The sequence below is a fragment of the Eschrichtius robustus genome, chromosome 6, assembly GCF_028021215.1.
Source record: "Eschrichtius robustus isolate mEscRob2 chromosome 6, mEscRob2.pri, whole genome shotgun sequence".
NCBI classification, from domain to species: domain Eukaryota; kingdom Metazoa; phylum Chordata; class Mammalia; order Artiodactyla; family Eschrichtiidae; genus Eschrichtius; species Eschrichtius robustus.
The window spans coordinates 70,901,468-71,045,646 of NC_090829.1; the positions used below are offsets into that span (position 1 = coordinate 70,901,468).

General features: G+C 42.8%; 1 protein-coding gene across 1 annotated transcript; it reads right to left on the bottom strand.

Annotated features, from left to right (window-relative positions):
- Positions 1–14,442: 14,442 nt before the first annotated feature.
- Positions 14,443–119,196, bottom strand: MB21D2 (Mab-21 domain containing 2). The gene is made up of 2 exons (XM_068546452.1): positions 118,963–119,196; positions 14,443–17,502 (listed from the first exon to the last, which is right to left on the bottom strand). Exons 1-2 carry the CDS (start codon positions 119,171–119,173, stop codon positions 16,238–16,240), a joined length of 1,476 nt encoding a protein of 491 aa, XP_068402553.1. The 5' UTR covers positions 119,174–119,196; the 3' UTR covers positions 14,443–16,237.
- Between the last annotated feature and the right edge of the window lie 24,983 nt (positions 119,197–144,179).

Here is a 144,179-nt window from a genome sequence, read left to right on the forward strand (position 1 = left end):
TGAAACAGAAACAGAATGACAGATGATTGGGTTAAATAGCACATTGAGCTCCAGAAAGTCTACATCAGAATTTAATACATTTTGTGGCATTACATAACAGTGGGGAAAGGACAGATATAAACAAATGCTAGGAGGTAAACAGACTAACCATTCATAAAAATAAGTAATTTAGGGCTTCCCTGGTGGCACAGTGGTTAAGAATCCACCTGCCAATGCAGTGGACACGGGTTCGAGCCCTGGTCTAGGAAGATCCCACATGCAGAGGAGCAACTAAGCCCGTGCTCCACAACTACTGAAGCCTGCGCACCTAGAGCCCGTGCCTCACAACAAAAGAAGCCACTGCAAGGAAGAGCCCACGCGCTGCAACGAAGAGTAGCCCCTGCTCGCTGCAACTAGAGAAATCCCGCGCGCAGCAACAAAGACTCAACTCAGCCAAAAATAAATAAATAAATAAATTTATTTTAAAAAATAAGTAGATTAAATGTTTACAATAACCTTATACAAAAATAAACTCCAGTAGGATTAGGGAATTAAATCTCTAAAAATATACAAAGTAAAACACGAAAAGAAAATATACATGAGCATTCTTATAATTAAAGGTCTTTCTAAAAATAACTTTAGTAATCATAAATGAAAAGATTGGTAGGTTTTAGGTAAAGAAAAACTCAATACTTTTGTGTATGAAAAGACAATAAAAGCTAAAGAGCTGTAAAATGGTGTAGTAAAGATATCTTTGCTTTTTTTTTTTTTATAAATTTAATTTTGTGGTGCTATTTATTTATTTATTTATTTATTTTTGGCTGTGTTGGGTCTTCGTTTCTGTGTGAGGGCTTCCTCTAGTTGCGGCAAGCGGGGGCCACTCTTCATCACGGTGCGCCGGCCTCTCACTATCGTGGCCTCTCTTGTTGCGGAGCACAGGCTCCAGACACGCAGGCTCAGCAGTTGTGGCTCACGGGCCTAGTTGCTCCGCGGCATGTGGGATCTTCCCAGACCAGGGCTCGAACCTGTGTCCCCTGCATTAGCAGGCAGATTCTCAACCACTGCACCACCAGGGAAGCCCCTTGCTAACTTTTTTAAGCAATCAATTGAAAGCAACAATTGAAGTGGGAAAAAAAAAAAATCCTTTCTGAGATAAAACTAGGAAACACCCATGCCCCTAGTCACATATATTTGAAGAATTCCTGCCAGGAATGGTGAAAATTGGACCAGGGAAGGGAGAATGTGGAGGGAGCATGCTCACTACAGAGCTCAATTGGAAGCAGCTGATTCTAAAATATGAGGGACATGAAAGAGGGCAAAATCAACGAACTTTTTTTTTTTTTTAATGCTATTCTTGTCTGCTTACATTCTCTTTATGTATGTATGTATGTATGTATGTATGTATGTATGGCTGTGTTGGGTCTTCGTTTCTCTGCGAGGGCTTTCTCTAGTTGTGGCAAGCGGGGGCCACTCTTCATCGCGGTGCGGGGGCCACTCTTCATCGCGGTGCGGGGGCCACTCTTCATCGCGGTGCGCGGGCCTCTCACTATCGCGGCCTCTGGTTGCCGAGCACAGGCTCCAGACGCGCAGGCTCAGTAATTGTGGCTCACGGGCCGAGTTGCTCTGCGGCATGTGGGATCTTCCCAGACCAGGGCTCGAACCCGCGTCCCCTGCATTGGCAGGCAGATTCTCAACCACTGCGCCACCAGGGAAGCCCAAATCAATGAACTTTTGTTTGCAGATGAGGAAGCAGCATTTGAGAGCCTCGTTGAATCCCCTTTAATATCACAGAGAGGCAAAGGAAGTAACGACAAATGAGGAAAGAGACAGAAGAAAAGAAGCTTCCAACATGCCACATCTGCTACCATGTGCCAGGGTTGGAAAGAATTTTGATGAGCAAGAAGCTCTGCAGTTGCTAATCTTTCTCAGCCAAAATGAACAGGACTTAACCCCTTATAACCACAGCCCCTGTTTCACATGAGCTTCATTCTGAGTTAGAGAGAATTCCTGGGTTTTCCACACTATCCTCCTGTTGCAGATAAGTAGCCAAGGAAGAATTTACCTCATTCAAAATCCAAGGCGCTTGCTGTGGGTTGGCACCGCATGTGTAGTTTTTAATTTTACCAAAATTTCCTGAAAAGAAAATACATCCACCAGTATAGGAGAGGAAAAGACATGGACAACATTTTCAGCAAGATCCGCCCAAAAGCATCTGTGGCCAAACCATCAACAGCAGTAGGATCTGCATGAAATAACTGTTGTGTGGTGGAAGTTCACTACTGTATCCTACAAGATATCAAAACTAAAAAATTACCAATAAGTGCTCATCCACAAGAAGGGAAACACCATCCTGATGGAAAACCAGTATGGACTTGATAAACAGCAAAAGAGAAAGACTTTCATGAGGTCCAAGTTTTGGTAACTACAACAACAGCAGCAGCAGCAGCAAAAGTCATATGGATGAAAAAGTGCTAAGGCTGTCTGGGCCTTTGAGAATCTCAGAAATAACCACCAAGAATTATTTTCCAGAAGGATAAAGCTCTATCTTGAGAGAAAATATTGTAAACATACCAAATTGAGCAGAGCAAGGACAACAAAGACTAAAAGAAAAAAGGCTCTGAGGAAGCAGAGCCCAGAAAGTAGTGCAACAGCAAAACACAGTCTAAAGCGGAGAGCACCAACCTGGCAGCAAGGCCTGTAGGGTGGAAGCTGGAGCACACAGGGCTAGAGGCAGAAAATGTTATTGAATCCAACTTGGCTCTTGAATCCGATGTTACTGAATCCAACAAGGCTACAAAGAGAGGCCATATTTTAAGTTTTCTGTGGTAATAACAGAGCAGCTAGGAAATATATCCTACTCCATCCTTCCCATTCAGCAGGAAACTCCTAATAGCCCAGAAAAACACCTTATTTAAACATGGGTAACACAAAGGATACAATTTAACTCCATAAATTACAAATTATAAGAAAAAATATTAAAATGAACCTCATAATATTCTGACTATGAGAACACAGAAAAATGGCTGACAAAGCAGATGAAAACTGAGATTACAGAATGAACTAAAACACATTAAGAAAATTATTGCACCTTTGAGAGAAAAGCACAAATCAGAAATAGAAAATCTCAGAAATTAGCTCTTCAAGCTAATATGCACCACACACACAAACACACATACGTCATGTGAATCTCTACCATGTTTGGCTTCATCTAATAGTTTTGGACCAAATTGTTTAAAAAGAGGGGTTTTTTTTCTTTCTTCATTATTCCCAGAGATCTCTTGGTTCTTGCTTCATGTCCCCACTGGGAGGGCCTGGGAGAAGTGACATACCAGTAGCAATTAGCACACTCAGAACCCAGATCTTGGTTTTTAAATACCATTTTCTACTAAAAGAAACCAGAGTTCCTTGGAAAAATGAATAATTCCAGGCCTAGGGCAGGGAAAGTACAAAATAAGTCTGGAATATCTTGTTGTGCATGAAAATAAAGAAGTAATAGGGTCAATTCAAGAGGACACAGAAGCCATCTTTAAGGGATTCCCACTAGCCAAATCTGGGACAATTTGAACATTACAATAAACAATGATAATAATGGATTATAAGACCTTAAAAATCCACAAGTCCATCCTAATTTAAATAAATGAACTAAGTAATAACATGTTGAGGAATAGAATATTTACATAGTTTGAAAGTAACTCTTTACAAAATACTTTTGAGAAAAAATTAGTAGAGGAACCTGGAAGACAACATTGTAATCAAGTAGCCAAGTTAACATTACCAGTAATAGGAAAATCTGAATAATATACCATGTAATGGGATGCATTGCGAACTCAGTGTAACAGCAAAAGAAACCATAAACAAAACAAAAAGACAACATATGGAATGGGAGAAAATATTTGCAAATGATGCGACTGACAAGGGCTTAATTTCCAAAATATACAAATAGCTCGTACAACTCAATTGAAAAAAAAAATCAAAAAATTGGCAGAAGACCTAAATACGTCTTTTCTCCAAAGAAGACATACAGATGGCCAACAGGCACATGAAAACATGTTCAACATCGCTAATTATTAGAGAAATGCAAACCAAAACCAAAATGAGGTATCATCTCACACCAGTCAGAATGGCTATCATCAAAAAATCTACAAATAATAAATGCTGGAGAGGGTGTGGAGAAAAGGGAACCCTCCTACACTGTGGGAATGTAAACGTGTGCAGCTACTATGAAAAACAGTAGGTAGGTTGCTTAAAAAACTAAAAAAAAGATACAGCAATCCCACTCCTGGGCATATATCTGGAAAAGACAAAAACTCTAATTTGAAAAGATACATGTACCCCAATGTTCATAGTAACACTGTTTATAATAGCCAAGACATGGAAGCAACCTATGTGTCCATCAACAGATGAATGGATAAAGAAGACGTGATATATAGATAGATAGATAGATAGATAGATAGATAGATAGATAGATAGATAGATAGATAGATAGATATAGATATATATACACAACAGCACAGAGTTTGTTTTTACAGTCAATGATGCAAAAATGAATTATAAACATGTAGGAAAAACTGACAAGCCTAAACTGACTTGTCTAAATTAACTACCTTGTAATCTTCAAAAGCATCAAGGCCCTAAAAACTAAGAAAAGACTGAGAAATGGTTGTAGATAGCTAAGAAGACTAAAGAAATGTGACAATTAAATGCAATGTAAGAATCTGAGCTGGATCCTCTTTGCTGTAAAGGACATTGCTAGAGATATTGGTCCAACTTGAATTGAGGCTGAATATTAAATAGTAACAATATATCAATGTCAGTTCTCTAAATTTGACAGTTGTAGTTATGTGGAAAAATTTCCTTGTTAGTAGGAAATGCACATAAGCATTTGGTGGTGATGGGGCATCATATCTACATTTTACTCTCAAAAGTTTCAAGGGAAAATGTCTTTGTGTTGTACTTTCAAATTTTCTGTAAATTTGACATTGTTTCAAAAAAAAGAAAAGAGTAAATTAGAAGGAAGATAAGAATAGATAGACACAGAAAGCAGAGCAAAGAAAATGAAAAATGGTTAAGAAATTAAAATAAATTTTAAAAATTAGAAACAAAAAGATTTTAAGACAATGACAGATATGGAAGACCAACAGGGAAATGGAATATGGACACTAATGAATCTCAGAAGAAGAAAAATCAAAACAAAAATAAATATTTAAAACTGTATCTTAAGAAAGTTTTCTAAAATTAAAAAAAAATATTGACTATATAAGCTGAAGTAAAACTCCAGGGAACTGGTAAATATTTCTCAGAGTGGTCAAACCAAAACCTATTCTAATGTGGAATTTCAATGTTAGAGAAAATTAAAAAAAAAACATGGGAGGGATAATCATAACAGAAGAGAAAATGACATTGGGAGCAAAGCCAACAGTCAAAAATAAGAAAAGGATTTTGAGTGGTTTTCCTTGGCTCTTGACGTGTTCATAGGTTTATCAATACTGCTGAGTTGTTGTTTGTTTGAGGAATCAATGCAGAGTTTGATGTGACTGAAGAATTACAGGTGAGAACATTTTCAAAGTTAAGAAAAACACTAATTCTGTACAACCTGAAGTGTGGAATCTGCCAACATGTATCACAACTGATGGTGGCATAAATACATGTGGAGCAGAACAAAAGCTTAGATTGACAAATTTGCAAAACTTGTGAAAAATGTAATGCTTAAACCCTTTATTGTTCATTGTACGATTCATCAACAGGGACTTTGAGGATGATATTTGAATCGATCGTGTGTTATGAACACAGTGGCATCAACAGTGAACTTTATGTGCTCTTATAGACTTAATCACTGGCAATTCTGATAATTTTTGTTCAGAAATAGTTGAATAGCTTTAATTACCCAACCATATAGAACGTTAACAACCTGACACTAGTAAACTTTTTTGGTGACATTTTTGGGCACAGGACTGAGATTGAAATTTTTTTGAATAAGAACTGCCCTCATTGGCTATTGTTAAACTTTTAATGGCTTTGGAAATAAGCTGTTACTACAAAATTGATAATGATTCTTAATGAATTCAACCAAGAATAACAGGGCAAAACAGTGCTAATGTGTGAAACTTATTCAATACTAAAGTCATTTCATTGACAACTAATATTTGAATCTCAAGTACATTCAAACTGCTTTATACACTTCCCATGTTGGCCAAAGATGAAACAAGAAATGAAATGCCATTTCCACACAAATTTGCAGCAGATATATCTCCCAAGTTCAAACTACAGTTCCAGGAGTATTTTCCAGACCTCAGTGTATGAAAGAATGGAACTATCTGTGTTTCTTATCTTTTACTCCCATATGTGGCCCCGCCATACCTCCCGCTTTAACTGACAAGGGCTTAATTTCCAAAATACACAAACAGCTCGTACAACTCAAGTAATTCTCCCTCTACAACACTTTCCCAACCATCCTCATAATTTTATAAATCCTCTTAACCTTCAAAGGCTTCCCTAAACATCCCAGCCCAAGATTTCTCCCTAAGCTCAACTCCTGTAATAACTATTATCTGGTCTTTCATTTGACCCTTTGTGTATTGATGTTTTCTTGCTTAGTATATATCCACCTACACAATCAATATCTCCCCATATACGCTGTAAATTTCTTGAGGGAAAAAGTTACATCTTAGAGTACAATCCACAGCCCCTGCTGGCAATACTTGAAACACTGGAAAATGTTGGTTGAATAACTGCTTGAGCAGGTATTTTTAGTTGCAAACACAAGAGTAATAAATGAAGGACTATGGAAAGACTCATCCACACTTTGCTCTTACAAATTTAATTGAATTAACATTTCCTAGGTATTTATTTACTTTTGGCTAGTCATAGAAATAAACCTGAAATTGTCTCTACTCCCAGAAAATAAAAGGTAAGGTAGAATTATTTCCTGCAGTGGCTCTCAGCTAGAGGAAGTTTTGCTCCCCAGGGGGCACTTAGCACTATCTGAAGACATTTTTGTTTGTGGCAACTAGGAGGTGCAGGACGCTATCGGCATAGAGTGAATAGAACCCAAGGATGTTGTTAGGCACCCTGCAATGCACAGGGCAGCCGTCCACAACAAAGAATTATCTGGCTCAAAATGTCAATAGTACCAAGGTTGAGAAACTGTAATTTTCTGTGCCAATGTGGGCTGAGATATATAAAAATAGTTCTCAGTATTTGTTTTCATCTTCTAAATTATGACATTTTCATCTGACTTATTTTTTATATCTGCGAATCTAGGGCTGATGTTCTCCCCTCCCATTCACCCCCACTTCACTAGACTAATACGTTCATGAGGCTGGAAACTGGCCCCCCTCTTTGAGGTGCTCAGTAAGTGTTAAATGGATAATGAAGTATTGAAATATTATCCGTTCTTCCCAACACATTTGTTTAACACTTGCTTTCTAGAACGACTGACCCTTCAACAATCTAGAAGGACCTTCAGAGATAAGTGCATCATGTGCTTTTTAATATTCGAGACAGTGGCAACTTTTCTTCAAATAACTTCCTATGGGAAATTCTAACATGGAAGGCAGATAAAAATAGAGATGCCCCACTGAGTCAACGTGAGGGATCCAGAGCCCAACGGCCAGTCCATCCCTAAGGTGGACATTGAGAACCAACCCACTCAAATTACACTCAAATAACAATCAGGAAAACTGAAGTCGAAAGTGAAAGTAACTAGAATAAAGTCAGAAGGCTAGATAGTGGTAGGTCACTAACTGAAGCTGTGTTCATTCATTAAGCACCCTGAAAGACGGGTGCAGAACAAAGGTTCCTATTATGTTGAACTAACCTAATATTATACTATGCTAATATATGTGTGTGTGTTTATATGTGAGCAACTAGGGCTGATTACCCCCACTACCACATTCACCTCCTAAAAACTCCATGAGGCCCCTCGCCACCATGGAAATTCAAGACGAACAAAATCTGTGGATCAACTAGCTATAGGGACATTTCATTATGAATCCTTCTTTCTAGTGAGACAGGTACTTCTGTGAGATCAATTTAGACAGGAAAAAAAATTTTAAAGTTCTTTAACACCCACTTGCCCTTCTATGTAAATAAATGATTCTTAATGGGGGGGAGTGTTGTTGCATAATGGGATTTTGGAATTAGGAGAATGTGTAGTCTGAAAAAGCATAGCCTGTAAATTTATTTTTAACCCCCCCTAATACCTATAATTTTTGTAATACATACCTCAGAAAGCTTGTCAAAATATTTCTGGCTGGCAGGTGGGAATACTTAGAAGGTAGTGATTCTCTAACAAATAATAGGAAAGTAGAAAAGGGATGTCTAAGAGAATCTCACAAGGAGAGGTTGCAGCATGAGGTTTTGTGTTTATCAGAAGACTGCAGGATATTTAAAAGTGGGAGGTAGAACACAGGGAATTTCATGTAATGACCTGGGACCTTTCAACGTTCTGCGTAGCTGGTGTTAAAAGCAATCGAAAGAGGATTGAGTCTGGGCATCGAACGTTTGGAAAATGAAGCAGCCAATGCCAAAGGCCAGAGATGTAGGCCAGGACCTTTACTGTGAAGATAAGGAAACCATTCCTGGTCTCTCTGCTATACTTTTGTTATGATTCTTTCCCACACTATCAGCATAGAAAAACACAAAATGACTGGAAGGTCAGTATGAGGCTGGAGTCATGCTGTGATCTTGTCAGAGTCGCAGGATTATGATGGAAGACATTGCCCCAAAGGTTTCTACCACGAGGTGAACACATAGTAGTCAGAGATCAAATTTAAGTGGATTATACACCCAATCTACCTTCATGTCACACAAACCCCCAAATGGCTTTTTCCTCTTAGAATTCTTGTATAAAGAAGCCGAACTAAACTGATGTGTGAGTTAGCCAGGGTCAATGCTAAATTTAGCAACTGGAGAGCAAAAACAGTTTCAACTTTCCAGTAAAATCCTTTTGTAAGCAATAGCTTTATAAAATGTCACAAACACAGCTGTGTGGAGGGCACAGAGAGATTTTTACCTATGAGCACGAGACTGGCCTTGGGGAACTTTCAGAACAATGATGCCACCCTGGAGTGAAATTTTTAAAACAAGGGGGAGGGGAGGGGGAAGGGGAGGAGGGGAAGGATGGGATAAGCAAAAGCGATGTCTTCTCATTAACCTAGCCTATCGGAGCACTGCCCCAAATGTCCATCCACCTCAGTTCATCTGGAGCGCCCGCCGGGGTGTGCAAATTCCATCTACCAGTCATAAAGTGTCATCAATTAATCTTCCCTCGGGTCCAGCTCCTATCTTTGTGTTTATTCTCCCTCTACAGCCAACAACTCTTCATGGAGGGGTCCTTAGAGGTCACAAATCTCACTCCTCAATTTATAAATGGCAAGAGCAAACAAGACCTAGAAAAGGGAAGAGGACAGTCATTCGGTGAATTTCAATAAGCATTATAGACAGTACCTGCCAATCACCGTAGACGATCTGGTGTGTTTTCTGGAGGAGATAATCAAGAGGATAAAACCTCCAGCTGACCCAAGAGCTGGACCCTGGCAGTCGTAGGCTCTTCACCCCTCCTCTCGTCCAGGTAATGTATGCTCCGCCCACCATTCCCACACTAGGAGCAAGGATGCAGCCTTGAGAGAGTAAAGTGTTGCTGAGACCATCTGGACTGGATACTGACTGAACCCTGTGAAGGCCTCAATGGAAACTTAAAGATTCTGGGGGGCAGGTACAGAGATCTACTCCTCCTGCAGCCACCCAAGACAAGCCTACCCTCAAATATAAGTTCTCTTGCTTATTAAGTCTGCCACCTACCAACCTGGAGTCGTCTGGCCCTTTCTTCAGCCTCTTGCCCTCTGTGTACAGGGGCGAATTTCAGATTTCACTCGGGAAGTTGCCCTGGTTGTGAACCAAGTGTTTTATTTTATTTTTAATAATTCTTATTATCACATGAAATGGAAAGCTTCTTTGCATTTATTCATTCCCATAAATAAGGAAGAGCTTGGCTCATGATGACAGATACTTGCTTCAGTCTTCCAAGCACAGCCTGTGTTGAGGCTGGAAGAAGCAAGGATCACAAACGAACCTGTTTATTTCAAGATAGCTTTGACAGTCATAACCAAGAAATGCCATCTTGCCCCTTGGGGCCAGCCCTTAAGTCATCACTAAAATCATGTCTTTAATTTACTGATAGCTAGCTTTACAAAACCTGGTTTAAGAGTGTGATTTCTATGAAAAGATTTATGAATGTAACTAATAAATGTATAGGTTTATAAAATGTAAATGGTAAGATTTTATAGAGGTTTGTTTAGTCAAAGTTTTAACCAATGACCAGAAAATTTTTAAAATACCATCACATTACAAAAAAACCTAAATTAAAAAAATACAGTTCTAAAAATACAACCTGTTCTATTTACATGTATTTCACTTTTACATCAATGCCTCTGAAAGACCTACTACAGTTGTTGGTTACCTATCATTAGTAGTTAATTTTTAAATGTAACTAAGTTCCCAACAGCACATTTTTTTTCTTTCAAAGACAATACCTCTCTCCCTACATCTTGAAAAATGAGTAGTGTTTTGCTAATAGTAGTAGTTCTCCTACTGCCCATTCCTTTGAGCTCAGGGATTAAAATAAATTTCTTTAGCATTTTGCCGTATTTGCTTTAATTTTTTGTTGAAATATTTTAACATAAGTTACAGACATATTTCACTCCCTAATACTTCAGCATGCGTCTTTAAATAAGGATATTTTCTTATATAATCACAATACCATTATCATACCTGACAAAACTTATTAGTAATTCTTTAATACCATACTCAAAAATCCCAACTTGGGGCTTCCCTGGTGGCGCAGTGGTTGAGAGTCTGCCTGCCAATGCAGGGCACACAGGTTCGAGTCCTGGTCCAGGAAGATCCCACATGCCGCGGAGCAGCTGGGCCCGTGAGCCACAATCACTGAGCTTGAGCGTCTGGAGCCCGAGCTCCGCAACAAGAGAGGCCGCGATAGTGAAAGGCCCGCGCATCGCGATGAAGAGTGGCCCCCACTCACCGCACCTGGAGAAAGCCCTCGCACAGAAACTAAGACCCAACACAGCCAAAAATTAAAAAAATTAAATTAAAAAAAAAAAAAAAGCTCATTAGGAATGGTTTAAAAAAAAAAAATCCCAAATTACTCCAAAAAAATTTTTTATAGCTGGTTTGTTCAAATAAGTATCCTCTGAAGGATCATGGATAGCATTTGCTCATTATGTAACTCTAAAACACCTCCTCCCCACTCTTTTTGTACCATGGTATTAATTGTTGAAAAGTCCAGACCAGTTGTCTACAAGATGGCCTGCCTCCTAGATTTATTTCCTTGTGGTGCTAGTTGTTTGTCTAGTTTCTGAATTCTGTATGAAGTAGAAGGTGTAACAAAAATTTGAATAAACTCACTACTGGCAAGAATACTTCATAGGTGACACTGCTACTTCATATTTGGTCCATTTCCTATCCCAGCCGGAAACTTTCCCACAATGGTCATCTCTCTTCTCCCAGGATCTGTCAGTGACAGAAAATTAACTTTCTCTAAATGATCCATCTACTCTGCTGATGAAAAGCTCTGAAGAAAAGTTTATGCCAGGTTCTGTTATTTATGGTTTACCTTTTAACTAAATGAAGATCCTGTATAAAGCACAGAATTGAATCTAAATAATAAGAATAGATACTAATATCAGAGGCAGAGTGGCATAGCAAAAAGTTCTTAATTTTGGAAACTGACAAATGGTTTCAAATGTTGGCCCTGCCCTACCACTTAATTGTCTTTGGAACTTTGAACAAGTTATCTAATGTCTGAATTGTGGTTTCCTTAAATGTTTAGAGTTATTGTGAGGCATAAACAGGTTCATGAGTAAAAGCGTCTAGCAAGAAGATCTGCACCAGCAAGTATTCAATAAATGTTTGCTGGGCTCCCCACATATGCCAGTGCAATAAATAAGCTTTTTTTAAATGACATTCTGCAGAAATGTGTGTGTAAATAGATGGATTTATAAATCTAAAACTGAGATTATTTTGGAAACAGAGGTAATTAATCTTAGATTGTGAAAGCCAGAAAGGCAGGGAACAGCCTCAATTCTGCATTTTACAGATAAGAATGTAAAGTCAAAGAAACAAGGTTTTGCTTCTACCCACACTTAGCCCCCCCTTAAGCATCTGTGAAAAATTGGTGGAACAGAAGATGGCAGGTGAAAAATGTGCCTTCCCTTCCCAAGCCACATTAAGAATCCATTCGTCCTGAAAAGAGAGGGAATGTGGTCTAGAAATGCAAATATTTTCATCTCAGCTGCCATGCCAAATGAAGGCTAAATGTGTCTTTAAAGATCTTTGAAAATCAATGCTTTTATATGGGAGATTAATATGTGAGTTTTCTGAAATTTCTTCATTACCCTAAACCACACAGACCCAGGCATATGGACTCCCTGAAGTTTGATGAATGTCAGGACCCAAGTGCGGATTGAAAACTGCCAGCCCACACTTAGAAAGCCAGGGTCACACTACATTAGTATGAGTTCAGTGCCATATGGCAAATGCCCCAGTTTATTAAACATGCTGCTTTTGAACTTACTGCTAATAGGGCAGCATTATAAAATGGGCATAGAGAAAGAAACAGAATTAGTTAAAATTTTTATAGCTTGATTTCTACCATGTATAATGTGTATTTTCTTAAAAAAATGAAAAAAAGATTTTTCCAGTTAATTAACAGAAGGTAGAACTTTAGAGAACTTTAGACATATTGCAAATAATTCTCCATTGGCGAATATTTATTCTAAACAAGGTTTAGATCATACATTTTTTGTTTACCTAATGAAAATTACAGCATAAGAGGTACATTTTCAAAACCGGCTATTTTTCTCAGAGAGGAACATTAACTACATCGATTCAATCAGTTTAAAACTATATACATATTTACCTGATATTAATAAAATAACAGGAACAGGAAATAATGTCCATCCCCTTCCTTTAGTATAGGTAGTAGTTAGTGCTCCATTTCATGGTAAAAAGGTTTACCTGCAGATAAGAATATGGGGAGTCTTTCCTTGACCCCCAGTAATGACCAGATGGGAAGTGGAATAGCCTCACAAGCAGTCCCTTGGGTGACTCAAAGGAAGAGGTTCTGGAGAGAGCTTATAAGGATGGAATTCAGTACCTTCCCCGAAGACCACCGCTGAGGTATGGCGCAGTAGGAAGCTCCCTGACCCAGCAGCTGCTGCTAAGCACAGCCTTCCTTTTCCTTCCCGGCCATACTGTCCAAGGCTGAACTCCAAGTCAGGAAATTGTTCTCAGCAAGGTAATGATCTGATCCAAAATAATCACTTAGCTGTGACCAGCCAATGGGCTTAATCCTTCCAGGAAGTGTTAACAAAACACCCTAACGAAACCTCCAATTCATGATGTGAAAGCAAGTGTGTGTGTGTGTGTGTGTGTGTGTGTGTGTGTGTGTGTGTATGTTTATAAGGGGTTGGTGAAGAAGTCACTAGGGGCTCTTCAACGAGCCCCCAAAGCCTCCTCCCTGTTTGCTCACATCTCCACCTGGAAGTGAAATTAGCCACATATACCTGCCTCTCATTTTCTCTGAAATAACTTTGCACGGTAATTTCAGGGACATTCTTATTTTGAAAATGTCTGGTCCCATTTGGCTCCATCCGCTCTGAAACCAACCTTTACTTGCATCTCTGGATCTTCCATTTCAGATGAGAAAGCCATACAGCCCAGAATAATCTACTCTTGAAATATGTAAAAACATGTCCCATCAGAGCACCAGAATCCTGTTGAGTTATAGCTTATGAATTCCCACAACCCAAAGACGTATATGTAAGTAACATTAAAATGATGACCGCTGCCTTGAGGCATTTTATATTGTACTTGAAACATTATTTTAACCAATCTTCTGGGCTTCAGAAGGACAGAGGGTTAGCAGGTCAATGATTTGCTTATGTTTCAGACAAGAAAAGGTATCAGACTACATCTCATGTCCACTCACCTTCAACAATGTCTGACTTACCAGCCCTAGGTCTACGGTACTGATAGCAAACCCAAGTACTTCCTCTTCCATATCCAGGGTGCATGCTGCTGCCCCAGCGTCCCAAGCTAGAATCCTGAGCATGTCCCTGAATGGAGCAGCTGACATTGTATGCCCAATGCCGAACTAATGATTGTGGCCAGGAAAATGGTTATTTTGATTGGCCTACACCAATCAGGGTGCATGTCTGAAGCTGGGGATGAAGTCATTTCCCAAGAAGGACACAGGTTATATGGAGGATAGGTAGATACTAGTAGGAAAACTGGAGAAAGGGAAGAATGAATACTGGTTGTTTGCTACATAGACATCTGGCCTGAAAGACAACAGCAAGCCCAGGGCTATATCTACTGAAAATTACTGTTGGGATTACTAATAAGAAAATAAGTTTCCAGATTACAAACTAACAAACAACAACAAGATTCCAAGGCCAGTATGTTTCTTTTATTATTATTATTTTTGTTTTGACTTGAGATGGTTGAATGATTTCATTTTCATTTATAAGCATTACAATAATTCCCATGCAAAAACCAAGACCGTATATGCCTAATTTCAATCGGCCAAAATCTAACCCGTGAGACTGGACATTCAAGATCAAAATCAAAATGTTGCTTGACCTTTCCAGTAGTAGACATCACGGTCATCCTTTGAGAGATCAGCAGGCCCCTGACCTCCCGAACACTACAGTTTGCCGTGAGTTCATACCAAAACAGGGAGCCGATCGATGCCTTGCAGCACGTAAACCTGGCAAGTAATTTCATTCATGAAGACAGGACACCTCTACACCAAGGCTGCCACCCACAGTTATCTCCTGGTTCCCGCTCTATAGAAAAACCTGCTTTTGAACAGGCATGGTATCTTCTATTTGGGGACTGATATTAATTTTTCCTTCCAGTTTTCCTCAAAACTCTCAGTAGAAGCAAAGAGACTTTACAAAAAAGCCTACCTCTATAATGTCAAAAGAAATACAGTTGACCCATGAATAATGCGGGGGTCAGAGGCACCGACCCCTGTGAGGTTGAGTATACATATATAACTTTACAGTTGACCGTCTAGTCACGGGTCCAAATCCATATATTCAACTAACACATTTAGTGGAAAAAACCCGTGTATCAGTGAACCCATGCAGTTTAAACCCGTGTTGTTCAAGGATCAACTGTACATACAAAGACAACTACTTTATCAAGTATGTACTTTCCCCAGCTTCAGATAAAGTCACTTAGCAGATAGAAAGCTTTAAAAATTTCTCAGTAAGATAGGAACCAGGAATATCAAGGAGGGCAAAACAGGACCCCACAATGAAAGAACTAAACAAAGAATCATTCTATTGATTAAGACAAATGGGCTAAATGAAGAAATGATAGCACTTCAACAGTGGGTGTCAATTTATATTGAAATACACGCATTGGAACTCCGACAATGGCAAAAATCTCATTAGTGCAAATAACAATTATAATGGTATATTCTTTAATAGGATTTAAATAAGGCTTCAAATAATTACACACACTAAAACTACCATTTGGAAACCTTAATTCTACCTGGAAAGCTGTCAAAGACACCCTTCCAAACCACCCAAAGTTCTGATTTAAGGACAATTACATTCAATGAAGTTGCTCCAAACACAATTTGTAGCATTATCACTTTCAAAGTCTACGTTGTTTGGCAGAGAGGGAGAAAATACCCTGGCCACTGGCCGAAAGAAATAAATCCAACTAACGTACCAGGGAGTTCCCAGGTTCAGATGATTTTCAAATACCTGTGGTGACGAACGCTCATTAAAAAAAATAAAGACAAAAAAAGGAAAACAAAAAAAAATAAGAGAATCCTGAAGCATGAGCAAGAGATTTGTTTCCCCACTCCCACGAACAAAAGTATGAAAGCACAAAGTATGAAACAGAAAAAGGTGAGAGAATTCATGGGTATTTTCATCTATGGCTCAAGTTCTCCTTAAAAAAAAACAAAACAAAAACAAAACCAAACACCAAAACAATGTGTAATACCTACAAAAAGTAAACAACAAAATCAGAGGCAGAATATGAAATAGTAATATACTGTTTCAGAGCCTGCACCATCCTGCAGAACCAGGAAACTTAAAGTGTGTTCTTAACAGATCCAATCTAGGCTGGATATGTAAAAAACGGAAAGACGGCATCACAAACCACACTACGTATTATGAGAGTTTTAGAACCCGAGGGGAAAAAAAGGCAGCAAAAACGCTCAGAAAAATTTATCGTCAATTCTGAAATGGGGCCTTGTCACATCATCAGGGTTAATGAAGACGGAGATCGACTTCCCCGGGTTCTCAGTCACTAGTTGCTGCAGTTTTTTGGCCAGACGGTCATCGGGCTGGTTGGGGTCCCCTCCGTCGGACTGCGGGGAGGGGATGCTAGTGGTGCTCCCTCGTCTCTGGAGCTCCAGTGTCAGCCGGTTGGCTGCCTTGACGTGCTCGATGGCGGTGCGCAAGTGCTCCGCCGGGTCTGAGCGGACGGAGGAGAGCTTCCGCGCGTGGAGCATGACCGTCTCCTCGGACAGGTGCTCCAGCATGTTGCACTGCGGGATGAAGTAATTGGGACACATCTTGTTGACCAGACAGTGTTGCAGGTCATCGATGAGGCCCAGCAAAAAGTGGGCTGCATAGTCTTCTTGGGCCAAATAGTTGGCAGGAAGTCTGTCGCAGGCCCAGAGCATCATGCTCCGCAGGTGATAGGGGCTGATAGCCTTGGGCCGGGACAGGAGTTTAATGATGATGGCTTTGCAGGCCTGGTAGGCCTGCATGAGGCTGCTGGAGATGCACTTCTTCAACTGCACCTCACTCCTGGCAAAGGACAGCCGCCACTCGTTGTCCTTCTTTCCCTTGTAGGAGCAAGCAGGCACCAGGTAAAACCCACTGATGACTTCTTCCTCAGTGATCTTCCCATCCCAAAAGTGGTTCTCCATGAGCCAGCTCTGGGCCACCGCCGGCCAACCCTTGAAAGAGACCACCGGGACAATATCGTACAACATGCGACTGCTCCCCACACCCAGAATGATGGAGATGATGGTCCCATTCTTTTCTACCTTTTCCACCTTTGGCATCCCTCGCTGGGGTTTCTTCTGTATCTCTGATAGGACAATGCTGATGGAGTCATAGAACCAGTCAGCCACTTTGGTTGGGGAGAAGAAGTAGTTGGTGGCACCACTGATGTGATCTACGATGGTGCAACAGTCTTTCCACTTACTGATCGTCCCCTCGTCAAAGAGCCGAAGGCTCAGCCAAGAGTGGCACAAGGCTGAATGGCGCATATCCAGTGTCACCGGCTGATTACGGTCATGAAGCTTCAGGGCTGGCACCAGAAGAGTGAAGTCCATATCATAGTCGGTCCCTCGGGCGTAGACATTAAGCTCATCTAAGTCCAGGTCTACCACGCCTTCCCGGACTCCTCCAGAAAGCAATAGATACTCATTGGCCACTGGAAGTTTTTGGTCCAGCTTCTGCACCATTCCTAGAAACAGAAGGAGAAAACACTATTACAGGAAGCACGGATACCAGAGTCTTATGCATCAATCGAGAATGTGCTGAGCTTCCAAGAGCCACTATTCGTTATCAATACAAAACCAGATCTTAGGCTGCTGCACGGAGCCAGCCAACAGTACATTGTTCATTTTCATCGGTGCTAGAATCCATCCTTTTCCAAATGGGAGAATTATGCAGATTCTTCTCTCATGGTGAAAGCAGTATCGTCTTCAATCATAAACCAGGGCTCCTCTTCCCCCAGTCATCACCTCGGTTAATGGCACTGCCATCCACTCAGTCACCCAGGCTGAAAAACCTTAGTAAGTTTCAAGTCTTACTTGCCTTTCTACTGCCAAATCTTATCTATATAACCTCTGCAACATTTCTTGTTCCTTCCCTGTTCTCCATCTCTGCTGCCATCATATAACGCCTGGCTCTTCCATCTCTTGCCAAAGCTGTCTCCCTCCCCCACACCCTCCCCCTGCTTAAACTTTCCTCTGTTCCGATGATTCTCAATGTGGGCTGTGGACACTGAAAGTAAGACACTTTCAGAGGACAGTGAGGTCATGACTCCTTTCATAATACTAATACATTATTTGCCTTTTTCACTGTGTTGACACTCGAGCTGACATTTAATGGTACAAAAGTAAAGGAGGGCAAAATTGCTGGTGCCTGAGCATTAGTCAAGACAGTGGCACCAACCGTACTAACAGTCATTTGATTCTTTTTTATTGGCATGCACTAGCATTTAAAAATTTGTAATAATCCAGTTTCACTTAAAATCCTTAATGGAAAAGAAAACTGAATTAATTTTGTTGAATCCCAACTTTCAAAGCTTTTTATGTGACAAAATAGGAAGTAACCATAAAGCAATTCTGCTGCATACTGAAATACAAACTCTGTCTTCAAGAAAAGCACTCATGTTTGAGTTGGAGGCTAAATGAGCTGCTTTCTTCATGGAACACCATTTTTAATTTAAAGAATTACATATAAACTATGGGTGTTTAGACTTCAGTATGTAATAGACATTTTCTTAAAAACTGAACAGATTAAGACTGTCTTCACAAAAACAACTGAAATATTTATTGCCAATGAAAATATCAGACCTTTCAGGAAAAAAACATTATTCTAGAAAACTTATCTCCTGCACCATAAACTTAACATCTTCCCAAATCGTATACTTTTCTAATGAGACTGGTGGTGATAGAACAAATGTGACTTTTAGGGATGATATTATGAGCTCTTTGAGAGTGAGAACCATGTCTCAAAGATGTATGAAGCAGCCACAGGGGTCTGCTCCCAGCAGGCACACAATTGAAGCTATGATTGAATGACAAAGGAACAAATAGATGAAATTAATAGGCTTAAATATGAAATACATAGAGGCGAGACGGAAATGACTGTTCCAGGATCAACATACAAATTTACCTTCCCTGCTTCCTGTCTTTTTATTATGGCTCTACCTGTGCTTCATTATCTGACAAACTACCAGCATCACTCTGTGACTTATTTAACAACTTTTCCTGAAAGATCGAAAAGAATGACCACAAACTATGATTCCATTAGTCATTGTGGTTACTTTTAATCAGCATAGTTTTTTATTCATAAGGCAATACCAATGCAAATAAATAAACCAGGTATATGTCTATGCTACCACTATATTTCAGAATCTGACACTCTTTTAGAAAAATGTGCTTTTTCATTCTTTAAAAATCCTATTTTCCAAACAACAAATAGCGAACGATCACTTTCTTTTTAAAGCAATCAATAAGTTATCCAGCATTAAAGAGTCAACAATTCATCAGAAAGAGAATTCCGTGTACCTGATGATTTTTGGGGGGGTGGTGGTGCTGTTTCTCACACTCCCTGCGCTGTGATGTGGCACCCAGATCCCTCTTCAATAAAGACTTCTTGTCTCAGCTGCTGAGGCTGTCGGTGCTGTCCCTTAAGGATGGTCTGACCGCAAAGAGCCACCTCAACCAAGACCGTGGGCTGTGGTTAGGGTTAGGGTAGGAGGTAAACATCCCGTAACCAATCGGTGTGGAAGTGCCCCAGTTCAGGGTACTCTGACGAGTCCCCGGCATCCAGAGTTCCCACTGGGGCCCGCTGAGAAGGACACCACACTTCTCCCCCCACCTGATCCTGCTTCCGCCCCCTCCCCTGCACAGGTGCAGATCCCAAGGGTGCTCCTTTGTAAATATCCTCACTCCATCTCAGGGGCTGCTTCCTGAGGAACCCAATCTAAAACACTACAGACTAACCCAAGCAGCCTTCACTACAAATCAGCAGTGAACAATTTATTTTCCTTTTAAAAGTGGTTTTTAAAAGCCAGACAGCAACCAGTGTGGAAATTGTAACACCGAGAAAAAGATTCATTGCTCAGTTGTCATCATGTTTCAGCATTAACCTCATCTTTACAAAGTAATAGCTACTACCACCACAAGTTTTGGCTGTAGCTCTAAAAGGATAAGGTGGAACTTTCAGAATCCCGAGTAGGTGGTGAAAATCACTTTTACTATTTTACAGGCTCACATGGAGGTACAGATACTTTCAAAAGGAAACATTTGATCTTGAAATAATTTACTCATTATTTCATATATTGTTTCATTCCACCATCTGGAGCGCCCCAAACATACATGGGGAAAACCGTGACATGCTGGGTTGTAAGTAGTAAATAAGATCTGAATTGATTAGTAGTATTGTTATATGGACACTACATTATTGTCCCCTCTTAGGCATAAATAACTCAAAATTATATACATCTTTTTGTCCTAGACAGGATCCAACTGGCTCTGAGCACGCTAGCCAGAACCTGTCTACACAACCAGAATAACATGTGTAGTAATGGGCTGGGGATAACTTGTTTACAAACGTGTCACTGAACTTTGCCTTGGATTGCCACAGTTTTGTTCGGATAATTACGGGTGAGAAAAAAGCTAAAATTCCTTTCTGCCCTCTACTGGATTAAAGAAGTTTTAACATATTTTCACTTGTTAGAATATTCCTCTTTCCTCCCAATTGCTGCTTATGCACCTAAAATGTTGGCCCTTCTTTCAAAAGAGCCGTATAAAGTATTTGGCTAAATTCTAATATTCAGGGGTTAGGATAATGTTGGACATTTCTTATTCCTTTAAAAAGGGCAGACAGAACTTGAGTAGTAGTGAGAATATAGCTGAAGCTCATTTGCTAAGCTCCTAGGAGTTAGAAACAAAATCCCTAAGGCCACACTGTTCCGGAAGCTGATCTCCTGAGACCTCCACATTTACATTTAGCCTGCCTGAGCCCATTAGTCTGCAGTTTTACAGATTATTTGGTAGCACAAATTGGAGCCTTCCCCAGAACTACACAAACTCAAAGGCCCTCCTTGAAAACTCTCCTGGGCTAAGTTTAAGTAAAAATCAGCTGACATTAGCTATCATCCCAGATGGGTTGCCAGGCAACTAAAACACAGGCAGGGTCTGAGAGGGGAAAAAAATTCTACTGTACACTTTGGATGTAGGCATTAGTTCCAACAAGTGCCATCACTGAACTGATCCAAGGTTTTTTGTGTAATTACAGGAGATTTTTGTGATATCAGGTGCCTCTGGCTGTTTAGCTATTAGTAAATTACCGGAACAAAAGAAAGGTTGAACACACACCACTGAGCTTGTTAGCAGCAGAGAAAAGGAGAGACTGGAGAAGTAGCTTATTCCCCTGGGTGGGTCTCTTCTTTTCAGGGAAGCACTGGCATATGTTTGCTCTTAAAAACACAAAGCAAAAGTGCCTCGCAGACTCCCTTCCTGTAATTGATTCCTTGATTTCAGTTTATTTCGTAGTATCTGCTTATGAAGACCTTAAAACTACTGTTTTAGGTTCTGGGGCCCCAAGTTTAAGGAATGAGTTCCCTATCATCCACTTAGTTCTTTGCTGACTGCCTTTAGAATATCAAGTGAAAAACTGAAGTCTGTCCTGGACTCCCTTGTATTCTAGTGAACAAAACTTTATCCCATTCTGTTGAATTCAGATTACGAACTCCCATCACTCAAACATATAATGCCAGCTGGTTGACACCAGGGCACAAGAACTAAGTATCATTTGTCTTCCCCCATCTTCACAGCTTCCCTCAAGTACAGCTATGGAACTCAATTAGTAAATAGATAAGTGAAATTAGTACTTATATAGATTCCTTTAAAAAAAATAATTCTTAACTATGTTGAAAAGATAAAGATCAAAGAGATAAAACTTTTACATCTTGTCATTAAAGCTACAGAATACATTTTCTCTCTATATATATCTTTGACTATGTATATAAAAAAGATATCTATGTAGATAAAAAAGACCTGAATATCTCAATAATATTCATTGTTTCATAAAAATGTATTACCCTTTTCACCTCAATTCATGTGAAACACCAGTAACAGTGCCTTTACGGCACTGATCCTTAATAGTAGGAAGGGTACAGAATGGGATGATTTTGCAAAGTCCTTCTGTGATTTTGATACATTCCCTTAGGGTAGCAGTCTCCTTAGCTGTCAATAAACAATATAAAACTTCCTGTAAAAATATTATAATCTATATTTCAAATATTTTTGTCAAACTTATTTGATATTCTGAACAACATTCTAAAAAGTAGGCATGGCCATCTTCTTCTAAAAAAGTCACCAATCTATGAGATTTTTAATGACTTCAAATTGGGGAAAGTTTTTTCATTTTCTTTATTCACAGCCAGAAATCATCTATATGAAGTCCCTCACTTTATAGGTGAAAAACTGAGTTCAGAGAGGAGAAATAACTCATTCAAGGTCACACAGCCCTGGGGACAGATTAACAACATTGCCTTTAATTCCCACATTTGTTGTGAAGGTCAGAGTGGCAGATGCATACGGTTCTCCCTATGACAATGACCCGACTTGACATGAATGTAGAATGTCTGGGAAGGAAAGTAGCAGAGGTCTCAAGGCAAAGTGCCAACTTTGCACTTTTGTTGGTCAAAGCTTTCGTGTGACCTTGGACCGTCAGCAGAACATGCCCCATCATCCACATTTATCAGAAGGAAGAATGCACCTGATCTGTCTTACAACAAGCTACCCATATTCCCAAATAAATACATTATAAGACACAGGAAATACAGAAGTAAGACACCAGGGGAGCTTCCTAGCTTTTCAATTATGTGCTGAGTGATCATTAATATTAACAATTTTATAGTATGTTTTATAAGTCAAAGAGTCTGTTTTATTTGGCATAACTTCTGAGACAACTGCAGGTAATTTTATTTAAACTTTTTAGAGACCTGATTAATTCACGTATGGTAATAACCTATTGACCAAATATATATAGTAATAGGACTGATTCAAAAAGATGTCTCCTCGAGGGGATTCCTTCCCTGTCTGCCCACAGAAGGCAGAGCACTGCCTAAATGAGCTCCAGAGACGGGCGTGAGCCATGGTTATCAGCTTGGACCCCAGAGGTGGGTATGAAACGCTAAGGCTGCTGCTGCAGCCACCATAAAAAAAAAAAAAAAAAAAAAAAAAAAGATGCCTCCTCAAAGAAGTCTTCCTTGATCTTTTCCCATCTTGACACTAATAACGTCTGCAAGAACACTAGAGTCAGAGCAAGACAGGCTTAGGTTTGAACCCTGGTTTTGTCATTTACTACTTAAGTAAGCCTGACAAGTTATTTAACCTCTCTGAGCTTCCAATTCCTCATCTCTTCAAAATGAACAAATACAACCATAAAACTGCACTTCTAGGGTTGATATGAAATGTCTAAGCACACCGCAGATATATTTAGTTCATTTTCCCCATATAGTCTTCCCTCTCTCCACCACCTATAACACTGGCTTGGCCAAACAACTCCTATTCCACAGAGCTGATAATCTATCTAAAGCCTCTAAGCAGGTGTAAGGCCTGCAGAACACGTTAGACGAAGGGAAATGAAAGGAGCGCCCTCTCCTCCAGCCGCACCCAGACTGAAGCCAGCCCAGGGATGCCTCCTCTGGCGGCTGCCACTGGGTAGCATGGTGCACAGCCTGGCCAGTAGAAGGCGGGCTGGGCTGGATTCCAGCCCTTTCGTGTTCCCTCAGAACAAGTGCCCTGCAAAATGAACAACCTATACACCCCTGTGAAGGACCTTGATCTGAATTCTTATACCCTAGCACCTTCTACACCTATAATCATAGTGGGTTGTATTCGTGGCTTCCTCCTTAATGAGATAACAACATATAAAGCATTTGGCACAGTAATTGGCAAAGAGTGTCAGTAAATGAAAGATGCTCTCACAGTCAATAGTCTATGAGCTCCTGCAGTCAAGGTTTTACTACTGCAGGGGCTAACACAGACTTTGGGATTAGACAGCAACTGTGGGTCGGGTGCATCATTTGGCTCAGTCAACTTGACTACATCATCAATCACGAATTGGGAATCATGAGATTTGCCATATAATAGAAAATACTATCAGCATATCTCTATAAAATCATCCAAAAGTCAGGTTGGAAAAAAAAAAAAAAAAAAGCCTCTCGAATCGTTCATTATTTTCTTTCTTAAAAATTAAAACTCAAGTTCTAAAAATTGGTGGGCTTTGGCAAAGTTTACTAAGCTATTTTGAACAGAATGAACATGAGTTAGACCTGGACTCAAGTCCGATTCATCCAGGACCAACTTAATTAAACATTGTGGGCCTAGGTTTCCTTAAATGACATTGGGGAATAACAATTAAAAGTTTGCTGGGTGGCCATGGGGATAAAACAAGAAAATGCACACCAAATTACTTAGTGTGTGGTCTGGTACTCACTTGGCAGTCAATAAACAGAGGGTTCTGGGCATGTGCTCACATTAGCAAAATATTTTTCCCATACAATAAGTCTTGCCCTTTTCCTCCTTTTAGTTCTGAGGATAGTTTAAAAACTCATGGTTTCTGCCAATCAAGACTTATTGGCAAGACTCAAAGGAGTGTCTCATTAGCCCCACCTAGCAGCCGCCTACAGCTACAACAGGGCATGAAAGATAGGTTGTTAGTTTACAAACGAGTGATCATTTTAGAAGGCTCATTCTTGAAAGATAAAAACAGTAGCAAGTAAAAAGTAAGAGTGATGCCAATAGGGTATCATAAGGCTACCTAAGGATACAGAAATATACCAGTGATGACCAGATTACCTCTCTCCTGATCTTCAGAAGCAGCAAGAAGCTTCTAATGGAGATGTTCAGCATTAAGTCAAATGTACCCTCCTTCAGCCTGTGACCCAGCTGAGTCTGGTTTGTATTCCTTTCTCATTTGGGGACGTATATGCCAACGACTTAATTACTCTGAAACTGGAAGGCTGGGTTTGATGGGTGGGGGGGAGGCTCTAGATTTTAGAAGAGGAATAATGAAGGAGGCCAAGTCTGGGAAATTGCAAGGATGGTGGTGGGATTCAAAACTTGGGTTTGATTTATTCATGCATGTGACCCATAAGTATCAGTGCCTCCTCTGAGCCAGTACTATGCCAGATACTGAAGACACAACAGTGAAAAGAAACACACTGTCCCCACTGCATGGTCCTTATGTGGAGCGAGAAAGCCAGTTACATTTGAATCAATCAGGAGAGATGTGATTATGCTGAGTAACAAACCTAAAACCTCAGTGACTTCAAACAACAAAGTCTTATTTTTCATTCAGGCAACGTGACCATCGGAGGTTGCTGGCTAGGGCTCTTCTTTCCTTCTTCCAGGACCCAGGTGGCTACAGTACCCCTCATCTAGAAACTCACAGGCCCTCTACTGGAGGAAAAGGAGGCCCTGGGGGATCTCTTTTCGGCAGCTAAATGCCTTGGCCTGTGAAGGACATATGTCATTTTCATTCACACATCACTGGCCAAAACTAGTCCCACCCAACCCCAGGGAAGAAACTGGAGTTCTACCTCATGCTGGGAAAGCAGAGAGCCAGAAATATTTGATAAGCAGCATGAACAACTCCCACACTAATCAAATAAGCACACACTAATGAACATATAATTATAAGCTGAGATAATAACTCTGAAGGAAGTGAATAAAGGTCCTAGCCGAAACATAGAAGAGGATGAGGAGGACTGCAAATTGTTTCGCCTGGAGAATGAAAAATTCAAGAAGACCATGAGATCCATCTTCAAATATGTGATGAGTTATCCTGGTAAAGGAGAAACGGACTTTAGGATTCCAATAAGTAGAAGGTGTATACAGAGAAAAAAAAAAAAAAAAAATCAGTCTAATCTGTAAATGAAAGGCTCGTCTATCTAGTAGAATCTTCTAGCAAGGCTGCCTGTGGAGGGAGTACATTTCCTGTCCCAAGAAATGACCAATCAGCATTTTCAGCAGGGGTGACGACTAAAAATACTAACATGCGATGGAGTCTGAGTATAGGTGTCCTTCAAGGTGGCTGCCCGTCACCAAAGCCTCCTCCTGCTGAAGGTACCACGTAGACTGCTGTAGCCACCGACGGCCGTGCAATGTGGGCCCCATAACAGGTGCAGGAAGAAACCCAGGGGAGCATTTATTATGTTCCAGTGGAGGAGGCTGCTCTTCCCTCTCATCTGTTTTACTCTGTCATTTCTAATCTGCAACCCAGCTGCTATCACAATCCTCCGACCAACTCCACCGATTTTACAAGAAGAGATCACAGGAGTAGCAATAACACACATCAGAACAAAAGAAGGACTGACTTTACAAAGCACACTTTCAAAGTATGTACATCTCATGTCAAGGGCTCTCTGAGAAGGGCACAAACATTGATTGGCTCTACTATGCATTAAGGCATAGGCGGAATGTCTCACCTATGTCATTTCCTTCTATCCTCTTGGCACTTCGAAGTAGGTCATCCTGTCCCCATTTTACGGATGAGGAAATCAAGATAACAGTCGAGTAAATTGTTCATGGCCATAAAAACGGAAATGGGATGAAAATTCAGGTTCATTCCATACTCTCTTCACTATCCCAGTGATGCTTTCCAGCATTAAATGGGCTCTCCTGAGAGGATAAATAATTTAATATCTGTGGACCTTTAAAACTGCCACATGAAACACTGTAAGAAACAGTTAGTGGAAGCTTATTTCTCTGTCCAAAAATAAAACTAATTCTATTTTGGAGTAAAATTATTTTTAAAGCAGATTAAAAGCTCATTTTAGCCATCCCTGGGAAATGAAATATTATAAGCAAAATGGGTCAAGGATTATAGGAAAGACAAGATTACAAATGACTTAAAAAAAAAAAAAAAGTGAGTATCTAGTGCTGTGACACACAGCCATGTGTGCATGCACGTATGTGTGCTGCATACTTAACTCAGACAATTCTGAAAGAGCATTCCACAAGTATTTTAATTCCAAGGGCATCCTTGGAACTCTTTCAGGCCCCCGAGACAAACTCGGAAAATGTTCCTATATATTCAGATGCGTAGTTTAATTTGCTTACTTTAATCCAACAGCAAAGCCTAAATTTTAAAGTCCTATCCCCTAAGTTTTTACTACTAGACTGGGGGGCACAGAGAGTGGCCGAGAACATCATTACCAAGGGAACTACTAACCACAAAGCCAGAAGCTGTTACTGAGTTCTAAATCTTTTTCATTTGTGGACACAGCAGTATCTACCACCGTCACTTTTTTCCTCTGTGCAAAACTCAGCTCAGGCACACTGAGCCACGGGGAGAGAAACATGACGAATTCTGTGCCTTCTCTAAAAAAAAAAAAAAAAAAAAAAAAAAAGCAACCCAAACCCAAATCAAACCTAAACAACCTGTTATCCTGAGTCTCAGTAAGAGATATGCCCCTTGTGACTCAGCAGCCTGAGAAACTATGTCACTGTTGATTAAAAAGGGACTCCACGGTGTAGAGTAGTGTAGCTGTGGTCTACACGACACACTCAGAGTTGCTACATTAGCTCAAAATGGTTGCAATTTATATAAAGACCCAGTTAAAGGATTTTAAAACTTCACTGGCTAGCAAAAGTCCTGCCTTAAAATTAGTTTACTTTGGAAATGTTCATACAGAAATGTAGAGATAATAGTATAATGAATCACCATGTACCCACTACTCAGCTTCAACAATTATGCTTGCCATTCTTGTTTCATTTATTCACAAATTTTTGGCTGTAGTTCTTTAAAGCAAAGCCCAGATATTATACCATTTCACCCATAAAACACTTCAAAATATTTGTCTGACAAAACCTTTTAAAACTGTAACCACGGGCTTCCCTGGTGGCGCAGTGGTTGAGAGTCTGCCTGCCGATGCAGGGGACGTGGGTTCGAGCCCTGGTCCGGGAAGATCCCACATGCCGCGGAGCAACTGGGCCCGTGAACCACAACTACTGAGCCTGCGCGTCTGGAGCCTGTGCTCCGCAACAAGAGAGGCCGCGACAGTGAGAGGCCCGCGCACAGCGATGAAGATTGGCCCCTGCTCGCCGCAGCTGGAGAAAGCCCTCGCACAGAAATTAAGACCCAACACAGCCAAAAATTAATTAATTAATTAATTAATTTTTAAAAAACTGTAACCACCATTTTCATATCTAAAGAAGATTTAAAATGATTACTTATTATTACTATTATTGACTTCACTGATTTTACCTTTTTCCTAATATGCGTGAATATATGAGTGTGTACGTGTAGGACAGGCTGTTGATGCCCTGCACCTGCAGCCATGGTAGGCGGTTTCCTGTGAGATGGCAACTTCCCTCCTTAAGGCCAATGATTCTGCTCCTTGGCCTGAGGGTTATCTCTGCTCTGGCACCACTGGGAAGTGCAGGGGAGTTCATGCAGGAGAACTTACTTTAATCCAGCAGCAGGAGAGGGCAGGAATCAGCAGACAAGTGCCCCGCTTCCCCAGACTCTGGTGGGACAATTCTGAGTTCTACACAACTTCCCAGAGGGTCCCAAAAGATGAATCTGCTCATGAACAGTCCCTTAATCGGTTTTTCTCCCTTCTCCGTCTCAACTGCTCTACTCCCTCCCTCGTGCTTCTCACAATCACCTCCCACGTGAGCTATCACATCAAGAGCTTACTGGAATCTTCAAGGGTGAAAATTTTCAGTGATATACTTGGACTGACACTGTCAGTCTGACACCGTTATTTCCTGACATGATGAGAGACCCCAGAGCCACTATATCTGCAACCAAGGGACTCCTATTACTTACTCAGAAGAGATGGTAGGGAGAAACTAGGAGTCTGTTAATAAGCTGACTATAAACTACATGGTAACTACCTAAAGGCATCTCCTATTGTCCTCTGAGAATAATTTAACTCTAGGACATTTTCCAAAGCACCAATTTGCAGCCAACAACCTTAGTCAGAGATTTTTAAAAAGCTACTATATAATTACAGTGTGAGCTAAGATCATAGTCTAATACCTGATTTTTAAAAAAGATTATAACAGCGCATTTTTCCTTTGATGCCCAAGAACAGACCAGGTAAATAAACGGATTCCGTCTTATAAAGCAATTCCCAATAACAGCCAGGAGGTGGCGCCCACACTCCATTCATTTACTAAGAGTTTTTGGAACCGAAGTCATAAAATCCTCCAAAGAAAGCTCTAGGGAAACAGACTTAGCAAAGGGCTAAGACTTGATAAGACTATATTAAAGCACCACTTCGGGGCCTATTTGCCCTCAGCGACACAAAACCTTGTCTTTTGGTCTCCCAGAGGAAATCTGGTTATTCGGGAGCTGACGTGCTCCATCTAGGTGGAGCCCAGGCTGAAAGATGCTTTGTCTGGGCAGGCAACACGGTTGGCAAACGATTCTTCAGAGTATATTGGGGCTTCCCTGGTGGCGCAGTGGTTAAGAATCTGCCTGCTAATGCAGGGGACACGGGTTCGAGCCCTGTTCCGGGAAGATCCCACATGCCGCGGAGCAACTAAGCCCGTGAGCCACAACTACTGAGCCTGCGCGTCTGGAGCCTGTGCTCCGCAACGGGAGAGGCTGTGACAGTGAGAGGCCCGCGCACCGCGATGAAGAGTGGCCCCCGCTCTCCGCAACTGGAGAAAGCCCTCGCACAGAAATGAAGACCCAACACAGTCAAATAAATAAATAAATAAATAAATATATTTAAAAAAAAAAAAAAGAGTATATTGAAGACCTTGTTGCAAAGTACAGTTTCAGCTCTCATCGGTTGCAGCTGAGATGAAAACAAAACAAAAAAACCACGAATAAAGCTTCAGGTGCCAGGAATAAGGGAGACAGAAGGCAGAGTAAACAGTTTTTGATGGTATGAGGTTTAAGGCACCGCTCTTTCTGCAAGGCTGTTTCATTCTGACTACAAATAACACACTCAGAGATTTCAGGAGCCAAGATGGAATCGATTTTTTTAAACCTGGCTTCAATCAATAAATAATCCAGATAAACACTGCCTTACTTTGTGTGATGCTTTGCAGTTCCCAGATCCTTTCCTCATTTGTTCCCAGCAATAATGCTGTGAAGAACACTAGAGTTCTCATTGTACAGGCATGGAAGCTGGCTCTTGACAGCTAAGTGACTAGCCAAGATAAGTGTACAAAATATCCACAGAGTTCTTTAGCCTGAACAAGATTAAAAACTAGTATGATCACATACAATTATTTTGAAAGAAGGAAGGGTGTGTTATTTGGGTTCTTTACCAGGTTATCAATTTGTTTCTTACAGAGTGAGCAGAAAGAGAAAGAAAGGGCTGAAAATGTAAAGCTTGCTCTGCCAGAGGCAATCTATGGATGATAAACCTAGAGGTCTGGGTTACGCCTAGACTGACTGGGTTACTGACAAAATGCCCCTCTTTCCTTAACTGCACCTGCTAAACAAACACACATCATTCCTAGAAAATAATTCGTCTTTAAGTTTCAAATAATGAGATACCTAAAATGAGTAATTAATTTTCCACATATTGTTTTAACACCTATTATTAGCCATGACCCCCTTGTCTATATTGTCTTTATCTTCATTTAATTTAAAAACAAAATGTTATTTCATTGTACTAATACCCTCAATCAAGTTTCCAAACAACAAAGTAGTAACAGCCTAAAAATCTGCTACTTCAAAAAATAACATCTCAGGGGCTTCCCTGGTGGCGCAGTGGTTGAGAATCTGCCTGCCAATGCAGGGGACACGGGTTCGAGCCCTGGTCTGGGAGGATCCCACATGCCGCGGAGAAACTGGGCCCGTGAGACACAACTACTGAGCCTGCGCGTCTGGAGCCTGTGCTCCGCAACAAGAGAGGCCGCGACAGTGAGAGGCCCGCGCACCGCGATGAAGAGTGGCCCCCACTCGCCGCAACTGGAGAAAGCCCTCACACAGAAACGAAGACCCAACACAGCCAAAAATAAATAAATAAATAAATGTATTAAAAAAAAAAAAATAACATCTCAGTTAACAAGTCTTAAAAGTTTTTCCACTGTATAAAGCTGGAACATTCCATACAAAAGTTCAGATTAGTACAATTACACCCGTACCTAAAATTTAAGGAAGGACGAGGGGATCAAATAAATATTTCCAAGGAAAACAGACCTGGAAAAAAGTACTGACAGCCTGACCCACTAATAAAGAGCAGAATCTACCTCTGAGCCACAATTGTCTACCTGATAATTACTTTCAATGACTGGATAAAACCATACTTTATTGTTTGAGCTTGAAAATGTTCACATCAAAAGAAGTCAGACTTAAAAAACAACTAACTAGTCAAAAAGCCCTGTGCAGGAGGTTGCCATTTGCAGTTTAAAAGCATGAGTAGATCATTTGAAAGAGGGTCAAATTGTTGCAGTTTTTAAATCCAGGCTGGCACAATAAAAAAAAAAAAAGTCGAAGAGAAAGTCAAAAAGGGAGTCTCTTCATGCTGACAACTGCAAGTGATACTTGGAAAATGGCTTCTTTCGCCTACTTTTCCTCCAACCATCCAAAACTAGAACAAGAGTCAGTGGTATGAGGATGAAAAGGGAAATTCAATATTCTAGCCAGAGATTGTGAACTAAAATGGTGGCTAAGAAAGATATAAAAGGGTTTGGATTTTTTTTTTTTTTTTTTTTTAGCTTTATACTGTTGAAGGATGTTGTTTGAATCAGTTGCCAATTTGGTAACTCTTGGACTCCAGGGGATAAAACTGAACTTGTGTGTACCCTGCACAAAGAATGGGAATGAATCATAGATTATTGGGGACAGAAATGAATTCCAAAGTTCTGTACTCCAACTGTCATGGGACAGAACATGTTGCTAAGGCCCAAAGGGCAAGGGTGACACAGCACAGCACCTGGCACAGGTACTGAGAAGCAAAAGCAAAGTCCTGACCCTCAGGCAAGGGCTCTCTCCACTCCATGCCGGGGTCACTAACCAAACAGTGGGAAAATATGGGTCCCCCCATCCCACCCCAGGAGGACTGAAGCATAATCTCTAAGGAGACATATGTGTTTTAAACTAGCAAATTTTTAAAAGCTTTTAAAAATGGAGACTGCCTGCTCCCTCCCTCAATTTCAAAGCAGGAAGTTTTGTTACATGGACTCAAGAAAAGGCAGAGCTGTCTGGTTAGAGGAAGGGGTTCACTGGACCAGTGATTCTCTAAAATCTTCAAGAGCTGAGATTAACCACCCTTCAAATCAGGAGAGATACAACTTTGGTGGGACTTTGGGAAACATGCCAGTAATTGAGATTCAGGAAAGACGAGACATCTCTCATGCCTCACACCTGGGGAACTCATTTACGTCTCCAACCTCCAAGTTATTCAGTTTGCTTTGAATGAAAAAGATATTTTTGTTAGATTCCTGCCAATTATTTTTTCAACCCCTCTAACTCCCTCTACCCATCAGACAGTGGCTGATTTTTGTCTTCTGTTCAATCTTAAGCTTGGACAAAGCAACTGTGGAATCAACCGAAATCCTTAAGGGTACTTTGCCCAAGAACCACCCTCGCTCGGGAGCAGTATGTGGGTCGGGGGGTATCCACTGTGGGGCTGACTTGGCAGCCCAGCCATACACCTGTGGCCATGGGCACAATCACAGCTCAGTCCTTGACATCAAAGATCACACCGTTTAGACAGAAGTGTACAATCTCCAAAGCTATCAACTGCCCGGGAGGTGAATTTAGACACGGTGGATTTAATACAGACACCCATACGCATACTGTGTCCCTTCCAAAAATCCAGTGAGATTAGGTTTTATAGTGAAGCGGGAAAAAGACTAAATGACAAGCATTCTTTTAAAAAGTAGTGCCAGCTTGAGAGAGGTCATTAAAGGACTCAAACCCAAGTGTGATGTGACTGTGAGATGTAGAAATCTCATTTTAAGGTCGTTACAAAAATGACATTTGTGCACTGACCCAAGTCTTGTCATGAGAGTACCTTTCAGATGAAAAATTCCATAAATTCATTTTAAAAGGGGGGAAGGGTGGTTTGGGGAGAAACCCTTGAGTAAAACCATAGGACACTTTCCATGTTTCCACTAGAGGTCGTGCCTTCCTTCTTCTTTAAGGTTTCAGACAGGCTCCAAGCCAAAGGACTGGAGAAAGGCCTGAAGGCTGGATATAAAATTTTTAAAATTCATACCTGATTTTACTGATATGCTTTCTAAGTGAGTCCGAAATGGATTTGGGTTTCAGATACAGTGTTTCTTACCGGTGAACCCCCAGTGTCCACGTGCTGCTGGCAGCAAGTCTTCTGAAATAGTGGGATGGATGTCATACATTCACTGATAAATTTCCACAGCTTTAAGGTAAAGAAGGCATATGGAAAAGGAAGATACCCTAAGAGATAATGTGGATGATGTGATGGAGAGATCATACTTTTAGGATATAGAAAAGCTTGAATGTGAACCCTAGCTTCATGATTTATTACCTTTGTGACATTTGGGTAAGTGTACTGAACTTTTTGAAACTTTAGTTTCCCCATTTAAAAAAAAAAAAATGAGGATAATACTACCTCTTTCACAAGGCTATTATGAGACTTGCCTGAAACAGTTACATAAAGCTCCCAATACAATTTCCGGAACTTTGCAGATGCTGAGAAATTGTACTTTTCTTTTTAAAATAGCATTCTGTTCACACTTCTCTGGGTCAATTAATATTACTGGCTTTTACCTTGCTGTTTGGGCATGTGAATTTTTTTTTTTTTTTTAAGGAAATGTTCCAGTATTTGCCTATCTGTTCAATCATCTCTGTCCCTCCCTTCTTGTTTTTTTCTTTTGATTTTAGTTTCCCCACGTTTGTCAAGTAATGTGGGTTGAATGAATCAAAGCTCATGACAACTCTGCCATCTTTGTAAGGGACAGAAAAGCATTTTTAGTGAAAAGTCAGCACAAAGTACCTGGTTGGTAGGAGTGATGCAGAGAGGGAAACGGGACGAACAGGAAAAGACAGATGTACTGATTTTTATGGTCAGTTTTAGCTTAATACCATCTTTTTTGTTCTCTGTGAATTTGGTATATGAACAAAATGTAGTGAAATCCTTGATACTGAATAGATTCTGTCTTGTAACTACAGTGGTTCTCTAATGAGCATGCAGAATAATCATCTGGAGAAATTATTAAAACACAGATTGTTGGGCCTCGGCCACTAGAGCTGCTGATTCAGTGGTTCTGGTGGAAGACCTGGGAATGTGCATTTCTAACAAGTTCCCGGTTGATGCTGATGCTGGTTAGAACTGGTTTAGCACCGTCACAAAATTTACAATCCAACTACAGGAAAGAAAATGGAATCAGTTTAAGGAATCTAGGCCCTAATCCTGATCTTCCATGAGTTCACTGTGTGGTGAGGAAGGTTCATTACCTGTCATGCCCAATTTGCTTACCTGGAAAGAGGAACAATGTCTCTCTACTGATGAGATCAAATGAGGGTCAAAAGAAGAAATGCGTAAATTAAAACTTTGAAAAATTAGAAACTACCCTGGAGGAACAAAGTAACGGATCAGCAATTCTAACAGCCTATGAGAGTTCATCTGAGATGCCAACTTGACTACATCAGGGGATGTGCAGATCTGGGGGTGTGTCTGCAGGGTATTTCCAGATGAGGTTAGCATTTGAATTGGTAGACTCAGTAAGGTAGATGGCCCTCCCCAATGTGGGTGGGAATCATCTGATCTGTCAAGGGCCTGAATACAACAAAAAGGTGCAGGAAGGAAGGATTCACCCTCTTTTTCCTTCCTCACTGCTTGAGCTGGCACATCTCATCTCGCCTCCTCCCATCCTCAGACTGGGATTTACACCACTGGCTCCCCTCATTCCAGGCCTTCAGACTCAGACTGAATTACAGCACCAACTTTCCTGGTCTCCAGCTTGCAATCGGCAGATAGTGAGAATTCTCAGCCTCCATAATTGCATGAGTCGATCCTTCATAATAAATCTCCTTTTATATCCTGCTGGTTCTGTTTCTTTGGAGAACCCTAATACACAGCCATTACTTAAAAGATTTCCTTAAAAGACTGGAAAGTGACAGTTCTGGGTTCTAGTCTGGTTCTGCCTCTGACTTACCCTGGACACACACTTAACCCTTATGGGTCATAGTTTTCCATCTAGCAAGAGGTTTAGAGAAAAGATGATCCCTAAGGTCTTTCAAATGTAAAAATGCTATGGTCCTAGGATCAGAACGTGAGCAGTGACTGGGGCTCGGGCAGGTCTCAATCTAGAGAACACCATCTCCCCTCCCAGAGCTGAGGGCAAGTTCTTTTATTCTGTCTGCATGGATCACCCAGCAGTAACCTAAGGGCCACAACCTTGGCCCACACTTCAGTGTAGACCAGTCCCAGAAACCAGGCGTGCCATAGCCCTGCCAGCCCTCAGCCTGAGCTCTCAAACATTCCAAAACCAAGCTCCGTATTGGCTATCATTACTGAAACAGTAAATTTGTCATCATTAGATCACCAGAGCCCTACACCATCCATTCAGTTAACAAATGCTTGAGATTCTGTCTCTAAAATGTCTGCTGTGTCATGCCCTCCCCATACATCCTATTGCCACCGTATGTCACTGTCACAGTTGAGCTTAAGCCCTCATGTCTCTCACAAGGACAACTGCAACCCCTCTTAATTGGACTCCACTCCCCTTCACCACCACCCAGCATAAGCTGCCAAAAGGAGCTCCTTCAAGGTCGGATCTGATCACATCACTCACCTGCTCCAAATCCTATAGGGTGGCCACCATCCCTGTAGCCAAGCCCTCCCAGGGGACTTCCCTGGCAGCCCAGTGGTTAAGACTTGGTGCTCCCACTGCAGGGGGCACGGGTTCGATCCCTGGTCAGGGAACTAAGATACCACATGACATGAGGCACAGCCAAAAAATATTGATAAAAATAATTAATTAATTTTTTTAAAAAAGGGGGCTTCCCTGGTGGTGCAGTGGTTGAGAATCTGCCTGCCAATGCAGGGGACACGGGTTCGAGCCCTGGTCTGGGAAGATCCCACATGCCGCGGAGCAACTGGGCCCGTGAGCCACAATTACTGAGCCTGCGCGTCTGGAGCCTGTGCTCCGCAACAAGAGAGGCCGCGATAATGAGAGGCCCACGCACCGTGATGAAGAGTGGCCCCCACTTGCAGCAACTAGAGAAAGCCCTCACACAGAAACGAAGACCCAGCACAGCAATAAATAAATAAGTAAGTAAGTAAGTAAGTAAGTAAGTAAGTAAGTAAGTAAGCCTCCCACATTCTGAGGCCAACTTCCATTTCAACATGGGTCTTACTGCTCCCTTATCTTCCTCAGTGGCTCCAGCCCCAAAGTGGATCCCCCAAACTCTACTGGTCCCCTAACTATGTCCTTGCTTTCCAGCTCCCAAGCCTTTACTCATTCTCTCCTTTTGACCCTCCATCCTTGCCTGTTGAAATCAGGCCAACTCCATCTAAAAGCTTCTGCCTCCTAACCCCCCACGTTCACATGTTATTTCCTTTCTTTCTTCGTACAATCTCTTTGATTAACCTGATATTTTATGAGATTTATAAGGTGACTTGTATTACAGCTATCTGAATTCATTCCCAAGTCTCACACAAGATAAGTTTTTTGCGGACTCACCCGTGTCCCCCTGAGTCCTGGGGGTTAGGCTACTGAGATCTAGCAACAGTCCATCCTGATACAGAATATGTCCTTATAACATGAACTAGCTCGGACTGCAAATACCGAAATTATGTCAGCACAATAAAAGTAGTGTTAGTTCATACGCAATTTTCCAAGAATGTTAATATTTTGTACAACCAAGGAATAGCCATCAAACAAAACATGCTCAAACACAGCAGAATGCATCAATCCACAGAACGAGTGACGCTCAAATTCTTCGAGACTCAAATTGGCATGTGATCTGTCATGGAAATGCTCTTGTATGATTTTAGTGCATTTCATCTTTGTCTCCACAATTCAACAACATTACCCCCTTTTTGTCCCCCCTAAAACCCTTTTCATAAAGCCACTTTCAACCTTTTTCAACGGTAAACTCCTGTATTAGAGTATTCTGTCTTTATTTGTTCAGTACTGCTACTGCTTTTGTTAATTTCCTGGTTACAAGGTCAAATAGGTTTGGACTGATCTGCTCCTAACCCTGTTTTCCCCACAAGCCCTGTTGTTTTCTCAGTGTCTGCTACGAACCAAGTATATTATATGTTATCTCACTACTTATATGCAAAATCTTTCAGTCTGACATTCTACCCTCAATTTACAAGAAAAGAGTCAGACTCAGTGGTTAAGGGTTTTGCTGTGGTGACTCACACAGGGTTGCCCGAGCCCCACACGCGTGCTTCTCACTGCTATGGTGGCTTCCAAACTGAGCGCCAAGGGCCGAGCACTCCTCTCAGGTCCTGTAGCGAGTGGAGGGTGAGTACGTGTGAAGGGTCAGGGAGACTGCGCCTGAGCCAGATGGGCAGCCCCTGGGCCTCCCGCCCCCGCTAGAACCACTCTTATCTGTTTTACATATTGGGCTTCCTCTGATGCTTCTATCTGAAGTAAGAGTCCTACAGTTTTAAAAGGGAGGAATAAAAAGGGTTGAAAATCACTGCGTCCTATCAAGCTGGCTATTTCCCAATTCTGCCTGAGGCTGGCCTTCAGCAGAAAAATAAATCAGTTGCTTACAAAAGATCTACTCTATACAGAATGCTGTTGTGGGATTGGGGGGGGGGGTCCCCCAAATTCCCTGCTCTAATCATTCCAAAGCTCTAAAAAGACTTCACTTTACGCCCACTTTACTCACTCATTTGACTCTCTCTACCCCTTTCCAGACACTGCAAGGCAGGTTGGGGGCTGGCAGAGGTGCAGGAGCCTGGAGGGCAGACCCTCCAGCTAACGCCCTAGGGAGAAGGTGGATCCGGAACCCGAGCAGGACCCCCCAGGGCCAGTCCTGGTGCTTCCTAAGGAAGGCGGGCTCCTTACCACCAAGAGAGCTGGTTGGACAAGACGCTCTTTAACGTTCTTCCTGACGGGAAAGAGTGTGTTTCTGAGCTGAGGGAAGGAGGGGGAGATGTTTTAACAGTGAGTTTACAGCAAGCAAATGGGTGTAATGGGTGCAATGGGTGTAAAGCACATGCCCCACAGACACACGCAGAGGCAAATACAGACCTTTCGGATGGGTTGTTTCTCTAAACTTCATGACTAGTAAGGAACAGATGCGAAAACAGAAAGCGAAATATGATGAGTGCTGCTATAACTGAAGCAGAATGGGACAGAATACATCTATCTTTAATTCCCCCCCCAAGAGAATAATGCCTAACAATACAAAAGGTCGTTTCAGATCTTTCCAAAGACCTCTCCTCGTCCAGCGGTAAGGCTCCATGTTTCAGGGAAAGGACGTGCGGGGAAGTTTCTTTAAAGTGGTTAGAAAGAAAACAACGGGCGCTGGATCTACAGCCAGTCTCTGGGCAATGAATGATTCGTCACCATCTCCTTCTGGTATTGATTCTCGCCTCAGACAGGCAACAAGTGATTGCAGATGAAAGCACGCATGCCTCGGTGGCTGCTCAGCCTGTGTCTGAAAGCTTCCCCAGCATCCTGGCCCCCGCACACCCCCCCCTCCCCGGGCTCTCAATGCAAAGGCCCATCCCCCTCCCTGTGGGAGCAGCTCAGCTGGCCTCACCTGCACACATCTGGAGGTACCACCCCTGGGGTACCTACACTGCAGCCTCACCACCTGTTTTCCATGCCCAGAAATCTTTTTCAAACACACACACAGAAGAGTCTGACATTATGCCTCCTTCAAATAACAACGTCCATGTCACTGATTTGAAAATTCTCCTTGATGCTGCTGTCTTCCAGGTATTGCTAATGCCATCATCCAACCACTCCTAGCCTCTTAATAACATAGCCCATTTATTGAGCATCTACTTTGAGCCAAGGATTTTTAATGTATTACTGTTCATCTTTACGCTGCCTCTGAGTGGTATGAAGAAAGGGAGATTCTTAGGTTAAATAATTACCCAAAGTCTGTGGATCTGACCTTTGAACCCAGGTGTCTGATTCAGAAGACAATTAACTTGGGAATTCCCTGGCGGCTCAGTGGTTAGGACTCTGCTCTTCCACTGCAGGCAGGGGACACGGGTCTGATCCCTGGTCAGGGAATTGGGATCCCTGCATGCCAAGCAGTGTCACCAATATATATATATATATAAAGAAGAAGACAGTGGACTTACAAACAACTCACACAGGTCAGTGGGAACAACTAGCCACATCCCGTTTCCCCCTTTTCTTAAGCTCCTTCTCACAGCTCCATGGAGATGGCAAAGGGACTAAAGCCTTCAAATACTAGGGGTCCAGAAATGAAAGAAGCTGGGAAATCTAGGGAGAATTGAACCTGGAGACAGATTTTCAGGCCTGGATTTTCTGTCTTTTCCCTCTCCTCTTGCCTGAAATTCTACCCATTAGGTTCATTTTCACAATTAAAAAGAGAAAATGGAAATCGCTTCTTGGAAGTTAAGGTGCTAATTACCATTTACTCCTTAGGATAAATGTGTTCAATCGAAGTGAGACATTCTCACCACAGTGGAGACCACCTGCCTGGCTGGGATGGGAGCTTTGATTCAGTGGATTGTGATTTGTGCTGGAAGGCCCTGAGGACAGACGTCAGAGACAGGGAGGCCTCCAGAGGCCGGGCCAAGGAAATGAGGTGTCGGTTTCAAAACTGCTCTTCCTTCCTACTACACGGACTCCTACCCCCAACCCACGCTAAGAAGACAAGTATTAGGGCTCAGCTGATGACTGAGTTAAAATGGCACCGATGAACCCAGGCATTATTTGGGGTGTTTTTACATGGAAATATGTGATCTGATTCCAAACAAACAAATATATATTCATCATATTTCTAAATGTGAGGCTACCAAGAGACATTATTCACAGCAAGTCATACAGAAGCTAATTACACGAGCACAAACAAGCTTAACAGAATCAATCCAAAGGCAATGGGGAGTGGGGGAATCTGCTTCAATTCTTCACTCCTACAGGAAGTTGTTTCTAAGTGTGGTTGAAGAGGAGAACCTGTGATACCCTGGAGAGTAACTCTTATTGTTTCACTTTAATTATTCATTTCTCCTCGAAATAAGATTCAATAAAAAAAAGTAATATTAGTTCATTTCAGGCACCCATTTTGATAGGCATGGTGGGATAGAATTCACTATTACAACAAGATCTTGCCAACTAACTTTATTACTCTCGTGCCCTTTAAATATCCACCTAGAAGTTATCCCACAAGCATAAGAGCAAATGCAAATCACTGGGCTTTGTGAACCATAAAATCCAATATCAGGTAAGTGTTATCAGGGTGATTAGGAGGGAGCATGAGATCCAAAGGGACGGAGAGGACCAAAAAAGGTGAGAGCCTGACCTGTTCTCATTGAGCCAGTGACGCTCCCCACAGCCACGAGTGGATCATTTTCTCTTTCATGGCTTTGCTTCTCTGCGTGCAAATGGGAAGGAAGCATTCATCACTCACATTCATCCATCTCAAAAGTGCCAGGGTCCTTAGAGAATCTAGTCTCACCACTTCATTGTAGGGATGAGAATACTTACGGACAAGAACGCCAAAGCAGGGCTGCAAGTACTTAAAACCCACAAAGCTAGTGAGTGTCAGAGCCTGGAGTGGGTCAAGGTCTCCTAATTCTTGGATCAGCACTGACACTCTGGTATAACAGTCAAGTATGACCACACAGAGTTGCTGAGATGGGCTATAAATATACAAACCTAAATCCTTTACAGGACAGCCCGGCCATCGCACTAATGCCAATAATCAGTTAACATTTGATTTCTCTGGTTTCTACCAAACAGCTATGATAGAATATAATAATATGATAGAAGTTGTTTTTGACACATTTAGAAGCTACTATAGTATTCGTTCAAAGTTAAATTGGCATTTTTTAAAACATTATTTTCACACTGAATATCCTGAGTTCTCTATTTATAGGTAACTTTAACCAAACACATTTAACATTTTTTTAAAAATTAGGATTACCTGCAAAGAAATTCTGTTTAGAACAGATTTAATTTTGACTAATGCCATACAAAAATGAATCCAATTTGCTTTAAAAACATTGAGTCAATAAATCTCTGATAATCTCTATAATGACTTGTAGCTGGAGGATTCCTAACTGGGTTGTGATCACGGCTTAACAAAATGCATCTCTCCAAGATAAGTGTACTCTCCTGGCTGAGAGCTGAAAGGATAGGAAAAAGATTACTCATGGCTGGTTTGGACTTCACATATGTATACGTAAAAGGTTCATTTCAAAAGTTCAGTACTTTTGCCAACCCATTTTATTCCAATCAATTTTTTTCTGAATAAAATTAAGATTAAGAGGTTGAGAAAATATAAAAGTCATGGAAGTAATCATTGACTCCTATGCCGAAGCATTAACAGAAATACTTCTACTGGAAGGACATCCCGCAGATAGCCAAATGATCTTTAGGGCAAAAAGTCCTGGGAGGTACACAGAGGAAAGTCCATCCAAACACTCTTCCCCCCCCCCCGCCCAAGTCTCCACCTTATTTCAAGGAGCAACTTAAAATATTACATCCTCTGAGCAGCCTTCCTTGATTCTGCCTAGTTGCTGCCATGTGTTGCCCCAGGCATATCCCTGATACACTCTACTTACTTACCTAGCTCCCAATTAGAATGTCATCTCCTGGGTGTAGGGGCCTGGTGGCCTTCTGGCCTATTCCCTTCTTTACTTCTAGCGCCTAGCACAGTAACCGGCACAGAGGAAGCATCCAAGTGCTTACTGAATGAATGGAAACAATGAATGAGGAGAACAGAGGCCTGGACGAATGTGTGTGGGGGGAATGCAATTCATTTCAGACAAATTCTCTTGCCAAGGGAGTAAAAACATGGCGCGTAGAAAAGACCTCAGAGATCATCTGGCCCAACCTCCTCATTTTCCAGAAGCCAAGTAATCTTGGCTTAGTGCTGCATGAACTATAAAAGAATATTTCAGAAAACATATGAAAGAATATTAGGAAAAGCAAACATTCTCTCTAATGAAGGAAGATACCAGCCCACACAATCTGCAAGCAGAACTTAATTAAAATGTTCACAGTGCTAATTTTATCTGGCTTCTATTAGTGCCTTCAAAAGTGTCCATCTATTACCTGGCAGTGTCAAGTCTACATCATCCAGGCTCAATTACTTAGTATGTAGATCAGGCAAGATCCTCTCTTCCTCTCCCGCCTGTGTTTCTCCAGCTTTTCATGCTCATTAGCACCTCCAACAGAAGGCTGAGGAAACGAAACTTCAATTTATCAATGTCAACTGTTGAACCAGCAAATTGCATCAGTCCCGCCCACACATGGAAGTGTTTGGACAATTCTGAATCAACAAGATGTTGGCAGCTGTGTTCCTATGGTTCAGTAATTGCATTGTTTCCTACTGTGCTCTACGGGTTGTGAAATGAATTTATTAAATAACCTACACAAAGGGAATGTGGTGTGGGCTAGTGGGAACAGCTCTGAGCTGGTGTTGGGAGACCGTCCCACTTTGACCACTAGCCTTGACTTCAGTTTTTCTGGTCCTCAGGCTCCTAACTACCTAAGAGGATAATTCTGCCCTGAGCAGCAGAGAAATCTCCGGCACCTAAACCATTGTTGTTACTGTGCTTCAGAGAATGCACTAGAATCTGTAACTGACCACTTCATACTGGAAGACAGTAGTCAGGAAAGGAAAATTGAGTCCACACACATGAAGCATATAATGGAGAGATTTAAACAGACATAGCGTATAAGAACCTGCTGTATAACACAGGGAACTCTACTCAATACTCTGTAATGACCTCCATGGGAAAAGAATCTAAAAAAGAGTGGATACATGTATGTGTATAACTGATTCACTTTGCTGCACACCTGAAACACAACAGTGTAAATCAACTCTACTCAAATAAAAATTAAAAAAAAAAAAAAAGAAAGAAACTAATTCTACTGTCTTTGGTAAGTTTGCCAGTTGGTATTTTGCCAGTTGTCTTGGATTATTAAAACTAGTTGGTGTTTTGTAAATCTGGCTGTGTGACAGAATGAGACATATTTTCAAGTGAAGATGAAAAACTTACTTGGTATATTATTACAATTGTAAAAGAGGAAAAACAATTAAGTTTAAGAAAAGTCAACCCTAAGCCTAGTTGACCCTATTTCCGTTAGTGTTAAACCAGACTCAATCTTAGAAGGCAAAATGATTTGTGATTACAGAGAACGTCCCCAGAGAGCTGCCCTGCTGAGGGGTGGGAGGGAAGTCTCCCTGGGCCCTGAATAGCTCAAGGTCTCTTGCGTGGTTGGGGTATTTTTTTTCTGGGCAAAGATAGAGGGGTCTGAGTGGGAAAAATACCCTCCCTTCAACTGGGAGTTTGGCACTCACTCAGGGCCCTAATTTTGTTTTCAATGGTTTCCCATTCTTTCTTAAAAAGCAAAAAAGTTAAAGTAAGGCTTTCTCTCAAATTAAGAAGCAGAATTCCACTCCTTTCCAAACACTGTAATCAATTATTTTATAAATAGGACTTGACTCAGATCCATAATCATTTACTGAAGTCTACACATAGCCCAGTGGTTCTGGCCAGGTGGTACAATGGCTGACAGATTACTTACCCTGGGCTTGATCATTTCCACAATGGGCGGGACGATAGTTAATGTGTGTCATGCACAATCCCACAGCTGGCCACGCTGAAGTCTATCATAGCCGAGCTAGGTGCTTAATTTCCCAATCTCCTACCTAAACCTTGAAGAAACTATAAGAGGTAGGTATTAGGATTACTATTTTGCAGAAAGAGAAGTGGTTACTCAAGGGCATGAAGTGAGGAAGTAAGAAATTTAGGAACTAAAACCAGGTCTGGCTCACTCCAAATCTCACCAGCTTTCTGCAACGAGATGTTGGTGTGAATCTCTGGGATATTTTGTTCTTTCTAGACTGGACGACAAAGCCTTGCAAGGCACTCTTCCGAATAAATTAATGGTACTACACTGAGGCCTTTTCTTCCCAACAGAGTCAATGGAATATGTACACAGAAGTTCATCATCGGAGCTTTATGTGCTTTCGTTCTGGCTGAATGCTAATTTACTTTATTCTCTAATGAGGAGACCTCTAGCCAAATTGCAGGTCAACAGCCTGATGAGCGGCACAGTGGAGTGCGAGTTTTTAAAAAGCCACCCACGGAGCTGCATTCAGAGCTGAGGGTCAGTGCTCCAGTCCTCCCTGGAATGTGCCATGGACCCAGACAGGAGGCCAAGGTTCCAGCTTGCTTCTGCCTCAGGACTGGGGCCGAGAAACCCGTATTCCCAAGTCACAACTGTAGCAAGTCATTCCCCTCATCTGGGGCCTGTTTCCCCAACTGGAAAATGGTGGGTTTGGACCGCCTGATGTATTTTTTAAAGTCAAGTCTATTGAGGTATAACTTATCTACAGTAAAACTCACCCCTTTGACAGATACAGTTTGATGAGTCTGACAAAGGTATACAGTTTGATAACTATAGCCACAATTGAGACACAGAAGACTTCCATCACCCCCCAAAATGTCCTCATGCCCTTTTGCAGTCAATCCCCTTTCCAAGCCCCAGGCAATCTCAGATCTGATTTCTATCCCTATAGTTTTTACCATTTCCTGAAGGACACATAGCTGACAAAGTATATAGCCTTTCATGGCTGGCTTCTTTTACTTAGCATGGAACTTTTAATATTCATTCATGTTGTTGAATTCATCAAATCAATAGCTGGCTTCTTCTTATTGTTGAGCAGTATTTCCCTGTATGGATATGATGCACTTTGTTTATCTACTCACCAGGTGATGCACAGTTGGGTTGTGTCTAGTTTTTTGCTAATATGAATAAAACTGTATGCCTCTGTGTTAACATAAATTCCATTTCTCTTAGGTAAATACTTAGCTGTACGATAGCTGTGCCATTTGTTAAGTGTGGGGTGTGTGTTTAACTTTCTTATAAAGTGTCTCACTGTTTTCCAAAGTGGCTGTGCCATTGTGCGTTCCCACCAGCCATGTATATGGACTGGTTGCTATTTAATGGGTAGCCTCAGATAATGACTGCGATTCCTATCAATGTCCCATGAATAATATATCGACTCTTCCAGAGCAGAGGTCCCCTGAAATGCATCTCAGTAGCCTTCACAGCACCAACGACAGATGCAAAGTAAGTGCACGGACTCAGTGTTGGGAGCCCTTCCGGCTCTGATAGTGCTATCATTCTCTTTTTTCCTTCTCTGGACATCTTGTTCTGTGACAGTGGACACTAAACACCGGCTTTAGGCTGAAATCGGTCTGGGACGGCCTGCAAAACTACCACCTACTAGCTGTGTAAGGTAAATACTTTCACCTCTCACAGGCTTGACTTCCTCTTCTGCAAACTGGAGGTGATCATTACCTTCTGCGCAGGTTGTCGGAAGATTAAATGATGTAATTATGTGTGCTCAACCCACAGTAAGTGCCCGGTAAATAGCAATTTTTCGCTTCTGCAGTTATAGACTGGCATGGCTGATAAAGAAATGGTAGGTGATAAACTTGACCCCCTTCCAAAAGTCCCCAACAACAACTAGAATGTGAAAACGGAGTGCCCTGTGTTCCACTGCACAGACCTCACCATGTTTTCCTGAGAGATTCAAACGGTTCAAGAGTTCCCTCTCTCCACGTATTATGTTGGTGTATTTATTCTTCTCCTTATTTATAATGTATACATGTGTGTATACGTGTATGTATTAAATACATGCATACAGCGAGAGAGAGAGAGAAATGAACAAAAGAAAGAGTTCCTCTCTTGTTGAGCTTAGAGTCTAATGTGTTCCTTTTAACTGATGTGTAGAAAGACACAGGACAGAAGTTTTGCCATGGGCAAGGAAAAAGGCAGAGTGCCAGAGCCAGCATTCTAGATCTCAGCCAAGCAGCTTAAAGTGTGGCAGCATTTATGGGATTGCTGCAGCTCTAACTTCCATTTTATTCAGGGAAATATACTGTAGGTCTAAAGGTTTCCTGAATGCTAGTGTGTGTGTGTGTGTGTGTGTGTGTGTGTGTGTGTGTGTGTGTGTGTGTGTGTGTGTGTGTGTGTGTGTGTGTGTGTGTGTGTGTGTGTGTGTGTGTGTGTGTGTGTGTGTGTGTGTGTGTGTGTGTGTGTGTTAAAGAGGGAGAGAGGAGAGAGGCAAGAAAGGAGGATGGGGATTCCACTGATGGGCATCTGAGCTCTGAATAATGCATCAACACGTTTCATTTTAAGCACTGTTTGTGTTCCATCCCACCCACCCCACCCCCCTGCAAGCTAATTGCCTTGCTGTTTTGAGCACCCAGCTGTTGCTGTCTGAAACCTGACCTTCACTGTGAAGAGGCTCACAGCTGCAGCAAGCTGTCTATCTAGTAATGCCTGGGTTCTTATCGGCTTCACGCGTCTCGTTCCCTTAACCAACTTAGTGAAGTGGGTTGGTCTCCCTAGTTCCTTCCCCCAAACCATTAGTCTCTCGGCCACAATAAGAGGAGGGGGCAAGTACCCCTTGAGGAGAGAGGAGTTCCGGTTGCAGGGCAGCCCTGCAGAGGGCCACTGGAGGCCTGCCTGGCTCAGCTCACTTTCCTACTAAGAGCGTGGTTCATGGACCAGGAGCAAGGGCATTACATTAGAATGTTCATTAGAATGCAGGATCTCAGGCCGGACTCTAGACCTACTGAATCAGGGGACCCCAAGTATGTGTAGGCACATTAAAGTTTCAGGAGTGCTAGAATGGGATATAAACCCCAGAGAGTTTTCCAAGAGCCTGACCTAAGCATATAAGATGGCCAAGCAGATCGAGACAAAACTATGTTGGAAAGGCAATGTGGAGCGAAGGAAACAGCCAGCCCCAAAGACCCTCACTTCCTGATATTCATGCCCTTGTGTAGTTCCCGCGAACACGGAGTCAGGGTTGGTCTGTGTGGCAAATCGAATGTGTAGAAATGAGAGCACGAGACTTCCGGGGCAAGGTCATAACAGGCACTGCAACATTTTCCTGGCTTGGTCCTTTGGATCACTTGCTGGGGTGGGGTGGGGAGGGGAGCGGGGTGGAAAGCCCATCACTATGTGGGGGGCTCTTTCAAGACCTGGTGGAGAGGCCCACATGGGGATAAATTGGGGCCTCCCAGCACCAACTGCCAGTCACGTGAACAAGCCAGCTTGTCGGTGGAACCTCCAGGCCCAGCCAAGCTTTCAGGTGACTGCAGATCCAGTCAACGCCTTACCTGCTACTTCATGAGAGACCCCAAGCCAGGAACACCCAACTAAGCCACTCCCAAATGCCTGATCCCAAGAGATCGTGTGAGCGAATCAATGTTTAATGCTGTTTTAAGCCACTGAATTTTGCAGTATTGCTTATTCAGTGACAAATAACTAGTACAAGGACAGAGAGCTGGGTCTGAGACTGGGCTCCCCCTACTAGGAATGGTTTTCCACTCTCACGTCATCTTCTTAGTGCCTCAGATGCCTCATCTACAAAAGGAACAACCACAGTTCATCCAATCTTCAACCCCTTGGAATATACAGATGCACCATTACTTTATATATCACTAAGACAGGAAAAAAAGATGTCATCAAATTAGTACATCTTAGGTCCTCAAATGCATACAAATTTTAGAGATGTAAAATTGTGGGAAGATGTGCATCTTAAAATTGATGAAATACAGTATGATGTTTGTTCTGCCTGCCACATGGAGATGGTAAAAGGATCAACGGCACAACAGATGAGAAGGCGGGAAGTGATGGGCAGCATTCGGAAGCACCACTGCTTGAGAAAGGGAAATGACACTATGGTTCCAGACCAGCTAATTAAACTGGCTCTGCTGGGCTTCATCATTTCACTTTTAATGCTCTTGCCTCGGGCTCCTATCACAATTTATGCTCAAAATGACTGCTACAAAGCCCAACTGAGAGGGAAAAATAGTTAAGGAAAACCATCTATGGCAGTGCTCCCTAAACTTGCTGGAGCATAAGAAATGACTTAGTGCATTCGTTAAATCTACACCCAGGCCCCTTGCTAGAGACTTTGAGAGACTTTCCTCTTACAAAGGAATTTGCCATCACTAGAAAACTTCCTGAAGTCATGGAAAATTATACTATTCAATGCTTATAGTATAAAAATCTGCATAATATTAGGGGAGATATATTAAAGAATGTATCTCCTAACAGGCTGATCTGTTTCCTTTCTTAAAAATTGAGGTATAGCTGACGTACAATATTATATAAGTTTCAGGTGTACAACATAGTGATTCACAATTTTTAAAGGTTAAACTCCATTTATAATTATAAAATATTATCTATATTCCCTGCGCTGTACAATATATCCTTGTCACTTATTTATTTTATACATAGTAGTTTGTGACCTGTTTGCTTTTTTATCAGTCAATAAGAGTTGCTAAGCAACCATATTTTCCTTTTTTGCTTAGACTGCCAGGAATCTTTCACTTAAAATCCATGCCCCCCAAATGATAATAACATTAAAAATAATTAATATTTTTGGTCAAAAACATAGTTGCTGCTGCACAAAGCTTCTTGGGAGGTTTTGAGTTTGTTGTGTATTTTAATGGTCATGTTATAGTCACGTGTTTTTTCTTAATACTCACGTCTTTTTGGAAGTAGGCAAGAAACAGATTTTAAAATGAATACTGTTTGTTTTGTTTTGTTCTGTTTCTAATCACGTTTAGACTAAATGACCACAACGCAATTTCTAGCAACTCTGCGCTGAGTTACGTGGGTTGTCTCCTCTCATGCCAATCCCTTGGCCAGCTTTTAAAACATCATAGGAATGTTAACCCCATCTTGGCAAGGAATGTCGATTTCCTATTCAAGCCAAATACTTATGCAAATAAACAGGAAATAATTTTAGAGCACCTCCTCAAAAGCCTCTTCTTGTTTTCTCTGGTGCATAACATAATTTTCTGACAATCTGACCCAACTATGGCAGCAGAGTCAGGCCATTAAAATCTTTCCCTATAAGAACAAAACACACAAAAAAATCTTCTACTTCATTTTCCAACATCTTACTCATGTGCTTTCAGTTTTGCAACAGAATTTCATCCTTGACCTGAATGTCTAAATATCTCCCAAACAATAATTAAGTCACTACAACCCTGCTGTGTAAAGGGCATTTTCTGACAGATGGGATACCAAGACAGAACATGGAAATTGCTTCTACTCTTCCCCAGCCTTACGGAGCAAGGAGACTCAGGGCAAGGATTTTCATAGTCAACCTTGGAGTCTGAGGTGCAGCACGTAGAGGCTCAAAAGGACATGACTAAGGTATCGATATAGAGTACGGAGTAGTGTTAACTCATTGATGTTCCAATGAATATTTCCAATTTCCACATACCATCTGGCTATCCAAGCTGACTTCACCCTGTTTTTTCGGTCAAAGATCCTTTACTCTGTGAAGTCTTCCCAACTGCCTCTCTCCTCCCATCAGGGTTAATCCCATTCTCATCTGTCTTCCCATGACACTCACAACATGACAACACAATGGATTGCCTTATCTATTTGTCTCCGCTGCTGGACCAAGTTGCTTGAGGTCAGTGATCCCAGTTAATTCCTCTTTGAACTGCAGGACCAATCAGATTACCTGGTACACATCAGGTGCTTGGTCAATTTGTATGAATGAAAGAATCTAGTTCAGGGACTCTGAGGTCCCTCAGATTCTCTGATTCAAATTCAGTCATTATGCAAATAAGGACATTAGGCCCAAAGAACCCATCTTTCCCAGAGTTACACCAAAAAAAGGAAACAAGACAGACAAAAATCCAAATTTTCTCATTCCCAACCCACTGATTCTCCTTTACTTGACCTATTACACGACCTCTGACCTATTTGCCAGACCCCTGTCTTCTGCCACCACTTCTTGGACCTTCCAATTTAGTTAGTCTCTCCCTCATCCATCATTTCTCAACCCAGAGTCAGGTCCTCAGGGAGAAACCTTCCAGCCTGGGGCAGGCTCCTTCATTATCTGCTCCCATACCTCCTCGAATCATGCTTCTTTCCTGTGGAGAATGTATCCCAGCCTGCAATTATACTATCAAAAGTGAAACTACCGGGCTTCCCTGGTGGCGCAGTGGTTAAGAATCCGCCTGCCGGTGCAGGGGACACGGGTTCGAGCCCTGGTGCCAGGAAGATCCCACATGCCGGGGAGCAACTAAGCCGGTGTGCCACAACTACTGAGCCCACGTGCTGCAACTACTGAAGCCCAGGCGCTTAGAGCCTGTGCGCTGTAGCAAGAGAAGCCACCGCAATGAGAAGCCCACGCACCATGATGAAGAGCAGCCCCTGCTCGCTGCAATTAGAGAAAGCCCGCGCGCAGCGAAGACCCAACGCAGCCAAAAATAAATAAAATAAATAACTTTAAAAAAAAAAAAAAGTGAAACTATTTTATGAAGGTCCAGCTTTCTCACGAAACTCCCTGAGAGTAGAAACATGTATTTGTTGCTGCCGCTCACTGCTATATCCCTAGTGCAGGAAGCCTCACTCGACTAATTATTTGTTGAATGAATAAATCATTTAAAAACTCTCCAAAAATGAGTGGGTCAGTCGTACAAATATTCTGTCTCATGAATAGCAGAGATACAACGAAAGCAACTCACCCTTCCTGTACAATATTAAAAGATATCTCTATTTTTGCGTTCAGATAATTCACTTTATAGATAACATGTAACTGATGCTTAAACTCGGATGTCCCTGTTTCAGAATCTGGGAAAAACCTGGGCAGCCTTCTTCTTTCAATGGGTTCACAATGAAATGGTAGTTATTTTAGCATGAGATTAAGACAAACTGGGACCAGCAGTGTGATGCTCACAGAATTTCTTTCCCAGGAGAGACTGAAATATCTGGATTATGTAGACAACTGCTTTCTACAACAGGTATGGATATTTGAGAGGGTTATTCTAATTCAATTTGCCCCTGCATCTTTAAAAAGTTTCTTTTTTTTTATTTTATTTTTTTAATTTTAATTTTTCATGATCAAGTGTGATTTATCCCAGGGATGCAAGGATTCTTCAATATACGCAAATCAATGTGATACACCCTCATGATCAAGTGTGATTTATCCCAGGGATGCAAGGATTCTTCAATATACGCAATTCAATGTGATACACCCTCATGATCAAGTGGGATTGATCCCAGGGATGCAAGGATTCTTCAATATACGCAAATCAATGTGATACACCCTCATGATCAAGTGTGATTTATCCCAGGGATGCAAGGATTCTTCAATATACGCAAATCCATGTGATACACCCTCATGATCAAGTGGGATTGATCCCAGGGATGCAAGGATTCTTCAATATACGCAAATCAATGTGATACACCCTCATGATCAAGTGTGATTTATCCCAGGGATGCAAGGATTCTTCAATATACGCAAATCCATGTGATACACCCTCATGATCAAGTGGGATTGATCCCAGGGATGCAAGGATTCTTCAATATACGCAATTCAATGTGATACACCCTTTTTCTTGCCCAATGCACAGCAAGCCAAAACGCTGACTCAAGGTTTGCAGCAGCGACGGTTTATTCGCAAGGCAGACAGGAGAGAAGACAAGCCACAATTTCACCTCTAAAAAGTTTCTTAAAAGCATGTAGCAATATTTGCAATTTTTTTCCACTTAAGTCAGAGAAAGGGCCACGTCACATCTCTGATCCCCAAGTCACTTAAAGATTCCAGAAAGAAATATGACAATTTGATGTAATTGCTTAGAACATTTTGACAATCTGTTGGGTCTAAAACAGTTTCATGAGATATCAAAAATCGTTTCCAGTTCTAACTCTGGAATTAAACTAAAGAAGTAAATGGCTCACTTCTTTTTCTCTCTCTTCTTCACCTGTTTAAATATAACAAAACTCTTGTCAGTTTGAAGGTTTACTAGCCTTGATTCTACAACTCATGGTGAAAAACCTGCCCTCCTTTGGAAGACCAAGAACAAAGTGGTGAGAAAAGCCCTCCCCTGGACAAAAAGCTTTGATTACAGGATGTCACTATTTTTGGAATGTTCTTAGCACATTCCCTATGAAAAACCATTATATCTTCCCTTCCTTGGAGCTTGAAAAAAATGTCCTACCTCTCCTAAGCTGGGGTATCTCAGAGGTGTTGGAGTGAGGCAACAGTGATGTCAGAGAGTGTGGTTATATGCTCTGATTTGGCTTTGAGTGAATAGACTTGGGGCATAAATCAAGAGACCTAATTATAAACATAGCACCATCCTTCCCTGGACCTCAGCTTCTCTATTATTAAATAAAGGGCATTACTCAAAGGTCCCGGTTATCACTAGCATCCTGTGACTCTAACTTTGACCCTACTAACACAGAGAGAAAACCTCAGAGCTTGTTTCTGGGAAACCAGAGAAAGGACCAGATATCTAGAGGGGGGTTTACTGTCTGTTCTGCCTCTGCTATAGATGCCCACGGGTGCTCTGCACCTAACCCCGGCCATTGCTTCACAGTGGACCTCTAACGGCCAAAGGTAATCTGGATGCTTGTTATGGGCTGAAGTTTGCTCCCCTCAAATTCATATTTTGAAGCTCTAACCCCCCAGTACCTCCAAATGTGACTCTATTTGACCCTCATCCCAGCAGACTGATATCCTTATAGGAACAGGAGACTGGATACAAAGAGACCCAGGGGAAAGGCCATGTGAGGACACATTGAGAAGCCAAGAAGAGGGGTCTCAGGAGAAACCAAATCTGCTGACCACTTGATCTTGGACTTCCAGCCTCCAGAACTGTGAGAAAACAAATGTCTGTTGTTTAAGCCACCCAGTCTGTGGTATTTTGTTACAGCAGCCCTTGTCAACTAATACAATGCTGAACTGATTCACCTGTTTAGATAAGAACTTGGATCTTCTTGTCTATATCTCTCCTTTCTCCAATGAAAAGACTTCAGTTCTAAAGCAGGAAAGTAACTTTCCCAAGGTCACACAGGTACTTAGTGCCTGAAGAGACACTAGAACAGAGCTTATAGAGGGAAATAGGTATATTCAACAGCCTGGACTTTTTCCTTAAAAACAATCCATGTCATACAATAAAACACTGAAACTTGGCATAGACATATGCATCAAAAAACTCATACCCAGTGTACAGTCATAATATGCTTGAGTGACCAATTATAAATTATGGTATTTCAATGAACTGAAAACGCATGTTTAAAACATGCCCTGTTTTACCCAGAACTCTGTCAGCATCCAGGAGGTATTAGGACTTCTACTCTAGAAGGCTAACAACTTTCCTCCAGGGAGTGCTCACCTTAGCTACTGACTTTCCTTTGTGCTCTATTCTTTCCCAAAGGGGCCTCCTGAAGTCTGTGTACAAGGAGAGACACTCAAACATAAGCATGACTGTTTTTGAGACTAATACCAGGCATGAGACTCAACATTTGCACTGGAACCCATCTCCATTCTCCACTCCTGGTCACACACAAGACCTGACCAGGCAGTCCCCGGGTCCCTGGGCTGACACGGGCTCCATGCCCAGCCTGAGATGAGGCGCCAGGGGGGACCTAGCTGCATGTTCCCGCACCACAGAAGACGGAGGCCCTGAAAGAGAACTCAGATGAAATTATCCATAGCAAACCTTGATTATCAAAACTGGCTTAAGGAAAAAGGGAAAGGTTCTAGTTCACTGGTTCCTAAATGGACATGTTCAGGGCTGTCTGCATCTGAATCATCTCAAAAGGGTTTGGTTTTTTTTAAAAATATAAACTTCAAAACCTCATCCTTAGGCTGTGCTATTTCACGGGTCTAGGGTGGGGCTCCGGACCGTGTATTTTTAGGTGATCCTCGGGTGAGTATAAAATTTGGGAAATACTCAAAACCGCTCTACACTTTTCAGAGTTGAAAGAAAACAACTGAGAAGTAGCTGGTGTCTACAAATCATAGTTTATATCATTGAGTCATTATCATTAACTATCACAAACATCCTGGAGTTCTTTGAGGTACCATCCATCTATTTCTATATTAGCTTATCCATTGTTAGATAACAGAACATCCCAAAACTTAGTGACTTGTAACAACAAACATTTCTTATCTTTCAGTTTCTGTAAGTTGGGAATTCAGGTGTGGTGGGGCTGGGTATTTCTGGCTCAAGGGTTTTCACGAGGTTGCCATTAAGTCACTGGCTGGGGCTGCAGTCATCTGAAGGCTTGACTGAGGCCGAATAATCTACTTCCAAACTGAGGCCTCAGTTTCTCACTGACTGCTGGCAGAGGCCTTAGTTCCTCCCCACCTAGGCTTCTACATAAGACATCCTATGTGTCCTCATGACATGGCAGATACCTCCCCTAAGAGCAAGTAATCCAACAGAGAGAGAAAGGAGGAAGCCACAGTGCCTTTCATGACCCAGTCCCTGAAGTTACACATTATCACTTTCACTTTTTTCTATTCATTAGAAATGAGTCACTAAGTCCAACTCACATTCATGGAGAATAGGCCTCATCTTTTTTTTCTAATAAATTTATTTTTATTTTTGGCTGCATTGGGTCTTCGTTGCTGTGTGTGGGCTTTCTCTAGTTGTGGCGAGCGGGGGTTGCTCAGCAGTTGTGGCGCAGGGGCTCAGCTGCTCCGCAGCATGTGGGATCTTCCCGGGCCAGGGCTCGAACCCGTGTCCCCCGCATTGGCAGGCAGATTCTTAACCACTGCGCCACCAGGGAAGTCCTGAGGCCTCATCTTTTAAAGGAAGTGTCAAAGAATTTGTGGACATATTTTAAACCACTACAATTTCCAATATATGTCATACTCTGAGAATGGAATAGAAATTAGAAATACAGAAGCATCTCTGGTCTTGACGCTGCCCTCATGGAATCTGGGAGCAGGGGTAGAAGAAAGGACCAGGATACCCAATACATTATTCTCCTTTTATGAAGTCAAGCTAGCGAACAGTCAGTTAGGTTAGGGGCAGAGGCACATAAATGTAATAAATTAGAAGTCAAAAAGACTTGGGTGTGAGACCCGACTTGCCCAGCTTTAGCTTTGTACCTCACTTAGCCACTGAGCTACTACCCTCTTTCTTTACAAAATGAAAATTATTTATTACTCACTAGTGGTGAAGGGGCAGAGACTCTACAAAGGCAAAGAAGATAAAATCCATGACAGTGCGGGACAAACAGCAAAGTGCTAGACATATTAATAATTATGATTACTAGCATGTTTATTATATGCAAAGGTATGCACATCAGAAGGTGATGAGGCCAATATACCCAGGTCACCTTAATTCCTTTTGCATAGGCCCTCTCTGGATCTGTATACCTTCCTTCTAGGTGCAAAGCAGCCCCTTAGCACTCTCTAAGGAAATCCCACCCACAAGGACACTCATCTCCCTGCTCTCAATTCTTTCTGGTGGACACGTCCTACCTGTGCTGTTCCTAGCAATTATGTCTGCACAGGCCCTGCAAAATGTATCTAAACTGCTTAACGCTACCTGATAAGGTAACGCCTCTCAAGGACTTACAACTGTGCCCCTGAATTTGTACATGCCCATTCATATTGAAGGCAAGAGTGAGAAGAACTGCAAATAAAGATGGACACATCTGGAAATATTTTGTGCTTGTGGGTATGTCTATATACACATATTTAAGTATTATTTATCTAAACCTGCTATATGCAAAAATAAAACAAAATAGTGAGACAGAATTCTAATGTAAGCAGAATGGGAACTTCCTTGGAGCTCTGAAGCATCTGATTCAGAGCACGGCTGCCAAAGGAAACGTCAATCTACACAGAAAACAAACTTATAACCACCGAGGTGTAGGAACGCATCTGAGAAAGCTCATTCCCAATTCTTTTTCAAATCTCTCTCTCTTCCTCCCCAGGGTTTTCAGACTCTTTAAAGAGATCCAAGAAATTCCACCGTTTGGGGGAAAATCAGTGTGGTAAGGCATGTAATATTAAACCACCCCGTGGCCTTGAAAAAAATAAAAAACAAAAAGCATACCCACGCAGAGATAAGAGAAGAGCTTGAAAAACAATACTCAAAACTCTTCCAAGCACTGAGGCCTGGAGGACATACCTAAATCAAAAGTATTTTTTTTAATGTATCTTTAGTTAATAAGTCAAAAATTCAAGGAGCATTACAAGAATAAGTGTAAAGGTCCCCTGCAGACATAAAAGGCGATCATGAGAGGGAACACAAAAACTGGAGGTGTTCAAGTTTTAGAAAGCCACCTGCCGCGCTCCCCTTTTTGCAGAGAATAAAGGGAGAAGGGCTGAAATTAGAAACGCTTATACTCATCCCACAGTTTCAAAGTCAACTAAGGGGGACAGAGTTTGTTCGAAATGAAAAAGAAAATCAAAGCTCTTTTAATTCAACCACCATAACTTTGTGCTTGAGGGTACAGCAAGGACTTTTCCTTTTTGCTTTTTTGCTTTTCTTCCCTCCCCACAAACCCTGCACCCTCCCTGTGAAGTTAAGTCACAGTATCTGGGGCAATTGATCAGGAGTTATTCCCATTTAAATTATAGCCCAATCCTACCAAACCTAAAAAATCTAGAGTTTGTTCTCAAAAGCCTTCGTTGTTTGAAACAGATGAGCAAGGTTTTGCGGTAGGAAGTTTCTTGTGGTGGGAGGTGACAGGCTGGATCTCCCCAGATGACCAAATAAGAAAAATCCTGCTGAAAGACGGCACTGGTAAGGGCCTGTCAAGCGACCTTGTCCAGTAGAACAGCCAGATATCAGAGGCTTTGATGAAGCAATTGCTGAATAAATGAAGGCCTAGAAGACGAGGTTTCAGTTGATTAGCACAACCTCTTAGAAACTTTCATATACAATTTGGGATTGTTACATACAAATATTTCCTGCACTCACTGGGTGCTGCTGAGTTGTCTCTTAATTTTCACCAGAGCTTACAGACAGGAAGCAGGTTGTAGGAAATATTTTACAGAAATCAGAATCAGCAAACCACATGTATAATGGAAAGAAAACAGGTTTTAGATCTGAAGGACCTAGGGCTGAATTCACAAGCTCTGCCTCATAGTAGCTGATTGATTTGATTTAGATAGCTAAACCCCCTGGGCCTTAGTTTCTTGCATTTCCTTCCCCCCCGCCCCCCCCCCCCCCGCTTTTTTTTTTAAAGCCAACAGTTTATTGTGAAGACAAAATAAGCATCTCCACGAAAAAGTACTTTGAATGAAGTAATGACGCCACAACAGTGAATGACACCAGCTTCTGATCTTCCACAGTTCCCAGGCTAGCTGGAAAAACAGAGTATATGAATGCAAAAGACAAGGCAGGTACAGTAACCAGCCTCCAGGGTGGCCCCTGATGATCTCACCTTCTGGTAGTCACATCTTTGAGTGGTCACCTCTCACAATGTACCAAGGCGGGTCAATGTGACCAACAGAAGTGATAGTTTTCACTTCCAAGATTAGGTAACAAAAAGGCATTTCAGCTTCCATCTAAGTTGGTGTTCCTCTCTCTCTCTCTCTCTCTCTCTCTGATCACTCACTTTGGGAAAGCCAGCTGTCATATCATCGCACAGCCCTCTGGAGAGGACCAAGTGGAGAAGAACTCAGGTCTCTGGCCAAAAGCCTCATGATTGAGCTTGGAAATGGATCCTCCAACCTCAGTCAAGCCTTCAAATGACCACAGCCCTGGTTGAGAAACCCTGAGCCAGAGCCACGCACCTACCTAAGCCACTCCCAGATGCTTGACCCTCTGAAATTGTGGGAGATAACAGATGTTTGTTGTTTTAAGTTGTGGAGGAACCTGTTACACCGCAATAAATCACTAACGCAGTAGGTTACAACGAAAGTTGCAAGGTTTGGAAGAGGAAGAAATACCTGAAGGCTGGGAGTTGTTTGTCAAAGAAGTAAGTTTGGACGGAAGGATGAGTTTGACAGGTGAGGGAGCAGCACTGGGTTGCAGACATGAGTGAACGAGGCAGAGAGGCAGGAAAGCATCACACAGGTTCAACGGGCGGTGCGGAGAGAGACAGGACGCCAGCCAGGGCATCCGCCACTTCTAATTCAGACCGTGGAGGGTGAGTACAGATACTTGAGTAAGGAGATGCCTAGGCAGTAACTAGGGCTGAGAGTTCCCACTGGTGGGCATGTAGTAGAAGATGCATTAGCTACACAAAACCAGAGGCAAGGAAGTCAAGCGGGAGTCTTCCGTAATGCCCCAGGGGAGGAAATAAGGAGCTGATCTAGAGTGCAGCTGAAGTTAAGAATGGAGAGAAGAAATGAATGTGAGATACATCATAAACATGGTCCACCATGTCGAGCATGGCCGTCTGCCAGAGCCTGAGGTGTCTGAATCTCCACTTGGTCATTTAATCTGTGTGCAGAGTCAGTTACATGCCTGAGGACACAACTACCACGGGACACATCCTTCAGTCATTCATATAACATGCTGTTCTGGCAAACGACACATTGCACTACGAAATTAATGCCATAAATATCGGAGATGATTTAGACACAAAATTAGAGTGAATGTGTAAGCTTTGTTTCCTCTTAAATCACCTCGACTGCAAGAATGGACTCCAAATTACACTGTTATCCTTAATAATGTCAAATACTAATAAAAGAGGACACTGTGTAAGTGACACTCAGAAAATTCAAAAACAATCCTTCACGCCAGCGATAGGTCGGAGGAGGAAAGCCCTAAGAAACAATATTAGTACTATCAATCTCGCCCAGTCATCTATGTAACAGGAGAAAAATCACCAAAATGCCAATGGAGATTCAGACAACATTTACACTGTGGGATCCCTGGGGTTCTCTGGGAAGTGACACTATCCAATTACTCAGAGGCTGCCGAAGCTACCGCTAATGTTGAGAGCGGTGAGGGCCGTTCTGGTGAAATTACAGCAGGACAGCTGACAAAGGGGCCCCACCCTTTGGCCGACTGTCTTTGACTCACAGAGTCTCCAAGGGCCCGGAGGAGAGGGAGCAGCGTGCCACACATGGCGGGAAGAGCACACGTGGCCATCCCTTCCCAGACCTACAAGGCTAGCGCCCATGTGCGGGAGGTCGTCTGGCCCACACCCATTTGACAGCTAGGGAAACTGAGGCTGAGAGAGACTTGAGAGAGACTTAAAGCTACTGGCCCAGGTCGCGCAGCCTAGAGAGTCGACTGGGACTACATCCTGGTTTCTCTAACCCCCAGCCCAGCACTCTTCTCGCTTCCTTCCACCCCATGGTGGTCAGCAAGAAGAAGATGAAGGCAGATTCTCTGAGCCTCCAGGGAACGCACTGTGCTCTGACATTCACTTCCACCTGGAAGCAAAACCGGAACCCTTCAGTTCAGCACACTTTGAGCATCTACCCTACACCCAGCACTCTGCCAGGTCCTGTGAGGTAGAGATGAGTCTGTGAGCAAATGGAAGCAGGGATTGGGGCACTTTCGTGGAGGCAGAAGATGGTCATAGCTGACTAACCGAAGGCTGACTATCAAGGGCGAGGGGAGAGCAGACTTACTGGAGAAGGTGACATTCAGAGTGCAGTTAGGGTCCTAACGGGGAGGTGGTGGCAGAGGCCATTCAGAAAGTCTGGGAGGCCACGGCGCGCGCTGCAAGGCTGGCTCTAGGGAGGCCCGAGAAGGAGATGGCTGGGAGGCCACGGCGCACGCTGGAAGGCTGGCTCTAGGGAGGCCCGAGAAGGAGATGACTGGGAGGCCACGGCGCACGCTGGAAGGCTGGCTCTAGGGAGGTCTGAGAAGGAGATGACTGGGAGGCCATGGCGCACGCCGGGAGGCTGGCTCTAGGGAGGTCTGAGAAGGAGATGGCTGGGAGGCCGTGGCGCACAGGGATGCTTGGAATTCCAAGAGAAATGTGCACTTTATCTCTCAGGCAATGGGGAGACATGGACGCTTTTACAAAGGGAGTAACGCGATTCAACCCCAGACAAGAAGGGGCTCCATCAGCCCCATCTGTAGCTTGCTAAAGAACGTAAGATCGTCTGTCACTAAGGCTGTCCTTTCGGGGGAACTACAAAAGACAAGGACTGAAAGCAAGCTCCTTCCTGTGTCTGACACGTCCTAGCAGAATGCCGATTAGCCTTCCAGGGAGTGAAGGTGCGAAGCACCCAGCTTCAGGAACCGTGCTTCTCCGCCTGCTGTGATGGCACAGGACTGTCATCACCACTTCGGGACAGCTCTGCTAACACCATGCCGTATCGGGACGGAAGAGATGCCAAGCATCCTACTCGGCTCAAAAGCAATAGAGGTAGGGACGTTTGCTCCTGAAAATTGGACTTGATAAAGTCACAGAAAGAGAAGCATCTCTCTATTTGAGAAACAGTGAAATCTGCCAAAGGGCACGTGTACAGTACGTACATATAAACAACTATAGCTGGGTCAGGGAAGAAAGAGCTCCAGACGTTGGAAGGGAACGCCTGTATTTCCATCCTGGCTCTGCGACTTACCAGCCGCCTAACCTGCAGGTTATTTCACTTTCCTGAGCCTTGGTTTCCTCATCCGTTAAACAGAAATAAATGCCCTCTTCTTTGCCCACATGTCAAGAAGCCTGAGGGAGAGAGGTGCTCACGCAGTGCCCAGCCCAGGATGTAAGTAGCCAGAGCTACCCTCCTAGCAGAGTCGGACAAGCAGCCTCCTGAAATGGACTCCCCCTTTGCAGACTGAGTCCCAAACCGCCAGCTTTGGGCCAGAGCTCTTGCCCTCCCAGCTCTGGAGCGACCACTCTCCATTGCTGATTATGAAATATGCTGCTGTTGTCCAGGTTTTGATTTCTGCTCAGTTGTGTTCCTTCTAGTTGTGCCTCCCTTGGTCAGAAACCTACACTGAAACCACCTGAATGGGGTCCTCCCCACCGGCCAAGTCTCAGGAGACACTTTACCTCGTCCCAGTCTCTGCGATGGTCGGGCCTGGATACACAATGCCCATAGACATTCAAGTTTATTTTACCCTTGGAAGGAATGGGTTTAGACAATTTTTGTTACCCCGGAAGGCTAGTTAGTGCTCATGTGATTAACTCTCTCTACATTCCTTGCCTTGGTGTGAGCTGGATGCCCTCAATCATGTGGTTACTTCAGAGACATCAGCACCTTTTCCCTAAAACCTCTGGCAATCTCCATTCACCTCTCCCCACCGCGGTGTTGCTCGCCTTGCCCTTTCCTGCCCTTTCAAAGACTGATGGGCAGATACACCACACTGCTAACATGATGCCAAAGCGCCCATGCAATCCAGAAACACAGGTGATGAAGGTAAACAAAATGGCAGCACCCACCTCTGTTCCCCAGCAGATCTCTCCCCTGTCATTTCTCTCCTCTGGCAAGTGGAGCCAGCAAAACCCCCTGAGGGAGACGAGGTGGAGGTTTAAGTGCCTCTGTGACAAAGCTCCCACGTTCCGACAGGCTGGGGACCCCAGAGGGAGATGAAATGCTTCAACACCCTTCCCCGCGCATGACCCCTTCCCCACGTTAACCCCCAGGGCCCCATTCCAGCCTCTTCCTTCACAAGGACACCATTCACACACGGCCCATGTTTTGCCTTAAAAAAGAGAAGCCTGAATAAGTAAAGAGCCCCTCTTTGATCTGCAGGAGAAAGTCTACCTCCAAGCCTCCCATGCCTCAGCCAGACGGTTGGCAACGTCTTCCCTCATTTCCTCCAGAGGGAGGGCGACAAGATTAAAGCTCTGGTCCTTTAGTTCTCACTTGGAACTTTTACAATGGGTGATTAACAGCCTCTTAACAAGAGTGATCTTCTACTCACCAAAGATTTGACTGCTAAGTAAATCGGATTCAAAAGTAAAAGAAACACATGTATTCATTGTCCTACTTCCTTGGGAAGCTCAGAAGTTGCAGACTTCAGTGATGAGAAGCCTAAAGAATTGTAAAAGAAGGATTATAGGGTGACTGGCGCTTTCTTCAAATGACATAATTTACTGAGTAAGGTTTTTTTTTTTCCATATGTAATTAAGAGCCAGGGAAAAAGCAACTCCAACCACTTCATTCGTTACTAGTCTCAGGAAGAACATTACACCATCCCTAACTCAGGCAATGGCCTGTGAGACTATGGTACGGGCAGCTGTGTGCATGGGACCTTGATTCCTGCAAACATTTTTGTTAAATGCCAGTTAATTTAAGCTCTCCCAGATGACCTGATTTCAGGGTTCCCTGAACCCCTTTATTTGGAGGTAGCAACCAGAGCCCAGATGCAGGGAAAACTAACCACATGGAAGCAGAGACTCCGGGAATCCCCTGGGAGAAGCCATTCCTGAGTCTTCACGGTCTCAGGGTCATAGAGTTGGAAGGAACCTAAGGCTTTATTAGTCCCCAAGACAATCGCACAATTATTTGTCAAAACAAGATCCAGATGACTGGGGTCTCAGAGACCCAATATTACTTTGCTGATTAAGGGTTGAAAATAAACTCACAATCAGGCAAAGGCATAGGTTCTCCATTTAATTATCCAGAGATTAAGAAACATTAGACCTGTCAGACCCAATCTTTTGGGACATGCTTGACAAACGTCAGATTGCTCCCTCCCTGAAGTCAACCAAAGACCGTAAAAAGAACAGGGGCTTTTGAGTAGATTAAAACTGATTCTAAATCTTGGCTCTGCCACTAACTAGTAGTTAGGCATCTTGGGAATGGTGTCTCTCAAAGGGTAATTTTCCTCATTATGAAATAGAAAGAATAACAATTTTCATGAAGAGTTGGGATTAAATGAGATAGCACATGACAGGATGTCTCTTGATACATAGTAGGTACTTCATCTTCCTTCATTCCCAGGTTATACAACAATGGAACACCGTAACACCCCAAATCAGAGTTCTTGCAGGACAAACAATTCCCAATTCAACACAGCAGCAAATCAGCTGCTCAGACGTTTTACAAACTCAGTACCCCATCAACCTAGTCGACAACTTACTTTTCACTGACTACAACACCCTAAAGCTGTTTGCAGAGCACTGTCTTCCAGGGATCTAGAGATGGAAATGATTATTTGGACACTATCTGAAAAATGTAAACAGTTGCATCCATTTAACATGGGGTTGAAATACTCTAGCTGAATCAGAGCAGGCAAAATTGATAGACAAAAATGAAAATTCCATCAACCAGATTCAAACAGAAACTCCATTTGGGCTTAGTTTCAAAGTACTGTACACTCTCAAAAATAAAATATAAGCAACCAAAATATATTTATGTCTACAGCTGTGACATTAACATTAGCGGCAGCTTGTTTACATGTCTCAGCCAAGAAATGCTGGTCCATCTGGTCACATACCCAGCATTACACACATATTTTAAAGTTATGCAAATATTTCCTATATGAAAACACAGAGGTTATTTCATGTAGACAAATCTGGAAGAAGTCAAGTGCAAATATGCTGCAAAGATCCTGCTTAACCCACAAAAACTGACATTTTCCTTTCAACCTGCCAGTTAAATGCCTGCTCTGCTTTCTCATTCATTCACCCACCTCTACAAACGTTTGCATTGACATTTTGCCAAAGAGTTATCCCACAAATCCCTAACGGGGAGGGGAGAAGGGAATACAACAATTATACACGAATTTCAAACACTGGAGGTGTCTTCAAAAATATTCTGGCCCAGAGAAGGCCCAACATCAAGCCAGACTTTTAAAAGTGACATCAGTACTTTAATATTATTATACGTTTATGCCACAAGAGGCTGTTCATTCATATAGGAGGTAATTCCTGACCCACTTCCTACTCCAAACAAAGTAAGTTGAGATTGTGACAGACCCACTATTTTGCACACTAAAAGTATACTTCTGAGTTCATATTTCTAACCTGAAGAAAACCTTGTAAAATGGAATAAACCAACCTACAACAGTTTAATACACTAGCATCCAGGAGCTACGTACTCTGTGTGTGTGTGTGTGTGTGTGTGTGTGTGTGTGTGTGTGTGTGTGTATATACACACATCTCTATTTCTTAAAGTATACACTTAAGGTATACAAATGATTCAGTACTAATTGCCAAATCTTCCTAGAATAAAATCCAAAGCCTGGTCACGTACAGCCAGCAGCAGGAAAACCCATCCCCATGACCATGGCGTTGGATAAGCTTCTGCTATACAAAGTGTTATTTCCCCTTGAGGCTCTGATTGACCACAGACAAGGAAAAGCAAATGTATTCAGAGGGCCCCTGGGAGCCTGACAGAGAACTCTAGAATTCCCCAAGTTCTGGATCCACCACAGTTATGATTTTTTTATTTCTTGAGTAGTTAATCTGTCTACACAAAGAAGTGTACTTAACGTATTACAGATTCAATACCATTATAAGATTCTCAACGCTGCAGCCAGAGAGATCATTTTAAAGCACACGTGCAAATGTGTCACTCCCCTGTTCAGTCCTGAAATGCCATCCCACTTAGAGGAAAGGCTGGAGTCCTCCCAATGGCCAGAGGGGTGACAAGCCTTGCTTTCCCACCACTTTCCTCTGCTGTGCTCACACCAGCTACACTTGCCCCCTTGCTGTTCCTTGACCATCTTTAGAATTCTGCCCTGGCTGGAAGACTCTTCTCCAATGTTCTCACAGCTCATCTTTAACCGTCTGCAAGTTTTTGCTTTATATCACCATCTTACTCTATTCAAAATTGCAACCTCTTCCCATTGCCCTTTACCCTGCTCTACTTTTCCTTTTTTTTTTCATGACACTTACTGTATTCAGTAAAAAACAAAATGGGACCTCCCTGGTGGCACAGTGGTTAAGAACCCACCTGCCAATGCAAGGGACACAGGTTTGAGCCCTGGTCTGGGAAGATCCCACATGCCGCGGAGCAAATAAGCCCGTGCGCCACAACTACTGAGCCTGCACTCTAGAGCCCGCGAGCCACAACTACTGAGCCCACATGCTGCAACTACTGAAGGCCGCGCACCTACAGCCCATGCTCCACAACGAGAAGCCACTGCAATGAGAAGCCCGCACACCGCAACGAAGAGTAGCCCCCACTCGCCGCAACTAGAGATAGCCTGCGTGCAGCAACGAAGACCCAACACAGCCAAAAAAAAATTTTTTAATAAAAATTTTAAATAAATAAAAAACAAAATGATAATTTATTATCATGTCAATTGTTTATTGTCTGTTTTCCCCTGCTGGAACGTTTAAGTTCCAAGTGAGTGGGAGTCCTTCTCCAGTTCTTTCAATGATGTGTGTCTCAAGTGCCTGGAACACTTCCTGATGCATAGTAGGGCCTCAAATATTGGCTGAATGAATAACTGAACTGCCAGAGACGGAAGTGCTTTATGACAGAATGACTCCCCGGGGCTCTGCTAAGGCAGAGACTAGGCCTGAAGATTCCATCTCCTAAGGCGTTCACTCTACAATGCCACAGGAAAGGACCTGGACAGGACTCCTGGAAAGGACCCCAGGCAGATGCCGGACAAAAGCTCAAGCAGAATAACAGAAAGATGGACAGACTTGGACAAGACGTACACCGCCCAAAAAGCAAGCATCTCATCCCTGCAGGGTTCAGCACCTTCCAAGGCACCCTACTGCATGGACTTTTCAATTCGAGGTTCAAGGCTCTCCAATCTGGCACCCAGCGTGGTATCTCATCCACTCCGTCACTCGTCACATGTGTGGTGAGCCAGCCACCAATCTCAGCCCTGCATGTGCTCCTCTACATGCCACCGAAAGAGCTGCTTGTCCCTGCCTGCCCCCAGCCCCACCCACGTGCACAGACTGTCTGGGAACCTCAGGCTCAGCCCCGCCCATTGCCTGAGTCAGCCATTGGCCTGGATCACTTTTGCTGACCTAAATCCACGGTGCACCATCATCCAAAGCGCATGTAAGAACAATTCAGAGTACAACACACACTGTATCAGCCACCCTCAAACCACGAGCCACCCCGGACTCTGAGCTACTGACCCATACAGCAGTTTAAGACTTTTGCAACCATCTTCCATGTTTATAATCACTTTTAAATGCTTCATATCCTCTGACTTGTAATGCGGGTGGGGGTTAAGAGCACAGACTGTAGTTAAAACAAGCCTGCTCTGCCGGTTACTAGCTGTGCCAATTACTAGGTTTACAATGGTGATTGCAAGTGCACCTACCGTAGGTTAAGTGTGAGGACAGACAAATTTAAGAAGGCAAAGCTCATGGAACAGTGAACATAGAAACACCCCAAGCAAATACTCAAGATATTACTCCCATAAACGAAATGGAATATATCTACACAATGGAATATTATTTGGCTATAAAAAGAAATGAAGTTCTGATACATGCCACAAAATGGATGAACCTTGAAAACCTGCTAAATGAAAGAAGCCAGACACAAAAGGCCACATGTTATATGATACCATTTATATGCAATGTCTAGGATAGGCAAATCTATATTCAGAAAGTAGATTTAGTGGTTGCCAGGGGTTGCTATGGAGGAGGGAAAGGAAAATGACTGCTCATGGGTATGGGCTTTCTTTTCAAGGTGATGAAAATGTTCTCGAATTAGAGAGTGGTGATCGCTGTACAACGCTGTTAAGTAGACTAAAACCACTAAATTGCACACTTTAAAGAAAAAGGGCATTATCCCTCCTCTTCCTCCTCTATGGCCTCCAGAACTATGCCCAAGTCTTATCATTGTATCCCTCAAAGTCCCCAACAAAAAGCAAGACAAACTGAACATCAGATAAACTAAGTAACCAATGACAAATGCGGAGCCAAAATTTTCTAGGAAACATCAACAAAGACTAGAACAACTGAGCAGCTACAAGGAATGACTGGCCAAGTTGGGCCAAGTTTGGTCTCCCAGGCATTTGGAGTCATGCCAGCACACACTCATTCACTGAGGCTGAGGGTCAAAGCAGGTTGTGCCAACAGGGGAAACGATCAAACAACAGAACTTGGACGCATCAGTTCAGGATTAAAAAGGGGGGTGTGGAGGGGGAGCCTATCTCATCCTTTCAGTTGGGGTCATAATCAGAGTCCTCCATCAGCATGCCCAGCCTCAATTTTCAACATGCAGACCTATTTATACCGCCTCCCTTTAATCAATGTAATGACTACAAAAATAAATGAACTGGAAAGGAGGGTGGTAAGGACAGAATGCACAGGAAACAAACTGGCACGTATTTCAAAGCAACAGTTTCTTTTCTGGAACCGGCAGGCAGTGAAGAATTCTTAAATATATTCTAGCACTCAGCTGAACCATCCTTGCCACCTGCCCCATACACACGTTCTAGAGGTCATTTTCCCCACAGAAAATTTTTAAGGAGGAAAAAAACAGAGGAAGGGGAAATGCGCTATAGCCTCAAAGAAGAAAAGGAAAATAGTGTTTTCATTTTATGATGGAGAGAAAAAAGAAATGTTCTTTCTTGCATTTTCCAGACTCCAAAGGCTCTACATATAGGAAATTTAAAACAATTAGAACAAAGAAAATGTGTCAATATGGCCGACATAATTAGAAGATGGATAAAGAAACAGGTGAAGCCCAGTCATCCAGCAAATCCTCAAGCTGTGCCTTAGAATTTTCAGAATTAACTCCTCACCATAGACTCTCTGGACAGTCTCTCCAGGTCACTTTCATCAAGATGCCCATTTTCTCTGCCTGTAGCAATCTTATTCCATTTCCAAATTTCTCTGGGTTTGCCTGTTTCTATTTTCCAGAGCACTCAGAAATCCAGATTCTTAAAAGTGCTTCCGTCTCATCATCTCTGATTTCTCTCAGCTACTTTTCTTTCCCATTATCACCCTGAATCCAGCCCTCAACATCTCCCTCCCCCTGAGACTATCTGAATCGCCACTGACCTGGTTTATCTTACTGTATAGCTCTTTGATCCATCTTCCACATACCCCAATATTTATAAATAAATGAACAAATAAGCAAATGAATGAACACGTGTGTGCGTACATGAGTGAAGCCTGAAGTCCTCAGCCTGACCTTTAGACCAATCACACCCACATCCGCTCCTCTCCCACTTAAGGCCACTTGACTCCTCACCTCCACACCATTCCACAGCTGTTCTATTCCATCATGACCCTGTCAGAACTCAACACTCCTTTCTCTGCAGGGCACTTCTGTGCCAAGTGGATTTTCACACTAAGGTAGCATTTAATGCCATGTGACTTTTATCATTTGATGCTCACCAAGTTTCAGTTCACCACAAATGTAACCATGTCTTATTTACAGTTCCTTACTGAGTACCTATGATGGGCCAACACAGGGGTTACAACAGTAGTATCGGGGTTACAACCTGAGCGCCGTTCAATAAATACCCACTGACTATGTCAGTGAATAAGGGACTCCAACAGAAATAGGATGTCTGCGGACATTTATTTTGCGCTATGCTAAATGACAGGCATTATACTAAACGCTTCACCTACGTTTCTGGTTTTGCTTTTCTGTGTGTGGGTGGGTGTGTGCGTTTTAATTAAATCCTCAAATGTCTTTTCAGGTAAGTACCATCATTTCCATTTTACAAATAAGGAAACTGGGGTTCCAGCTTCTAATCAGAGTCAAAACGCAGCAGTGCCAGGATTCCGTGCGAGGTCTGTTGATTCCAGAACTCATTCTCTTGAACATTAACCTCCTCTCCCTCTTGCCCTCCCCCTTCCCCACCCACTACCATTTAATGGATAGAAAATGGAGCTTTGGAGAAGTTGTAAAGCAAGGCAAAGACGCCAGAGATCTATGCTCAGAATAAAGGAAATCAGAAGAGCTCCTGATTGTACTCAGGACGGGCTGCCCCCACCACGTCTTATCAGAGGGCAGGTTTGAGGAGGTGAGATGTGGGATACCTTCCTTTAGCACAAGCCCTGGAGCCTCCGCACTTGGCTTTAACCCCCAGCTTCCAGACTTTTTAACACTGTGAGCTGGTGCAGACCACTTCAGCACTCTGCGTCTCAGCTACGTCACGGGTTCAGTGAGAATCGCAATGCCTATCTCACAGGAGAAATGAGGAAACAGGAGGGAATCCAGGCCCTAAGCACCACAAGGAAAGAGATCCAGTTTACCTTTTTCACAACTCTACCCCTGCCCCTGGCACTGCACTTGGCACATTTTCTGAAGCCTGAATCTCTTGTCCACTAATAACCTGCTGCCTACGTGATATCTAAAAATAATGAAGACATCATCGGCATATTCGTCATCATCATCATTATTACCACCACCCTAAAACATAAGGAAAAAAAAATTAAGCAAAAATAAATTAAAAAATAATATCCTACAGCAGGCAAACAGGAAAAAGAAGAATTTGCATTTCGTTACAGCTACCATGACTGCACACTTTTCACAATGGAAGAGATATAAAGGAAGAAAAGAGAAAGGCCAAAAGAAATATGAATAAATAAAGAAATCTAGCAGATATCCTAAAACGTGTAATCAAAAAGAACAGGCCTTGGAATATAAATTGAAAGATCTGCTCAGAGAGAACGGATTGAAAGCCCAAATTGAGCAGCCTCAGCAATTTGTGGGAGAAGAAATATTCTGAAATGGCATAACCTAGGAACAAAGAACAAAGCGTTTTTATCTGGCTCCCATACGATTAAATGAACCTGCCAATTCCACGTGGAAGACGGGCTTTAAAGAACTGCAGTTGAGCCGAGGGAGCATTAAAAGTGAGTTGGAATTCATTAGACGCCAGAGGAGAAGCAGCCGCAGATTTCTGAACAGACCTCTCCAGCCCACGCCAGGAGGAGCCCGAGGCAGCCCAGAGCTGGCTGAAGACTCAAAGGAAAACCACTCTGTGATGAACCCATCCAGCCTGTGCATCTTACCCAGCTCCTGGGCTCCTTTCCTCCCATAGGCATTGCCAGTCTACATGTCCAGTATCGCTGAGGAACTACAGAAATGTGGCTAAAGAGGAAAAAGCCCGGCTGCAGTTAGGAGGGCATGAGATCAATTCTCACTCTGCCCCTCATGCAGAGAGAGGAGGGAAAGTCCTCCCTCTGAGACAGTTTCCTCACCTGTGATGTGGGAAAAGGCGGGAGGAATACATCACATCAGGGTATCGGTTCCTAAGTCAATGGGCAAAAATCAAATATGTTAAAAGCAGCCCTGCACGTATACAGACAAAACTATAACTGAAAAAGATACATACACCCCTGTGTTCACAGCAGCGCTATTCACAATAGCCAAGACATGGAAACAACCTAAATGCCCACTGACAGACGTATAACGAAGATGCGGCGTATATAATGGAATACTACTCAGCCATAAAAAGGAACGAAATAATACCATTTCCAGCAACATGGATGCAACTAAAGATTATCATACTATGTGAAGTCAGTCAGAAAGAGAAAGACAACTGCCATATGATATCACTTATATGTGGAATCTAAAATATGACACAAATGAACCTATCTATGAAACAGAAACAGAATCACAGACATAGAGAACAGACTGGTGGTTGCCAAGGCAGAGGGGGTTAGAGGAGGGATGGAGTGGGAGGTTGGAGTTAGCAGATGCAAACTTTTATATACAGAATGGATAAATAACAAGGTCCTACTGTAGAGTACAGAGACCTATATTCAATATCCTATGAAAAACCATAATGGAAAAGAATATTTAAAAAAGAATATATACAGGGCTTCCCTGGTGGCGCAGTGGTTGAGAATCTGCCTGCCAGTGCAGGGGACACGGGTTCGAGCCCTGGTCTGGGAAGATCCCACATGCCGTGGAGCAACTAGGCCCGTGAGCCACAACTACTGAGCCTGCGCGTCTGGAGCCTGTGCTCCGCAACAAAAGAGGCCGCAATAGTGAGAGGCCCGCGCACCGCGATGAAGAGTGGCCCCGGCTTGCCGCAACTAGAGAAAGCCCTCTCACAGAAACGAAGACCCAACACAGCCGAAAATAATAAATAAATAATTAAAATTAAAAAAAACAAAAAGAATATATACATATATTATGTATAACTGAATCACTTTGCTGTATAGCAGAAACTAACACAATATTTTAAATCAACTATACTTCAATTTAAAAAATATTAAATCTAAAAAAAAAACTAAAAAAATAATAAAAAATATTAAAACTGAAAAAAAAAGCAGCCCTGGATATCCCTACACTCACCCAGATGGTAGGGTCAACATGTTTTAATGCATATACCATGAGAGCACATGGGACCTGAGGCCAAAGGAGAGCGCACACTTCTGTCTCCATCTGCCATCTCCTGCCCCTGAAGACACTGCCTCCTGGTGGGACTCCAAGTCATCAGCACCCTTTAAATTGCTTGCCCTCTTTCTATTTTTTTCCAAGTCGTATTATTACACTTCTGTAATTAAAGGGCACAAAATATAACATCATATTATAAGTCCTGCCTCGATCAGAGCGATGTCTGAAGACCAAGAGGGTAAAAGAGACGTGAAAGCACTGTGAAAACAACCAAGTGCTTTACAGTAATATTATTCATCTCATATGTTGTGAACTTCCAGTGGACTCACGGAGGAGTATTTCCAGGATCTAACACAGAGGCTGACAGATTTTCCAGGCACTCAATAAATAATGGAGATCAATGGATAAAGTTATGAATCAGCTAACCCTCAATTTAGTATCATCTATTGCAGCTTATAAATGGGACAAGATATGTTCCTGGACCTATCTCGTAAGTACTCACAATCTAGCTGGAGAAGACACGCTCTCAGGACACACAGGGCTGAAGACGATACACCTGCAGATGCTACTTCCAGGATACAGACCACAGCACAGGCAGGGGAGAAATTTGTGAGCTGGACTCACCCGCAAAGGATCCTATACAGGATGACACTTGAACCAGGATTCATAACACAAAACGGATGGACTATGGATCTGGGAGAACTATGGATCTGGACTATGGATCTGGGGCTCTTGGGTAGTGGGCTCACACAGCAATGGCAGCACCACCACCAAAGACCATGGACCCTCGCTGAACAATACTGCACAATACAGAATAGGTCTCACTTCACCTCACTGGGAACAGCAGTAAAACAAGCCTGGCCATCAATCTTTACTCCAAAGTCACTTACTAAGCACCATGAGACAAAATGCTAGACAGTGTGGCCAAGTGTGTGCATACACGGACACATACACATGCTCTCTCGTGTTTCTTTCTTTCTCCCTCCTCCCTCCACCCCCCCCAAAAGGATTCCTTGCCCACAACAGAGCTAAGAGAGTGCCTGAAGGTCAGTCAGAGAAGGAGGCAGAATTTCCATCTTCATGTCCCAACTCAAGTATCACCTTCCCAGTGAGGCCCTCTCTCCTGGACCATTTGACTAAGGACAACCCCATCCCTGCTCCACCATCTGACACCCTATGCATACATCTTTTCTCTCTCTCCCCTGCATAGGATGGAAGGGCCATGGGCAGTGATCTCTGTCCGTTTTCCTCAGAGCTTCATCCACAGCACCAAGCGTGTATTAGACACCCAATGAAACGTTTATTGAAAACAATGAATAAACGCAGAAATCAGAGGCTTCATGAAGAAAACATCATTTGCCCTCATCCTGAAATGATGGATGGTATTCAGGAAAAAAAAAAAAAAAACCCAAAAAACAGATGCTGACATGAGTAGGTGTCAGAGTAGACATTACAGGTGGAGGAGGCAGTGTCACACCAGTGAGGGGTTCCTTGTCCTAAATGCAAGATGATTAAAGAAAACTAAAGCAGAGATACCGTACAAGGAAACCCCAAATGTCTGGGACAGTGTATACACATAATTCTGTATAAACAGAGCTGGAGGGCTACCGCCCAATCTCAGGAGGCCACTTTGGTAGCCCCAGTCTCACACAGACCCTGTTAAAAAGCAATTCAGCTGGGGAGGCGGGGAGGGTAGGGGGAGAGAATGATGCTTGAAGCCACTGAATGTAGCACAGGCTTTCAAGCTGTTGTTCACGAGGCCAAGTGTTTCCCTGAGCCAAAGCACTGCCCCGCCCTTCACTCTGCCTTGGCCAGCCCAGAAAGGCCAGCCAGGGTCTCTCCTGCATTGTTTTCCACCCCCATTTCAGGTTCATGCCACAAAACTGGGCAGAAACTCACGGGGATGCAAAGGGCTTTTTTTTTTTCCTTTCTAGTTATTTTATTTATATATTTTTTAACGCTGCAAAGACTGATTTGGGAAACAAGTAAATCTGAAAAGGAGAAAAGTCATTAGCATGCATAAAAAATAAAGGCAGTAGAATATTGATTGTGGCAATTTAGGAAAGCTGGCACAATGTACCTCTCCAATTCACAGGAAATTGAGAGAAAATATAGTCCACATTGCATATTAAATGGAGAGAACATGGCCTCAGGATGCAGGCAGTTGCTGAGTGGGCACAGACAGCCTCTGTGCCCTGTCTGCCTGCCCACCCCAGGGGCCAGCACTGCCAGAGCCACCCAGGACAAGCAGGCGACATTACCAACGTCTACGGCCACTTTTTCACTTATGTCCCTGACTCAGAAGGCAGCCATTTCCCACAAGTAATCTAAACACATCTGAAATAAATCCATAGACACTCAGAGGGATACAATCGATGTTCTAGTGAAGAAGGTTTTAAATACCAATTTTATTTCTCTTTCTTTATTCTGTAAACAAAAGCAGATTGGTAAATACATAGCGTAAGCTGATGATTTCTGAAGCGCTGGAGTGGTTTAGAGGAAAAGTGCCTTGAACGAAAAACCGAAAGGTTAAACTTCGTTCCTGCTTTGGGGCAGCGCACACCAAGTGACCTTGGGCAACTCATTAGGCTTCCTTGGGCCTCAGCTTCCCTTCCTGACTGCATCTTACTGAGAATTAAATGGATACTATTAGTTCATTGAATTGTAAACAACCCTCTGAGTTGATACTATTATTAACCCCATTTAACAAAATAATTTTTCCAAAACTCACAGGCAAGAGGAAGAGCCGGGCCTCGCTGGACATTTGGTCCTGTCCAAAACATCCAGAAGACATTAGGTCCACGCCAAAAGGTCCTTAAAAGCTGGTCCTATCCAAAACGTCCATGAGCATATTTGTTCCATGCCAAATGGTTTCGGACAGGAACAAATATCAAGAACCTTTGGGTGTGGATCAACTGTCTCCATCTCCGTGGACATTTTGGACAGGACCAAATATGACCGAATATCAAAAACCTTTTGGCATGGACCAAATGTTTTATGGACCAAATGTCTTATGAGCATTTTGGACAGGATCAAATATCTGCTAACTGAGCCAGGACTGCGAATCTGCCTGATTCCCAGTCTCATGTCCTTAATCCAAACCCTATACTGCCCTCAGGTTATCGTCTCCAAGCCCCTTCTGGTTCTGACCATCTAAGGCTCTCATTTATTCATCTGTGTAAATTCATTCAAATAGAAAGGGTTGAGGCCACCAGAGTCTACATGCATTCAAATAGCACCCAAGTATGGGAGGAGACCTCCCACCTGATGGTATGAAAGGTGTTTTCCACCTCAGCAGCAAATCAGAGAAGCAGTGAAAAGCTCCTTAAAGCCCCAGATCATATCTGGGTTCTGTTCTGATTAGCTGTCTGGGGACAGAGAAGCAGTACCATGACCTCTAACAAAGACCCATTTCTAGTGACAGCCCCTCCTATCACCCTCCCCCATCACAGTCTATTATCATCCGACATTATCATCCAAGGTGCAAAGACAACTCTGTGATAACAGTTGTTTTCACAGGCTGGGGCCACAGGCCAAGTGCAGCAGAGAAAAGTATAATCACACTAGGGCCAGGCCCTGCTCTAGGGGGCAAAATGCTAAATGAGAAGAACGGAGCTTAGCAGCACCACATGCAACCGAGAATAACTCAAATGTTTCAAGGGGGTGTGTTGACCACTAAGATTGTGTGACTGAAGCTGCATGAACAGAAGTGGATTCTCTGGAAGTAGATGTGTCTGCTTGGATTTGTGCCCACACTACACCTGGAAGATTCTCATTTCATTTCAGCCAACGCACTGACAAACAGGAAGTTCCATTAGCGTGGAGGAAGCTTGGTGATGAAACTATACCTGGACGAAGACTTGAAGAAACTGGGAAGATTTAGAGAGGAGAAGCCTTGGAAGCCAGAAGCACCATCTTCAAAGCCTGAAAGCCCTCCCTCCTCCCCCGAGAGGAGGACGCTTATAACTCCATGTTCACCCTGATTGTTGAATGATGGAGATGGCGGGAGGGAGAGTGGGCCCCCATTAGAGAAAGAAATTCCCCAAAAGCTGCCACCCAAATATAGAAAATTTGCCTCTGGAAGAGTCACTCCCCAGTGCTAGAGGCACTGAAGCAGGGGCTGGACAACCATTGAGAAAAGAGGCTGAGAAGTTAAGGAGTCATGATTCCATAAGAGGTCAAAGTGCAATTTGGGATGAATTGTGTCCTGCAAAAAAGATCAGGTCCTAACCCCCCAACTGCCTTATCTATGAGCATGCCCTTATTTGGAAATAGGGTCATTGCAGATGTAATCAAGTGAAGAGGAGGTCCTTATGAATTAGGATGAGCCCTAAATCCAATGACCAAAGGGAAAGCTGGACACAGACACACACAGAGAAGACGGCATGTTAAGATGGAGGCACACACTGAAATCATGCAGCTGCAAGACAAGGAATGCTAAGGATGGCCAGCAACCACCAGAAACTAGGAAGAGGCAAGGAAGAGATTTTTCCTTAGGGCCTTCAGAGGGAGCACGGCCCTGCCAGCTCCTTGATGTCAGAATTCTAGCCTCCAGAGCTGTGAGGGAATAAATTTGTTTGAAGCCACCCAATTTGCGACAATGTGTTACTGAAGCCCTTCAGAATTGATAAACGTAGCAATCCCTGAACCTGGTGACATTCTATCTATGTCTTAGGAACTGAAAGTTGTTTTCCAAGCGGGAATTTTGATGGAGTAATAACATTAATTTTCGAATCAGAAGGAATGGCAGGAAACTGGTTTAGTTGGGGTTTTTTTAAAACTCATTCACTGAGTGCTTAATATGTGACAAAAATTCTGCGAAGCCCTGAGGACACAGGATAAGGAGACATGATTCCTGCCCTCAGAGAACTCACCATCCACCTTCTACCATAACTTGACAGATGCCTTTACATCAGTGATAGGGCTGTAACAGAGGCATTTATAAACACAGAGGTAAGCAAAAGAGTAGAATGTCATCCGCGACAGTGGGCGGCAGGGAAGACTTTTTGCAAAGGTTACATCTGCACTAGATCTTTAAAAAGTAGGTGTCCTCCAGGTGAACCAGATAAGGAAGTGCTTTCTAGACATGACAGCCCAGTACAAAGGCCTTGGACTAACTCCTCCAGATATGGGTAGATTAGGGCCTAAGAAGGGACAAAAAATGAGAGCTATGGGGAAGCATCTTCACCTGTACAGGAAATAGTCTAGGAAACCTCACAAGTGCTTGGACAACCCTGATTCCAATTTTTAAGAGCCCTATTCAATTACCCCCCCTCACACCCAGAACACTATGTCATGTTTCTTGTTTCATTTTAGAGTAACTGGAGTGCTAGATTCCTTCCCCCATGGCTGGTTATATACCACCTTGTAGTTCTTTTTTCTTTTTTTTTCTTTTTCAGGGTTTTATTTATTTTTTTTAACTTTTTCTTTTATATTGGAGTATAGCCAATTAACAATGTTGTGATAGTTTCAGGTGCACAGCAAAGCGACTCTGCCATACATATACATGTCCACCTTGTAGTTCTAATGGGGATGTCAACACTTAAAATACTCATGGATGAAAAGCCAGACGCATCAGATGGTTTCCCCCACCAGATTTTTAATCCATTCATTTCTCCTCACTCTGGCATATGGAGATGGGAGAAGCAGAAATGAAACTAACAGCTGCTTCTCAATAGTGAAGGAGCATGAGAAGATGTCAGTGTGTCACACATGACAGCTGTGAGCCCTCTCAGAACATAATTATATAACCTCTGGTGTAGAGAGCTTCCCCCCCTCCAGAGCACTCTCACGTGTCACTGGGTTTTATTCTTATAACAACCATGGGAGCCGAGTAGCATCTATGAGGTTAAGAGGTAGCCCAGGGGTTAGGTGAACTGCAAGTTGGAGGCTCCCCCAAGGTTAGACCTCGGTCTCCTGACCCCAGGGTGCTCCTGCCTTCATAGCTCTGTGTATTTGTCCTTTGAAGCATGTAAAAGGACTCCTAGGATGGTATACTGGGAAAATGGTTCAGCAGGAGTAAACGGAAACTACTCAACTTACACGAAGAGTCTACTGGAAGGGCAAAAAGAGCAAGTCCTGCTTTCCTCCATCTTATAAGTGAGAGAGGTTTCATGCATACCATCAAAATAACTACATCTCCACATTCTGAATGTGGGTGTCTTAAGAAACGAGTTGAGGGTAGAGTAGGAATTGAAGATGTGGGATGCATGTAGCTGCGATAGAGCTCAGGGAGCAGATCTGGTCCAGCAGACCCCTCTAACCCCTTCCCTGACCTGCCACCCCTGCCATGCTCCTATGTTCAATATGTGACTTCTGTGTCCAATATATGACTATATCTGCCTCCTTTAAAAAGCAAGGGAGGTTGCTTGAAGTTGCTGATACCAATGGTAATGAGGAAATCAACTCATCAGAAACTGAGAACAGAGTCATTGACCCTTGTGCCCATGGACTTTTCCTGAAGTATCACTCTATTAAGCTAATTGTTCATTTCCAGGGCTCAGAATTTCTCCCAAATGCTCAAGTTAAGAAAGTAACTGCAAAATTTAAATACAGACTAAAGCTGCAACATACAAGTGTAAACCAGAATCACATTCTTCCTGAAAGAACTGAGAATACTACTGGTGTTGTCTCTTCATGAGGATTAAAAAAACAAAAAGAACATCAATTCGATCTCATCTTCTGGTTTTAAGATGTCTCTCTGATTAAAAAGGGAATTAATGCAAGGAAATAAATGAAGTTTACATTTAATTAATCTCTTTACTTCATCCTATCCCATAGCCCAGTATGTGTGTTTCAGGGATTTATTTCTGCCTAATCTGTAATGTTAAAGACACAGTGCATCTCCGCATACGTGCGCGCATGCACATATACACACGCACACACACACATGCTCATATCATTCTGAATTGTTATGTATTCTTTTCCAGGTGCCCCAGGTTGTAAATGAATTCTGAACTAACTTAATTGTCTTGCATTTCCATGAAGGCAGCACCTGCTTTTGACGCACTTGGGTGATCGCATGAAACATAAGGATATAAAAAAAACAACCTGTCCTCATACTAGGTATGAGATAATTCAGAAGGAGAGAAGATAGTTCTCATCTTTAGAGGAGTCCACTGGTTTCCTGGGAAGTTGCTGAAATACTAAGCACAACCATGTTTTCTGACCATCTTTCTCCTCCAGCCCCACAGACCTAGAAATAGATGTCTCACCCTGTGTGTGGAAAGGTTGCACATTTTCCCTCCTCCCGGAAGAGAAGGGAGAACACAGAGAGATTGGAGAAACCCATTTCCCTTCCCCCTCATCTCCTCTCCCGAGCGCGTACACACAAAATGGTGTGAAGCCAGGGGTCGGAGGGAGACAATAAACCCAGAAACTACTGAAATATTAGGTTATGAAGTGACTAACTTTCAAACAGGAATGTCAGTGCCTCACTAATTAGTGGGAGCAGCGCTGGGGTGAAAGGAGGAAAAGGCAGCTCAGATAAGCCAAGCTGTGGAACCCTCAGTCCCTCACACCCGACGCCCACAACCCCTGCAGGGAGGAAAAACGCAACAAGGAATCCTCTGCAGCACAATTCAAATGTGCTCACGGGCTCATGCTCCTGGCTCCTGGCTGAGGAAGGAGTCCCAGCAGAGCCAAGCGGCCTAAGGCTGATGCAAAGTGGCTCCCCAGACCAACAAGCGGCATCCTGTCAGCATCTCATGTGCAGAGAGGAAACCCTACGCCCTGGCTTCCCCTGCTCTGGGCTCCATGGCTCACAGATGGCACAAGGAGAGGCAGCAAAAGGTGGTGAGGGCAGGCATTCTGGCTGGAGAGGGTGTGGACTTGGTCCTGGTTGGTGTTTGTTTCCATGTTATTTCTGGAAAGAGGGCTCTCGAGAAATGAGGTCAATCACTGCTTCCTTTAGGGCTTCAGGTGCTTTTATTTTATCTATGAATGGAAGAGGACCTCTCCCCTGGAATCTAGGCTGACTCTGCCACCACTTGATCAACAGAATACCATGGAAGAATGCTTTGCGGGCTTTCAGGCCCAGGCCTTAGGAAGCTAGCGGCTTCCACTTTCAGCCTCTTGGAGCATTCTCTCTGGGAACCTTCATCTTCCGCATAAGAAGTCTGACTTACACGGAGGCTGTCATGCTATGACATAAGCCAAACTAGTCACAAAGAAAGACTAGAGGTGGGGGAGAGGTTGGAAGGAGCAAGGGAGAGAGGTGTCTGGCCAGCTTGCAACTGAGGTACAGAAATCATAGAGCAATTATGAGCCATCCCCTATGTACACTGTCTGAATTCCTGTCTCGCAGGTTCGTCTAATACAAAGGTCGTTACTTTAAGCTACTAGGTTTTAGGGTAGTTTTTCATGCAGCAATCAGTACCTGAAACAGGGACCTATAAAAGCCCTTCCAGCTCGAACAACTCTGATTCTGTGACCTTCATGCATCTTGGTGGTTCTCCACTTCTTACCCCATCCTCGCTAGGGCAGCCAAATCCAGAAGTTGAAAGGGTTGGGTGCATGTTTATGGTGGACCATCACTGTCTGCGTCCATCCTCCCCATAGCCCAGGAACAAGATTTTCATTTGAGGAACCACCCCTTCCCCACTCTCAGTCCACATGAAAGGAAGGGATTCACCTTCCATTGCTCCAGGGGTAATCCCACCCCCTGTCTCTGCCCATCAGCCTGATCATCCCTCTGAGCACGGTGATTGCTTCAGGAGTGGGTAACTGATTCACTCAGAGCCAATGAGACATAAATAAGGCAGAGGTTCCCCCCATGAACTTGAAACAGAAGAGGCAGGTAGAGCAAACCTACCCCTGGACTTGTCAGTGATGCATGTCAATAAATTCACATTTTGCTTAAGCAACTTTGTGTTGAGTTTTCTGACACTTTGCTGCTGCTGAAATTCCTAACTGCCAGTTAATGGAGAAAGGGGTATCGCTGGCCCTTGCTTTCTTCTATTCCTAGCCAATCAGGCATCAGGAGCAGAGAAAGACATCATCTTGGAGGTGGACGAAGTAGGGGGAGACATACAGGCAACATTTTAAAACACATCAGGGCCTCGCTTTCTGGTCTTTAAAATGAAAGGTTGGACTGAGCTATGTTGAGGGAAGGAAGGATTCTTTCTTTCTTAGGAAAGAATAATCCTAGCAAGAACATCCCTGGGATTCTGTGAGGGCAACTCTTCCATGCTATTCACTACCTCATATAATCATGAAAAACTGAAGGTAACCCAGCAGACTGGTATTAGTGGCTAGCTAAGCAAACTACCATAGAAAGCACAGTGGGAAATGACAGAGGCAATGAAACAGAGAGTTTGGGGACTATGTTACTAACTGAAAATGTGTCCATCTAATAAAACACTAACTGATTCAGCAGGCCACAGACTAGCTGTTAAAATAAGTGTACTGTGTTTAGTAATGAGATAAGAGGAGGAAAAATAATGTGGCTGGATTGGGTGGTGAAGGAGACAGACACAGTGAAGGAAGAGATCCAGAATCCGAAAGCCGGCTCCAGCTGAGGTCTGATGCTCAAATCCTGTTTCCCACATCACTAGAATAAACCCCAAGCACAACGTAGTACGTGGCTCACACTGCCCAGACTCTAATCACAGTTGGGTTTCCTGGCTGTGCCAAAGGAGAGTGAAGGCTGCCAATTACCCAGATGAGACACTTCACTCTGCAAACCCCACCCCAATAGCCCTAGACCTCGGCTTGCACTTGGGGTGATGGCCAGTTCCACAGGAAAGAGCAGTAGCTGCACCCCCTGCCATCAATGAGTCTCTTCCAGCCTGCACAGGCCAAAGCAAGCGACCTGCCACTAACATCATGACCACGGCTCTCTGGGCAGCCACCAGCAGCACTGTCTACAGCTGCCGAACTGAGCAAGGAAAGGGAACTGAACGGCAAGAAACAGGGCGGCTGCAGCACTCACGTTCTATTAGAGGCATGCGAAGCAATTCCCAGAGGAAAATAAATTGTACAGCAATAGTACTTGGATGGATGATGCTCGAGTGGAACAAGGGCCTGAGATTTGTCAGAATGACTTTCTGGAGGAGGCCGATTAACAACCATCATGAAATACATCGATACAACCAAATCTGATGATCTTGGCCCAGAACTGCTCAGGCACACAATGATCCCCAAACCACGCAATCAGGGCTGCCCTTTACTCTCAAGTGCCCAGAGAGGATTTCCCCAATGTGAGTCAGGAAACCTGGATCTGAACCTCAACTCCATCCCCCCAACTGAGTCTCCCTGGGAAATGATATCCTCTGACTCTCAGCTTCTTATCTGTAAAATGGGTAAATAAACCAGAACATTTACAGCACAGTGAGGGCAATGAGTGAGTGCCCTAGATCAGCTGGGTGTTTTGACCATGCTACCCTTAAATTTAAAAATACAAAACCCACGTTGAAACAGGCAGGTCCAGAGATAGCTTCTTATCACATGCCTTGTTTAGGTTAAAATATATTACTTCCGAAGAGAATGGTCTCCTTCTATAACTCCATACTGCTCTCTTTCTAATCAACATGGCCTAATTGGTCATCTCCATCCCCAGAGCAAATACGCAATGCGACTGCTCGACCAGACACTACTCAGTTACCAGGAACATCTCTTAGTTGTAAGATGTGGATAAAGAACTTTCAGAGGTTATCATGAGGCCACCAATGGATATTATACAAATAAAAATTTCCAATTCTAAAGCTTTAATTCACATGGAAGGCAAGCATGCTCACGGGTCAGTCACTTCTATACACAATCCACCTTCTGCCCATGCCACCCATGCTGACAGTCGCCTAGCGTGGAAAGTTACAACCATTTGTAGATTGAAGGTACCCAGGTTCTTTGGAAAAGGAAGGGTACTAACTTATTAAAAATTATGGTTATCTAGGAGGTGATGGGACCTACTAAACATAGATTAATAATGTTAGAAAAAACCTGACTACTGTAAAACATGCCTCCTTTTTCTCAACAAAAAGACACTGTGCAGGAAGCTAGGCATTCAATGGTGCCAAGAACAACACAAAACCTGTCCTCATGGGGAGCATCTTCTATGGAGAAGAGCTGACAAGTACAGGTACAGATGTGGGAATAGAACCGAAAAATCTAGCCTCATCTATGGGGTCAGGGAAAGACCTGAAGAATAGGAGAGAGAGAGAGAGAGGGCAGAGAGAGTATGTTCCAAGGTCTGAAGTCAAGAGGAAGTGAGTCGGGTTAAAGGACCTTGAAGGAACCCAGAGTGGAGAGCACGAAGAGGCTAGAGGCATGAGATGAGGTTGGGGGAGTGGGCAGAGGCCAGGAGGTCCCTAAAGACACGTTGACAGGGATGACTTTCAATTTCATGATAATGGGAGCCATGGAAGGTTTCAAGTAGAGGAGTGACATGATGGGGGCAAAGCTCTATGGGGAGAGCAATTAGTTAGACTCTACTGGATGGTTCAAAAGGCATTTTAGTAACTAGAAATACCTTTGGGTACTAAACAGAGACATAATAAGGTACTAAGATATAAAGAAAAACAAAGAGCTGACCTAATCTTGTGACATATCCTAGACATTTCACCCACTTTTTTATAATCATGATCCAAGTTTGTGTCTCACAATACTGAAGTATGGAAATAATGCTTGCCTTGCTTTTTGGCTGCTTAGATTTCGATAAAGGAACATTTACTCATTTATTGCTCAACCTGTTTCCAAAAAGGATTTGAGGCAATAATAAAAAAAGATAAAGAGAGACCAAAAAAACCAAAATGTATCCCAAGGTAAAGGGGAGCTCACTGCTAACCTTCTGCACCACCCCTGGAGGCCTCTGGATCAAAAGGGCAAAGCTCTGACTTTAGGGCCAAACATTTCAATAGACAGAAAAGAATCGTGGGTCAAGGGATGGCTGAAATGAAGACCCAGAATCAGTTTCAGGTTCTTTTCAGGCTCATGTCTGGACAAACCCCTCTCCCTCCTTCAGAAGACCCAAAGAGAACAAAATAATGGACGAATAAATAACTTGATAACACTAAAGACCCCACACTACGTCTTTGAAAACAGAGGCCAGAGCCAAGTTTTCCCTCTCAGAAACACAAAGGTACGTGCGCGCGCGCACACACACACACACACACACACACACACACGGGCACAGCTATTAAACATGCCATTGGATCCTGACCTCTATTGCCTTTTCCTTGAGGCTCAGCCTAAGTGATTAGCTCCCCAAGCCCAGCAGATCCCCAAACGGGCAATGCTCAGCAAAGCACCAAGCATGAAATTCACCAGTGTAGAAGACACAAACCCCAAGGAAGCAACCCCCGACCCCTGTCCTATACACCAAGAGTGGGGGGGCAGTGCTTATGTGCTTTGCTCCAAAATGAAGCCCTTCCCCCTGGCACCATCTGCCTCCCCCCACCTTGACAATGGAAAGCCACTGTACAGGAAGTAACTATTGATATGATTCCATTAGAGTTGAGTAATGGTTACGAGCACTCAAGGGTGTAAGTTCAGACACCACAGGGAGAATTTCTAGAATGACAGTACTTAATAACTCAAAGAGGCCCTGGACATTTCCCAGCTTCACCATGTCACAGCACACAGAAGAGAGTGAGTATGGTACCGGGGTGAAGGGGAAGAGGCTTCCAGGACCGGAAGTCACCAGTCCCAGGAGGCCTCCATGCCCATTCCCCCTCCTCATCTATAACCCGTCCATTGCCCCAATCTGAAAAGCTCTGCCTGAAGGAACCACTGAGGTCAACCCAGTCTTCCCTCCCTTCTCTTCCCATACCCCCACGCCCACCATTCAAGCAATTTCAGAGCTGAAGAAACCAAGCAGCCTCTTAGTGCCTCTCCCCTGTTATCCCTCCCTTACCGCTCTCTGATCTGCTGTCCTGCTCTGTGAGCTCCACTCCCTGGAAGCAGAAGACTCCCCTAGAACATTCCCTCCCTTCTCTTCAGCACTGGGCACAATACTGGAAGATGCTTTTTAAATGTTTACATTTAAAATGTCTCCTCCTATGGCCCCTTCAGGCAAACATGTGCTTTATGGTCCCCAGCCCTGGAGTACTGCACCATCCTGGGGGTTTCCTACACGCTGACCACACCTTTGTAAATTTCCCTCTAGGAACCGCTCCTCTGTTTTCCCTAATTTGGGTGTGCCACCCGTTTCCTCCTGAGACACTGACTGATACCATGTTGAACAACAAGAAAGTAGTTATGTTACATCTACAACATGAAAACAACAGCCTGCACCATGTTTAGCAACTCAATTGTAAGTTTTTTTTCTATTAGGTTTTGTTACTTATTAATACGTTACCCACCAACCATTCCCCTATTCTCCAAATGTCAGCTTCGCGAGGACTGCTGCTGCTGTATCCCCTAATACCATGCGGAGGACCCGGCATTTAGAAGATACTCAGATGCTTGCCAAAGAGATGGATGAATGAATGAATGAATGAATGGATGGATGGATGGATGGATGGATGGACAAACGAACAATATGGTAAAATATCTGATGGAAGAAAAAAGTCAGAAAACTGAATATGAATTAGAATTACCATATGGATGTAGAGAGAAAAGAAGTAAAAGAACATAAAGCTTGATTTTTTGTTGTTGTTATTATGGAAAGACTGTGGGTGGATTTTTAATTTTTAATTTTTCATTAAAGTCGCAGTGTTTATATAGCAATAATACTTTAAAAAGAAAATATTTTTGTGTCACTGAAATCTGGAATGAGAAGGGAAATGTAAAAAAATATGCATTTATATATTTTATGGGTACACAAATGGAATACTAAAATAAACTTTGTCAAGAGACAGCCAAATGATTAAACATGAAAGTTGACTTTCCCTCCACACATAGCATTAAAGAGGAATTAAGACTTTCCACTGTGTTAAGCAACCACTTGCCTAACAAAATTGCCATAATCATGTTAAGTCAAGGCAGATGGAAGCAAATGAGATGCAAACAGGGCATAGTCCCCACATGGATTTATGGCCCACATTTTTACTGCCAGCAGTTCTTCCCAAGCGAGGGACTACATGGTTATATGCATTTATTTACTTCTATACATTTTTCAGATGCTACAGTCAGAGTGGAAATACTTCTACACAGATGCTGGAGACTTAGACACTAGGCCCAGATCAAACAGTAAGTAGCTGTGTGACCGACCCTCAGCAAGTCGTTCTACCACTCTGGACTCCACTTCCCTCACGTGGAAAATCAGAGGATCCATGCCAAACTTGGAAGTCCCTATACTTCTGACATTCTACGCTCACTACCTGGAGTGTTGGGACACCTGATGGCAAAGGTGGAATGTCAATACAATTACTAGGACATTCCCGAGGCACTGCCAACTCAATAGGATCAATGCCAACCTCTCTATCTCACACAAAACCTTGCTCCCCTTTGCTCTCTGTCTTTCTTTGCTGTGAATGCCTCCACCATGTGTTCTTGTGCCCAAGAGAGCAACCTGGCCATCACCTTAGATTTCTGCCTCTCCTTTACCACCCACATCAAACCCCCTCAACTGATCAGTTTCACCTTCCCTTTCTTTTTTTTTTTTTTTATAAATTTATTTACTTCTTTTATTTATTTTTGGCTGCGTGGGGTCTTCGTTGATGTGGTGCGGGGGCTTCTCATTGCGGTGGCTTCTCTTGTTGAGGAGCACGGGCTCTAGGCTTGCAGACTTCAGTAGTTGCGGCATGCAGGCTCAGTAGTTGTGGCTCGCGGGCTCTAAAGCGAGGGCTCAGTAGTTGTGGCGCCCAGGCTTAGTTGCTCCGCGGCATGTGGGATATTACTGGACCACGGCTCGAACCCATGTCCCCTGCATTGACAGGCAGATTCTTAACCACTGAGCCACCAGGAAGTCCCCTAACAGTCTCTTGACCCTCTCCTGTTTTCGCCATAATTGCTGCTCCTACTCCAGCTCAGGCTCTCGTCATCCCTCTCCTGGACCATTGCAACACACATCGAACCGGTCTTCTTCAGTTAGTCTATTCAATCTGTTATCAACATGGTAGCCACGGTGGTCTTCCTAAAGAGCAGTTCACGCCCCTGCTAAAAAAAAACCCTTCAATTGCCCTATATCTTGAAGATAATGCCCTATATTTCGAGGTCGGTTCACAGGCTCTACATTATCTAGCCCCTGTTGACTCCCAGCCTCACTTCCGGCCCCTTCCTCCTGTTCCTCCATTGTCAGTCATTCTAAGCTATTTGCGGCTCCCCCAGGGACCACGTTTTCCTTGGGCTCATGGCCTCTGAACACAACACGCCCTCTGGTTAGAACGGTCTTCCTTTCCACATTTTTCCTACATGTTGGTCTGGCTACTTCCTACTCCTGGTCCCTAAGGCTCCAGCTTTCTCCATAAACTTCCTTAGGGCTCCAAATCTGGGTTAGGTGCTCTCCCTATGCTGCTCTTGTAGCACCTTACGCTTATTATTCAGAATTACAATAGTCTGTTTTCTGAGTGAAACTCGAGGGCAGAGGCTTTCTCATCACTTATTTCCAGAATCAAGAACTATGTCTGGGGCTTCCCTGGTGGCACAGTGGTTAAGAATCTGCCTGCCAGTGCACGGGACACGGGTTCGAGCCCTGGTCTGGGAAGATCCCACATGCCGCGGAGCGACTAGGCCCGTGAGCCACAATTGCTGAGCCTGCGCGTCTGGAGCCTGTGCCCCCACAACGGGAGGGGCCGCGATAGTGAGAGGCCCGCGCACCGCGATGAAGAGTGGCCCCCGCTCGCCGCAGCTGGAGAAAGCCCTCGCACAGAAACGAAGGCCCAACACAGCAAGCAAGCAAGCAAGCAAGCAATAAATAAATAAATAAATAAATAAATAAATAAATAAATAAATAAAATTAAAAAAAAAAAAAAGAACTATGTCTACCCACAGTAATTAAAAATGATTATGGATGAATGCATGAACGAGAAAGAGGGAGAAAGAAGAAAGAAGTAGGAGATGAAAAGCAACTGATTTGTAGGCAAGTCTAAGACCCTGTACCATGTTAGCCAGGACCCCACAGATTCCATAAAGGCCTTGGCTGCACACTTAACATTTTCTCAGAGTTCTAACTTAGGAGATGGAATGAATTCTCAGAGATTACTACATCTATTATTTTGTGCTCAAGCTGTATTACCCTCAAATCATTCCAGATTATTCCAAGCTCATCTTTAAAGTAACACTCATAACTATCTAGGTCATAATTTTTTTTTTTTTTAAATCTGAAATTAAGCTTTCAAAGTAAGGAAGTCTGACAACTATTCTGAGTGTTCAGAACCATTTCAAACTAGGTACCCTCCACCAAACAGGTGATGTTATGTACTTTTTCAGTATCTGAACCTTTCTTCAGTGCCATTCCCAGTTCTCTACTCCAAGCTCTGCCCATCTCAAATACCAACTCATCCGCAAAGGCTTCCCCGACCATCCACGTCAGTGAGAATAAAGGTAGAGTTTACCTCACCGTCCTCCCACAAGGCTTCATACAGAGATCTTCCCATGGTCCACACGGTTCATCTGAAACTACTCATATATTCACTGTTTATTTGTAGTTACATACTACACATACATAGTTTACAACATTTATCTGTAGTTATTCAAATACTTGCTCAAACTCCTAGCCAATGCATCTTTATTAACAAGAGTAAGTGACAACGGAGTGACACCAAGTTACTCATATGCAAGTATTACAGACTGATGCACAGGTTTTACACACCTTTCTCTCCAGGGGTTTCCATGTCAAAATTCTGATGGGCATTTTTGCTGTCAGAACTTGGAAGGACCAAAGATACCAGTTGTTGGGAATTCAGGGTTCCCAAGTAAATCATAACGTCCTTTTCACACAAACCTAACTGGTGCAAAAGAATAAAACCGCAGACAGGCAGCACGATGGTGGAGGAAAAAAACCTGGAATTAGGTAGGGTCTATCCCCCAACCAAATGTTTACCATCCCCTTTTTCCCATCTCTCAACATCCAAAATGGTGAATGTGAACTAAAAGACTTCAAAAGGCTTTTTGACGCTATGGTGTATCAGCTACTTATAAGTTCTCTTCCCCCAGGCAAATTCAGGGGCAGGACTAAGTTATTAAAAAGGTGGACACAGGTGAGTGCCTTTATAGACCCTTCTCCCCCTATAGAGAAAACTGGACAAGAAATAAAAAGCTTAACAACTTCTTTGAAACCAGATTTTTGCCTATTACCTTCTATAGAATAAAGACTTATTCAGCAGCATCTTCTGGTCTAGTTTGCCCTTTCATGAAAAACTAACTTTTTGATAGCCTTAAAAAACATCCGTTAAGCAAGTGAGGCTTTTGAATGTCTGCATTTATATGAACTGTGTCTTGCAGACCTTACTGTGAGAATCCCAATTCCACTCTTCAGCCCAAGCTACAGGCATGCTGATCACGTGGTGGGCACTGTGTGCTGAAGAACAGGATCACTGTGTCAGCAAAATACGAAAGGACACCGCCCCAGCCCCCAACCCCCGGGGAAAAAAGAGACAGAACAGGTAGTAAAGAAGCAATGACCAAACCTTCGGCAAGCATTCCTTATCTCCCTAAAATGCACAGATTCCAAAATACACACAGCAGTTGCTGGCTAAGGCTGAAGATTAAAAGCACCAAAAAAACTGCATCTTGGGGGTTAGGAGGGGAGAGATCAAGAACGGCTCTCTCTGCCCCCAAGAGTATTTAATAAAGAGAAAGGAGAGATTCCAAGGGACCACAGAGCACATGTGGCTCTTTTTAAGCCAGATGCCACCAGCACAAGGGCTGGCAGCACAAACAGCCTGGAAATTAAAGTCTCCAAGGGGACCTCAAGAAGATGGAGAGGCGGGGCCCACGGATGCTCCCAACAATAACCAAGAAGACACAGCATTTGAGCAAAGGCAGTGACTGGAACAGACCCGCATCGGGCCTCGAAACGGCATTCACTGCTTCCTCCATCTCCGTATCCCTTTCTAGCTGCTTAGTGAGATTATTAATTTCTCCCGGAAATGAAAGAATGATCGGAGAGATTATGCAAATAGGAAACCTCAAGACAGGAAGCTGATCACCGCGCAGCAGGTTGGAAGAAGGGGGAGAGCTAAACAAAGGGGTATCTGCTGGAGGCAAAAAAAACCCCAAAACAACAACAAACCCTTCTTAATCAACTCTTAGGCAGGAGCTTTCAACAGTTCTAGAGAAATTTCTCCCAAAGCAGATGAATCTTTTTTTTTTAAAAAAGTCTTTATTGAATTTGTTACAATATTGTTTCTGTTTTATGTGGTTTTTTTTTTGGCCACCAGGCATGTGGGATCCTAGCTCCCCGACCAGGGATCAAACCCGCACCCCCTGCATTGGAAGGGGGAGTGCTAACTACTGGGCTGCCAGGGAAGTCCCCAAAGTAGATGAATCTTTAACTGACTAATGTCATAAACAATTAAAATAGATCTTTATTGCAGAGAATACCTCATGGCAAGGAAGCCTTTAAGCTTTCCCTTAAACCCACAGAGCAGTGAGCTTGCCCAAGGCCAAATTCTTCAAATGCCAAACCTCTGAGTAGGGGTGAGAGGGTGAGCTCACTCGGAGAGGAGAAAAGGATGAGGAGATTCCTGAGCTCCCTAGGATTCCACTGGCTCCCAGGAGGGGCTGCAGTAGGCATTCCTGCTGCATCAATGATTACTACGAGGACAATATCCACAGTTGCAAGTTGGATTCTCCAGAAGCAGAAGCTGAGATGGAGTTTGGGGTTCACGATGTTAATTAGGGGTCAACCCTTGTAAGGGGAGGAGGAGGAAGCAGGATTGGGCAGAAGAGGAGGCAGCAAAGCATCCAAAGCCTCAGTCTATCAGGGGGTGTTCTGGTTTCTGGGGAGCCTTCATACTCCTTTCCTTATCGCCTGATGTCACCAGATATTACCCCAATGCAGGTGGCCCCAGGAAGACATGTCCTAGGGTGAGCAGCTTTCTGCACAGCCCAGCCAGGGGGACCCTCACAGAGCTGACAGCTAGCACAAGGCTGTCTGCAGACCACGCTCTGTGCAACTGTCAGCCAGCCCTTCCCTCAAAGGGGACCTAAGTGGCTCATCTCTTCACAGTCACCTCTTCAAAGACATAACCTGCCTTGATATTTATGATTAAATTTAAGAATAGTAAGAATATAATTTACATTACTGGGGATATATTAATATGAGTAAAATACAAATCAATAGGAGAATATTTCCATCTGTACTTAAAATAAGTTGATAATCATTTTTCAGATTAAAGGAAAAATAATTGCAAGAAAATGTTGCTCTTCCCATTTACTGAAAATTATAGAGTCATATACGTCTGTAACTGTATACTAAGACAGATATAAATGTATAAAATTATATAGAGGATTGCCTGTAAGGATGTTCCCCAATATGAACATCTCTCCAAAATGTTCAGTATAATTATCTCTGGGTGCTGGGATTTCAGAGGATTTTTGCTTTCTTCTTAATATCTTTCAGTATTAATTGAATTTTCTGTAACAAGCATCTGTCTTTGTAAACAGATACAAAGATGCAAACTCAAAACAAAAGCATCCTTTTCTGGACTTCTATATCCCACCCATAAATCCAAGTGAGAACCACCATAATAGACGAAGGAACCCAAGACTAGAGAAAAGTCCTAGATCCGGTAGTGACTCACCAGGAGAACAAAGGCTAATTTCCAGCCACTCTGGACCTTGGTTTCCCCACCTGTTAGCTGGGGAAGGGGGAAGCTGGAAGATCTCTACAGGTCCTTTCAGGCCAGTGTTTTATGGTTCTAAGAGAAACGTCAGCCACTCCCCCACCCCACTATTTTTTGAAATGAAAAATTAAATTTAACTGACAAACCCTCCAAATACCCTAAATAAATGCATATCTTTGCTGTAAGAAAACTGTACTGACAGTCATGAAATCTGAGCTGTCAGTTACCAAAACCCTGCTGGGAAAAAGCAGGCTCTCCAGCAGGTCTTTGCTACAGAAATTGCTGAAGTTTATGTCACAAACTGGTTGACTTAATAAGCATATCTGTACCTCTGGAGGCAAACAGAGGGAAGCCTCTGGAGAAACTTGGCAGGACGGGCCAGTGGGAGCCCTCCGAGTCAGATGACAGAACCTTGATCCTGCAGAATTTTATCACTAGAAAGGTATAAATGTGATGTGGACAAAAAGAAGTCGCATCAATGTTATCTGCTCTTGTCCCCAAAGGTACTGAGCTCTGGTTGTCATTCTCTGTGATATTTGCCCTTTATCCTAGCCTTGTAAGCACTGAGACCTCAAGGGACTGAGAGCCAACAAAGATCATTCCCATTGCTTCTAATTCCTGAAAAGAACTCCCTGCCTCCCTTTTAGGATGTTATTGGAGTAGCCTCTGAGGTCCATGAGAGCAAGGATCATCTGCCTCATTCAGTTACACGTCTCTAGCGCCTACCCTACTTCTCGGCACAAAACTGACATGCAATAATTATTAAATAAATGAACAAATGAACGTTTCTGAGCTCAAAAAACATCTGATGAATACTTAAATAAGAGGACAAATCCATGAATCACTTCGAGATGGGAAAGGACAGAGTATCATTCCTACTCCAAAGAGGTAAAACCTGGTACAGAAAGATTTAGTGACACGCGAGAGCCGAGAAGCAATTCTTCTGCTACGTCTGGCACGATTCAGACCCTTAAAAGATAATTATAATATGTTTCTGGAAGATTAGACATATTTGAGAGTTGAGATAAGAGCAATAAATATGATTAAGAGGAAAAAATCGGTTCTGTGAGGCAAATAAAATCATAGTAGCAAGGGTTACATTAGACCAGAGGCAGACCTTCGGGCTGTCTTCAGATACCAATGTGACTACAGTTGTGAGCTCCATTTAATTACTAACAATAAAACATCCACAACGAAGGGATCTTGCCGCTAGACAACCTCAGAAATAGCACAGTATTTACACTCTTGGGAAGACATATTCTATCATTTTTGTCAATGTGGCTCAATTAACAACGTGTCTGCTCCCACCCCCAGCAAACGTATTTTGGTTTAAAAGCCCAAATCCTCCTCCTTTTTGCCAGAAAGAAGATCCACTATGATCAGTTTCAGTTCTATACTCTGCTCATGAATAAATATCAAGTTTGTGACCTTTATCACATCCTCTGGGCAAGGATTATTATAATGAGACCACTGATCAGTGGTCTCCACTCGCACGGCAGGAAAACCCGGATGTGAGGAAGGCCATTCCGAAGGGAGAGGTGATTAAACATGAAACAGTCCCCCGAGAAGCCTCCTTTCTCAGTGATCTTTAAAAACACCATCTGTCTCAGAGGACTCAGAAGTAGTGCTATCTAGGGCTGGGACAGCAACAGATGAAAGTGAGAGCAATGTGCAGGTTCTGGGCGTGTAAAATGCTTTCAAGGCCACGGCAGAGCTGGGACTTTGTCACCTCAAAGCTTCCTCAGAAGCAGCAGAGCTATAAATTCCAATAAAATCAAAATGGCCCTGGCCCACCATTATAACTCTTTGGAACGTCACCAGAATCTACGTAGACAAGGTGGGCAGGGCACAGAAGACCAGCGGAAATTTAAGACAAATTTCCCACACTTCACAGTGGTCCCTTTTCACTTTTTTTGTCTTGAACCCCACCAGTTAAATCATTTTCCTAATTTTTGTCCACAGCATCCAATTTTTTGTGATGAGCTGGGTGCATCAATAAATCACACGAACATTTTTGAGTATGTGAGTTTACAAAATATGTGTATATAAATTGACCAGCTTTTTAAAAGTCTTTCTTTTACAATATTTCCAAACGTACGTAACAGAGGTAATACCATGAATACCCATGTATCCATCAGGCAAATCTTGATACTTTGACAGATTTCCTTCAGATTTTTGAATAGAGAACACAGATATGATTATTCCATTCCATTTAGAGTGCTGATTCCTACCCTGAAATGTTCAGGCGTCATTCTCAAGCATGTGTTCGTGTGCTTTTACTCCATGTGTACTCATAAACAATGCATAGTATTGTTTTTTGTTGAACATTAAATAAACAGTGTTGTTGTACAAACCGTTCTGCAACTTTCTCTTCTAAACTTTATGATTTTGACATTGTCCTATGTTGAAAATATGACTCTAGTTCATACATTCTTATTGCTATACGGTATTAGAATTTAATTCGATTTTCATAGTCATCTTGTGCCTGAAATGATAACAGGGTAAATATTTTGCCCAGTTCTACGAAGCAGTGATTGACTCTGACTTAATTCTTCTTATTCAAAAGTCCCATGCTCTTTTTACTGCAAAATTCTTGATACCTGAAAATAGAATAAGATTAGAAATTACAAAGTCTTCACACAAAATCCTACCTAGCTTCAGGCTGGGAAAGGAGAAAAACCTCCACTCTCACCATTGTCTCGAGATTCTTCACTGAACAAACTAGGCCACCAACTTCATGCAGAGAAGATGCCAAACTGAATGCCTTTGATTTCTTTAAGCTAAACTACACTCGGGGAAATTTGAACACTGCTGGGGTATTTGATGTTATTAAGGAATTAATGGAACGTCTTTTGAGGTGTGATGGTACCGTGGCTATGTTAAAAAGGCAAAAGATGTTGCTTAACGTTTACAAAGTTTCAGTTTTGCAAGATGGAAAGAGTTCTCGAGACTGGTTGCACAGAAATATGAATGCAGTACTGAACACCACTGAACTGTGAATGGTTAAGTTAGTAAATTTTATTTTCTATATATTTTACCACCAATTTTGAAAAAGGAAAAAGAAATCCTTAGGGGAGTATTATATGTCTGGGATTTGCTTTAAAATAATCCAGGGTAGGATGGGGGTTACTGATGAAACAAAATCAGCCGAGTTGATAACAACTGAAGCTAGGTGATAGGTAAATGGGGATTCATTTTACCAGTCTCCCTGCTTTTATATCTTTGAAGTTCTCCAAAATAAGAACATTTAAATAAGGGTTTAGCCCAACCACAACCCCCCCACAACTTGCTTAACCAGTTTTGCTTTTAAGTAGAAATAAAAAGCAGCATATTTTTCAAATGTTAATGGTTCTGAGACCTTTTTCACCTGTTGTAGTTCTAGAATGGACAGTGCTTCTCAAAGTTGAATGCATGTGCATGTGGTTCACCTTGAGAACTTGTTAAAATGTGGTTTCTGTTCAGCAGGACCAGGGTAGGGCCTGAAATTCTGCATTTCTAACAAGTTCCCAGGTGATGCTGCCGGTCCAAGGGTCACACCTGGAGTAGCAAGGCTTATAGGCAGCAAGCGTTTGCAAGGGGAGAAGTCAGCAAAGCTTTGTTTAGATTGCTTCTCTGGGGAGTAGAAGGGCACCAACACTACTGCCCTGTTCTGGAGAAAGGTCTCCCCACTCCTTTGCACCCCAGCACCAGGCACCACTACTCATCCAGTGGTAACCACCAAAACGGACAGGACAAAAACAGAAGAATCCCAGGAATCAAGTTTGTTTTTTTCAGGGCCAGTCCTGTACACCTAAACTCACTAAATAACAATGAAAAAGTCCTGCCCTGATAGGTTTCTGCTTTTAAATCTATTAAGTAATGACTAAACCAAAGAAACGTGTCTAGAAGTCAAAGCTCAGAGGCCCAGGCAAGACTTGGGAATCATTAACAAGCCGTGAGGTTAAAAGAGCAAAATATCTTAGAAACTCTAGTAAATTCCATCTGATAAAAGAAACAAAAATCCATTTAAGCTCCTGTGTTCCTAAACAACCATCAATCTCTCAAGAAGCAAAAAAAGAAAAGAATTTCTACCTGTAAAAATCCTACCACAAAATCCAATTAGTTTGTCTAATGTTTTATGGTCATCAGGTAAACTTGGGGACAAAGTCTTTGGTCCTCAGAGACTATTCTATTATCTGTTAGACTAGGCATGCCCAGAGGGCAGGGATTATAATTTATAATGGAGGATTCCCTCCTTTAGCTAGTATGACATGTGATTAAGCCATTACCATATGATCTCACAGCTCCCTGAGAGCTTGCTAAGTGCCAGGCGAGCACTGAGCAGTTTATATGAATTATTTCACTTAAAATGCTTTGTCTTCACTCATTGTCTTTTGCAATCTAATTACAAGCTTCTAAATCCCTCGCCTCTTTGCAAATATTTTTCCTAAAAGGTTCATTCTTGCTTTTCTCAGCAGGGAATGATGTTGCACAAAAGGCGCTAGCTCTCTGCCCTTTGAACTCCAGATCCAAGAGATCCAAAGTCTAGCGGAAGGACTCAGAATACGCCCCTCCCTCACCCTTCACACAGGCAGAGAAGGAACCAGCCACAGGAAGGGTATGGAAGAAACCCACACCGTCCCCGCCTTCAACAAACAGACGAGTGGAAAGTCACCAGCAGAAAAATTAAAGTATTATTTATTCACTCCCCCCTCACACACTCACATCCTATAATTCTGTTCAGAAGAGGAGGCAGAGGGAATCCTTCTGACAAGAGGATTAAGGAGGTCTCCATTAAGATGGTTTTCAGGCTGGGCCTTGAAATACGGGTACTTATAATACATGAAGGAGGAAAACAACCTGAGCTTCCTGCAAGGTAATTTTCTAGGTATTGAAAAAGTCTGTTTTGTAAGAAATGATTAAAGAAAAAACCTTACCTATAAAGTTAACAGTTGGCAAACGATGCCTCTTCCTGACGGCATAGGATCATAAATTCTGAAAGCCATGAAGCTCAGTGATTGTGCTATCTTGTAAAAACCTCTGAAACAAGTGCATTTCAGCAAAAACGATATATGACATGAGAACATGGCGTGAAGTCGTAACGGCCGCCCTCACATCTCCCATGGCAGGTGGTTATGTTATAGAATGTGCAGGCCTCTCAGAAATATCAGATCCAGGCAGAGCAATGGCGAGAGGAAGAATGGAGATTTTAACATATTAGTAATAAAAATTCAAAGACTGTCTTCAGTGGAGGAAAAGTGATGGTGACATGCTCAAAGTTGTACTTTTAGAGGTCATTTTCTCATCATTTCTTAACAGCTTATCTCAAAGAAAAAGACCACTCAGGGGAAGATGAAACAAAAGATTTATTTAGACTAAAAAACACACATCATCTTCTGACTCATAGAAAGTTCCACTGGAAGCTTCCTGCTCAAATTAATTGGCTGAGCCATTTTATTTCAAACAGGCGAGTAAGGTCCTGCCTTGATGGTACTAAACTTACTGTCTTAGCTCCCTCCCCAAAAGAGGCAACTCAATCTTGGTCATAGTAAGTCCACGTCTCCTCCCCCCTCCCCTTCACCCTGTCCTTTCCCACCACACTCCCACATCAGGAAGTGTCAGCACCAGCTCCACCCCGCATGGCTGGTACCTTTGACCAATGAGTCCTATCTCTCTGGGCTTCCATTTCTTTTCCATAACAGGGATGGTGGCCATTTTTCTTAGGTACCAACTACACATCAGGCGTTGGGCTAAGAATGTTTTATACTTAATTCAACCTCACAAACATCCAGTGAATTGCCATGAGGGTCATGGAAGTTAAGACTCATGCTAACATTTAGATGGGAAAAGGCAAAACAGAAATTTAGACCAAGGACTGTCCAACTCCAAAGTCCTTGCTCTTTGTTCTTTCCACATCTCTACACAGCTTTCATAAAAAGAAAGTGTTCAGCCTGATGACTGTGAAGGGCCCTTCCAGATCTGACATTTTATTTCCAATAGTCTTCATCTCCAGGTCCAGATTTCCATACGTCTGAACTCATCTTGCCCGTGCCTAATTATTTGCCTGCAGCATGCTCTGGACGGGAAAAGACATGGATCAGAGCATCAAGGGCAGCTCTGGCACTGGTATGAGTTTGCTTCTCTCTATCCAATGTCTCTCACGTAGCTGGGGCTCTGTGGTTCCTGTCACCTGCCTGCCAGCATACCCGCCAGCCCTCAGCTCCCTTCATCCAAGAATTTAGATCATTTTCAAGCCTGCGTGCAGGAGAAGAGTTTAAAAACCAACCTAAACTAAAAACTGCAAGCTGTCTAATATACGCTGACACTCTGCTTGATGCTTTATGTGCATTAGCTCGGTCTCAAAAATCACCATATTTATTTATTTATTCATTCACTTATTCAGCATCTATACTGAACACCTTCTCTTTGCCGGGCACTGGCAAAGGCAGGAGGGAGATAGCATTAGCCACATTTACATACATTTGTGGAAATGGCTCAGAGAGGTTAAGTGGCTTGTTGAGCCAGGGACAAAGTGGCAGTGAGCAGACTTCAAAGGCTATCTTGAGCTTGAAATGGTAATAAGGGGATAATGCTCTCCAAACATCTCCAATAACTTATTGGCTTCATACCCAACAATATAGAAAGGGCGTTCACATATGTTATCTCATTTAACTCATCAATTCTACCGTTTGTTTTAAGGAAAAGTTGCCTCACATTTCCAAAATACTGGGCAGTATAATCAAGTACTTTTATTAAAAACAGGTCTGAGTATATCACCTTTTGATGAGTCACAGACCTTCAAGAAGAGGGATAGAGCCCTTATTCCCTTACATAACAGATTAAGCCCTATATGCCCACCTGCGCAAAAAGTACCGTAAGAACAAGTCACCTCACAAATAGCAAATGTTCTGTTACCAAGCTAGGCCTATTTCTTAAGCCACCCACTTTAATTCAACTCAACATACACTTACTGAATTTCATCTCTATGCCAAAATTTACTTATTTTTTTCTCTTACATAAAGTATATACTCCTAGGGATCTCAGTCTAGTAGTTAGGTGGGGGATGGAGAAAGGAGATAGGGAGAAGAAAATGAAGATCATTTCCAGGCTAAAGAGAGTAGTTTGATGTTACTCCCTTTATAGTGTGTGGATAAGCAGATCCCATATTGCCACAATTTTACATGAGAAACCAGAAATCTAGATTTGTTTTATTTATTTTTTTAGTTACACAAAAGATTTATTACATAATCTTTGACTTTGGTAATAGAAGGCAGGTCACTTAGGCAGTAGCAATAAATTTATCCAATTCGCTCCCTTTATTTTACCTCTATGCTTGAATTTACACCTTTGAATTCTGGATTCTCCTTATATTGTTTATTTTTTTTTTTAACATCTTTACTGGAGTATAAATGCTTTACAATGGTGTGTTAGTTTCTGCTTTATAAGCAAAGTGAATCAGCTGTATGTATACATATATCTCCCCATATCTCCTCTCTCTTGGGTCTCCCTCCCACCCTCCCTATCCCACCCCTCTACATGGTCACAAAGCACCGAGCTGATCTCCTCCCTGTGCTGCTTCCCACTAGCTACTAGATTTGTTTTAAACAGTCGCCTGAAGATGCTGTCATCTAACTCAACTGCGTGTTTGTTTTTAATACAATCAGGGCCAAACACAATAGGTCTACAAGCAAAATTCAGGCTGCAGACAGCTGACGTATAACATCTGGATTAGAATAACAAATCTAATAGGAGAGTCAGAAAAGCACTGACTTTTCCTGTTTCCAAATCAGTAAGAGAAAAGCAAAAGAGGGATTTTGAAAATCAAATTGACTGTGAGAGAGGGGCAAAGACAGGAGTTAACAAGAAATGTCAATGTTAATGTTTTTAGTAGTTGTAGTAATAGTATAGAAAAAGCTCGAATTGGTCTTCCACATGAGCTGTGTCACCTTTGGCAAGCTACTTAACCTCTCTGTGCCTCACCTTCCCCATCTGTAAAATGGGGAAAATGTCAGCTATTGTTATTGTTACAGAGGTGATGGGAAGCTCTTCCCAAAGTAAACATGCGCTACATGAGAAAAGAAAAGCTCCAAAAGCTGTGAACACAAGGCAGAAGTTTTAACAAATTACTTTCCAATAGTTTAATCTGATTTTAGGCATATTATTTAACCCATCTACGCCTTAAGTGCTGGGTTGGTAGGAGGGGAAAAAACAAAACCACTTACCTCACAGGGTTTGGGGGTAAAAGCACTTTGTACACTATTCCGTGCCAAACAAATATTACAATTATTAGCCCAAATATGAAATATAAACTTTCTATTCCACAAAATACACACATAAGAAGCACATGAGAAAGCGGCAGCTCCTTGTTGCTCAGACAACCCCCACTGCTTATCACGTGTACGATCCATCATGAGCTTCCAAAGTACCTACCTTCACACCCAACAGGCTCGCTGGTCCTCACACCCACCAGTGACTCGGAGTTCAGAGACTTCTGTCTCCATTTTACGGATGAAGATTTAGAAACTGAGCCTCTGAACTCCTCACCCAAAGTGCATCCCCGTGGACCACACTGCCTGCCTGTAGTAGCACATTCTGAGGGAGAAAGCCGCAGAAAATTCTGTTGAATTCTTTTAAATTTGCAGTCATTGCTTATTAATACGGCCAGTCCGGGCAGACTCGGGGCTAATGTTACAGCAATTGAAAAGCAGAGAGTTGCTCTATAATTACCCTGATGCTTCTAACAGAGCTACACAATGGGCACAGAATTATGTACAGAGGGGGGGAAATTATATTAGACACCTCTGAACCTTTGAAATCGTATTACTTAGAACCTCGGCACATGAGCAGGAAGTATTTAAAGAAGATTAAGATGAATTTCCCATTTGGTGTCCTACCTACTTTGCACAAAAAGATTTGGCTGTCACCTTCAGTGTAAACTGCCTCCTTGGGGCCTTCCATAGCAACGACACAGGCTGCTCAGGAGAAAGCCCTGAGCTTTCGTACCACTGACAGCAGAAGGGGCCAAGTGAACAAACCCTGACAGGGGCCAAACTCCCCTGGAATCTATGAGTGACTCTTCTGAGAGCCACAGGAGGGGATCTGGGCTTCCCCATGTGTCCTGTGACATGACACCAGGACTGCCTCAAATGAGAACAGAAACTGCCCTCCAGACACTCCCTCGAAAAATAAATAACTGCCCCCAAACCAACCACTGCAGCAAATCTCCATGTCTACCCCAGGATTCAAAAGTAGAGCTATTTGATGCAAGTTTTGGTATCAGTTAAGAGAGAGATGATTCTACTTATGGAATGCTAGCATCACAGACTAGGGCAACCCAATTTCTTCATTTGACAGTTGGGGAAAGTCAGGGTTGGAGAGAGGAAGTGCTTTGCTGAAGATGAAGACATACAGTAACAGAATGAGGTATCCAACGCCGGTCATATAAAACCATACTCCATTCCCTGCAATGCTTGGGAAACGTCCTTAACAATCCTTAGCCTTGTGGAGGCAGGCTTCGCTGACCATCTCTCAGAACCCAGCCCGGGCTCTTCTCTCCCCAGCTGACTGTGGAGTGCAGCATAGTGCCGCCCAGCTTTCTGACCAAGCCTCTACCCGGCTTCCCTGAAGACAAATACATGACCTTTTTCATCCTGGAAGATCTCAACCTCTCATCACAACAGAGAGACAGCAGGTAAATAGAACACCAAGCCCAAGAACATTTAAAAGCTGCCCGAATCTTATAAACGTGTTGCCCATGGTCCATAAAGTACAGTCTACGTTTTTTCCTGAGAACGTTGTTAGAGTTTCCCCTTCTATTCCTCAAACTGGAGATGCAGCTCCACCTCTCCGTTCTTTAAGAAGCCCTCTTCTCCTCCCCCCCACCAGCACCCCACCCCTCCATCTCCCACCTGAGCAACAGGAGCAAGCATTCTGACCAGAGATGGCCCCATTTCATGAGGCAGCTCTCCTTCAGGGGGAAGACTCCCTTAGGCTTCTCATCCAACCACAATGCAAAAAGGTAAGACTAATAAGAAAGATAAGGATTGGTAAGCAATCTCTTCTTTGTCTGAACTCTCGGAGCACATTCCCAAGCCCTTCTCGGTCTCTTCAAGATTCTTCTTGGTATCCTTAGAAAACTAAAAATAGACCTACCATGTGACCCAGCAATCCCATTCCTGGGCATATACCCAGAAAAAATGAAAACCCTAATTTGAAAAGATGCATGCACCCCAATGTTCATAGCAGCACTATTTACAATAGCCAAGACATGGAAGCAGCCTAAGCGTCCACCGACAGGTGAACAGATAAAGAAGATGTGGTATATACATACAACGGAATATTACTCAGCCTTAAAAAAGAGTAAAATAAGGCCTCTTGCAGCAACATGGATGGACCTAGAGATTAGCACACTAAGTTAAGTAAGTCAGACGACGAAAAGCAAGTATCACATCACTTATAGGTAGAATCTAAAAAAAAAAAAAAAAAAAAGATACAAATGAACTTATTTACAAAACAGACTCACAGACGTAGAAAACAGATTTATGGTTATCAAAGGGGAAAGGGGCGGGGAGGAATAAATTAGGAGTTCGGGATTAACAGATACACACTAATATATATAAAGTAAACAACAAGGATCTACTGTATAGCACAGGGAACTATATTCAGTATCGTGTAATAACCTATAATGGAAAAGAGTCTGAAAAAAAATATATGTATGTATGTATATGTATAACCGAATCACTTTTGCTGTACACCTGAAACTAACACAACATCATAAATCAAGTATACTTCAAGTAAAAAAAGAAAAACAGATTCTTCTCGGTATCCAACTCATGATCAACTCCGATTTCATCAACCCACTCCACACAACCAGCTGGTCACAGGGGTTTCCTACAGATGCAGGAAATGAAGAGAACTGGGGGGTGGGTGAGGGACTGGGGGACCTGCTAGGGAATCTCGCCATGGCCCTCACTTCTCAAGGGACGTGTAGGTGGGGACGGCTTTTCTTAATACCTTTACTTCCGGTCCAGTGCCCACCTTCTTCATTTCACCAGCAGGTGAGCAATCTCCAGCACTACCCTAAATTCTCAAAAGGATTAGTGTAACCTTAAACTCCATATGCAGACTTTTGAGTGAGAGTTTCACATTCTCCCACAGCTGAATACACAGCGCAACCATCTCCAAGTCAGGTCTCCCCTAAACTATCTCCCTCTCTTCTAAGTGAACATTATTCATATAAGCATCAGATTGAAAACCTCAGCTCTACTTCAATTACTTTAATCCAGCCAAGCAAGAGGTGTTCTGTTCCCCTTCCAAAGGCTGCTCGGGCTGGGTTCACAGGGTGGCTACAGTAAGCATCCTCACTTTTGGAAATGTCTGGGAAACTAATAAAGGCAGAAGAAATTTCTTTCAGTTTCCTGGAAAACCTAGCTTTTTATTTACAAAACTTAAAAAAAAAAAAAAAATCAGTAGGAGCCCCACTCTACCTGCTCCGTAAAATGTTAAACCAAAAGGTTTGCACGAAGAATTAACACTACACCTTTATTCAGGCAACTTTATGTTCTGCTTCCCTGTTCACAGGCTGACCTATTAATCCTATTTAAAGGAAGTAAAAAAGGATTTTCAGCCAAAAGTTGGAAGAGAAGGGCAGTTTCGTGTACTGTGTTGCTCATTTAACATATTAAACATGCACTAATTTCATCCTTAAAACAACCCTATGAAGTTGGCATTCTCTTCAACATCCTTAAAAACTAAAACGGAGTATAAAATTAAAAGATGAAATACATTCTTTTATCCCCGCTTTATGAATGAAGAAAAGCATCGAAAAGGCTAGTTGGCTCAAGGTCACACAAGCTAGTCAAGGTCACACAGCTTGACCTTGACTAGCTTGTGTGACCTTGACTAGCTCAAGGTCACACAAGCTAGTCAAGGTCACACAGCTATGCAGTAACAGACTCAGGTCTGCCTGACTCCAAAGTCCCCATTTTTGTTTTCCAGGATCCACCCTGCTTCTTGTAATCTCCGAGGCCGACACTCCTATTTATTTCCCCTTTTGTGGTACTGATGCCTACTCTCCCTTCCAGATTCAGAAGGACAAAAATAACCAGTATGGTTCCTCTGAAACAATGAAATTTGTTTGTTCCACAAATCTGGCTACAAGGATATTTATTGCCACTAAAAACGAAATCTTCCATGTTAGCCTGGTATCCTGTTAGTATTTCATAGATGTGAGCAATGACAGAGCTGGCTAGTTACTGAGCATCTCCACAGGCAATCAGTGGGCTCCAATTCTTTGATATTTGGAGTTCAACTTTGGGGTGTCTTGGAAGTCACTTCAGGAGCTTGCTTATGGCCATGGGACCCCCCCAGCAGGAGCAGACGGCATGGGACGAAAGGATTAGAGCTGCCTCCAGACACGATGTGGATAAGAAAGGGTTGGGGAGAGAAATCAATAGCTCCCTTCTCATATTTCTAAAATGAACATCGAGGTGCAACAATAAATGGTAGATTCCTCTATAACAGTGAGAGGGAAAAAAAAGACAAGGAAAGAGAAGATGAGGGAGTTAATAACAAACATGTTCCATTAGACTAAACAACTTTCCGTCCAGAGATCCAACAACTCTGTGAGCCTTAAGAGGTATTTACTACAAAATGACAAATGACAAAACTGAGGTTCAGAGAAGTTACGTAGCTTGTTCAAGGTCACCAAGCTAGTCAGTAACAGCGAGGAGACAAGGATTCAGGTTTCCTGACTCTGGGCCCAGGGCTCTCTCTGCCCATAAGCCTCTGCGGAGATGGAGATGGCCTCACTCGCTCATGTCGGGTGAAGTCACTGGGTTTCTAGTCCCCATTCTACCATGAACTTGCTATACAGCGACAGAGACAGAGTGAGGACTGTGACAAACTGAAGAAAGTGTGGTGCCTCGAAAGGACACAGCTGCTATTCAGTCCCAGGAGATTATGGCCATACAGGAAATAAAGGTAGTCCTTCTCATTTTTCAAGCTGGAAATCTGGTTTTGTGAAAAATCTCCCAACTTTTAAATGTTTGCTCTAAATATTTAAAAACACCATGTTGGTCAAATCAAACACATATAGGGGAAACCAAACCCACAGGTAACCAGTTCTAAATCTGATGTAAATTTGCATAATAAAGGGCGAGACCAAGTGGCTAGTTCCTAACCAAGGGACCACAAGGGCATGGAGTTATTGGTGCTATAAATCCACGTGTCCACCAAGCACTACCTCTCAAGCCTACCTACTACTATTTTGCAAGTATATATAGATGCTATTATGAAAAATTTCAAAGTAATTCACATGGTTAGCTAAATTCATAGCTTTCTATAACTACTCATTTTTCTCCAATAAACTGATAGTAAAAATATAACCACTACCATTTGAATCCTCATCATTTTTTAATTGAAAAAACAAAGACCCTCATGTTTAGAAAAGGTTGGAAATGACTGAACTAGATAATTTCTAAAGTGTACATTTTTATAATTCCATGGCTATAAGCTGCAGAGAGGTGGGAGTCTAGGAAGAGAAGTCCCCTGAACACACCAAGGTATGTCCTTAAAACTCGGCACACAATGACTAACTCAATGCCTATTGTGAACTGTGTTCTACCTAACTGTTCAAGTTCAAGAACAAAAGCAAAGTAGCCAACCACACTAGCAATGTTTATTGAACAACTGTGGTTCAGGCAAGTAGAAAAAGACAAGCAAGAATAGGTCCGAGATAAGCTATCATTGAGCCTTCATGACAATGGGAAACGTCAGACATCAGCAAACTCATAACGGATCAGCGCAACTAAGACACCTATGAAGATAGAATGCAGGTTTAGGAGAATGTGACCTGTCCTGGGCTAGCCTGAAAGGCCTCCTCGAGAAGTGACATTTGGATTGAGCTGAGATCATCTAGGGAAGTAGAAGTTAAGGCATTGGTTGCATGGGTGTGTGGGAGGAGGGATGGGGCATTCCAGCAAAGGGCCTCAGTGGTGGGGATATGGTATTTCCAAAGAACTGAAAGGCCAGTGTGCTGAAACCAAGAGAGTGAGGACATCTGAGGTTTGAGATAGGGCTTGAAAAGGCCTTAGGAAACAGAGCACTGAGTCCTTCTAATCCTGTTCAGAATGTTTAGGCTTTTACTTCAAGAGAGATTGCAGTGTCAGTACCTCACAGAGCGCCCATCTCAAAGCAGGTGTATAAGAAACATACAGTGAAACTGAAAGGGTAGCAGGAGGTGAAGCCAGAGATGTGAGCAGGAGCTGGGTCTCCAAAGACTGTAAAATACGCTAAGGAGTTTAACTTTACTGTGAAGAATGATGGGTTGTCCCTGAGGGCTTAGGCCTATTTAAAAGGTGACTCAGCGTGGAGAATGGATTTAAGGGATTGGAAGCAGAAAACCCAGGGAGATGATCGCAGTAACCCAGGAAACTGACAGTAGGGACCCTAACTAAGGTGGTGACAGTGGGAATGGAGAGAAGAAAACAGAGCCTAAAGGATGAGGCAGAATGGACAGGCCTCGGTTTCTTTTCAGCTTCGGGGTAGGAGGACGAGAGAGGGGCTCAGGATGATTCCCGAGGTCCCGTCTTACGACTCTGGTGAAAGGTGGTGTGGCTGATCCAGGAGAAGCAGGCTTGAAGCACAGACAGACTCACTTTGGACACTCAATTCGTGGCACCTTTGGGTCAACCAAGTGGACCTGTCCAAGAGGCAGTCAAGTCCGGGCTGGGGCACAGGCTCGGAAGGCAGCGAGAGAGATGGAAAATGATACTACGAGAGGATCAGAGAATGTGTGAGGGGAGAAAAGACAGAAGGATCACCAAGGGCTAGACAAAGAAATACAAATCTGTCCCTTACATGGAGATTGAGGAAAAGGAGAAAACCAGCAAGAGCGTGCTGGATGGAAGCCAAGGGAAGAGAGTTTAGGAGAGAATGGTCAACAAGGTCAAGTTGGAGAAGGAAAGACAAATCACAGCACCATGTTCTGTTCTGGTTGGTGTTTCCTTCGGGGCATTAATCATAACCTACATTTTTTTTTTCACTGTCCATCTCCTTCTAAGACTTGTAACCAACAATACGAAGGTTTGTTCCCCACTGTACTCCTACTGTTCACAGAGGGCTTGTTTGCACAGAAATTCTCAAAGATCGCTGTTGAAGGAATATGGAGAATGCACGTGTGAGTGTTTAAGAAGGAATCAGTAATGAAGGAGAAACTGCAGATAAAAGGGGCAGAAATAATCCCCAGGGAAGAAGGCTGGGCCGGTAGAGAGGATGGGACCCAGGAGACGGGAACAGAGGTAGGTTGGTCCTGAATGACACAAAGATACTCGGAAAGCTCATTTCCCATCCATCCTCTTCCCCAAGAACCAGAGACGATAAAATTCTCTCCCATGAGTTTCTACACTGTCCAGATGGGCTCGCCCATCCCGGATGCTCCATTCCCCTGAGATTTTATTCCAGGAAAAAATGAGTAAGTAGGTTGGGGATGAGGCCTCTCTGAGGATTCCAGTTCCAATCCTCTGCATCACGAGCACCAGATTTTCAAGAAGTGATTTCATCCCAACGACTGATTTTGTAGCATGAAGCCAATGTGCTTCAGTGTTTTAAGTCAAGTCAACGTACAAACATCTGCCCTTACAAAGCAGGACAACTAGATCCAGTTTTTACTTAAAGAATTATTCCCTTTTCAAAAGTAGTCACTTACTGCACTAAAGAGTCAGATCCCTTAGTTCACTTAAAACCCAATTCGATTTATAAATTTTGATTTCACAGTAACTGTCTTAAGAGTACGTTTGGCATCTGCCTTTCACTGAAAAAAGATGAGCTCCCATTCCCCCCACAATGATAGACTACATTAACTATGCCCTAATTAAATGTTCTAAATCTGGAATGACATGGGGGGAAAGAGGGGGGCAGAGCCTGTACCTTCATAAGACTTGCCCTAATTTACTTAGCATCAAGGGCCCAGGTGACCTTTATAGAGCCTTAAATCAATCAATTAGCTGAGACACACCTTCTTACTTTCAAAATGAAGAGACGGCATGGATAAGATGGTATTTCACACAAAGGACTTTCAATAAACATAAACCACAAGCATCAAAAGAATGTTTGTCCTGAGGGCTGCCAAGAAAGGCCAAATGATAGAACGAAAAGAGTCTGGACCAGGAGCCAGAAGAATCAAATTAGCAACTGGCTCGCCGGACAATCAAACCAACCTCTTCTCCGCTCTGCCCACTATTCCCTCACTTCCATCCTCTCCCTCAACGTTCAGCATCACCTCATGTTTTATGCCAGCAACGAGCGCAGGGCCTGCCATGGTGACGGCGCTCACGTTATGGAAAGGTACACGGGGTTAAGAGCTCAACTGCCTAGATTTGAATCCAGCCTCTCACCAGCTTGAGCAAGTGACTTAACTGCTGTAATTGCTTTACAGGTAAAGCAGGGGGATGGTAGCAGCACCCCCATCGCAGTACTGTTGTGAGGATTAAATGGGTTACTGATTACAAAGCACTTGGAACAATGCCTGATAAACAGCAGGGAAGAGTTTCCCAATACAGTCATTGTCATCGCCACCACCAGCTTGACCTTGAGCAAGTTACCCGTCCACCGTGGGGTTAAATTTCCCCACCAGCGACATGACGGGGTGGATGAACTGATCTCAGGAAGATCCCTACTAGCTTAACTCCTCTATCATTCTTTGAATCCTATTACAACTCTCTAAATCCTCCTAAGGCTCTGAGCTCTCAGACCAGCAGCAGAGAGGGAAGGTCCATCGCCAGGCATCTTTCTAGCCCACGGAGCTTCAACTCCTCCCAAACATAGGCTGGACCCAGCGTCCCACAGTCTACTCAGCCAGCTCCCTTCCTTACTGTAGATACAGACTGTTCAGAGACAAAAATATTCATTGTGATACTCAAAGCCGTGTAGACAGCAGAGATGTGAGAAAATGACACACGTCACGGGGTGGGCAGCAGGGGGAACCGGAGAGAAAGACAAGGAACAATCAAAAGACAAAAAGCAAACATGACACACCAGAAATACACTGTGCCCACCAGGTTATTTATTCAGCATTCTTCACCTAATAGCTTAAAAAAACTTCAAACTACAAGGCAGCTCTGTAGCAGGGAAATGTTCCCTATCTAGAAGCACAGCCCTCTCAAAGTGATTCCCCTTCACTTTAAACCCAGGCAGATGCTCCCCAGGGAGCACATGCTACTGAGTGGACAGTCTTAGGTGCAAACACCTTTCTCAGGAAGCAGTCACTTGCCAGACATTTAACTCACCTCCACTCTGCCCAAAAGTAAAATCAGTGTTCAGGATGATCAAGTCCCCTTTCCCTTCTGGGCCTCAGTTTCCACTTCTGTAAGATGGAGGAGGGAGGAACTCAGGCCACCTAACTTCCAAGTTTCCTAACAGCATTAAAATTGTAGTATTCCAGGACTTCCCTGGTGGCACAGCGGTTAAGAATCTGCCTGCCAATGCAGGGGACACGGGTTCGATCCCTGGTCCAGGAAGATCCCACATGCCACGGAGCAACTAAGCCCGTGCGCCACAACTACTGAGCCTGCGCTCTAGAGCCCACGAGCCACAACTACTGAGCCCACGTGCCACAACTACCGAAGCCCGCGCGCTTAGAGCCCGTGCTCCACAACAAGAGAAGCCACTGCAATGAGAAGCCCACACACCACAACGAAGAGTAGTCCCCGCTCGCCGCAACTAGAGAAAGCCCACGTGCAGCAACAAAGACCCAACGCAGCCAAAAATAAATAAATAAATTTTTTAAAAAAATTGTAGTATTCCATCAATGATTTCCACTTTGCAGGAGGAAACTGTTTTTTTTTCCTAATGAGGTAAAAAAAGACCCATAGTTATTTGCTATTTTGTGACTGAAGCTAGGTTTCCTGGGTTCAAATTGCCAGTCTACCACTAGCTTTGTGACTTTGGGCAAATTGCTTAATCTCTCTGTGCTTTGGATTGCTCATCAGTAAATAAGAATAATACCTTCCTCATAGGGTTGTTGCTAGGATTAATTTAGATAATGTACATAAAGCACTTAGAACTATTCTTGGAACATGGTAGACATTATTTGAGTGTGGTTATTATTATTTTCAGTTACACAGATAGTTTTTCATTCAAAGGGAAAATTTATTTGGAAATGGCATGCTAGAAGTAACACCAACACACACAAGCACACACAGCAGGTAGACGGGAAACCTGGGTTCTAACCATGATTCTGCCCCCAAACTAGCTGTACAGTAGTGGATGAACTATGGCCCCTCTCTGGGACCTCAGATTCCAAATCAGAGGTGATAAACTGGCAGCCACAGTGTGACCTACAAGGGAGGTGAGAGGTGATCTCCTTCACCAGTGCAGTCCCCTACTGCCCGGCATCCCTGACTCTGCCATCAAGAACCAGCTGGCATTTACCACGCGGCACACTGCACGCACTTTCCTTACTACCCAGTCCCTGGTGGGCCTTTGGCTCCCTGGTTCGGATCTAGAGGGACCGCCCCTTCTCACAACTGGGCTATGAGCCCCTGGGGCACCACATGCCAGCAGGATTCTGTTGTTCCAGATCAGAAACACAGCCTGTGTTAAAGCAGGCTGCGCACACCAAGGGCACAGTTGAGAACAGACAGTTGAGATTTCTTTATTAATCACAGCACCATCCGTACAAGCAGCTGCTATTAGGGACAGCTGCAGCTGCTAAAAGGGTGATCTTGAAGCAGCCTAGAAAAGTGCTTCCAAGTTGCATACCGACAACAGGCACGTGCAGACCTGCAGTCTATTGGCTTGGTTCTTCCTACCGATCCTCAGTGCCTCTCTCTGGACCAGAAATCCTCCTTCTTCCATACCCTGAGGTGGCGTGGGATAAGGGAGGTTTCTAGAATCAACCTAATACAAAAAATATGGGGCGAACTTCAAAGGATTTCAATTTGATTCCACCTCAACCATTCAGTGACCTTGAGTGAGTTACTTCTCTTGACCATGGGTTTCTTCCTATGTTAAAATAGAGCCAATAATAATACCTACTCTATATGGTTGTTGTGAGAAGTCAAAACTAGATTATGCCTATGAAAGTATTTTGTAGACTGTGGAAGTCCAGATGAAAAAATACAGGTTTATCATTTTCCCATGAAAACTGCAGTTTGATGCATAAACCATCTAATACAGAATTCACTGTTGTTAACTTAGGGCTATCAGAGGTGAAATCAGAGAATCACATGGCTACAAAGGGCCTTTTGAGGACCTGTAACCCAACCTTTCTACACTGTCCCCCTCTCCTCCAGTCCCTGAATGCTATCAACAAGAGCCTAGCCAAAGGGTGGCCCCACTTGGAAAACCTCCACCTGCAGGAAACTCGCTATATTCCAAGGCAGGCAGCCCATTCCTTCCACCGTGGGCCTAATCCAAACATAGACCATTCCTCCTTGTGGAGACCAAATCAGACTTGCTATAATTTAAGCAGCCTTGAAAGCTGCTTTCAAATGGACCTACCCCAGGGCCTTTGCACATGCTGTTCTACCTACTTGAATACACTTCCATCAGTCTTCAGGTGGCCAGGTCCTTCTTATCTTTCCAGTTCAAATGTCTCTGCTTCAGAGAGGCCTTCTCTATCACTCTTCACTCCATCCTACCCAGTGACCTTCATAAGGGTCTGTGCTTTTTTTTTTTTTTTAAGCGCACATCCCAATTTACTCATGTGCTTAAATCTTGTTGAATTCCCCAGGGAACATAAGTCCTATGGAGGTAGTGACCTTGCTTCTCTAATTCACCACTCTGTGCTCTTACAATACAGTAACTTCACCATAGTCATTACACTAGTTCATGGTAGGCACTCCAACATACGTTGAATGAATTTTATGAATTAATGAATGAATGCTTAATTCTATGCACACTGTAGATATTCAAATACTCATTAGAAGAAACAAAAACCTCAACAAGCCTTACACCAACTCCCACTACTGACTTAACTCACAAGTATTAATCATGTCTTCCTGTGTTGAGGAAAAAAAATATAAAAAATAAACAAACTGAACAACAGCTCCCCGTGCCAGCTTTATTCATAGCAGCACTGTCCCTAGTAATCTGTCCCTTTATCTCGTGCAGAGGGAATTCATGAAAAGGCACTTAAGTGGACGAAAAACAGATAGCTGTTTCCTGGAGACAGGGCCTCACATAATGGCATAATTATGAACTGCCCTTAAAGAGATCACTCAGCTGGCAAGTAGTCACCCAAGTCCATTGTGAATGCTGTCACAGGCCCTCAGATATGCGAGGCTAACAAACAGACATGGAGAATGCATGCCTACAGGGTATGTAGTGAGCCATGCCGCCCTCAGCCAGCCTTACCCACTGGGTACCCTTGGCCCAGTGGAGAGTAGAAAAGCCAGAGAGGTATGAAAGCTGCTACCCTTGCCTGGTCTGGGAACATAGACTCACCCCAGCAACCATGAAAGATATCTGGGTAGAAAAGCCACAAGTTCTTTGCAGGCTATGTGCTGGAGCAGAAGACACCAGAGACCTGGGTTGAGTCCTGTTCTACAACCTACTCTATAACCTCCAACTAAGTCATATCACCTCCCAGAGTCTCAGTATTCCCATCTGTAAATGGGGGTTACTAGTTCCTTTCTCAAAGGCTGGTCCAAAGAATAATACCACACTATATCAGATGCTAGTATGTATTGTAATCTATACAGCACTGCTCAAAGATAAAGTATTGATGGCAAGTTAGCTTATAATCATAAATAATTGCTGCAATTAGGATTCCAGAATAGGCATCCAAACACCTGGAGGTCGACTGATAAGCACAAGGAACACCTTCATGAGAAAGATGACTTATGCTTTCTATGCATCCTTTAAAGCCCCAAGTGTGGGAGTGCAGGAGGTTCGCAAGTACCCCGGATGCCCAGGGAAGAAAAGTCGGTCTACAAGAAAGGGGTATTTCCCACAAGTCATGGTTTGCCGCTCTTGGTCAACAAGCTACAGCAATTAATTGGGACATTTCTTAAACTGCCCTATGATAAGTCTTAAGGATGTTATTATTGGAATCTAGGAAAAAAACTCCCATACCACATGAGGAGATCAGATCAAGATTTTCTTGACTCCAGAGAAGATGATGGAATATGGCTTAATGAGGGGAGCAACCATAAAGAGACAATGTCAGAAAGCGCTCATGCCTTAAACGGAGCCTGAAATAAGAAGCTGTGCACGGAAAGGCTCTTTTAAAATGCATCAAGTCACCTAACACTCTGTTGGCACCTACTGTTTACATAAGCCCACTGGGCGCTGCAAAGGTAAATGAGCAGGGATTATTTAGCCTACAGCTAAATAATCGTGGGGAACGATGTGGTAAGGGCTATGAAAGGGGACCAGGTGTTAGGAGAACACAGAGGAAAGGGAAGTTTCTTTTCTCCTTGGAGAGATATAAGAAAGCTTCATGAGTCAAGCGGCATTTGAGCTGGGAGAAGAAAACAAAGCAGAGATAAGATGTCAGAATGCTGAGACTCTTAACTGCTTCTGTGACACAGATGTCTTGACAGGCTGGAAAAGCCTAGCGACCTCTGCAAAAAAACAAGTATATTTAAATGAATGATAAAATTACACAGGACTTCAAAGAAAATTGGTATTAAAACACAAAAGGCAGTTAAAAAAACAAATTTGTGATAGAGTACCATATGTGATTCTTTACTAATGCAGTCAATAAAATCTAGCAGCAAGTCTAACATCTACCATAATTTCAAAGCAGCAGTGAATGGCTTTTTGAGACGTCTGTAATATCTGTAATGTGAAGTGAAAATATCTGTGATTTCTATTGGCAACAAAAGCAAAAAACATAGGTACTGCTAATACTACTATGGTTTGTTACCTACTTTTATAATGAAAGGAAATGCAATATTGCAGTTAGCGGTCAATAAAAATAAAGAGGTAATTTTTCCCCAATCAAGTTCACAGATTCCAAGTTTTTGTTTCCATGGACCCAGGTTAAGAAATCCTGATAGACAAAACAGCCTAAGCAAAAGAAGAAAGTGAGAAATTCGGGTAATGTTATGAGACCATGTAGAACATGCAAAGACACAAATAGGAGATGGCATTGAAAGGCAGGCCAAACCCTCAGAAGTCACCAACAAGAAGGTTCTTCATTCCCCAATCATTAAACCACAGAATGTGCTCTAAGTTCCAGAACAGTATCTTCTTTTGAAATAAAAGATGAATGAAAGAAGCAAGAAAACATCTTAACACAGGTTATAGCTCCTTTCCAAAAGTGTAGTAGATGACAGCACATTGATAAATTTACTAAAAAAAACCCCACATATCCAATAGGATTATGTATGTAAAACTGTATGCATGTAAGTATGAGTGGGTATAAGCGTGTTTTATAAACATAGACGTCCAGAAAAAATGTACATCAAATATTAACAGTAATTAGAATTTGGAGGTGATTTTACTTTCTTCTTTGCATTTTCTACAATTGGAAAGCGGGCAAAAAAGAAGCCCAAAAAAGGTTAGGTGACTTAGGGTAACACACATTCCACACAGCACAAAACAGAGCTTTACTAGAACTCAGAAATGTCCTTCTTTTGTACCTTCATCTTCAGAACTGAATGCATCTGAACACAGGAGGTAGGTATAATTATTTGCCCCAACTTACATATTCAGACTCTGAGACTCAAGAGTCTGTTAAGTGACTTGCCCAAAATCACAGAGCAAGTTAACTGGAGGAGTTGGGGCTAGAACCCAGTTCTCCTGCCCCTCTAGAAGGCAGAATAGTATCACTGTTGAAAGCAAGGGTTTTGCATCAGCCTGACCTTGGTTAAGTCCCAGCTATACCACTTACTCGCTGGTAAACTTGGATAAATTCCTGAATTTTTCTAATCCTAGAGTTCTCCGTACTTCTTTACTTCAAAGGGTTATGGTGTCCTTGGGAAATGATCCAATGATGTGAAACCCTATTACAACCTCTGGCACAGAGGAAACATTCTAATAATCATCTCAGTCACTATGCCTCCCTGTCTCCGTCCCAGGGGGAAGGACTCCAGCTTTACCAGAAGCCAGCAGACACATCTGCTCATTAGACACAGCAGCCCGGTTCTAGTCTCAAAAGTCAACTGGGATCAGCTCATTGTACGCACAAGCAGCTCTACTGGACAGGAAGTGAACAACATCAGGCCTAACACACGGGACAGAATGTCAGAGTGCTGAGCAGCCAGTTTGGGATCTCTAGGGATTCGGATTCAATAGGTCTGAAACGGGACCAGAGATTCCAAATTGTTAAAAAGTTCCAGGAGAATCTAAAGAGCTAACAATCAAGGACAAGTTCCTAGTTTGACATGAGAGACTCTACTATTTCTGTGAATACAAAAGGGACCCAGTCTAATCACAAGCAATGCATTATCCAATGGATGGCCCAACAAGGCATCATAGGAAGACCAGGGATCATCAATGGTTCCAAGGCTCTTCTGTCATGAAGGGCAGCAAACACCCAGAACCCTGGAGGGAGAATTGAAACCAACTCAAACCAGAAGCAAAAATAAATGTTCAGAGGGACTTCCCTGCCCCAGATGCATAATGTTTTCAGAGCTGGAACAGACTTCAAAGATGACATCCATTATACAGATACCACAGCACATTAGTGACTAGAACACTAAGGAACCTACCAAGACTTGGAGACCCACAAAGCAAAGATTCACAACAAATTCCCTCAGTAAAGATTGCTGGACGAATTCATTAAGGAAAAGTGACATTCAAACACTCGAAAGACAGGGCTTCAAAATGGCCTACTCTGTAGATATAGAAAGTACCTAAAAATACGGTAGTTCCGACAGCACTCAGAAACACCACAACCATGGGCCTGAAAGGAGACAAGAGTCAGCTAACTATTCTCTTAAAGTTGATGGGCAAAGCAGAAGAGGGAGGGGTCTCCACAGGCCCATATGAATTAAAGTTTTTGCTCATTATTTTATCCTTAGGACCCTGCATACTGCTTGGCAAACAGTATAACATTCAGTAAATATTTGTTGAACGCATGAAAGTAAGAAAGACAGGCCAAAAGAGACCATCTCTGCTCCTGCAGGCTAAGCAGGGTACTGAGTATAGCATTCCTCACGGGGTGGGGCCTTTTTGGTTGTCTGGCCCAAGAGCGATAGAAACTGATTGCCCATACAGTGGAAGGAACATGAGCTTTCGAGTCAGGAATACTTGGGTTCAAACTCAAACTCCGTATGATCTTGGCATAAGTACTTGACCTCTTTGAGCCTCAGTGTTTCATCTTCAAAGGGGGATTAATACCACCTACTTCACCTCTAAAACAAGCATGATGGTATTTATCCTTACAAAGTTTCTGGAAGAAAATTACATGAATATATTTATGCAAAGTAGCTAGCACAAGGGCCAGCATACAGTATGAACTTAACAAATGGCAATGTGGGTTGGAATTAATCATGCCCTCTCCAGCCAGAGCCTATATTCTCCTAGGTCACCTCTAATTATACTCTATAGTCTTTCTGATAGGAAGCTGCAGAAATAATTCCAGTGTAAGTTCACTAGATTTTCTAACAATGCCCATTTCTTTAAATAAATAATAAAATCATGTATACATTCCTTTTCAGTTTACAAAGTAACTTCATATTCACACACATAATTCTGAAACAGTGCATTACTATTATTCCATGTTTAATAGATGAAAATACTATTATCTGTGTTTACTGGATGAAAAAACTAAGACCACCTAGCCAGCAAGAGGCAGACTGAGACAGGAACTATAGATTTTAACATTTTATCCTAATGACCATCAGTTTCTTAACCTGAAATTCAAACAAATGATCTTTCTACAGAATAAAATACTCCAACTCAGACTGCTCCAGAACTCATGTCAAATGCTGACTGGATTACCCTAATACAGCTGAAATCAGAAACAAATTTCTGAAAGAAGAGACAATATTTTTTTTTTAAACAAAGCCCCTCCTCTGGACTTAATACATCAATTCTTGATAGCAAAAGACTTAGAATCGGGCCAAGAGAGTTTTAGCAACATCTCCTCCATTTATTAGCCATGGGACCCTGGATGATTCTTAACCCTAGTAAATTTCAATATCCTCATCTGGGTAATGGGAAAGCAATACCACTCCTAAGGTTGTGTGAAGTTCCTGGCACGGAGAAGGCAGTCAGTAAGTGATAACTACTCTATAATGACCACACCATGGTACCAACCATTTGGACTGAAGGGGAAGCGACTTCTTATTTCTTCCTGGCTCTTCTAGCTTCTTCATAACCCCTGTTCTGCATCTGTTCAATGGGGACACAACCAGTCTTCATTTGACCTCACCAGGGAATGAAGATAACAAAAGAGCTGGCAGAGACATTATGCAAATACCAATTATTATTAAAATATTAATGAACTCTGGCAATTTCCCTGAATTTTGATAAACGGTGTTTATTATGCACTGCCAGCCTCTCCCACAATCTGGGCTCTCACATATTAACTAGATAATACCAGCAATCATTCTCCTAAAAGACCAAGGTGTAGAGAAATAAATAGTGAGTCTAGATGACTCCCACAAATACCTGCCTCCAAAGGAATCAGAATCTCCGGACAAGCAGAGAAGGTCACGACAGACCATGGACAGCTGGGTGACCGGTAGCAGGCTCAGATCAACTACACAGCCTATGCAGACCCCTGCTTTGATAGGACAGTGGAGTTTCCCGGTGCTGACAGGTCATTGTTTATGACAATAGCCTACCACAACTTTGCCCTTCTGCGTAAAGTTGCCTCCAATCTCGATAAAACAAAAAGGACCTGGGAAGCCGGTGGTGGGCGGGGCGTTTAGTCCAGGCTAACAATCTCATACAGAAAGTGGTTGCCCCTGCCAGCTGCCTAAAAACAGAGGTAGCGTTATCCACAGCTCCCTTAAAGAGGTTTGCACCAAACTCCTCTGCCATTTCGTTCTGTGTGAGGGGATAATGTTTTTAGGCTGCTGACAATCCTCAGGTGCCGCTCATACAGAAGCAGAACAAAGCCAAGAGGACTCACACCCGGCCCCCCAAAAACTCCCAGAAATAAGGGCCTGGCGCCACCCCTGTGAACACCTTAACAAGCTGACGGTCATTAAGACACATCATTCGCATATTCATGAAAGACTGTGGACTGCGGCAAGTGAAACAAAGTGCACAAAAAGAGATTTTGTTTTTTCAAGCCAAGCGAAAATCCGCTTTAGGAAAAGTAAATCCACACGGGGACCCTTGCTGTCGCCAAACCTTCACTTGTCTAGAGCCGCCAGCACCTCATTAAAGGAAAGCAGGCAACTCACAAATGAATGCAGCACCACACAGAGACAGGCAAGCTCATTTCGCCATCTGCCTTCCAGTGTCCAGAGGGGCAAGAGGCTTAAACCACATTCTCCTGAATTTTCTCTCCCGCAGGTGGAAACATCAAATTCCCAGGGGGCAAGAAAGACTTCTCTTGCAAGATCAACTGGGTAAAAAGGAATAAAAGGGAATTTCGTTTACCTGTCAACACCATGCCACTCATGACATTAAACACAAAATAAATTAAGCACCCTGAAATAATTCACCCTTCGTAAAGGCTTTGCGAAATCAGTGTATCAGCCGTGGGGTTAGCACAGGATTTCCTCACGAGCTGGGCACTTAAACTTACCCCTCCCCACAGCCTCCCATTTTCTGTTCCATGACTATCCTGACTGATGGTGACCCAGCACCTTTTCCTAGTGAACGACCTAGGGCAGGAGACATCGGAATTGAGGCCGGTGCTATAACAACACAATGGCAGACTTCCATTATATACGTCAAAGAGAAAGGCCATGATTAAGCAACTTAAATAACTGCCCTGAGCCTTCTCTGTGTATCCCCACCCTTCTGACAATCACTGTGCTGGTTTTCAGATGTGAAAGCTTTGTAAGCTTCCCACCGCAAGGTTAGGGAGTTATTTAAACAAACACACACACACACACACCACATTTAATTCATCTGAATATTAGCTGAATGGTCGAATCTCTCAACGGAGAGCTTTTCAACCCCATACACAACCTAGGATACACTTGGGGAGTGTGGAGCAAAAAGTAAAATCCAGCCCCAAGTTTTAACATGCTTCATCCAACTTCCCAAAGCGTTACTACCCACCGCCGGCACACGTTCAATTTGTATTACCCCCAACCTGGGCTGTGGGGAGGAAGCCAACCGAGAGGTAATACCCGATGATAGAACCAGCAAGGACAGCAGACAGCCGGCTGAAATCCAAGTAGACGGCAGGAGGAAGGCAAAAGCTCAGTCTTCCTCTGTGGTCCAAGCCCTTTTTCAATTAAATTTTCCACTACCTGGAAAATTGCCTAAGAATGTATTTGTCGAGCGCACAGAGACACGCGGTAGGGCAGCGCTACACTGGAGTCTCAGTTCTGCGGAGTATTCACCGCCAGGCCACGTACTGCATGCAGCCAGAGTTGCACCGGTGGAGCGCAAGCTACGCGGGAGGCTCCCAGCAGCGGACACTCACAGCACTAATCCGAACGACAGGACACCTGGGGAGGGGTTCGGTCTCCCCGGCCTGACTCAATTATTTTCCTTTACACAGCATTCAACAATCTGTTAAGGACCTGTAGGTGCCAGGCTGGGGGGTGGGAGGGGCGGCATTATTCTAAACCCGGACGTCGCCGGGGTTCGAAACCCAGGACACCTCTCTCGGCCGGTGCATAGACAGCACACAAAGAGGAAGGGGCTGGCGCTCCTCGGGGTCAGAGCTCTGAGCGTGGTCGTCTTCGAGCTGGGAATTAGGAAATACGAGCTCAGCGAGAAGCCCGGAGAAGCACCGGAAATGCTTCCGACCGCTTCAATGGGAAATCTATTTGCAAATCAAAGTTGCAGGAACTCCCTGCGCCCAGCCTACTAGAGCGGGTTACCAGGGAACACCCAACAAGTTTGGCCACCGGGGGCCCGGCTTGACAGCGCCGCGCCGCAAGCGAGACTAGAGAGCAACTTGTCGCTCGGGCGCCGAGCCAGAGCCCCAGGCTGCCTCCGCGCCCCGAGCTCTGGAGGTGACCCGAGACTCGGCGTTGGGAAGGAGCAGGTCCGTGTCTCTGGAGACAAATCCCTTAATTGAAAGGCGCAGCCGGTTCTCACCTGGACCGCGCGGCTTCCAGGGGCTTCTCCCAAACGGTGAGACGTTTCACCACGAACACTTCACCTGCGCTCCAGCCCCCAGTCGGTGAGAAATTAACAAAAGAGCCAGCGAACTCGGGTGGAAAAGGGACCCGGCACAAAGTATAGTAGGGAGGGGAGGGAAGGCAGCTCAGGTTGCCGCGGAGAAAGAAGGGAAGAGGCGGAACAGAGATGGGTTATACCCCAGGCACCCGGCTCCGGGAAGAAAATCAAGAAGGAAAGAGCGCGCGAGAAGGGGGAATGGGTTCTTCACCCCGCTTCCCATCTCACACACACACATACACACACACACACACACATCCCTCCCTCTTTTTCCTCCTTACCCAGCATGGAAAAGATGAAATCCTTGGCTGTGTGAATCTCCAGTGCTCTCTGGTCGTCATATTCCCGCTGGTCGTGCTTCGTGAATTCTTGGATGAGTTTGTTCAATTCCTCCACCCGAGCTCCCGACCTGAAATCCAGCTCCGGGAACGCAGGCTTGTTGTTACAGCCCAGGGAGGCTGCCTTGCTGGCGGTGGGAGCCGCCATCTTCATACAAAACGCGCCGAGTAGCAGCTCCGCGGCGGCGGCAGTACCCACCCCCGCCCCCCCCACCCAGCCCCCCTGGGCCTCCTCCCCTCGCCGGCTCCCTGGCTGTGACCCCGGCCCGTGGGCGGGCTGGCGGGCGGGCGTCTAGGCGGGCGGTTCCGGCTCGGTGCGCTCCGGGCGTCCGGGCTTCAGAAGGATCTGGACTGCAGCGAGAGTGCGTGTGTGGCCCCGACACCCTTCCCTGCGGCCCCACGCCGGCCCAGATGCTGTAGGTCTCTGCCCTCCCCTGGACCTAGCTGGCAACTGCGGTAGCGGTTGTAGAGCCAACCCGAGCCTCCCCCGGGCGAGGAAAGTGAAGTGGAAACAATGTGAAATTCACCAGCTCTGAAATCAACAAGCTGCCGGCTCCGGTGTTACGGAGCCAGCACCAGCGTCCCCCATTTAAAGGGACAGCGCACCCAGAGGAAAGAAAAACAAATAAATGACAGAGGTCTGCGCGCCTATGCCACTTGCCAATCTGTACTCGGGCAGACGAGAGAGGTGTAGACGTATTCTTTCTCTACCTCCACCCCTTTTGGGGGCAGGGCTTGCCAAGCGCGTTCATGAAGGGAGCCTTCCTCTGTCTGATTTTAAGGGCGGTGTCCTGGGCGAGGGCATCCCTATGGGAGCGTTTCCATCCCTAGAACTCCAAAGCCTTTAGGTGGTGAAGGAACCTGCCTTAAGGAATATAAACCAATCTTCTGCCGTTTCTGCACAGATTGCCAAATATGATATGATTAAGCGTATCAAAAAAAAAAAAAAGAGACAGTACCCACCCCGTCCCGTAGAGACACGCCCATTAGCCAATAAAGTATCCCAACCTTTGCCCGAGGTAATTAATTTTTCCTGGATAACAGCCTATTAAACTTAACATACAATGACTTAATGCGGTTCAGCCCCCTCCAATATAAAGATAGGAAAACTCAAGGGTAGGTGTGGGGGAGGGGGAAGAACAATGAATTGCCCCAGGTTCCAATGAATGTTGAATGGCAGGTGAAAATTCTCTCATACAGCAAATACAATTTGAGCACCCACTGTTTGCCAGGCGGAGTACCAGAATCTCAGTGGACAGGGATAAGCCAAAGGACATGGTTCCTAAGCTGGAGTCATACTCACTTGACAAGGCAGATTCTACTAAGTCATGGTCCTTTAGACATAATAGGATCTCAGAGGTATTTTCAGTGTTTATGAGGTTTTTGACTCAGACACTAAGGAGGCCTATTTGTTCTTAGAAAAAAAGGTTATCTTCCTCCCTAATTCTCCAAAATCCAACTCATCTGTATCCCACAGTCCCTGATATGAGATAAAAGCTTTTTCTTACCTGGGTTCTCATGGCCAATAATACAAACTCTTTTGTTCGTCCAGGCTCTGTGGTGCCTTTCCCTATAAAATGGAGATGATAATTCCTGTCTCATATGTTGTTTCAAGGATTACATGAAATAAAGTGGGTCAAGCACTAAGTGCAATACCTGACATAATAAACATTTAATTAAATGTTAGCTGCTACTATTGTTGTTGTTATAAACTTAACTCTTTCCTCTTTCCAACCTAGCCACATTGTTGCCATGGTGATTTTTACACAACACAGATCTGGGTATTGACATCCTCCTGGATTTTTCTCCTCTTTACTCCCTTCCCAACTTTATACCAAAGCCAATTCCATAACATGCCTTTTTCGAAAGACTTCCCTAAGACCCTCCCCCAAGCTGATGGCAACATTTTCCTCCTTAGAACCTCCACTGCACCCTTTCAGAAACTTTCATATGCCTCTGATGAATTTTGGCCCTACTTTATCATTGTTAAGGCAAGTTTCAAACTATGAGCTTCCCTAGGATAAGAACTACATCTTACTCAGACTTCAGATTTGTCCCTGCAGGAAGGCACTCAATGTTTATTGAACCAAGTGATGAGTGAAGAACTTTGGCATAACCAGTTAATTTCTTTTGCTTTTGGTTTCCTTCTCTTTGAAACAAGCTTTCTTACCTACTCAATATTAAAGAGGGAGGATACATGTCCACATGAACGCTGGTGCACTGATGAGGGAGCTACTTAAAACTCTGGCTTTTGCAGGTCTGCTATGCTGCCCTGACTTCTCATCTGAGAGGGTATTACCATTAACTGGGCAGTGGGATAAGCTATGCAAGCGGTCGGAACTCCAACACAAATCCATCCACTCCCATCTGTCAGTGCTTCTCTCATGATCAATGGTAGGCATCTGTGAGACAGCTGGCTGAGGCACAGTCATTTCATGGATCAGAATGATCCTAGTTCACCCATGCAAGCAACAACCTCCAACCTAAACAGTTTGAAAGAATTCAGGCAAAAATGTCAAGACACTTTTTCTTTGTTAATTTCCAAAAAGTGTGAATGAGGCAATGCTTCTCCCTTGTGATACTTATATTCATAGAGATAAAACAAGTAGTTAGCAGGAATTGTGCCTTACTTTGCCTCAGCCCTGGGTTTTGGATGTTTTGAATGAGGGAGTCAACGAATGGTCTCTCTGTTCTTCTACATTTTCTGTTTACTTTCCATCAGCCAGATCCGAATTCTATGAATCATTGACCTTCAGTGAGTCTATATATTTGGAGAATGTCCTAAATAGTAAACTAAATACCTTTCACATGCTCTTATACAACACTGATAAGATGATATAACTATCCCTTGTCCAATTAGCAAAATAGAGAAAGAGGATCAGACCGGAATTTCCTGAATTGGTCTTTTGGGAGACTTTTTTTTTTTTTTGGTTTTAAATTTTTTTAAATCAAATTACAAACTAAATACCGAAAACATCATAATCATAAAACAAAACAGGAAACAGGAAAACAAAACATAGCAGGAAATAAATAGAAGTCTAATTTCAATAAATCAAGAAGTAGAGGTATTAAAACTACAAAGATATTCTTTGTAATAATTAAATATAACTAACAAAAACTGAGAATGTTGTGGAAGATGGGACATGAATGATATTGCAATTGCACTTAATACTTCATATCCCATAGTGAGGAGTCAATAGATGTTACCCAAAGTTGATAAATCAATAGGTAGAAGTTGTAATGGTAACTACAATAAGAGTTAAAGAGAGAAACTTTCAACAGTGATCACCTATGAGTGACTGGTTATTTTGTATTACTCCCTTTCTACAATTCTTTACATGTGCTTGTATTACTCTTCTAGTTTAAAATAATTAGTTTTAAAAGATTGGGATGTCCTTCACAATCCACAGAACCAAAAGAAAAGATCTCTTTTGAAGTATCTTGTTTTGCCAAAGACTGGTTCATCCACCAAACTGGAGTTACTTAAGCTGTAAGAAAAACCCGTCACTGACTGGTTAGCCTCCCCTCATTAGGCTGTATAGCAGAATGAAAGCTCTCAGAAGGTCTGGACCACTTTACATGGCCAGCTCCCATCTAACATCCTTCCAAATTAATGTAGTAACAGGGCCGATGACCGGTCACAGGACGGTTCTCATAGTGAGACTCCCCTTTTGGGAGACTTTTTAACCTCCGAGTCCTAGTAGACTGTGAACTCCTCAAGGGGGAGTGCTGTCTCTTCACCTCTGTAAACACCACATTTAATACATTTCCTGGCTCATCGTATGACCTTAATTAATGTGTTTGAATGAATGAATGAATGAACAAATTAATACCATCTCTCAAAGTCCAGGAAGTCAACATTTAGTTGATTTTTGCTACGATTAAATATCTCAATGCAAGCTATCTATGGTTTCCCGACAATCACTTGAGTTCTTATAAATGTAGGTATTTCTGCTTAAGTTGAATGAAATGTTTCTATTTGTGTGCCTTTTATTTTTCCCTGTGTATGTTATATGGCCTAAGAGAAGGAAGGGAAATGGAGAGGAAGGTGAAGAGAAAGAGAAAGAGAAAATTATTAGAAGATACTAAAGAGTGTCTCGGACTTGTAATAAAAGTGCAGGTTTCTAGAGTGTTGACAGATGACTCAGGAAAGGTCAATGGAGTGTACCATCTAAATAAGCACTAAGGTAGGTCGTTCCTTTACCTGCTTGTGTGGCATCAAACAGACCAAAGAAACTCACTGCCTTTCCAAACTGCTGTCCCACTTAGAGGCAGAACTTGGCCCCTTACTTTCCCGCACCCAAATTGTATGAGCTTGTGAGAGAAGCCTACTGCTTGCTTCTCTGGGGTTGTTTGTTTTTAAATATGGCTTTCAAGTTCTGTGGCAAACTCTCAGCCATGAATAACTGGGCTGTGCAGCCCATGCATTAAAAATAGCAAGCTCCACACCCACATGATGGATTAACAAAATTTAATTTTAAACAAAGATTCTCTGCTCTGAGAGCAGCCCAGGCTACAAGATCTGGCCTCCTTGGGCAGTGCCATTTTCAATAAAAGTCTAACCAGGGGAGGTAGCCCGAGCTTCTTATGATTTGAAAATGTAGGCAGGAAAAAGAGAGGCAAACACCACAGACACGTGGAATGTTGACAACAAAAGGGACTTGGGGGATAAATTCCATCCACCGCCTTCACTCTGAGATAGGAGAACTGGGACACAGAAAAGGAGAGGAGGCTTGCCTACATAGTAGAGGCAGTGCTGTTCTATTTCTCATACTAACTTCAAATTTAGTAAGTATTGCTTGTGTTTCCAGACCACCAGAGGGGGTGTGGAAAATGCTAGGAAATTGGACCAGAATCGTAATAAAAATAAGAGGAGAGTGGCCCTTGGGCAAAATGGACTCATTGATCTTGAAAGTTTAAATTTCGATATATCAGGAATTGCTGACGTTTGGAATTACTTAGCTACAGCTTTTTGCCACTAATAGGTAGTAATCAGGACTAGAGCTGAATTTCCTGGGTATCTCACAAAGTCGTTCAGGTGCACATGACCCCGTCTGGTGCAAGTTGCTAATTTTACCTCTTGTGAGATTAGGCCAGTGAATTGTTAGTGAGGTCCCCAGAGCAGGATGAATAAGTCATGACTTAGTCTATTCAGTTCTAACAAGGTGACCCCAGAGTGAAGCCCCACCCCTCTGACACTCATATGGTTCATGGGGGCTCATTTCACCCTCTCCTTGAACCCTGTGCCCTCATAGCCCCGGGGGCCTGAGTGGTCTAGCTGTGCAGAAACTGCATATAAATCACCCAAATCTGTCCTTTTATTCTCTGCTCCTGCTGTGCCCCAGGAAGCCAAATGTGTACCTGTGGAAAGAAGAAAATGGACTCTAGGATGGGAGATAACAATATCTGATAACAATTATTAACAATTGTCTTCCTTCCAATGATGGAACACTTTCCGGTTCAAAACACTTATCACATAAATCTGTTTATCCTCACAACCTCCTACTGAATAAAGCAGGTTGGTCGGGATTGTGATTATTATTCCAATTTTAGAGATAAGAAACTGAGGCTCAGAGAGATGGTGATGTTTGTGGAGTCATCTGACTAATTGTTGTCTGTCAGCTCTCTATTTAGACGTCATCTCCTGCAAAGGGCTTTTCCTGAACCTCTTCCGCCCCCTCCCCACACCCGTGTAGGTCCTGGAGGCTCCTTATAGACTCATTGCCTTTGACTCTATCACTTCGTTGTAGCTGCCTCATAACTTGTCTGTCTCCCTCACAAAAGTGTACGTTCTATGTGGGCAGAGACTGTGTCTCTCTTGATCACCAATGTGTCTGGCACACAGTAAGTGTTCAATACAAGTTTGATAAAGGAGAAAGTAAATGAATGAACCATGTGGCTGGCTCAGGCCCCAAACTCAGGTCTTGATTTACGACCCAGGTTTTTTCCATCAAACCTCCCTGGCTCTGTTATCAGCAACCACCGAGCCTCCAGAAAAACATCAACCATCTCTTATGCTTTTGAGAGCTTTACACTTTATCTAGCATTTCACATACACAATCGGCTCCCAAAGCTCAAGTTCCATCATGGCAAGCAAAACCTTTTCTTCTCTGTCTTTTAAAATCCGAGCGAAGGCCCTTTGTTGAATAACTTTTATGACAAAATAACTTACAAAAAATTAAGTCTAAATATTCAATATGTCCTTCTTTGGGGGAAACTTAAGCCTCCTTGACCTCCACACATCAGGCAAGAAAAAGCAAATGGAATAATTGCCCTAGAAATCCTATTTCTTTACAAATGACTTAACCTCATCCACTGCTCTGGGGAAACTGTGGAACCCCCTCTTAGCAATCCCTGGACACTGCACCATCCCCATCTAGCCCTTGAACTTGCCAAAAGGCCAGGCTCTGGGTCCTCTACACCAATCCATATCCTGTCTTGTATGTACCTTGGGTGCTGGGTCAGGTACTGATGGCGGGGGGAGGGTGCACAATACCTTATCAGTGAAGACTGGAGATGTTCGGTTTGGTTTGCTGTGAGCAATTAAATGAAGCGTGTCACAGGGGAAATTAATTTATATTATTTCTGGGTGGCTACAGAGGATGGAACCAGGAGAGATGGGTGGCAGTTACAGAAATGCAGGCTCCAGCTCAGGATACAGAAGCATTTTCCATCCATGTGAGCCACTCTGCACAGAATATGCTGCCTTCTGAATTAGTAAACTCCCCATCACGGGTGGTGTTCAGAGAGCCCTGTACGCATCTGTCAGGGTTACACCAGAAGAGGTTACCGAGTTGGTAAGGAGCATAGGCTTTGACCCCTGAGGTGCCTTTCAGCTCTGAGAACCTAAGACTGTGATACTTTTTCAGTTAATGCAATAACTGAGAACTAGTTTCCTGTAAGGATCCACCTCAAAACAGAACTATATTCTGCACTCTGAACACAAGGTGTTTTATATCAGTTTTCACATAAGTTCCCAAATAAAGGATTGTGTCTTTCTTTTTCTCGGCTTAAAATACCCATGGATTTTGTTGTTTCTGGCTTTCCTACTGTCCAATCTAGCAGGCAATTTCATTCCACCGCCTACAAAGAAATTCTGTTGGTATAGACACCTGTCCCACACATCAAACACAAATTCCACACCCAAATTCACATTCAGAGAAGCTCTCAGTAAAAAGAAAGGAAAGGGATTTCCTTGAACACATTTATTTACACACTTCGTGTAATGATAGAAGCTGGCTCTCTGAGCGGACCTGTAAAATTGAGCAGGGAATGGTAATGATGACTGTTTTGTTTTCTAAAGCTTGTCAAAAAATGATTTTCTAAGCCCTACACTGTAACAAGTTTATTTGAAAACCTTGGCTGTTTTTTCCTTCAACTATGCCCAGCACAGTACATGAACAGAAGGAGTTGTTTCCCCTTGTCCGAGACCCAGCATGTTTAGCTGTGGTCCAAAGCTCATTTTAAATTCCAAGTTGCAAAACCTGGAGAGAGGGCATTTAAAGAAAATGCTGACACTCCTTCAGCTCTGACAACATTATCACACACAACCATAAATATACTTCCTGGACCATGTCTTCTCATTCTACTTTCCCTGTTAGTAGTTTCTAAGCAGAAAAAAAAAAAAAAAAACCCAAAAAAAACCCCCTCAAACCTCTTAAATAATTATCCAGTGCTTCTACATCATCTAGTGGAAAAACAAGAGAAAACAGGGAAAAAAAGGAAAGAAATATAAAAAAGAACAGAAAAAACCCCACAGCCCCCTTTCTCTATTTAATTTCTGATGAATCATGTCTATTTAAACTACCCTGTGAATGTGAGTTATGCGCACCTTATTGTGCCTCGGAATTTTTGCGGGGGGTGGTGGAGCCATATAGATACACATTATGGATAAATACATTCAGATAAAAGCAAAGCGCCAGAAGTCAGGAGACAGATGTGAATCTGGATTTTGCCGTTAGTTCCATTATCAGAGGAAAATCCTCTCCTCTTCTCTGAAACTCCTTTTCCTCAAGTGCAAATGAATAGAATAAGGTGTCATCCAGGTGTGACGTTCTGAGACTGTGACTCTGACAGGAAAAGACAAGCAAAGCAATCTTGTGCTCAGTACAATTTCTAGCACATTTTGTTTGTTTATGTTTCCCCAGTCTTTCCCTGCACAGTTGGACACTCCATAGTTGGACGTCCTAAGAATTTTGTTGAGGTTCCTAGCCTTAAAAGAATTAACCTGAAATCAAGAGAGGAGAATTTGTAAGTGCATGGAGAACCCCTCCTTGGCATGTCTTGGCTAATAGCCTCTTATTCTCTGCTGGGGGGCGGGATAGAGCAAAGCCTGCTGTGGAAACTCACTCCGCAGCTTGGCCCTGGGGCACAGAGAGATGGCCTCTGGGCTCTGAGGGACCAGCCAGGGCTCAGCAGGTATGTTCAGACTCTAGAAATTTTCCCTTCAAGATGAGAGGAAATAAAGGTACCCAAAGAAAGTACCCCAGGAAGTATTTACAAGAGGCTGCAAAACAGTTATAAAATAATTTTCTGACCCTAAAATTAGAAGCAAAGGTTTGATGTTCTGAAGCTCAGGTGCAGGATGAATGTATATATGGGCCTTTATAGCCGGTTTATAAAGCGCTTGAAGACAAGGAATTGTGGTTTTGGCAAAAAGCCTTAAGGAGCCTTTTTATTTCTTTACAACCAAGATATAAAAGAAGTCTGGTTCCAGAAATGTAGGCTGAAGTTTTCTTTAGGTACTTTGGAGAAGAGCAAATTTCTAAATCTCAGGTAGTAATTGATGATAGCATGATGAGCCATGAAAGAAATAGCAATCATCACATAATAAATAATATTCAAATGTGTATGATAACAAAAATAGATGCAAAATTAATGATACTATAGCCAGGCATGCAAATCACAGGTATTAAAGAAGGGTAAGAGGGAGTTCAGAATTCTACCAGATCAAGATCCGAATCATTCAGATAAAAAAGATGATGCATTGATACAAAGAATGCATGTGACTTGCCTATAGGAACACACCGAATGGCAGAACTGAGATTTTTTCTGCCATATATGTCAGCACAAGAGCCAAAGTATGTAAGGGCAAGTTGAAACCTACTACATAGCCAAAAGTGGTATTTTCCATAAAGCTGTCTTTTTTATTCCTTCATTCTTTCAGCAAGTTTTTCTTGAACTTCTATTATGCGTCAGGCACTGTTCTAGGCACTGGGAATACAGCATTGGACAAAGCAAAAATTCATGTCCCCTTGGAGCTTACAGTTCATGGAAGTCACTTAAATGTTTTTTCCAGGTTGAGTAGAATATGTTACTTGGAGAATAACGGTCTATACGGATCTAGAGGAGATTTTTTTGTAAGTCACTTAATTTAAATGATAAACTGGATATATTGTGCTGCAAGTAACCTCTTTATCTATATCAGTCAGGGCTCTCTAGAGAAATGGAGCTAATAGTGTATATGTACATAAAGAGATTTATTTCAAGGAATTGGCTTATGCAATCGTGAGGACTAACAAATTCAAAATCTGTACAGCAGGCAAGTCCTAAATCTGTAGGGCAGCCTGGCAGGCTGGAAGCTCAAGCAAAACTTGATCCTGCAGTCTTGAGGCAGAATTTCTTCTAGAAAACCTCATTTTTGTCCTTAAGACCTTTCAACTAATTCTATAAGGCCCATCCACATTATTGAGGGTAATCTTTACTTAAAGTCAACTGATTATAGATATTAACCACTTCTACAAAATACTTTCTCAGCAACAGCTAGATTAGTGTTTGATAAAAGAATTCGGTACTATGGCCCAGCCAACCTGACACATAACACCAACCATCGCACATCTACCCTATAAATCTATTAAGTGCTGATCACATTCCAAGCTCTGACATACATCATGCACAGTCCCTGCCCTCTGAAGGAAGGGCATAAACCATTTACATAAAAATATGAAGCTCTATACATCTATAAGAGAGGTAAAGGACAAGTGCTAACTTTGAGGGTCTGCAAAAAGAAACAGTACTTTTAGTTAAAGAAGTTGGGAAAAGCTGAAAACACAAAAGACAGTTGACCTTGTCCTTAGAGAATGGGTAAAATTAGAACAAGGAAAACAGGAGGGTGACTTCCTAGTGAAAGAAATGGCAAAAGCAAAAGTGTAGAGTCAGGAAAATATGTGATGTATATAGAAACATGGAGTGGTTCAGTTGGGCTGGAAATATAGAGCATTCATCAAAACCTCTTTTATTTAGCTAGTGATTACCCAGTACTTGTTCAAGTACTTATTCCAAAGATATTAAAACATTTGCAGATGAAACAGAGAGATCAAGAGGCTCCTCCAAAGTCACACAGAAAATTTTCACATACAAGTCAGTGCCATTTTCTTTCAGAAGCTACAGTTGACTCTTCAAAAACGATTTTTACCATCCCTAAGAAAGGAGACCATGCTTTATCTTTGTTATTTCAATTTACTTATCTTTGAAAAAGTCATGTTATTCTTTGATAAGTGGAAGAAATTTATTAGGTCCTAGCTTTCAATGAGCATATGGGGATCGATGCCCCGAACAAGATGGTCAGGGATTTATATATCATAAAATTAAAACTTATTGCTTTTAGCACTCAGTCGAGGTTATTTCTTGGTTTGTGCTATAATTAAATTGCCATGGTCAGGGGAACGGTATGCAGAAAGCAAATACGTATAGGAGCCACCGTGTTCACCAGAAAGTCAAGTAGAATAGAATATTAATATTCTAATATTAATTAATTAATTTCTAATATTAATATTCTAATATTAATTTATTAATATTCTAATATTAATTAATATTAACTAATTAATTAATATTCTTTTCTAATATTCTACAGAGAGGGACACCCAGGACTCCAGTTATTTCACAGTGGTGTGCTTTTTATATTCCACTTGTTACAGTTCCTTTCAGCCATCACGTTTCCATGCCCCAAGCCCGTCCCTTATTTCAAGGAATAGCTGTTGGTCTAGCAAGTCACTATGAAATAGATATTGCCTGTGCCTTACTCCAGTACCAGCCTCCCCCATCCCTGCATTAAAGTCAGTCATCTTTTTGTTAACCTAGGAATTCATGTTTTCTACTAATGACCTCACCAGCCATGGGTTTGCTCCCCAAACTGATGGTTTTATGGCACTCAAAACAATGTGCCTGGTTTTGAGACTAGTATAACATTTTAAAAAATTAAGAGAATTATAGGAATTAGAGGATTCCAGACATTTGCCAAGCAAGTCTTTACTCAGTTTCATATCACGGTGAATTGAGCAGAAGCAAAGTAGACCTATCTTCCCCCTGTGCCCCTCCTACTTTCCTCTTTATGAAAGGGAAGCTGAGGACCCAAACCAGGAAGTGACATCATCAAGTGTCTGGTTTCATATCTCCATAAAGTGCATTACTTTAATTAAATCTATCAAAGAGGCTAGTAAAAGGGAGGCTGGGGAGAAATGAGGTTATTAATCAAAGGTATTAGATAAATGGACATCACCAAGGAGTGGATATTCACAGATGTGTGGACCACTCAAGGGGGATCAAAGTTCAACTTCCTCAGTGGATAGCTGGACATTTGTCTTGTGACCAGGTCCTATTATTTCCAAGGGTGGGGAGAATCAGGAAGTGTCTAAAGATTCAGAATCCCATTACTTTAAATTTACACAATGCTTTAGATTTATTGTGTACGATATCATATTGTTGCTAATCTCCACAGCAATCCTGTAGGACAGGCACACCATAGCCTCACAGACTATTGGATTACATTTTGGAGGGCAGAGTTCAACCCTCCACAGCACGTGAACAACCTGGTTAGCTGTGTGTCTAGGAAGGTACCTGTGTGTATTTCAGAAGGGCTGGTGTGGAGAGATAGACATGGAGTATCTTGGTGAAGATAAATGGTAATCACACGAACTAACTGACGGTCTTTGTTAAATAAAATTTCTCCTTCAAGAGTGGGTATTAATCTACTGTAACAAGGTTTAGCTTATTGTTTTTCACTCTGGTCTCAGGATAAGGTCGCATCCCTTCAGATAGAGAGAAGAGTATCCCCTGAAAAGAGTGTACATCCTCAAAGACAATCATCAGGGTAGAGGGCCTCAGAAAAGTACAAAAGGCAGGGCTGAGGTAGGTAGAAAATAAGAAGCCTCACTTGCTTGATATTGGAACTAGAAGAGTATGGAAAGTCAAAAGTCACTTCCGGATGGGTCAGGCTCCCATCTGTGGGGTGGGCAGGGGTGTGGCAGCTGGGGGAGGCATCTGTTTCTTCCAGGACTTGAGAACACCACGAAGCTGGGTGGGAAAAGCTGCCCATGTAGCTGATCATTAAAGGAGGAAGTGCTGTCACGTGGAGAGAGCGCAACAAGTGCTTCAGCAAGAAATTCCTTTGGGAGTTTCAGGTGGCATGGGGTTAGCGGAGATCCAGCCCCTCCACCCCAGGATTCTAATCCTGCCATTGCCCTCCTTGGGAGACTTTACTCTGAGTTTGTTCAGGTGGGTTCCCTTGCATATTCACCGAGGGATAATATTTCAATGATAAAGTCATGGAAGGGGGAGGGTGAATGCCAGCAACTTCTTCTTGATGTTCTCCAGAGAGGGAGCATTTCCCACAGTAGCGGTCCAGTCCTTTACAGTGCCTTAAATAGACACGATAACTAGTTGATTTCATCCAAATGGAGATCGAAGTCCAGTTTTCAGACCTGTGGTAACCACTCTCTGTACCTGCGTGACTCTTCATTTCCCCAACAACTTTGTCCTTAATAGCTAGTGATTTCCAAGCTCTTGTTGAGTCTCAGACAGCATGTCATTCAAGCCTCACGATCTCCATAAAAGGTTATTGGATTATTCCCATTTGTCAGGGTAGAAAACTGAGGTTTGAATTGATCATGTAACTCATCCAAGGCCACATTGTGTAAGCAGCACACCTGGACTTTCACCTGTATCTACTTCAGTAAAACTCTATGGTCTTGACCACCACACTGGGCTGCCTTCCTGGTTGCCTCCCAAAACATGTGATGACCTAGTGGATAAGGTACTGGGTGGGAAGTGATACAGCTGCCTTGGGAGACCTGATACCTTGGGTCTGTTGTTTGCCAGCTGTATGACCTTTAGGACCTCTGAGCCTCAGTTACCTCCCCTGCAAAATGGATATTATTCTTCCCTCTTAGCTACGAAGTTTTTATAGAGGGCATGTAAAAATGATAGGATGTGAATAAAAACTATAAAAATACTTAAAGATGTAAGGAACTGTTATACCTTAATTTTACACTTTTCTAATATTTTTCAGGAATTAATGAGATCTGGGTTTGGGGGGAAAAACCCAATGGAAGGAGGATATCATTTATTCATTCAACAAATACTATACACTATACCATATGGCACATCAAGAATAATGAAGAACAGGCATTTAACAGCTTCAGGATAGCTGATCTGTGAAGAACTTGATTTCTTTTTTCATGTTTAAAAGACCGCTTAGATAAGTTACTGGGAAACCCTCTCTGAATTGCTATCTGAGCTATAACTGTGTTCAAAATGAAGTAAAGAAAAAGGTCACCCTAATGCTAACCTCCAAGAAGGCTTCAGTCAATTCAGCACCTTTTTCAAGCTGTAAATTTACTCCCCAAATTGTCTACTTAGATGGTTATTTCCCTCTCAGAAAGAAAAAATAAATGTAGACTGTTCAAACTTTTAATGTCTGCATCCCAAATAAATATCACTGTGGAAAAGTAGTTCAACAAGTATTTGCTGAGTGTTTTATGGGTTCTGTACCACACTAAGAATTGAACTGTTGCGAGCGGTAAGGGTGTAGATGGCGATGTTGACTACCATTGTCTGTGAGACCTGGTCCCTGACGTCAGAGCTGTAATAATTTCCACAGGAGCTGTGCTAACAAGTGGAATTTTAGAGGTTGAGACAGGTTAAAACACCTGACCAAAACCAGATGTCAATATGAGAAAGATGTGCTTGGGCATTCTAAGGTTTATGTTCTTGGATTAGGAAGGTGAACACTTTTTATGGAAGGTTCTGAAAATGAAGCAGAGGAGATTTAATTTGGCTTCGTGGGCAATTCATGAGGCCATTAAAGGTTTAGAATAGTAATATGATGAAAAGATATGAAAAATCCCAACCAAGTGTCATAGTTAGGACATTTTTAATTTTGAAGGCTTTACTATCAGAAATAACTCAAATCAAATTAAGCAAAGTAAGAAAAAGTATAAGTAGAGAAATTTATTGGCCCATATAACAGGAAGTTCAAGTAATGGACTTTGGTCTTGGTTGTCCAGGCATTCAAATAATGTCATCAGCTCTCTCGATTGGCTTCATTCTTAGTCTATCTCCATGTAATATTAAAATGTTTGCCAGGCTTACATGGGTTTTAGAGATCATGGCCCTAGAGAAAGAGCCTCTGCAGAAAAGGCACCAAAGTGAGCTCTGATTGGCCCAGCTTAGGTCACATGCTCATCTCCAAAAACTCACTGTGACCAGAGGGATGAAGCTGCTTGATTGGCCAGGACTGGGTCACGTGCAAGCCCGGGGGTAGGGAAGCGACTCTGGTCAGTCCTTCCCCCACCTCCTTTAACTGCAAGAAGTGAGTAAGATATTTACAGAATGAGGGTGGAGTAGTTTCTCAAAGGAAGAGATACTGTGCCTACATACACGCGCACACACACACACACGGGTATCACCCAAGCTTGACTTGAAGACATTTACAGTCTAAAACAGAGCACCTCTCTTTTCTTTAAACTGTAGTTTGTTCCTTTAAAAATTACTTGTATTCATTCATTTTATAGGTATTCAATGCTGTGAGTCATAGCTCCTATCTTTGAGTACCTACCACAGAAGTTTCCTATTTCTCTATACATAGATAGGTTGGGTTCTGAAAGTTAGTTGTAAATACTTTTGTTCATAACTGAATCAGTAGGTGTAGCAAAGCTAGATAATTGACCCCCAAAGACTCCTTCATAGTGTAAGTTTGTCACTAGGAAGTGATGCCCAGCCTGGGACTATATTTCTTGCTCCTTCTCCTGTGCGTCTGGAGTGGAAGGCATCTGGTTAGTTCTTGCCAATGGGAAGCGTGAGGAAGTGATGTGTGTCTCTTCTGGGTGGGATGGTTAAGAGGCGGGCGTGCCTTTTCCAGAGCCCCTGTCTGTATCTGTTAAGTGAATGGAGAGGCTTCTAGGATCTAAAGGAGAGCTTAGTCATGAGAAACAGCGTTTCTGGCTCTCTGCACCTGAAATGTCATCCCACGAGCATCACCCACATTGAATTCTTACATGAGTGAGAAATATACCTTTATTGTGTTAAACCAACAAGAATTAGCAACTCACCTTAACAAATACAGAAGAGGTTTAAACTTATCATCCACATCCTCATTTCTACCACATATGATCATGAGTGTGATCTTCAAAATTTAAAGCCAAGTATTCACTTCTTCTTACCTTTCCTCCAACATTGTTTCCAAAAATAACCAATTTATCTCATATGAAGGAAATCTGTTGAGTCAGGCCACCTCCTTCCTTGATAATCCCTCTAAGTATGGGGAATCTTTCAGCAGTTATTGTGCCTACACTCCCTCCCTCTTCACTGAGATCCTTCATCCACACACTATTCATAGCTTGTAACAGATCTCATCAGCAAATTTACCCTGCTTCCCCTTTAAATTCTTTTACGAACTCACGGCCTTCTCTGTTCTGAATAAACACATTGCCACTGAAACTAGAGTCCTACGCTCAAGTGGTATTTTGTCCATCAGTCACTTTCTGTTGCTCTTAATGATGCTTGCTGATTGCCCAGGTAGACACAGATCCTTGCACCTGCTTTGTGAATAGCTCTTTGTCTTCAGAAAATGTTCTGCAGTCTCGTGAATTATGCCACTTAAAAATTTTAAATATACTCTACCTCATTTACATAATTATCATGTGCCTCTTCTTATTAGCACTTTCAATACCTTCCTTACCTTTGCATTTAGTGAATATTATGGATTAATAATCTTTGCAAAACAGCTTGAAACCTAGGCACATAAAGCAAATATGCAGTAGAATATGAAAAAGAATGTGTTGACCCCACCCCAAAGACAACAACTGATGTCCTCTGTTGATGGTGAGCCCACCTGATACATTTTTACACTGTTCTTGGCTTTACTAACAGGTGTGAATGCTCTTAGGTTGTAGAGTCTTGGAATGCCAAACCTAGAAGGGTTATCTCATGCAGTTAAATACTTACATTCTACACACACAAAAAAGAGAGCGGTTGAGAGGGGAGAAAGAGATTACTGATCACATGACTAAAACTTTAATGCAAATGAGAAGCAGACTTGAATCATAAGTGAAGGTTTTCTGCACACCCTCCAGTCTGCCCCACCAACATTTCATAAAGACATTTTATTTTCTCCAACACAGCTTCTCCTCTCAGTCCTTTAAGAAAATACTATGTTTGCCTCACTCCCAGGAGAAAGTGTAGAGAGAGATTCACCTGGAGACGCATCGGATGTGATGTGGATTTGTCTGTTTCATCAATTCTTAGGCTCTGGGTAATGGGGAAAAAATGAGAGAAGCTGAACAGATCTGTACGAACAAGGCCTGTGAAAGAGAAAAGGGGAAAATGTTGGTGTGGAGTGAGAGATGGAAGCACTCTAAAGAAGCTGATGCTTCTCAGAGAATTCAAAAAGTGAAACCTATCACTTCCTGTTTGCTCTCAGAATCCAGTGCTGATTAGTTTGACAGTTAGCCATTTCTGAGTTAGAGCCAATTATTCCAACCATCCCTAAATATTCCAAAAATCATTGAATAAATTATGCTGTGCAAAATGCTGCTTTTCAAACTTTTATTTGAAATATCCCTAATGTCAATGGAAAGAGAAGTTTTATCCCTGGGCCTGAGGATAAAGCCCAAAGAAAATATTTGTTACCTTTAAAATGTGTTAGGTTAAACCATATGCAGTTGCCATTTTTATAGGTCAAAAATGGTTGAATATTGGCAATTGCATAAAGTCCAATGTAAGAATTTTACTTTCTATTTACATCATACATGTGTTTATTTTCATCTAAAGATAGAATTTTAAGTTCCTTATCTTTGAGTAGAATTTGTGGACCAGGAAGGTATGTCGTGTTCAGCTGGTGATTTGAGTACCCTCTGGCAGTTTGAAGGTGGGAAAAAAGCAGCAAACTTCTCAGAGACACCAAGCTAGGCAACTTAAGAACCACCAGGGAGGGGCTGGCTTGATTCAAAATCAAACTTGATGGTGGGGTTTGCAGGATGGTAAGAGATCTGGGTATAAGAATGAGCAGAATAAAGTCCCTCTAAATAATCTGATCCCCTAGTTATTTTAGTCTTGTCACCTCCATAGCACTGAGTGCCCTGTGTCAACCAATCCTAGGAAAATTTAGAGACACCCCATCTGGAGTTTTCGGACACAAAAGGTATACTCATAGCAGTCAGGAACATCTATTTTGTCTGATTGCTTCTGTGTGTGTGTGTGTGTGTGTGTGTGTGTGTGTGAATGTAAGTGTGGCAGGGTAACTTCCGCGGGTGGAAATTGGATCATGATTTATTGGAATAATGAAAGCAAAGGATAGAAAGCAAAGGGTTAGAAATCAACACTAACTCTGGACACTAGCTCTACGTACTTTGCAAGATGCCAGAAACTTTCCATCTTTCCTGAATAATTTTTCTTAGCTAATATCTGTTCCCTATTCTTTTTTGGTAGTAAAACATTTAAAATCAGAGCTCTGGTGGCTTGTCCAAGGGATAGAGTGGGAAGTGGTGGGAACCTTTAGAAAGGGAGAGACAGTAGTTCTTTGAGGTCTAAGGCAATGAAGATGAAAAAGATCCTGGGTCTGAGGACTTACTGTGAGAAAAAAACATGTAGCAGGGGGAGGGTTCCTGAAAAACCCTATAAGGGCATGAATACTTCTCCCAGATACTCTGGTCATAAAAGTGAAAGTACATCCACAAGCACATGGATGTTGCCGGCTGTGTGGGTAAGAGCCTCTGAGACTAAGAAGGCAGACCTTTACAGGAAAGAGCAGAGCATATGCTTACACAGACTCTTGGCTCCAACATCCACAGGTACCAAGGTCCACAAAAGAATAGAGAAAGGCAGCCTCATGAAAGGAGAAAAAGACGATCTGAAACCCAGCTAGTAAGAGAAGAAATCAGTCACTGATTTCCTCTTAAAGATCCAAATTAATTCAGGAAGTGGGTTTTTCTATTTCCCAGAGTCATCTGTCAAATTTTTCCACCCAAATCTTACAGGAGGGGACCACATCAAGAAAATATTTTATCTATTCCAGAGCCAGTCCAAACATTAAGTATTCAAGTCCTTATTTTATTTCAGAATGAGTTCTTCTTGATTCTTGGGTAAAATTCGATACTTCTCCTTTAATACATTTTCTTGGTCACTACCAGGACTTTAGAAAGAGCTCTCATTTGATTTTTAAAAGATAATTAGCAAACTGGATATCTCTACAAAAGTAATTTTTTACCTCAGCAAAAGGGTGTAATCAGCAGATAATTCACACCTGTGGCTTTTCATTAGCTAACTCTCCCTTAGGGCAATTTAGAGGTTGAGGCCCTTCTCATCCACTCTCTTAGCTGATGTTAGAATTACAGCAGCATTTCACCAGGCAAAGGAAAAAAAAACAACAAAAAAACAAACAAGCAAACAAAAGACAACTCTCACCAGAACTAATCTTTGTCATTAAGGTAGATGTCATTTATTGAGTGTCTCATATGTTATTCATTTTAGGTATATTATTTAATCCTCTCAACAACCCTATGAGTCAGAGCTCATTTCTATGTGAACAGGAAAAAACCCGGTTTGGGGATGTTAAGTAATTTCCCACAACTCACACAGTTAATAAATGGCAAAGTTGTCACGGTCTTTGTGACTCCAAAGTCCATTACGTTTCTGCTCTGGCCTTAGAACATCCTTCTTCTTTAATCTCACACGTAGGATTAAAAAATCTCAAGCATCATTATGGCTCTGGGGATTAAGAGCATCTAAGAGGAAATGCAAATACTTAATTTCCAAGGGAAATACAGGACCCCAAGGCTACAGTGGTTTTCATAATTTTTTAAATGCAAAAATAACCTTATCCAGAACCGACTTATAAAGTAGAAACACATTGTGTTAATGTATATTTATATGGTAAATCCAAATGTGTAGCATTTGCTTGGTATAAAGAAATGAGCTGTTTTTATAAATATGAAAATTTGAAATTAGGAGTAAAGATGGCATTTTCATTTTTTATCAGCTTGACTATTAATGAAATACTAAATGTTTGCACACCCCCTAAAGCACCTTCTGAAAATTATTACTTTAGAATCTTTCCTTCTTCTCTTCAAAATGTACAGTCTTCTCCTAAGAACCAGAAACTTGGGGAATGAGAAAGGAACTCTGCTCTGAAGAGCTCATGTTTTAATCAAAAGAGAAATAGCATGATCATAGATAATGTAAGGATGAAAAGTGTCAATTGATGTACAAAATATTATGGGGGTTTGGAGCAGAAGTGATATTCTGCCTGGGTGTGGGGGGTGGGGATCTTGGTAGACTTTGGAAAAGAGGTAGATTGTCAAGAATGAAGGGAATAATACATCCTGTGATCAAGAGAATGGCTTTTAGATGGAGAGAAAGACATGATGATGGAGGAAGAGAAGGGCAGATGGTAGAGCGAAAGGATAATCTGAGTTGTGCATGGGGGAGAGTTGTGATGTTATGACTGGACAGGAGAGTTGGCATCAGGTGGTAAAGTCTGTGAATGTCTTTCCGAGGAAGTGCAGCTTCTATGCTATAGGTAATGGAGGCCATCAAAAAGGTTTTGAGCTGGGAATCAAAGACAACCAAACTGTCCTTTTCATGAGGTTAGTCTGACAGCAGGCTCCGGTGGAAACGGATCGAAGGAGGGAGAGCCGATTGTCAAAGAGAACAATGAATAATGCTCATCATGACTCCAGTAAGAGGGGTCATTTTGGGGGAAGGATTCTTCATGATGAGGGCAGGAGACAAGGTCCAAAGCTATGGGATGGGAGGAGTAAGGATACAGAGATGTCCTGAGGTGCTGGGTTGAATAGTGTTCCTCCAAAATTCACATCCACCTGGCACCCATGATTGTGACCTTATTTGGAATAAGGCCTTTGCAGATATAATTAAGTTAAGATGAGGTCATATTGGACTAGGTGGGGTCCTAAATCCAATGACTGTTGCCCTTACAAGGACAAGAGAGATTTGGAGACATGAAAAGACAGATACACAGAGGGAAGAAGGCCATGTAACAATGGAGGTAGAGATTAAAGTGATGTTGTTTCATGCCAAGGAACACCAAGGATTATTGGCAACCATCAATAGCTAGGAAGAGGCAAGGAATGATCCTTCCCTAGAGCTTTCAGAGAGCTATGCTCTGTGGACACCTTGAGTTTGGACTTCTAGCCCCTAGAACCATGAGAGAATAAATTTCTGTTGTTTTAAGCCATCAACTGTGTGGTAATTTGTTACAGCAGCTCTAGGAAATTAATCCACCTGGTAAACCTTACAGCGAATGATGGTGATCACCGTCAGGGTCAAGGAGAGATTTATAAAAACTCAATGTACTAACAAGGAGAGAGCACCTTTCTATGACAAATTCCATAGTGGGCCTTTGTCAGTAGCACAGAGATAAACAAGGTATTGCATCTAACTCAAGAATCTTACATACTAATTGATGGGAAATCATGAATAATCAATAAAAAGGGACTGTAATCATGGGAACAGATGAAGAAACTGACCCTCAGTGGAGAGAACAGATATACTAAAATCCACAGTGCTATCAAGTGGCAGTAATGGGCTTGAACCCATCTCTCCTGCCTCCTAGTTTAGTTCTGAAGACAGATTTTCACGGGAGAGAAAAGCGAAGAGGAGGAGCATGGCAGAGTGGAGGAAGAGGCTTAGAAAAAGGAGGCTGGAGCTCTTCAAGAATCAGCCCCTGCTTTTTTTTTTCTTCTTTTAATTCCGTCCCAAAATAGAAACATGGTCATCTGCTCGCAGATTCCCAATCCCCAGGCCCCAAACTCCCCTAGTGTCTGAGAGTGTTGTCCTATTTCTTTTAAATCTCCAAAGAATGACAACAATGACTTCATTGCTTTGACCATTTTAATCTCAGCTGCTGAAAGAATGAAACTTAGAATAAGTAGGTCACCACAAGTTCATAACAAATGTGTCGAGTGTTTCAGAAGCTTTAGGCTTAGAGAAAAACTAGAAGTCCTAGCCAATGGAGATAACCACTACCTTGGGAAAGGCATATGATATGTGTTCTCATCATACAGTAATATTACAAACTGTTCGGATTTGGGGGGAAAAAACACCATGCTGGTCATTTAAGTTCATCTGTCCTTCTTTTAGGAAGGACTAACATATGAACCATCCCAGAAAGAAGAGATCTGGTTGACCAAGACATGTCTTAGAGTCTGGTCAAAGGACATGCTTACTGGTTTCTACACTTGTACAAATACTGAAGATGGAAAAGCCTTCCCTTATGTATTTGGAGAACTGAAGTAGGACTTTGGTAGGTATTGTCTCACTTAATTCTCAAAGCAACCTTAAAGATCTCAGTCGACCTTTTCATTTGAGAGATGTTAAAGCTGATCCCCCAGAGAGGGGAAATGACTGGCTAAAAGTAAATTAACACAAGAGGAAATGACCTGAAAAACACTTGGAGACATGTTTGGCTTAATTAGTCACTAAAGAAATAGAAAACAAAGCAATCTAGTGACACTACTTCACATCTATCGAGTCACCAAAAATTCAATATTTTATATATAATTTTATTTTATCTCGATGATCAGGCAAGGAAAGAGGCACATTCATCCACTGAAGATATAGTAAATGTGTTAAATTGATAAGATTCTTTTCAAAGGCAATCTGCTAATTTAAACCATGAGTCATAAAAATGGTCCTAACCTGTGACCCAGTAGTGTAATCCTTACATCCTAAAGATTTGTAAATTTTAAAAGATGAACATTATTTGTTCAAAGATTTTTAGAATTGTGATTCAGAATTCGAGACCTCTAAGATCATGCTGTCTGAGCTCTTTCAGAAACATGTGAGCAAGTGGAGACCCATAGAGAAATGATTATCCAAGGTTCTGAGCCAGGGTTGGAATCTAAGATTTCAGTCCAAGAATCCTTCTGTTATGCTCTGAGGCATTTCAGTGAAAAGCTAAATACAACCCAGATCTCCCCAAATCAAAGAGCTAGTTTAACATATTGTTACGAGCCTGGCTTTCTGGGTTCAAATTGTGGCTCTACCAGTTACTGGCTAAGTGGTTTAGGGCAGGTACTTAATCTCTGTGTTCCATCAGCCAAACCAGTGCAATAAGTGAATCCCTTATATATTCCACCATTGCTGCCCCACCAGGTTTATGCAGGCTCTGACTGACTCCGTGACTTTGTGCAGGCAAACTACAGAGTACCTAGCCTTAAGCCCTCAGAGTACCTAGCCTTAAGCCCTTAATGCCTCAAGAGGCATTAAGCCTGGCTCTTGTCACCTACCCCAAGGCTTCCCTGCTGATACTCAAGTGTGACATGTGCCAACACCAAAGTGTGTGGCAATAAAAAGTCTCATGGGACAGATGGAAACTGGTGGATAAACAGTTCCTCCTTCCTCCCCCGTATGACCATCTGAGATGCAATTTGTGCAGCTTTTTGCAGGATGGTCTTATGGGAAGACTGTCTTGTTAGATGGAGCAATTGATCACACTCGATGGTAACCAGCTTGATAACGCACCTTCAAATGGACTCTCCCCGCTTCCTTACCTCATTTCACTTTTCCCTCACCCCTGCTTCCTTGGGATTGCACCGTGAATAAAGTAGTCTATGGAACCCTTGGCTTCAGGCTCTACTTTCTTTTGAAGCCAGGCTAAGATAGATGGTACCCACCTTGGAGGGTTAAAAGGAGGAAACATTAAATGAGTAAAAATAGGTAAAGTGCTTAGAACCGTGCCTGACATTATAGTAATTACTTTGTAAGTATGAGCTATTTCTATCTACTGCATCACTGTGTAGCTCTGTAAAATGGCACATATTTAGATGGTGCCGCTATATGGAAAAATGTATGTGAAACAATGGTAAGCAAAAAACCGTACTAGGAAGAAAGCATCACATGGATTATAACTCTATAAAAATTATATGTACCCCCTGATGGTAGAACGGATGACATGGAGTTGGAATTGTGACTCTATAATGCGGAAGAGGTGCTGTGTTTATGTTTCCCCAGAGGTGGTTATTTATCCAAAGTGGAGTTTAAATAAAGAGGATGGACACAGTCTCTTGGAGACTCTGCACACACCTCTGCTCAGAAATTCAATCCAGTGCTTATAACTCCTCATAGCTGGAAAACACTTCCATGCAGGTCTTTTCTTTTTTATACTGCAGTTTCAAGCCAATTTCCTATAATTCACTGTTTCTGAAGATTGGAAACCATGAGGCAGTTGCTGTGATGAAACAACTACCCGCGAACAGGGGTCTCTGTTTCTACTTTTCACAGGGCTGTGACACAGCAGGCTCCTGTCCCCGACTCAGGGACCAGTCTCCTCGGTAGTGGGTTCCTCGGCAAGTCATCAGTTCAACGAGAGACTGACTTCTCCCCCCTCAGTCCCCTTGCAGTCTAGGCTAGGAAATGGTGATATGCAAATTATGAGGATTGAAGCCCTGAACTTGGCTTCTTTAGAATCTCATGCACATCACCCTTGCACAGAGAACAGGTTAATGTGAGCAGGGAACATGTTTCTGTGGGGATGGGGGTTGGGGAGACTCATTCTACTCCCTTTCCCCATTTGTTTGTCTGGGAGCCCAGGTCTGTCTTTGGTCACATGACCCATCTTGGTTTAAACTCTCTAATGGTTTCCCAAGGCACTTAGAGTTAAACCCAACTTCTTGTCTCAGTTACAAAGCCCTTCCTCAACCTGCTCCTGTTACCTCTCAGTCCTTATTTTACACCTCTCTCCCTGGCTCACCCCCTCCTAGCTCTACCAGTCATTTTTTTGTTTCTTAAATGCATCAAGCTTGTCTTCACCTAAGGCTCTTCAGACTAAGAGCCCAGAATACTCTTTCCCTCGATGTTCACCCATTCGATTTCCTCTTGTCATTCAGACCTCTCAAGAGAAGCATTCCCCTGCCATGTGGTCTAAGATACCTGAGTCACTCTTTTACGCATGGCCCAATTGCAGTTCTTTGGAGAATAGCCATCCAGTGTTGTTCTCGTGTTGTTATTCATTTACCATTTGGCATAAACCTCACAGGAGGGAGAACCATGTGTGTCCTGTTCTCCTGTTCTTCCTCAGAGCCTATAGTGGTGCCCAACACAGCGCACTCGATAAATATATGGCCTGAATGTATAATATGTAGTAAGTGTGTTTGGCAGGAATTTCCTGGTGGTTCAGGCAGAGGAAAAGCTGCAAATGACAGCCTTTCTTCTCTCTCTTGAGCTGGAAAGTAGGCCAGGTACATTGCTTTTCTACCCCTTTGTACACCAAAAAATATGTTATTAACACCTTCCAGGTGGCAAAGAAAAGGAGGGCACCAAGGCTGATCCACCTGTGCCTTGCAGTTTGTTGGCTCAGAATAGGAACTGGCTGAAGAATCACACACAGCTCCAGATTTAAAGAAAGACTTACTATAAAACTATAGGAATTCAGACAGTGTGGTATAGACTGGTGATAGGACAGGCACATTCATCAATGGAACAGAACAGAGAGCCCAGAAACACCCATACAAATATGGCCAATTGATTTTGACAAAGTTCCAAAGGCAATTCAGTGAAGAAAGAATGGTCTTTTCCACAAACGATGATGGAAGAATTGCACATCCATAAGCAGAAACATGAACTTTGACCTAAACCTCATACCTTATACAAAAGAAAACTCAAAATGAATCGTAGAGCTAAATATAAAACATGTAACTATAAAACCGTTAGAAGAAGTCAGGATATTTTTTTTGACCTGGAGTTAGGTAGAGTCCTTTTTATTGTGGTTAAAAATAACACAAATGTGTTATCTTACGTTTCTGGAGGTCGAAATCTGGGTTCCACTGGGCTGAAATCAAGGTGTCAGCAGGGTTGCAGTGCTTCTGGAAGCTCTAGGGAAGAAGCTGTTTCCATGCCTTTTCCAGCTCCTAGAAGATTCCTTGGCTTGT

Excerpts from the sequence above, each read along its gene's own strand:
- MB21D2 (XM_068546452.1), bottom strand. The coding sequence starts at position 119,173 with ATGAAGATGGCGGCTCCCACCGCCAGCAAGGCAGCCTCCCTGGGCTGT. Across the intron at positions 17,503-118,962 it reads TTTCATCTTTTCCATGCTGG|GAATGGTGCAGAAGCTGGAC; the intron begins GTAAGGAGGAAA and ends TTCTGTTTCTAG.